The sequence below is a fragment of the Bos javanicus genome, chromosome 7 (genome assembly GCF_032452875.1).
Source record: "Bos javanicus breed banteng chromosome 7, ARS-OSU_banteng_1.0, whole genome shotgun sequence".
In the NCBI taxonomy this organism is placed as follows: Eukaryota; Metazoa; Chordata; class Mammalia; order Artiodactyla; family Bovidae; genus Bos; species Bos javanicus.
Genome location: NC_083874.1, coordinates 30626518 through 30770696, shown reverse-complemented (window position 1 = coordinate 30770696; position 144179 = coordinate 30626518). Strand labels below are relative to the sequence as shown.

Sequence of the window (144179 nt, the reverse complement as noted above, 5' to 3'; positions counted from 1 at the left end):
TCCACGGGGTCATTAAGTAGGATACAACTGAGCAACTTCACTTTCACTTTCACTTTTCACTTTCATGCATTGGAGAAGGAAATGGCAACCTACTCCAGTGTTCTTGCCTGGAGAATCCCAGGGACGGGGGAGCCTGGTGGGCTGCCGTCTATGGGGTCACACAGAGTCGGACATGACTGAAGTGAGTTAGCAGCAGCAGCAGCAGCAATAAAAATATGACAGGAGAAATTGGTCTTTTTTTCCCAGTAGTTTTATCTAGTTCTCTAAAGAATGGCCAAAACCATCTAAGTAATATAAAAACTGGTGAAATCCTAAAAGGAAATTAGCACCTTTTAAGGTCAATGTAAATTTCTTTCTTTTGGACTCAGTTGTTTTTTTTTTTTTTTAGTTCATTTGCCTTAGATGCTTTCTTTATATTTCCAAGTTTAAGTAATGGCTGTGAATAATAAGTAGAGCACAGAAAAAGTGTTCCACAGTATTTTTTTTTCCCTCAATGACCTAAGATAAGATACTCTTAGCTCCTAACCATTGTAACTCAAGCCTCTAATAATCCAGTCAAAATTTATTAAAACACTTTTGGTTTTAAGAAATGTTGGAAACCAAGCAAGGGCAGAAAGAATCAATGAATATAATGAGAAATAATGATGAATAATGAATATAATGGTAAGAATAGTTAACAAAATCTTCCTTTTGGTAACAGATTACCAGTCAATAAAGCAAATTTACTTAAGATAAAAATATCTGAATTTTTAAAGTCATACTATAGTTTTGAGATAACATTAATTTACTACTATATACCAATACTATTTATTTCTTAAATGGCTTTCAGTATGTTCTGGAACATCGGTGAGAAACTACATGCATGAGTTCCCAAAGACCTCCTGACTGGATACATCTCACCAAATTTATGGGTGTAATTTCCCTTTCTTGTAGAGTTCTTCTCTGAGAGGAAGTATGTAATTCTAGCTTCTTACCATGAATTAGAAAATAACAGAAAAAAACAGATATTTTAAAAGAAAAATGTGTATGTATGTTCTCTACTATATGATCATATTGTTTAAAATGTGAAACAGTGATTCTGTTGCTAACAACTGAACTCTTAGAAAAGAATTAGTTTTTCTCCCTCAAATTATTTTTAAAATCCCTCTTTACCTTAAATGCGATTAAAAAAAATTTCCCTTGTGGAATTCACAGAGATTGAATAAAGCATAAAGATACTAAATAAAAACTGAAAGAAACAGTAATTTAATAAAATATAAATTCATAAATATCTGTGTCCCATGGCATAGTAGCTAAAATAACATGAATGGAGAGCGAGTTTCTTGACAGAAAACGTTTTCCCTCACAAATGCAGTTTACTTAAGTCCCTAAGTCTTTACTCACATTTTCACGGTGATTTAATAGATGCCAAAGCTTCTGTTTATGTGTATTACAGCAAAAACTGTTCACTTGTAATGTAAAATAATTGTCTTGAAGTTTGGTCTCTCAGTTCAGTTCAGTTCAGTCACTCAGTCGTGTCTGACTCTTTGTGACACCATGAATCGCAGCACGCCAGACCTCCCTGTCTCAAATTCACATCCATTGAGTCAGTGATGCCATCCAGCCATCTCATCCTCTGTCGTCCCCTTCTCCTCCTGCCCCCAAGCCCTCCCAGCATCAGAGTCTTTTCCAGTGAGTCAACTCTTCGCATCAGGTGGCCAAAGTACTGGAGTTTCAGCTTTAGCATCAGTCCTTCCAAAGAACACCCAGGACTGATCTCTTTTAGAATGGACTGGTTGGATCTCCTTGCAGTCCAAGGGACTCTCAAGAGTCTTCTCCAACACCACAGTTCAAAAGCATCAATTCTTCGGTGCTCAGCTTTCTTCACAGTCCAACTCTCACATCAATACATGACCACTGGGAAAACTATATCCTTGACTAGACGGACCTTTGTTGGCAAAGTAATGTCTCTGCTTTTCAATATGCTATCTAGGTTGGTCATAACTTTCCTTCCAAGGAGTAAGCGTCTTTTAATTTCATGGCTGCAGTCACCATCTGCAGTGATTTTGGAGCCCAGAAAAAGAAAGTCTGACACTGTTTCCCCATCTACTTGCCATGAAGTGATGGGACCAGATGCCATGATCTTCGTTTTCTGAATGTTGAGCTTTAAGCCAACTTTTTCACTCTCTTCTTTCACTCTCATCAAGAGGCTTTTTAGTTCTTCTTCACTTTCTGCCATAAGGGTGGTGTCATCTGCATATCTGAGGTTATTGATATTTCTCCCAGCAATCTTGATTTCAGCTTGTGGTTCATCCAGCCCAGCATTTCTCATTATGTACTCTGCATATAAGTTAAATAAGGAGGGTGACAGTATACAGCCTTGACATACTTCTTTTCCTATTTGGAACCAGTCTGTTGTTCCATGTCCAGTTCTAACCGTTGCCTCCTGACCTGCATATAGGTTTCTCAAGAGGCAGGTCAGCTGGTCTGGTATTCCCATCTCTTTCAGAATTTTCCACAGTTTATTGTGATCCACACAGTCAAAGGCTTTGGCATAGCCAATAAAGCAGAAATAGATGTTTTTCTAGAACTCTCTTGCTTTTTCGATGACCCAGCGGATGTTGGCAATTTGATCTCTGGTTCCTCTGCCTTTTCTAAAACTAGCTTGAACATCTGGAAGTTCACGGTTCACGTATTACTGAAGCCTGGCTTGGAGAATTTTGAGCATTACTTTACGAGAGTGTGAAATGAGTGCAATTGTGCGGTAGTTTGAGCATTCTTTGGCATTGCCTTTCTTTGGGATTGGAATGAAAACTGACCTTTTCCAGTCCTGTGGCCACTGCTGAGTTTTCCAAATTTGCTGGCATATTGAGTGCAGCACTTTTACAGCATAATCTTTCAGGATTTGAAATAGTTCAACTGGAATTCCATCACCTCCACTAGCTTTGTTTCTACTGATGCTTTCTAAGGCCCACTTGACTTCACATTCCAGGATGTCTGGCTCTATCTTGGTCTCTAATAGGTTAAAATTTTGACATTTCCGGGCATGATGTAAATATTGACAAAATACTATTTATTGAATGCCAATGAGTATATAATTTTGTTACACAGAACTTTTTTTTACAAATATCCATAGAACTCTTTTAGAAATATGAAGATAAATATGTTCTCAAAGCCAAATAATTCTATAAGACCTAAGAATCAGGTCATAGAACTAGTAGAGGATTAATCAGTTTTTTTTTTTTAATGTTGCTGAGTTTATTTTATTGTTTTATCCAGGAAAGGATATTGGATACAAAACTTCATCTCAGAATTGACATATATGGAATACGCATAGAGTTCTGGTTGCTAAATTAAACTGTAATATAGAATCAAGAAGAAAAAAGATCCAGAGGAGGGTGTACAAGAAGTTTGTGACATGTAAGTTTTTTTGAAAAGTACACCTATCAGAATGCTTTCCAAGTTCAACTCAATTACCTTTGAGGGAAGGAAAAACCTAGGCAGTGCCTCTGATCACCTCTTAAGTCTTATCACCATTTTCTTCCTTTTAAAAAGTTTATTGTGAAATAATTTTAGACTTATGGTAAAAGTTGCAAAAAGACTTCATATATCCCCTCACCCAGCTTCCCCAAATGTTAATATCTTACATGACTATAGTATAATGATCAAAACCAGGAAATTGACATTGTTATTTTTACTCACAGTACTAACTCAAATTTCACCAGTTGTCCCACTAATACTTTTTTCTGAGTCCAATCCAGTAACTCACATTGCATTTAGCTGTCATATCGCCTTTTCTCCTCCAAACTGGACAGTTCTGTAGTCTTTTCTTATCTTTCTTAACCTTGACATTTTTGTATTGGCTAATTATTTGTAGCATGTCTCTTAATTTTGGTTTATCTGGTGTGTTTCTTCATGACAAAATTCAGGTTATGTAGTTTTTGGCACAAGTAGCACAGAATTTAGGTCATGACATTTTCAGTGCCCCTTATCAGGAGGAACTTGATGCAATACAGCTCATTCCTGATGATGTTCACTTTGATCTCTGCTAAGGTCAGCTCTACCAAGTTCCTCCACTGCATTAATTCCTCACTGTAACTAATCAGTATTTCATGGAGAAATACTTTTCAGCCTCTGAAAATATCCTGTTTCTCATCAAGGTTTCACCCACTAATTTTAGCATTCATTAACGATCCTTGTCCAAAATGGCTGTTACTGAGGTGTTTGTCAAATGGTGATTTCTTATGTCTTTTCATTGCTTCTACATTCATTAATTAGAATTGTACTATAAGGAAGAGGGCTTCCCAGGTGGCTCAGTAGTAAATAAACTTCCTGCAATAGAGGAGACATGGGTTCGATCCATGGGTAGGGAAGATTCTCTGGAGAAGGAAATGACACCTACTCCACTCTTCTTGCTTGGGAAATCCCATGGACAGAGGAGCCTGGCAGGCTACAGTCCATGGGGTCACAAAGGAGTCAGACATGACTTCATGACAAAGCAATAACAACAATATAAGGAAGAATTTATGTTTATTTATTTGGCTATGTATATTACTATGGACTCATTGCAACCCCATGGACTGTAGCCTGCCAGGCTCCTCCATCCATGGGATTTTTCAGGCAAGAATACTGGAGTGGGTTGCCATTTCCTTCTCTAGGGGATCTTCCCAACCCAGGGATAGAACCCAAGTCTCCTGCACTGCAAGCAGACTCTTTACTATCTGAGCCACCAGGGAAGCCCATTTTATCTTATGGGTTATAATTATTTACTTTAAATTTTTGCTCAACTGTTTGACCAATTGGAAAGACTAAATCCTTCTAGTTAGTTCCTGCATCCTTTTCTTTTTGAATTTTTAAATTTATTTTATTTTTAAAAATGTCTTTGATTGAAGTATAGTTGATTTACAGTATTTTTGTGTACTTTTGACATGACTTGAAAAATCACATCACTTTTTGAGCACCTCCTTACTTTCTGGTACCACAAGATATTTCAAGCTGTGCCTTTCCTGCTTCTGTCCTGAAATCAACCACTTCTCCAAATAACCATTCTGTGTACAGAAAGGGAGAGAGTTAAAGAGAATATTTCTAACTCTAGAGTCAGTCCTGAGCTTTTTCTTATATTTAAGCTTCTTTCTGATAGTAATACTTGCAGATTGTGATAATTAATTTTATGTGGCAACTTGACTAGTCTAAGGGACGACAAAATAGCTGAAAAAAACATTCTTTCTGGCTTCTTCTGGGAGGATGTTTCTGGAAAAGATTAACATTTGAATCAGTAGACTAAGTAAAGATCACCCTCACCAGTATGGGTAGACATCATCTAATTCATTCAGTGCCCCCAGTAGAACAAAAAGCAGAGGAAGGCTGAATTTGTTGCCTCTGCCTAAGCTGGGACATCTGTGCTCCTGGTTCTTGGGTATTCTGACTTGGATGGAATTATACCATGGCTTTTCTGGTTCTCCAGCTCACAGATGGCAGACTGTAGGACTTCTCCATCTCCATAATTATGTGAGCCAGTTCCTTATTTTATATGTATGTATATATGTACATAACACATTATATATGTATGCATATATAAAATATTGGTTCTGTTTCTCTGGAGAACCCTGACTGATACCAAGATCCTTTCCAGAAAGTAAGTTATTTGAAAAAAAATTGTTTTAAGTCTTACAGGACCATTTTAAACTTTGGCTGAGGCCAACTTGGTTGTAATTTCCCCAGCTAACTTCTGGCCTCCTTGCTATTATGCTTCCTCATACATCAAGAAATAAGGTTTCCTTCGGGATCAGTGGATTCCATCTACCATTTCAACAAAATATTGAATTATGTGATTCTTGGTAGAGAGTAACAAAAGCTCTCTTTTTGAGGGATTATTTTCAACATTCAGAGAGTTCCAAAGGGCGAGCTAAATCTCTAGTCTGAGTATTTTGGAGCGTAAAATATTTCAGACCCAGTGAAGAAAACTGAGGAGCCAATATAACTCATTACTGTAGGGTTACAGACTTCATATTTTTAAAGAAATATGATTTAAAGTCAAGTAATATGACAAAAACTGATAGCCCTTTCCAATACTCATTCTCCTCTTCTTTCTTATTTGATGGAGCCCCAGTATGTTAACTGGGCACGTAGCCATCCACAGTAAAGCTATACTTCCCAAGCTCCTTTAAAGTGAGGTGTGACCGTGTGACCAAGTTCTGGCCAATGGATTATGAGTCAAAGTCACATTTACAGCTCCCTGATTATACTCAAAATGAAATGGGTCACACTCGTCACTTCCCCTTCTTCTTCTTCCTGCTGGCTGGGGCATCAACCTGTCAGCAAGAGCTACAGAAGCCATCTTGGGCAAAAACATGAAAGTCACGTGATAAAGGAAACATGGTAGAAGGGACTTGGGCTTCAACATCATGAAAGTGAAAGTGAAGGTGCTCCATTGTGTCCAACTCTTTGTGACCCCGTGGACTGTAGCTCGCCAGGTTCCTCCGGCCATGGCATTTTCCAGGCAAGAATACTAGAGTGGCTTGCCATTTTCTTCTTCCCAACCCAGGGATTAAACCCAGGTCTCCCACATTACAGGCAGACTCTTTACCATCTGAGCCACCAGGGAATCCCTTAACATCATAGAGATGACATACTAGGTATGGTCAGCTTACATGGCTGCAACATGAGAAAGAAATAAACTTTTCTATTTCTTAAGTCACTAGTACTTGGTAACCTTTGTTATAGCATTTAAACCTGTATCTAACTAATACAGATTTTGTACCTAAAAGTGGTATTGCTATAACAAAAGATATATGTGATATTAGCTTATCAATTGGGCATAGAGCATAAAAATCTCAAGATACTCCAGGGCGGAAATCTAGTGACTGTTATTATGCCGAGAAAAGTATTTGGTTAAACTGTGACCCTACATATTTTGGGAGATACGCCACAAACTGTTAGAGGCTATAACTCTAATAAGAGAATTAGTCAGAAAAACTGAGAATTTGTGTATTGGCTACTTCTTGCCATGTTAAGCAAAGTTTGACAAAAGAGATGAAGTCAGATAACTTCCCATAAGGAAGAAGAAATCAGTTTTGTTAAAAGAGGCTTTCTCTGTCTTGCCTGAATTCTAAATTGAGTAGAGTATGGTAAATGGGCCCTCAAAGGATTGAAAAGTGAACTGTACCAAACACTGAAAAAATAATAGGTAGCTCTAAAGAGCAGCTATACGAAGACCTTAGAATGTTGTCCTCAACTCAACTTTCTTAAGCGTAAGACTGCACACCAAAAGTTATGGCTCCCACAGCTACCTGTAGGCCCAGATTCATCCCTATCTCCAGTGACTAGCCTGTACCACTAGGCTCACCTGAAGCTAGCCCCTCCGTCTCTGCACCTGCATGCTCTCAGCCAAAATCCCAACATGTCTTCCACTGCCATGCACCTATGGCGAGTCCCTGGAGCTGGTAGTACACACCAATAGCCAGGGCCCCCACAGCTGCTGGGGAAACTGCTAACCAAGAACACCTTGCCTAGTAAAGTTTTCCTTCAGAAATGAAAGTAAAATAAAGGTTTTCCCAGACAAATTAAAGGGAGTTCATCACCATTAGATGTGCTTTACAAGACACCCTGAAAGGAGTTCTTCAAGCTGAAATGAAAGGATGCTCAGTAATAAAATGAAAACATATGAAAATATACAACACACTGGTAAAGGTAAGCATATAGTCAGATTCAAAATATTATAATATTAATGTATTATAATATAAGTGGTGATTATTAACCACTTAAATATAAAGGTTAAATTACAAAAGCTTTTAAAATAACTAGATGCCCTGGAGAAGGCCATGGCAACCCACTCCAGTATCCTCACCTGAAGAATCCCCATGGACAGAGGAGCCTGGTAGGCTACAGTCTGTGGGTCGCAGAGTCAGACATGACTGAACGACTAAGCACAGCACAGCATAGCTACAATAATTTGTGTGTGTTAGTCATTTAGTCATGTCTGACTCTTTGCAACCCCATGGACTGTAGCCCACCAGGCTTCTCTGTCCATTGAAGACTCCTCTGTCCATGGAATTCTCCAGGCAAGAATACTGGAGTAGTTTTCCATTTCATTCTCCAGGGGACCTTCCCAACCCAGGGATCAAACCCGAGTCTCCTACACTGCAGGCAGATTCTTTACCATCTGAGCCACAAGGCAAGCCTTAATTTGATAGCAGATACACAATATAAGAATATGTAAATCATGACATTAAAAACATAACATAGTTGAGGGGTTGTTAGTAAAAGTGTAGAGTTTTGTGTGTGATCATAGTTGAGTTGTGACCAGTTCAAAATAGGCTTATATCTCTAAGATATTTCAAGTAAGTCTCATGTTAACCACAAAACAAAAACTTATACTATGTGCACACAAGATAAAGAGAAAAGAACAGAGATATCACTATCAGATCAGATCAGTCACTCAGTCATGTCTAGCTCTTTGTGACCCCGTGAATCGCAGCACGCCAGGCTTCCCTGTCCATCACCAACTCCCGGAGTTCACTCAGACTCATGTCCATCGAGTCAGTAATGCCATCCAGCCATCTCATCCTCTGTCGTCCCCTTCACCTCTTGCCCCCAATCCCTCCCAGCATCAGAGTCTTTTCCAATGAGTCAACTCTTTGCATCAGGTGGCCAAAATATTGGAGTTTCAGCTTTAGCATCATTCCTTCCAAAGAAATCCCAGGGCTGATCTCCTTTAGAATGAATTGGTTGGATCTCCTTGCAGTGCAAGGGACTCTGAAGAGTCTTCTCCAACACCACAGTTCAAAATCATCTATTCTTCAGCGCTCAGCCTTCTTCACAGTCCAACTCTCACATCCATACATGACCACAGGAAAAACCATAGCCTTGACTAGACAGACCTTTGTTGGCAAAGTAATGTCTCTGCTTTTGAATATGCTATCTAAGTTGGTCATAACTTTCCTTCCAAGGAGTAAGTGTCTTTTAGTTTCGAGGCTGCAGTCACCATCTGCAGTGATTTTGGAGCCCAGAAAAAGAAAGTCTGACACTGTTTCCACTGTTTCCCCATCAACTTGCCATGAAGTGATGGGACCAGATGCCATGATCTTCGTTTTCTGAATGTTGAGAGCTTTAAGCCAACTTTTTCACTCTCCACTTTCACCTTCATCAAGAGGCTTTTTCGTTCCTCTTCACTTTCTGCCATAAGGCTGGTGTCATCTGAGGTTATTGATATTTCTCTCGGCAATCTTGATTCCAGCTTGTGTTTCTTCCAGTCCAGCGTTTCTCATGATGTACTCTGCATATAAGTTAAATAAACAGGGTGACAATATACAGCCTTGACGTACTCCTTTTCCTATTTGGAACCAGTCTGTAGTTCCATGTCCAGTTCTAACTGTTGCTTCCTGACCTGCATACAAATTTCTCAAGAGGCAGATCCGGTGGTCTGGTATTCCCATCTCTTTCAGAATTTTCCACAGTTTATTGTGATCCACACAGTCAGAGGCTTTGGCATAGTCAATAAAGCAGAAATAGATGTTTTTCTGGAACTCTCTTGCTTTATCACTATAAAAAATCATAAATTCACAAAGGAAGATAGGAAAAAAGGAACAAAGGAACTACAAAAGGGCCAGAAATTGACAAGATGGCCATAGAAAGTCCACACCTATCAATAATTACTTTAAATGTAAATGGATTAAAGTCTCCAACCAGAAGACATACAGTGACAGAATGAAACAAACAAACAAACAAAATCAGGACCCAACTATATGCTGCCTATAAGATACTCACTTCAGCTGCAAGGACACACACTGGGGGAATTCCCTGGTGGTCCAGTGGTTAGGACTCCATGCTTTCACTCCCAGGACATGGGTTCAGTCCTTAGTGGGGGAACTAAGATCCCACAAGTCATGCAGTGCAGACAAAAAAAAAAAAAAGGCACACATTGTGTCAAAATGAAGGTATGAAAAGAGATATTCCACACATATGGGAAACAGAAGAAAGTAGATATAGCTATACCTAATCAGAGAAAATAGACTTTAAGTCCAAAACTGTAACAAAAGGTAAAGAAGGTCATTATATAATGATAAAGAGATCAATTCATCATGAGGATATAACAATTATAAATATATATGCACCCAGCATCATAACACTTAAATATTTTAAGTAAATACTAACATCTAAAAGAAGTAATAGACAGCAATACAATAATAGTAGGGAACTTCAGTACTCCACTTTAAGTAATGGATACATCATCCAGACAGAAGATCAACAAGGAAACATTGGACCTGAATACACTTTAAGCCAAATTAACCAAACAGACCTAATAGAGATACATAGAGCATTCCATCCAACAGCAGCAGAATACACATTCTTCTCCACTATATACAGAACATTCTCCAAAATGGATCATAAATTAGGTCACAAAACAAGTCTTAGCAAATTTTAAAAGACTGAAATTATACCAAGCATCTCTTCTAACCACAATCAATAAAAGAAGAAAAACTGGAAAATGTTCAGATATGCAGAAATTAAACAAACAAGTCAAAGATAAAATTGAGTGGGAAATCAAAAAAATATGGGAAGCAAACAAAAATGGAAAGGAAACATAACATACTAAAATGTATGGACTGGATCAAAAGGAAGTTCTATGAGGGAAGTTTATAGCCTGTGTTAAGAAAAAAAGGAAGACCTCAAATAAACAGGCTGATTTTATACATCAAGAAGCTAGGAAAACAAGAATAAACTCAATCCAAAGTCAACAGAAGGGAGGAGATACAGATCAGAGCCAAAATAAATGAAATAGAGACCAGAAAACATAGAAAAAATCGAGAAAGTCAGGAGTTGATTTTTTGAAAAAGTTAATAAAACTGACAAACATTTAGCTAGACTTACCAAGAGAAAAAGAACAAGAATTTGAATAAAATTATAAATGAAAGAGGAGACTTTGCAACTGGTACCACAGAACTACAAAAGATTGTGAGAGACTGAAATGAACAATTAAACATCAACAAATTGGACAACTTAGGGGGAAATGGAAAAATTCTTAAAAACATACACCCAATCTACCAAATCTGAATCATGAAGAAATGGAAAATCAAAATGGACCAATAACAAGTAAGGAGATTGAATCATCAAAAACCTCTCAACAGGGGAGTTTGGGGAAGAATGGATATAAGTATATGTTGGCTGAGTTCCTTGGCTGCTCACCTGAAACTATCACAGCATTGTTAATTGACTATGCGTGCTAAGCAGCTTCAGTCGTGCCTGACTCTTTGCAGTCCCATGGAACCCTTGTGCACTATTTGTGGGACTATAAATTGATCCAGCCACTATGGAAACCTATATGGAATTTCTTCAAAAAAATTAAAAATAGCTACCATATGATCAGCTATCTCAATAAAGCTGAAACTTAAAAAAAAAGAGAGAGAGAGAGAGAGAATTACTTGGGCAAACAACAAATTCTCCCTTTGTTTGAGGAGACAAAAGAATTCTGATAGAAGACCATAGAGATGGGGGGTAAATCTACTTGGAAAAGAGAAAGAGTACTTGGTAAAATTAGAGAAGATAGCATGAAGCCCATGGCAAGGTAAGAGTCTCATTTTAAAATGACTGTTTATTAGGGGAAAGGGAAGGAAGGAAAAAAAAGAGCAAGGCAGTTCCTAAAAGAGAGCTGCATTGGAAGCTTATTAAGAGAGCTGAGCCAATTATGTAATTGAAACCAGAACTAGTTGGGATAAAAGTAGAGGTTTAAAAAGTGAGATCATAAAACCAATCCCAAGTAGGCACAGTGTTTATACACAGAGATAGAATATGTCCTAAGAGACTTCAGAGGTCTGTTGCCTGTTTTCTAAGTAGGACTTGAGCTATAATGCCATAAGGGAGACTTTAGGGCAATGAGTAAGCATATTCCCATTTCATAGTCCTCTTAGATGGGAAATTCCTGTGTGCTTTATATATGGGAAGCTTTTAAAATGCAGCAATGGATGAAATTAGGATGAAAAGCAGCTATTAAAAGTCCTGCAACGGAAACCTTAAATTGTACTTGATTAGAAAGTTAGTCTAAATAATGTGATTTGTACTTACCATAATAATTGCTGGGCTTCCCTGGTGACTCAGATGGTAAAGAACCTGCATGCAGTGCGGGAGACCTGAGTTTAATCCCTGGGTTGGGAAGATCCCCTGGAGAAGAGCATGGTAACTCACTCCAATATTCTTGCCCGGAAAATCCCACGGACAGAGGAGACTGGCAAGCTACAGTCCAGGGGGTTACAAAGAGTTGATTACGACTGAGCAACTAAGCACACAGCACATAAAAATGGTTACCAGGAGTTAAGTGGGAGAGGTAAAAATTGGGAGATTGAGACTGACATATACACATCAGTCAGTCACTTCAGTCTCTCAGTCGTGTCCGACTCTTTTCGACCCCATGAATTGCAGCATGCCAGGCCTCCCTGTCCATCACCAACTCACAGAGTTTTCCCAACCCGTGTCCACTGAGTCGGTGATGCCATTCAACCATCTCATCCTCTGTCGTTCCCTTCTCCTCCTGCCCTCAATCTTTTCCAACATCAGGATTTTTTCAAATGAGTCAGCTCTTCTCAGCAGGTAGCCAAAGTATTGGAGTTGCGGCTTCAACATCAGACCTTCCAATGAACACCCAGGACTGATCTCCTTTAGAATAGACTGGTCGGATCTCCTTGCAGTCCAAGGGACTCTCAAGAGTCTTCTCCCACACCACAGTTCAAAAGTTCAATTCTTCAGCACTCAGCTTTCTTTATAGTCCAACTCTCACATCCACACATGACCACTGGAAAAACCATAGCCTTGACTAGACAGACCTTTGTTGACAATGTAACGTCTCTGCTTTTGAATATGCTGTCTAGGTTGGTCATAACTTTCCTTCCAAGGAGTAAGCGTCTTTAAATTTCATGGCTGCAATCACCATACAGTGATTTTGGAGCCCAGAAAAATAAAGTCTGACATATACACATTTCTATATATAAAATAGATAACTAATAATAATCTGCTGTACAACACAGGGAACTCTACTATTCTATAATGGCCTATATGAGGAAAGAATCCAAAAGAAAAAAAATGGATATATTTATATGTACAAGATTTACTTTGCTGTATACCTGAGACTAACACAACATTGTAAATCAACTATACTCCAATAAAAAAATTTTTTTAAGAATAATTAAGCAAGAACTATCTTGCTTCCTGAAAAACTCAGGAAGCAAGATAGTTCCCTCATGGACCTAGCTAGGGGCCTGTCATCTGTTCACAAACTGAACTAAAACTAGATATTCACTATACTGGTAAATATTTCTTCTTATTCCCTTGACAAATCTTCACTACTGAGCAGAGGCCATTGATCACTTTAAAGAATACTCATTACCAATATCCTAAATGTAATATTAAAAGATGAAAAGAGGCAGTAAGTTAAAAAAATGGTTATAAAATAAAATTGTAACTTAATTTTAAGAATTTAAAATGGAATAGTCTATATAAATTTTGTACATTGATTTTTCAAAATATTTTCTTGCCAATCTATATCTCTCAATTATAAGTTTCAGGGTCCTTTTGTTTGTTTGTTTGTTTAGAAATCTTTTTATCATTAGGGTATTGACACTTTTCAGAACAAGTATAATTTTCAGACATTATACAAGGCAACTTATCATTAAATATCAATATTTATCAATGTTCTGTTTAGTTGAAATATTATTTTAATTGTAAACACCATTTTTGTTTATAAAAAAAATTAATAAACCTTATTGATTTTAACTTGCTTTTACAAATATCCTAAGTCTCAAGCTAAATGATATTTTAAGTAGAAAAACACTGTGTTTTAAAAATTTTGGTATATTATTTTTGTGGTTTATGTACACACATTAACTGGTTTCTTTTATAGGAAACCTGACAAAGTTTATCATATTAGGTACTGTGAAATAAAGGCAAGAGCTCATGAGCTTTTAACAAAAATACTCAATGCAACAATTGTAAGAATCAAAGATATTCTTATTTACTGGTTGATAATGAACTGCCTGCTGTGCTGTGCTTTGCTTAGTCTCTCAGTTATGTACGATTCTTTGTAACCCCAGGAGTGTACCTGGCAGGCTTCTCTGTCCAAGGATTCTCCAGGCAAGAACACTGGAGTGGGTTGCAGTGCCCTCCTCCTGGGGATCTTCCCAACCCAGAGATCAAACTCAGGTCTCCTGAACTGCAGGTGGATTCTTTACCATAAGAGCCACCAGGGAATTGCCAGACACAATATAGAAAATATCAGTTCAGTTCAGTTCAGTCGCTCAGTCATGTCCAACTCTTTGCGACCCATGAATTGCAGCACTCCAGGCCTCCCTGTCCATCACCAACTCCCGGAGTTCCCTCAAACTCATGTCCATCAAGTCAGTGATACCATTCAGCCATCTCATCCTCTGTCATCCCCTTCTCCTCCTGCCCCCAATCCCTCTCAGCATCAGAGTCTTTTCCAATGAGTCAACTCTTCGCATCAGGTGGCCAAAGTACTGGAGTTTCAGCTTTATCATCATTCCTTCCAAAGAACACCCAGGGCTGATCTCCTTCAGAATGGACTGGTTGGATCTCCTTGCAGTCCAAGGGACTCTCAAGAGTCTTCTCCGACACCACAGTTCAAAAGTATCAATTCTTCAGCACTCAGCTTTCTTCACAGTCCAACTCTCACATCCATACATGACCACAGGAAAAACCATAGCCTTGACTAGACAGACGTTTGTTGGCAAAATAATGTCTCTGCTTTTGAATATGCTATCTAAGTTGGTCATAACTTTCCTTCCAAGGAGTAACTCTCTTTTAATTTCATGGCTGCAATCACCATCTGCAGTAATTTTGGAGCCCCCAAAAATAAAGTCTGACACTGTTTCCACTATTTCCCCATCTATTTCCCATGAAGTGATGGGACCAGATGCCATGATCTTCGTTTTCTGAATGTTGAGCTTTAAGCCAACTTTTTCACTCTCCTCTTTAACTCTCATCAAGAGGCTTTTTAGTTCCTCTTCACTTTCTGCCATAAGGCTGGTGTCATCTGCATATCTGAGGTTATTGATATTTCTCCCAGCAATCTTGATTCCAGCTTGTGGTTCATCCAGCCCAGCATTTCTCATGATGTACTCTGCATAGAAGTTAAATAAACAGGGTGACAGTATACAGCCTTGATGTACTCCTTTTCCTATTTGGAATCAGTCTGTTGTTCCATGTCCAGTTCTAACTGTTGCTTCCTGACCTGCATATAGGTTTCTCAAGAGACAGGTCAGGTGGTCTGGTATTCCCATCTCTTTCAGAATTTTCCACAGTTTATTGTGATCCACACAGTCAAAGGCTTTGGCATAGTCGATAAAGCAGAAATACATGTTTTTCTGGAACTCTCTTGCTTTTTTGATGATCCAGCAGATGTTGGCAATTTGATCTCTGGTTCCTCTGCCTTTTCTAAAACCAGCTTGAACATCTGGAAGTTCACGGTTCACGTATTGCTGAAGCCTGGCTTGGAAAATTTTGAGCATTATTTTGCTAGCGTGTGAGATAAGTGCAATTGTGTGGTAGTTTGAGCATTCTTTGGCATTGCCTTTCTTTGGGATTGGAATGAAAACTGACCTTTTCCAGTCCTGTGGCCACTGCTGAGTTTTCCAAATTTGCTGGCATATTGAGTGTAGCACTTTCATAGCATCATCTTTTAGGATATGAAATAGCTCAACTGGAATTCCATCACCTCCACTTGCTTTGTTCGCAATGATGCTTTCTAAGGCCCACTTGACTTCACATTCCAGGATGTCTGGCTCTAGGTGAGTGATCACACCATCATGATTATCTTGGTCATGAAGATCTTTTTTGTACAGTTCTTCTGAATATTCTTGCCACCACTTCTTAATATCTTCTGCTTCTGTTAGGTCCATACCATTTCTGTCCTTTATCGAGCCCATCTTTGCATGAAATGTTCCTTTGGTATCTCTGATTTTCTTGAAGAGATCTCTAGTCTTTCCCATTCTGTTGTTTTCCTCTATTTCTTTGCATTGATCGCTGAGGAAGGCTTTCTTATCTCTCCTTGCTATCCTTTGGCACGCTGCATTCAAATGGGTATATCTTTCCTTTTCTCCATTGCTTTTCGCTTCTCTTCTTTTCACAGCTACTTGTAAGGCCTCCCCAGACAGCCATTTTGCTTTTTTGCATTTATTTTCCATGGGGATGATCTTGATCCCTGTCTCCTGTACAATGTCACGAACCTCAGTCCATAGTTCATCAGGCACTCTGTCTATCAGATCTAGTCCCTTAAATCTATTTCTCACTTCCACTGTATAATCATAAGGGATTTGATTTAGGTCATACCTGAATGATCTAGTGGTTTTCCCTACTTTCTTCAATTTAAGTCTGAATTTGGCAATAAGGAGCTCATGGTCTGAGCCACAGTCAGCTCCTGGTCTTGTTTTTGCTGACTGTATAGAGCTTCTCCATCTTTGGCTGCAAACAATATAATCAATATGATTTTGGTGTTGACCATCTGGTGATGTACATGTGTGGAGTCTTCTCTTGTATTGTTGGAAGAGGGTGTTTGCTATGACCAGTGTGTTCTCTTGGTAAAACTCTATTAGCCTTTGCCCTGCTTCATTCCATATTCCAAGGCCAAATTTGCCTGTTACCCCACGTGTTTCTTAACATCCTACTTTTGCATTCCAGTTCCCTATAATGAAAAGGACATCTTTTTTGGGTGTTATTTCTAAAAGGTCTTGTAGGTCTTCATAGAACCATTCAACTTCAGCTTCTTCAGTGTTACTGGTTGGGGCATAGACTTGGATTACTGTGATATTGAATGGTTTGCCTTTGAAACAAACAGACAATACTATATATATATATATATATACACACACACACACACACACACACACTGGATTGTTTTTCAGCAGCTTCCCTCTGGCATCCAAATCAAGGATTTCCATAAATAAAAGCTGCAAAGCAATTCACATAGTGGTTAGTTTAGGCCAATGCTTTTTTCACCTTATTATTTGTTTTGTTTTCTCCACTACCCCCATCCCCTGCAGTGACACAGTATTATTAAAAACATTAAGTCCTTTGGACTTACGCTTCAGATCAAGACATCATTTGAGTAATTTAAAATGATGTGCAGCTCTTCACATAACAAACATGTGTTGTGGTCGTAATTACTTCAAAAATAATTATATGAAAATAGCCTGACATATCATGCTTTACCAATTACAGAACCATGATTCTGACACATGGAAATGCTGAAAGATGTGAATAGCTGTTCTTCTGTTTAAGTTAGAGTGCTGCAAAATTCCGATAATGACTTCATCTTCTCAGTTAACATAATCAGTCCACAATACACCATACTAAGTCATAAAGTGCAAATCCAAGGAAGATAATACCTTCACTAAGTTACAGAACTTGGCAAATCAATACAGTACTCTTTAACACATAATAAAACATACTTTTGTTGGAGCTGTTTATTTTGTGATAACTTTTACTCCAGAAATGTTATTTGAGTATGAAATTAAAACGCTATGATTTTTAATCGTGGTTTTTAGCAGAGCAAGTTATTTTATACAGTTGATGTCTTTTTAAAATACAATTTCTCCTTAAAAGTGAGTTCCTGCATGTGAGTTCTCTAAGTTTACTGCAGCAGGGCAGTGGTGCATATGTAGAGGTGGATCTGCTTGGTTCTGGCATTGGTATAAAGCCAAGTAGAGTTCCAATGCACAAAAAGCTTTAAGATTCTACCTTAAGGAGGTTTAATCAGCCAATATCAATTTACAAGTATACTTTTCAAAAATTGATGAATTATCACATTAATACTGAAATCCTCAAAACCAGTAATTTCATTTCAGTTCAGTTCAGTTGCTCAGTCATATCCAACTCTTTGCAACCCTATGGACTCCAGCAATGCCAGGCTCCTCTGTCCTTCACCAACTTCCGAAGCTTGCTCAAACTCATGTCCATTGGGTCAATGATACCATCCAACCATCTCATCCTCTTTCGTCCCCTTCTCCTCCTGCCTTCAATCTTGTCCAGCATCAGGGTCTTTTCCAATAAGTCAGTTCTTTGCATCAGGTGGCAAAAGTATTGGAGCTTCAGCATCAGTCCTTCCAATGAATATTCAGGACTGATTTCCTTTAGGATGGACTGGTTTGATCTCCTTGCAGTCCAAGGGATTCTCAAGAGCCTTCTCCAACACCACAGTTCAAAAGCATCACTTCTTCAGCGCTCAGCTTTCTTTGTGGTCTAACTCTCATATCCGTACATGACTACTAGAAAAACCATAGCTTTAACTATATGGACTTTTGAAGCAATATAATGCCTCTGCTTTTTAATATGCTGTCTAGGTTTGTCATAGTTTTTCTTCAGAGGAGCAAGCGTCTTAATTTCAGACAACACTAATTTCAGCTGGTCCCTTTTATTTAGAAACTCTGCACCTCTTTGTTTTGATCAAGTCACAGATCTTTTCTTCAGCTTATTAAAAAAAGAATCCTACCTAAAATAGAGTTGTATGTTTTAAATAACAAATAAATATAATGCTGGTGTAGAGACCTGGGGAACTGCATGTTGTGTATCAACTTTCATTACCACTTCTTCACAAATACTGCTATTCCCATTGCACTCCTTGCAGTCCAAGGGATTCTCAAGAGTCTTCTCCAACACCACAGTTCAAAAGCATCAATTCTTCGGTGCTCAGCTTTCTTTATAGTCCAACTCTTACACCCATACATGACTACTGGAAAAACCATAGCTTTGACTAGACAGACCTTTGTTGGCAAAGCAATATCTCTGCTTTTTAATAAGCTGTCTAGGTTGGTCATAATTTTCCTTCCAAGGAGCAAGCGTCTTTTAATTTCATGGCTGCAGTCATCATCTGCATCTTCTAATTAAGGGTTTTATTTTTTGGTAAAACAGATTCTGATACATTCACATAACAGAATATTATCCAACCACTTAAATATGTGAGGTAGAACTGAATGGGAAAGACATTTGCAAATGATAAGACTGACAAGGGGTTAATTTCCAAAATACATAAACAGCTCATACAGCCCTACATCAAAGAAACAAACAACCTAGTTAAAAAATGATCAGAAGACCTGAATCGATATTTTTCCAAAGAAGACTTACAGATGACCAACAGGCACAAGAAAAGATGCTCAGAATCTTTTATCATAAAAGAAATGCAAATCAAAACCACAGTGAGGTATTGCCTCACACCTGCCAGAATGGCTATCGTGTAAAAGACAACAAATCAAAATGTTGGTGAGAATGTGGACAAAAGGGAACCTTTGTACATTGTTTGTGGGAATATAAATTGATGCAACCACTGTAGAAGCGGGATTCCTCCATAAACTAAAAATCGAACTATTGTATGATTCAAAAATTCCACTTCTGTGTGTATATCCAAAGAAAATGAAGACATTAATTTGAAAAGATACATGCACACCAATGTTCATGGCAGCATTGTTTACAGTAGCCAAGATACAGAAGTAACCTAAGAGCCCATCAACAGATGAATAGATAAAGAAGATGTGATATATATAGCTAATGGAATACTACTCAGCCATAAAATGGAGTGAAATTTTGCCATTTGCAGCAACATGCATAGACTTGGAGGGTATTATGCTTAATGAGATAAGTCAGACAGAGACAAATACCACGTGAGATCATTTATATGTTGAATCTAAAAAATAAAACAAGCCAGTAAAACAAAAAGAAACATATTCATAGTTATAGAGAACAAACTAGTGGTTACCAGTGGGGAAAAAAGGAGAGAGAGGGAAGACAGGAATTGGCAGTTAAGAGGCAGAAACTATGATGTATAAAATAAATAAACTACGAGGATATATTGTACAGCACAGGGGATACAGGCAATATCTTAAAATGACCATAAATGGAGTATAACCTTTAAAATTATGAATCACTATATTATATACCTAAACTCATACAATAATTATATATCAACTATACCTCAGTAAAAAAAAGATAAAATAAGTGCTTAGATAAACAAGCATTAGCATAGAAAGATGTGCCTAATATATTTAGGGAAGAAAGAAAACAGCTGCATAGTATCTACAATGCTGGTCCTATTTTTGTTTTATGTGTATATAAACATGGTAATAAGTCTGGAAGGACATCTTCCAGACTATCAGTAATGGTTATCCTTCCATGTTATAAAAATATTTCCCCTTTTATTTTATAAGAATTGTTTAAATTCTCAGGGGTATCTATGACTTTGATTGTTAGGGAAAAATAAAGCTTTTAGTTAAAATAAAAAATGCCACTGAAACAATTAATGATTAATTACATAAAAGTATAATTACTCATATATACACTGAACCAAAGTGAAAGAGAAAAAAGTATAATGAAAGATTAAAAGCTTTAAGAAAAATGAAAACATTCAGTCCCTTCTTTTCTTAAAGATGATTGTTATCTAATAGCATTTCCTTTATTTGAGCAGAGAAAATGAAACAACAGACAAAGCACATTTAATAGTTTTAGTGGAACATCTTTTCCCCATATCTCCGATTTTACAAAAAAAGCAAAGCAGGCTATCTTGGAAGCAGATATGAAAACTCTCCCTGACCCCAGACCTAAAAAGGAAATAAAGCCAAATTACGCCCCGCAGCACACGTGCAACTGCCCCGCAGTGTTCCAGTCTACTGTTACTGTGTGTCAGTGCTAAGGCTCTTTAGTCTGCAAACCCCTTGAAATGGTCAACCAAAGAGTGTACATAAGTGCATATATAAATTTTCTAAGAAGGAAAGTGATCTTTTAACACTCTTTTCCTACCCCCAAATATTAAGCACAACATTTATCTATTCATATATATCCAAATATTCAACAGACATTGAGAGTCTTCCTTGCCATTCATTGTTATACATATAGTAGGAACGTCATTAGCCGACTTACATGCCTCATTTCTTATTCTTACAGCAATACTGTAAGTAAAGATTATCCCTATTTTCCCAGTGAGGAATATGGAGAATTAAGGTTATCATATTCTTTGATGTTCTGTCACTGAGACTTGGGGGTCTCTGCCCCTTCCCCTTGAATCTAGATGGGCACTCTGACTACTTGGACCAACTAAATAAGATGAAATTGACATTGTCAATTTCCAGGTCCAGGTCTTAGGAGACAGCAGCTTCTACTTCCTGTCCTTTGGAATAATAGTCCTTATAAGCCAGCCATCATTGTTGTGAGGAAGCCAGTGTAGCTCCACAGAGACTCCCTCATGGAGAGGAACTGAGCTCCCTGTAGAAAGTCAGCACCCACCTGCCAGCTCATGTTCACTCAGGAATGAACTTTCAGGAAGCAGATCTTCCAGACCCAGTCCAACCAGCCCAATTAAGGCTGTGTAGAGCAGAGACGAGCCATCATCTCCATTGCACCTGTAGTAGGCAGAATGATGGACCAGGATTTACTCCCTGAATTTCAGAACTTGTGAGTAGGGAGTCTTACATGGCAAAGGGGAATTAAGGTTGCAGATGGAATTCAGATTGCTTATCAGCTGACCTTAAGTAGAGAGGTTCCTTCTGGATTATCTAGGGTAGGTCCAATGCAATCACAAGGATCTTTGAAAGAGAGGAGCAGGAGAAGGTCACAGTGATTCAGTGGAAGAATGGCTTGACTTGCTGTTGCTGGCTTTGAAGATGGAAGAGGGATCCATGAGCCAAGGAAGGCAGACAGCCTCTAGAAGCTAAAAAAAGACAAACCAATTCCCTCCTAGGGATTCCAGGAGGGTGTATAACCTTGCAACACTTGATTTTAGCTTAGTGGTTAACTGTGTTGCATTTCTAACCTTCAGAACTGTGAGACAGTATATTTGTGTTGTTTTAAGCCACTAAATTTGTGGTAATTTGTTACAGCAGCCAGAGAAAACTAATACAGACCCCCTCCTTAAGTTGCATATTTGTGAGCAAAATAAATTATTGTTTTAAACCGCTACCTTTGGAGCTGGTTTGTTCCTCAGTGAAAGATAATTGGAATAAGAAAATTAAGGCTAGAGTAATTAAATAATTTTTCCAAGTGATCCAAAAAGTTCAATTACCTGGCCCTGGCATTACATGCTGTGAAAATTCTCAAACACCTCCACTGACAGAATTTCATCCACTATTTCCTCCTTTGGACTCCACCACTTATTTCTTTGCTGCTCCCTGATTCTGCCCTCCCAGGCATCTCAAGTGTTCTTGTGCCAAGTCCAGGATGCCCTTCTCCCTGTCCTCATTCTCGGTGGTGACACTGCTGACCACCCCATCTCTCTTTTCTCCAAAAAAGGATTGCTTGAAGTATTACTTCAAGGTCAACATATTTAAATCTAAACATATCATTTCTTTTAAATGATGACTATTTTAACAGTTAATAGTACATAAGAGAGCAACTAAAGACTCTTTAGTAAGCTATTGAACATTTTTATGAATGCCTAGGCCTTTTTTTTTAACCTATTTGAAGATGCTTTATAGATTTAATTTTCTATGTTTAAGTATCTTTTTACACTGGGTCCATAAATGCTCTTTTAAATTAGTGATAGTGAAAATAGTTATGCTGGAGATAATTATATTTAGTGATTAGGTTTTACAATAAAGCTGTTTTAATCAGCTTGTTTAATACTCTTTACTGACCATTATGGCTTCCCAGTGGTAAAGAACCTGCCTACCAATTCAGGAGACATAAGAGACGAGGATTCAATCCCTGGGTTGGGAAGGTCCCCTGGAGAAGGAAATGGCAACACACGCCAGTATTCTTGCCTGGAGAATCCCATGGACAGAGGAGCCTGGCGGGCTACAGTCCATAAGGTCTCACAGAGTCAGACACGACTGAAGCAACTTGGCATGCACACACACACTGATCATTATAGCATCATATACGAAAAGTTTAGCTTTTAAGGCAAGGATGACATCACTTAACTGTTTCAAAAGTCAATTTCGTAGTAAATCTTCCCCCAAAATGTCCAAAGTAAAGTGACAATTGGTTGAAAAATAATTTCCCTTCATTCCTCCTTGTTTGTTGAGGATCATCTGATTTTTTTTAAAACCCACAATATGTTTATGATTTAAAGAAAATCCTTTTCTCCTAAGTGAAAACAGTGAGTGCCGTTTCAGATCCCAGAGCAACTCTGTGGCCTACCAATCCAAAGACAGATTCAGTGGAACCATGGACAACCTTAGGAAACCATGAACCAAGTAGCCTTTGACTCACACCTTTCAATTCTTGTGATACCCCCAAAACTTTGGCTAGGAATCTGAAGAGATGGTAGGTGCAATATAACGTGTCACATGGTGCTATTTGTTAAAATGGTAAACACGGCTTTTGAATTTTATAATATTGCTCAAATAGGGGGCAAACATGAATCAATCAATGAGCTGTCTTAGTTGACCATTTTATGTCCTAACTGCAGTTTCAGTAAATGAGGAGAATTGACACAATGTCCACTGAAAAGATGGATAAAACAGAAGGGAAATTAGAAACTCAGCTTCATCAACAAAGTGAATGAAAACATTCCAAGAAGGGTTGAGGAAGCTTATAATCATACAAAGATGTAAAATTCACCAGGTGACAGAGTGACTGGTCTGTGTTTCCGCAGAGGGTGCCCATCAAAATAGCTTCGGGAGCAAGTTATTGATAATAAGGACGCATAGGACTCTTTCCATTGCAAATTATGGAAAATCCAACTCAAACGTAATTAACAAAAATAATTTGTCAGTTCATTCATCTGCAGGCTCAAGGACTATTCTAGCTTCAGGAATAACTTGCTCCAAGGACTAAATGCAATGTTCTATAAGCTCAGTTCATCTCCAATTATCAGTTCTGTCTTCTTACGTGTTTTGGCTTTATCCTGAGGTTATCTCCCAGAATATAATAGAACAGGAGAAGTGGAAATGGTCCTTCCTATACAAATAAGGTTGGGCGAAAGGAAGTGATTTCCCAAAGAAGATGCTAGATAGGGTGGAAGCGTACATTGAGCAGCCTTGTGTTCACTATGATAGTACTGGTATAACATGTTAGTAAGAGACATTATGAGTATTGTTTATATTTTTTAAAATAAGCAGAATCACTTAGTTGTAGAAGCATATACAAACAGGTAAAATATCAAGCCCAAGCACTTGGATACCTAATGAGATGCTGATTGTGGTTCTCTTTAAGTCAGTTTATGTTCTTTCCAACTTTATCTCGCACAAGAATTGTCCACACAAACTTTGCTCCAGCCTCACCAATCAGCTAATCTGGATTGCTTACAGTCCATAGGGTCTCACAGAGTAAGACACGACTGAAGCAACTTGGCATGCACACACACACACTGATCATTATAGCACCAGCTAAGAAAAGTTAAGTTTTTCAGGCAAGGATGAGATCACTTAACTGTTTCAAAAGTAAATTGGAAGATCAAGTACCTTGATCTTCTAAATTTCTACTACCTGGAATGTCCCCTTCACCTCTTCATTCTTTGCTATCTAAATTTCCCTTTTCCGAGGCTTATTCATAATTGTTTCCTCTATGAAGCAATTGAGAAATAATAATCCTTTCTCCTAAATGTTCTTATAATTTGTAAATTAAAATTTGCAATTTTCCCACCAGTTTTGACTCTCCAGACCATGGAAGATATCCTTTTGACGACTGACCATTTTGAATGAACACTGGGCACTGTATCTTCACTCTTTTGCACTTGTCACTCTACCAATTTATATCTTATAAGCATAAAGCTTTGCCTCTAGAAGATATTCAGTAAATGTTTGGGAACTAGAACTTAACTGAATGAAGGGCAAATCCTAAAAGGAAGCTAATGATGGTGGTAACTGATCAAAGCTAATGTGAGTAAAGAATGCATACTTCTAAGATGAACATTTAAAATGTGACTCCTGCCCCCAAAAAGTGTGTTTTCACAAAACGTGAAATAAAATCTTACCATATAGAAAAGCTTTCCCTGAAGAAATGGTTGAAAACCATTTAAAGCAAAACACTGGCGTGTAACTAGTCTCAATCCTAAGAAATAAAACATTATAATAGATTTATTTACTTAGAAAATATAATATGTGACAGGTGATCTTTTTAAAGAGTGAGGGAAATCCATTCTCATAACTAGAGCTTGCTGGGAATAATTTCTGAAATTGTGGGCAGTTATTGTATACAATTTTAGCTGTAATTTTAGATGACCTTATAGCTTTGGGAATTGCACTATTTTATAGCCCAGAAGTGATTACATAAAATCGTGTTTAAACGATTACAATAAGAACTACACAGGCAGTAATGTTTGCTACTTTGCAAAACACTTAGCCCAGGAGACTCTTTAAAGCTGAATGGAACAGAAAATGCTGGTAGTCATGTTAGACTATTCATCCAGTAAATATCAGCACTCACTGGCTACTACAGTGAGCAATGTTTCCTCTGAATTTCATATCTCATTTACCACTTAACATCAAAGCAGCCAGTTGCATCCTTGAAAAACAGAACAGATTAGTTATTTAACATCCTTTAATTTATTTAGCATTATAAAGATCCCCTCACCTTAACCACATTGTCATTTTAATTTTCAGTGTTCTAGTTTGAAAATACTAATTTTTAATTCATTTAGGCCAATCAATGAAGGAGACATAAAACCAACATAAAACTTTTAAAATGTCTCTTAATTTAGCTTGCATAAAACTTTCAAGTTTTTAAGAATCTCAATTAATAAAAACAGAAGAAATTATATTTAATCCCCAATAAAATAATAAATGTAGTCAGTAAACATCAGTGGCTATTAACAACATTAGGTGAAATGTTCATGGAAAACTGTATAATGGATAGGTCAGGTTGACAACACCTGAAACCATTGATCAATCTTAGCATCATTAAAAGTATTTCCAGAAAACAGTTTGTGATACACTAGTGATTTTTTTTCTTCTATTACTGTGTAACATATCACTCCAAAGCTTAGTGGCCTAAAACAAATATTTATACTTTCACATGGTTTCTCTGCTCACAAATTCAACAGTGGTTTAGCTGGGCAGTTCTAGCTCAAGGAATCTTGAGGTTGCAGTCAAGACATCAACTAAGGTAACAACCATTTGAGTTCCTGCCTGAGGCTGGAGGGTCCACCTCCATAATGGTTCACTCACATGACTATTGGCAGGAAGCCTCAATCCATCATGTGGCCTTCTCCCTAGGGCCACTGAGTGTGTGCATCTGCCAGAACATCTGGCTGCCCCCAGATTGAGTGATGCAAGAGAAAGAGAGGAAAAATCTACAAAGCCTTTTATGTCACATAGCAATATTTCTGTATGTACCATTGGTTTACAAGTCAGTTCTATTCAGTTTGGGAGAGAACTGACTATACGAGGACATGAATACAAAAAAAGTGAGGGGCAACAGAGGCCAATTGGTGGTCAGCTACCACAAACGGGAAGCAATCTTCTAAAGTACTCTTGCCTCTTCTCCTGTAAAACCAATCCAGAATTGAATCAAACATGTCTAACTACTAATATATAAAAAACAGGTCTAACTACTAATATATAAAAAATTAGGAAGAGGTCAGCAGTGGCCACAGGACTGGAAAAGGTCAGTTTTCATTCCAATCCCAAAGAAAGGCAATGCCAAAGAATGCTCAAACTACCACACAATTGCACTCATCTCACATGATAGTAAAGCAATGCTCAAAATTCTCCAAGCCAGGCATCAACCACACAATTGCACTCATTTCACATGATAGTAAAGTAATGCTCAAAATTCTCCAAGCCAGGCATCAACAGTACATGAACCATGAATTTTCAGATGTTCAAGCTGGATTTAGAAAAGGCAGAGGAACCAGAGATCAAATTGCCAACATCCACTGGATCAACGAAAAAGCAAGAGAGTTTCAGAAAAACATCTACTTCTGTTTCATTGACTATGCCAAAGCCTTTGACTGTGTGGATCACAATAAACTGTGGAAAATTCTGAAAGAGATGGGAATACCAGACCATCTGACCTGCCTCCTGAGAAATCTGTATGCAGGTCAGGAAGCAACAGTTAGAACTAGACATGAAACAACAGACTGGTTCCAAATCAGGAAAGGAGTACATCAAGGCTGTATATTGTCACCCTGCTTATTTAACTTCTATGCAGAGTACATCATGAGAAATGCTGGGCTGGATGAACCACAAGCTGGAATCAAGATTGCCAGGAGAAATATCAATAACCTCAGATATGCAGATGACACCACCCTTATGGCAGAAAGCGAAGAACCAAAGAACCTCTTGATGAAAGTGAAAGAAGAGGGTGAAAAAGTTGGCTTAAAGCTCAACATTCAGAAAAGTAAGATCATGGCATCTGGTCCCATTACTTCATGGCAAATAAATGGGGAAACAGTGGAAACAGTGACAGACTTTCTTTTTGGGGCTCCAAAATCACTGCAGATGATGACTGCAGCCATGAAATTAAAAGACGCTTGCTCCTTGGAAGGAAAGTTATGACCAACCTAGACAGCTTATTAAAAAGCAGAGATATTGCTTTGCCAACAAAGGTCTGTCTAGTCAAAGCTATGGTTTTTCCAGTAGTCATGTATGGGTGTAAGAGTTGGACTATAAAGAAAGCTGAGCACCAAAGAATTGATGCTTTTGAACTGTGGTGTTGGAGAAGACTCTTGAGAATCCCTTGGACTGCAAGGAGATCAAACCAGTCCATCCTAAAGGAAATCAGTCCTGAATATTCATTGGAAGGACTGATGCTGAAGCTGAAACTCCAGTACTTTGGCCACCTGATGTGAAGAACTGACTCATTGGAAAAGACCCTGATGTGGAAAAGATTGAAGGTGGGAGGAGAAGGGGATGACAGAAGATGAGATGGTTGGATGGCATCACCAAATCGATGGACATGAGTTTGAGTAAACTCCAGGAGTTGTGATGGACAGGAAAGCCTGGCGTGCTGCAGTCCATGGGGTCGCAAAGAGTCGGACACAACTGAGGGACTGAACTGAATTGAACTGAAGGAATGGGTGCATGCATGTTAAGTCACTTCAGTCATGTCCGACTCTTTGCAACCCCATGGACTGTAGCCCACCAGGCTCCTCTGTCCATGGGATTCTCCAGGCAAGAATACTGGAGTCGGTTGCCATGCCCTTCTCCAAGGAATGGGTAGAGGAACACATTAAACAACACAAGAAGGAAACAATTAGTCAATTCTAGAATGTGGGACAATCTAAAGAACAAGATTTGATTTCTTCAGTTAATATATAATGTAGGGAGACAGTTACAGATTAAAAGAGATTTAAGAGATGTTAGCTCAGTCAGTAAAGAATCTGCCTGCAATGCAGGAGACTGGGGTTTGATTCCTGGGTTGGGAAGATCCCCTGGAGAAGGAAACAGCAACCTACTCCAGTTTTCTTGCCTGGAAAATCCCATGGACAGAGGAGCCTGGCAGGCTACAGCCCATGGGGTCGTAGCAGTCAGACACAACTTAGTGACTAAACCACCACCAAGAGATGTTAAGGACTAAATGATAATGATTTTGATGTATCAATTACAAAAAAAATTTTTCATAGTTGTGAAATATCAAGGAATGAGTGTTTAGGTGATATTAAAGAATTATTGTTAGGCATATTCTGTAGGACAACGGTATTGTGGGTGGGTATATATATGCCCTTATTTATTCTAGTTATATGCTAAAGTATTTACAATTGAAATGCTATGGTATCTTTTTTTTTTTTTTTTCACTTTTTAGATTGAACTATTCAGTTCAGTTCAGTTCAGTCGCTCAGTTGTGTCTGACTCTTTGAGACCCCATAGACTGCAGCATACCAGGCCTGCCTGTCCATTACCAACTCCTGGAGCTTACTCAAACTCATGTCCATCGAGTTGGTGATGCCATCCAACCATCTCATCCTCTGTCGTCCCCTTCTCCTCACGCCTTAAACCTTTCCCAGCATCAGGGTCTTTTCCAATGAGTCAGTTCTTCACATCAGGTGGCCAAAGTATTGGAGTTTTAGCTTCAGCATCAGTCCTTCCTATGAATATTCAGGACTGATTTCCTTTAGGATGGACTATATTGAACTATAGTTGATTTATAATATTGTGTTAGTTTCAAGTGTACAACTAAGTCGTTCAGCTGTTGTTGTTGTTGCTGCTGCTCAGTCCTAAGTCATGTTCGACTCTTTGCAATCCCATGAACTACAGCACGCCAGGCTTCCCTGTCCTTCACTATCTCCCCAGGTTTGCTCAGATTCATGTCCATTGAGTCGGGGATGCCATCCAACCATCTCATCCTCTGCCACCCTCTTCTCCTTTTGACTTCTATCTTCCCAGCATCAGGGTCCTTTCCAGTGAGTTGGCCCTTCATATCAGGTGGCCAAATTATTGGAGTTTTGGCTTCAGCACCAGTCCTCCAATGAATATTCAGGACTGATTTCCTTTAGGATTGACTGATTTCATCTCCTTGCTGTCCAAGGAACTCTCAAGAGTCTTCTCCAATACCACAATTCAAAGTTACCAGTTCTTTGGCACTCAGCTTTCTTCATAATCCACCTCTCACTTCCAAACATAACTATATGGATCTTTGTTGGCAAAAATACATATTCTTTTTCAAATTCTTTTCCCATTTAGGTTATCACAGAATATTGATCAGAGCTTCCTGTGCTATACATTAGATCCTTGTTGCTTATCCATTGTAAATATAAAAGTGTGTATAAATAATATAACAAAAGTAATCAAGAGTTATGGGGATACATTAAAACAAGACTGGCAAAAAAAAAAAAAAGAAAATTTCTAAACACTAACTTATATAGTTATGGAAGCTCATTTTACTGCTTTCTGTAGTTCTGAGTATGTTTGAAAAATCTGTATAGTTTTAAGCTACTGGAAATTTGGGGTTAATTACAGCAAATGGCATTACCTAAAGGATAGCCAAAGAGGGATTGGAGGGTTTTAGCTGCATTAGATGGAGAAGGCAATGGCATCCCACTCCAGTACTTTTGCCTAGAAAATCCCATGGATGGAGAAGCCTGGTAGGCTGCAGTCCATGGGGTCGCTAGAGTCAGACACAACTGAGCGACTTCACTTTCACTTTTCACTTTCATGCATTGGAGAAGGAAATGGCAACCCACTCCAGTGTTCTTGCCTGGAGAATCCCAGGGACGGGGAAGCCTGGTGGGCTGCCATCTATGGGGTCGTACAGAGTCGGACATGACTGAAGCGACTTAGCAGCTGCATTAGAAGATGGGGTGGGGCTACAGCTGTGGTTCTCCCCTTCTATGATCTATCTTGAAGTCTGTGGCATGAGAAGAGATAGACTAGGAGGTAAGGGCAGGGTGGAAGAGGTAGGCAGTCATGTCAGAGTCAGTGCAAAAGTATGCACGTAATGGTGCTAACCGTTGCTTCTAGGGAAGTGACAGTAAGACCAGAAAGGAAGGAAAAATCCTGCACTCGTGGGTGGCCACATCCTAGGATAATCTGCAGTTGCTTCCTGTCTAATCACCACTGTTTCCTGTGTAATTCCCCTCTCTGAAATGATAAATTTCTTATCATTTCAACTCAAATTTCCCTAACCTCTACAAAAGGTTTTGCTCTGTTTACAGTTTAAGATTTGTTTTCAGGGTGAGACGGTAATAGTTGATTTTGCTCTTCTTTTCAATCTAAATTTCTCATAGGAATATCATGACACTATTTCTGTGTTTGATTATATTCAGAAACTTGGAGAAAGCCACTATATAAATATCAAGTGATTAATTGGGTGTCACAAAAAAAGACTAAGAAAGACTTTTATTTCTTATCACTATTTTTAATCTACATATTTTTAACATATCTGTATTTAACTTAAATGAAAGGGCTCAGGGCTGATTTTAGAAGGTTATTTAAAATGTTTATATCTTTCCGGGCCTTTCCTGAATGGAAACATTAGCAATTAGAAAACTCTAAATTCATGAAAAAAAGAATATTGTACAGGGGAATGGAAGCCTCAGACTCAAATCATCACAGAAATCGTCTTATGAAAACCTTGCTAGTAAAAGGTGGTATTTTATCGCAAAATAGTATAGAATTCCATAGCTATTTATGGATCAGAAAAAGAGTCTTTTGGACGGTCAGTTCAAATGTGATATGTCTTTGGAAATGGTGGTTAAAAAAGAGGAGAGGTAGTCAATTATATCTCAATAAACCTGGGAGAGAGAAAGAAAGAAAGAACAAAGGTAGCAAGCTTCAGTTTCCATAACTAAAATAAAGTTAATTACATGGCCAACTGTTTAGAACATATAAAAACATTTCATTGTGAGTGTGTGTGTGTGTATATATATATATATATATAATGCTTTTGTTTAGGGAATTTGTTTAATTTCTTTCTATACCCTCTACGTAGGGATGTCACAGTAATTTCAAATAAAAAAGTCAAAACCCAGGCCTCTAATGAAAAATAAAAAATATGTTAGTTTTGAAATTTAAAATTCTGTCAAACTGATCATTTGGGGTTATGTAGCACTATATATCCTGATTTAATTAAAATACAGTGTTCAATAAGGAATAATTAAGTAAAACAGTACATGTTTTCTCACCAAAGTGGCCCTGTTTCCTAACCCATTAGTAAGCTAAATGTGTGTGTTCAAGCAAGAACAGTGGCTGAGTTCTTTCTGGGCTGCAGTCAGTAATGCACCTCTCTCTTGATACTTCCAATGTGGTCCACAGAATGTTCTGTATTGGCTGGCAGCTTGTCACATAGGCTGATTTCAGGCCCCACCCAGTACCTACTGAGTCAGAAACTATGTTTTGACAGGATCCCTAGGTGATTGATAGGAATGGTATATTTTGAGAAGCACTGCTCTAGAATTCATGAGAATGCTTCTAATTTCTATTCTCACCTTTCACTTCAAATCTTACCACCAGATGTTTCTGTTTCAGTCTCAGAGATTTTTCCTTTCCATGTCTGTCTAGGCTTTTAGAATATCAAATATAGATAGCATCCTGGTGTAGACCCTAGCTCCTCAAACTGGAAGTCCCCCTAGGGCAGGGAACAGGTCCAGAATTGTGTCTACATCCACTCTAGTTCCTCCCGCATAGTAAAAACTCAAGTACTTTTTGGAGAATGAATAAAGTGAATGTCTTTTGATACCAAATGAAGGAAGTATGCCGGAGAAGGCAGTGGCACCCCACTCCAGTACTCTTGCCTCGAAAATCCCATGGATGGAGGAGCCTGGTAGGCTGCAGTCCATGGGGTAGCTAAGAGTCGGACACGACTGAGCGACTTCCCTTTCACTTTCACTTTCATGCACTGGAGAAGGAAATGGCAACCCACTCCAGTGTTCTTGCCTGGAGAATCCCAGGGATGGGGGAGCCTGGTGGGCTGCTGTCTGTGGGATCACACAGAGTCGGACACGACTGAAGTGACTTAGCAGAAGGAAGTATGCAGCTTGACTCCTCCACTTACTAGCTGTACTAATACGGGAATCACAATCCCTTTCTCAAAGAATTCATTTGAAGATTAAATGAAATTAAATGTATTCCATTGTAAGGGCTCTGGGATTTTTCCATATATTAATAAAAGTAATACTGTATCTTTTCCATTTTTAACTATTGTCCCCGGGCTTCCCTGGTGACTCACTTGGTAAAGAATCTGCCTGCAATTCAGGAGACCCAGGTTCGATTCTTGGGTCAGGAAGATCCCGTGGCAAAGGGAATGGCAACCCACTCCAGTATTCCTGCCTGGGAAAACCCATGGACAGAGGAGGCTGGTAGGGTACAGAACATGGGGTCACAAAAAATCAGACACAACTTCACAACTAAGCCACCACCCCTGTCTTAGTCTGCTTGGGCTGCCATAAAAATGTACTGATTCTGGGTGGCTTAAACAATAGAATATTATTTTCTCACAGTTCTAGAGGCTGGAAGTCTAAGATGAAGGTTCCAGCAGGGTTCAGTTTCTGGTGAGGACTCTCTTCTTGACTTGGGGACAGCCAGCTTTTCATGTATCCTCACATGGTAGAGAGCTCTCCAGTATAGCTTCTTCTTTTATACGAATAACAATCCCATCAGATAAGGAATGCCCCCCTCTGACCTCATTTAATGTTAATTATCTGTTAAAGGCTCCTGTCTCCAAATACGGTCACTTTAAGACTTAGGGTTTCAACAGACAAATTTTGGGGAGACATAGTTCAGGCCATAGCAATCTCAATACATGGCATTGCAGTACTCATAATAAATATTGGCTTCCCAGAGGGTGCTAGTGGTAAAGAACCTGCCTTCCAGTGTAGGAGACACAGAGACACAGGCTCATCCCTGGGTCGGGAAGATCCCCTGGAGGAGGACATGGCAATCCACTCCAGTATTCTTGCCTGGGGAATCCCAGGGACAGGGGAGCCTGGTGGGCTGCGGTCCATAGGGCAACAAAGAGTCAGACGTGACTGAAATGACTTAGCGCTTAGCACACACGTTAGGTATATCTACGTTGATAAAGGCAACATGATTTGTGTTTCTTTAGCTCTATAATATCTTAATGTGTCCCTCATTTTAATTTTTGTGTTTACTTTGTGTTATTTGGATCTCTTCTCTAATAATTACTCTTTCTTCTAGGTACCTCGGACTTTTAATAACACAATTTAGCTACGTTTATACTTCTTAAAATTTTCTTGGGTTAAGGAAATAAGATGTCAGACTACAAGTAATACTTATACACATTTCCTGTCCTATATCAGGACTTCCCTGGTGACTTAGACAGTAAAGAATCTGCCTACAATGTGGGAGACCTGGGTTCAATCCCTGGGTCTGGAAAATCCCCTGGAGAAGGAAATGGCAACCCATTCCAGTACTCTTGCCTGGAAAATCCCATGGATTGAGGATCCCGTTAGGCTACAGTCCATGGGGTCACAAAGAGTTGGACACAACTGAGCGACTTCACTTCTTCATCCTATATCAAGATAAAAAGTTTAAAGATATAAATAAATCATTCTAAAATTTTACTTTCCTAAAGAATATACAAACTAACACTCCTTTAATTTTTGAATTCATCTCTGACTATGCTTTTGCTCTCTTATTCTGATCTAAAAAAAATCATAAAATACTTTTAAAAGAGTTACTATCCATCTGTGACCAGCAACATTTATTTAAATAGACTTTTCACCTAATCTCTAGATACTGATATGTTCTGTGACTGCTATGATCGTATGAAAACCATGCCTACTTGAACTCTTAAATATTTCCAAGAACTCTATAGAAATAGACAAACCATTTAACTCAAAGAAACACTTAATGAAAGATAGTTATTATTCAATAAACTTTTCTTTCTTTCATCATGCTTGGTAAGAAAAAGAAGATATGAAAAACAGATTCCCCTCTCTGGGAGCTAGTTGGCTAGGAGGAGAGGCATACATACGAACAAAAAGTAAAGAAAATATCATTGATCCTTTAATGAAAGTGTCTGTAAGATTCAAATGATTGGTTGTGTTTTAAGTATACCTTGACTATGGTTACAAGTCAATATCAATGACAGGAAAACTCCTCAAGAGCATTGTCTAGATTTGCTATCTGATTTTTTTCTATTTTGCCACACATTTATTCAATACTTCAAGCAAAACAATAACACCGTATGGACCTTGCAAGCATAAAAAACAACATGGTAGCTGCTTCATTTCTCCCCTCTGAATATTAACAAGAAACATACCTGGAAAGGAAAAGTCCTAGCTGAGTCACATTACAAATCCACCACCCTTTCCATGATTATTCAGTCCAAAATCACCCAGTACAGCCTCCAGCACGTACTATCCTTCCCCTCTGCAACATTTTTCTCCAAGCACTAACATTCTATACGTTTGACTTTTTGTTTTGCTTACTGTCAGGCTTGCCCCACCTAAATGTGAGCTTCATGTTGGCAAGGGTTTTGTTTGTTCACTCTTCTCTGCCTGCAGCCCAGGAGAGTGCCTGGCACATAGTAGGCCCTGAGTATCTATTTGCTGGCTAAATGAATTATGTAAGCATTCTGATGAATATCTGAATAGATCTTTGATCATGATTATTGGTCTATGGGACAACCACAGACGGATTTTCTAACTGTAGCAAATGAGCATTAGAGGCATAGATGATAAATTCACCACCTGCATAGTAGTGAGACTGCTTAAGAACTAATGGGCTATAACTTATTTCCATTCTCTATCCCCTCGGAACAGAGAGCAAATTTATAGAAAATAGTGAAGGAGCAAAAAGGTGTTTTTTAGCATCTTTCAGGTAATATATGGAATGGTGAAGATAAGAGTTTGTTCATGTAAAAAGGGAATGCTTATCACCAGATTTCTCACATTAAAGTAGGCACTTGATAAATGTACCTGGCTGCTACTGATAACTATCTTTAACATCTTGCCTTATCTTCCACTCTTTTCTCCAAATGTACACAGCTGGTGGAGACCTGTGCTCAAACATGATCATGAGAAACAGATCAATGCTTCATTTTCCTCTGCCCCTTGTACAAAGCCCCCTCTTTGAGGAAAACTCCGTCACCCAATGGTAGCTTGAACTGCTCCTTTTTATAGAATCATATTACTTTGGTTCATTTGTACAATTGATCTCTTTATGAATTTCTGTATGTATATCTCACAAACCTATGATAACAGGATCCCAACATTACACTGATATCAGACACACACACTGGAATAATTTGCAGTAAACTTGTTATATGGATCGGGCACTATATAGAGAAACCACGAGATTGTCTAGGAATCCAGGCTAGCTAAGGGGTGTTGTCCCTGCCGTAACAACAGAGAGGAAGTGGATACCAGAAGGAGAGAGAGTTGTAAACAGGGAGCCTCCATGGGAGGAGCTGAGACTTTCTGTAGCAGCCAACTTAAGGTGTCTTCATAGGGAGGTCACAAGGGCCACACATACCCTGACCTGTTTCTCCTCCCTTTCTCTAATTTCTTATCAGGACAGCCCAGTAGCTGACCCCATCCAGGAGCCAGGAACCACAGGATGGAATTCCTGCCAGTCAGCTTTCTGGGGCAGACAGCAGGTTGGAAAGCATATGGAATGAACCCAGAATGGCACGTGAAGCTTTCACGTCACCCAGTGAGAGCAAGGACTGGCTCTCCGGCTTCTCTCTCTATCCCCTAAACTATCTTTCACAAACTACTTGGTCTCTACATTGTATGCATACAGTGGATCCCGGCAGGGTCCACTAACCTATCTCAGAACAGTTGAACAGAACTTCCATACCTGTAAAAAGGATCATAGTTTAACTGGAATGACTGCAGTGAGTCCTGAGATTATCTCAGACATATCAGAAACAACCTGAACGGCAAGAATCTTCCACTTAGAGTCATTTGTGACATGATCAGAAACAGAAAGAGTAAGCTCCTGGATTGTGGGTGGATTCTTTACTGCTGAGCTGGGGGGAAGCCCCAAGGCCCTGAAAGACCTTGTAAAATATTATTGGTCGGTTCTTTGGATTGGTTACCTGGAGTTGCCAACATTTCCCACTAGATGGGAGGCATAGAAATGCTGAAATAAAGACTCAGTTCTTGTGATAGCATGCTTCATGGCCTAATGCAAGGGGGTGTGAATTCATGGACTAGACTCCTAATACAGCACCAGTCGCTGGAAAACAACTCCCTCACATAAAAAGGTTTTTAACCAGGGTCTTACAGGTTTATCTTATTCCTTGTTATATTACTCTTTTAGCCTTATAACTTTATATGTATGATTTATGTGTTATGTTTAAATCTTAGTCAGTGACAGATATAAAGGAAGATCAATAAGGGAAGGAGAAAGGTACCTGGGAACTTTGGAACTTAATTTTTTTAAATGTCAAGCTAAGGAAATCAGAGAAGGCAGTTAGGGACATGGCATATATCTTAAAGACCAATTAATATTCTCCATGCCTTTTATGAAATGGATACCTCCCTTAACTAGCTATATTGCTTTCACTCAGCAGCCTAATAACCCAGAAAGTAGTAAAACTAAATGCCTACCTTATTGATTAGCTGTCAAAAATATTATAATATTTCACCTTTCTCATAAAATATGTGCTAAAAATTTATAAGGACATTAATATACAGATTTACCTCTCTAGTGGGATGTGCTATGAATCCAAAATAATATGCTTCCTTTGGACTTTTCAAAAGTAGGATTTGTGTACAGAACTTCAGAAAACACACACACACATATATAGCAAAGCTCATAAATAAGAATTTGTCTTTGAGCCTTACACATATGTTCTTAGTTCTCTTTTAGGGTTTTAAAATAGCATAATTTCTTTATGATCACATTAAAGATCTTTTAAAAAGAGGTAAACTACATTAAACAAAGCTCATTTTTTCATTCCTAGAGACATATGCTAAAAATAAAAATTATTAGGAAATAATCATGTTTTCCTCCCAGAGGGAAAGGGCCTTGTTTTACTTTCCCTTGGATTCCCAAAGCTGAGGCTAATGCCTGCCATATTATCAGTATTTTATAAATGTTATAACCAACTGTATACCGTATATGCTAAATATATAGCTATATACCTCTATTGTCATTAAAACTCATGCTCTAAGAATTATCAAATGACTGTAAATGTACTACACACATGGCTTACTCCAAAATATTTGGAATGATACCTGTGATATATTTTATAATTAGAATGCTTTCCATTTCTGGGAACAGAAGGCCTTGTCTTAATGTCTGAAACAGCAGGAAAACTGATTCTCATGTGTAGGAAGCCTTGAGATAGGATGAATTCAACACTGGTAAAGTTAGCAGCCCAAAGTCATGTCCAAGGACCCTAACTCTTTCCGTCCTTCTGTTTTGCCTTCTCAGCACATCAGCCTCATTAGACTAAGTCCCTCCATGGGTCATTTCAGAAATGAATACAGTATTAGAGACATAAAAGAAGAGAAAAGGAAAGACCCTTTTTTCCCCGAATCTCTTTTTAAGATCAAAAGGTTCCCAGAATCTACCCCTTAAACACCCAGCTGGACTCTCCACAAATGTGTGTGTGTGTGTGTGTGTGTGTGTGTGTATTTTTTTTAATTTTTTTATTATTATTTTTTTTTACTTTACAATATTGTATTGCTTTTGCCATACATCAACATGAAGGCTAAAAATCTTAGTTCTTTCAAAAATAATTTTCCTGCTACATTCTAATACAGCAATCAAGAACATTGCTACAAACTTAACATGTTCATTATAATTCAAGACTTAGAAAAGCTGTGTTTTTAGCTGCGCAGCAGACATTGTTGGCTGCCTACCCAACAGCCACTCCATTTTTTCCACCTTTATAAAAAAATCCTCATTTCATCCAGATGCCTTCTTCTGGAATAGTTAAGATATTGTAGTCTCCTTTAAAAAAATAAATAACACTTGTTCTTTTTTTTTTTTTGATACATTTTTGTATTATTAGTAGAAATCTTTTAAAATCATCTCACTGACCTTGGTTCATGCTAGTATGTACTCACAGTATTGTTTTGTTTCTTTCACTGAAAAGCAATTTTTTTCATTCACACTGCTCTACACACCTAGGATACAATTATGAACACTACAGACCCAAATCCTTGTCTTCCTAGAGCACAAACTGTTACTAGTGAGATATACTGCATATGAGAGGCATTTTAACATTAGGTAACTATTTCAAAGTAAATTAACATTGTTTTTTTTTTTATACTCTCTGACAGAACAACCCAGTTTCTCAAAATTTGTCCTGAAAAAAGTCAAACATGGATACATTTATTAGTGAACTACTGAGTTCAGAATAGTCTATAAAATAAGAAAATTGGAGATAACCTAAAAGTCCAAAATCAGAGAACTAGTTAGGAGGGAATTATTTTATGTCTATATAAGTAATTGTTTAAAATAATTATGCTGTTTATTACTTGGAATAGTGTGCAGCCAGCAAACATAATTGTGTGAAATAATATTTATTTGTAAAAATGTTCATGACAGAACACAAAATGAAAAAGTAGGCCACGTGGCAATATAGAAACTATAATAGTGTTCTGATATACCTGAATACGAATAATACCAAAGTGTTCACGGTAATTTTTTCTGGGTGGTATGATTTAGAGGAAGATTTTCCCCCTTCTATTCTCCAGGTTTTCTTTTCTTTTTTTAATGGAGAAGAAAGAAAGAGTGGCTTTATTACTTTGCCAGGCAAAGGGGGAGCACTTCTCCCTGGTGAGTAAGGAAAGGTTATATAATCAGGCAGCAGAATGTGATAATTTTCAAGGCAGTAACAGTCTTGTATTCTGCTTTCTTCTGCAGTTTCAAAAGGATGGGGATGCTGACAAGTATAGGGTGTGTACAGGTCCTAGGTCAGGTTTTCATTTTTGAACATACTCTGACTTGATAAATAAAAGGGGGGAAATTAAAGTTATCAATGCTGACTTTCAGGTCTCATTGTAAAAGCATCAACCATTTATGAAGTGCCTCACACATGCCAGCCAGTACACTCAGAACTCTACATTGTACTGTCACTTCATTCTTCCACGACTCTAAGTCAGGCATTGCTATTTCCTCCTCAGGCTTTAAAAGGATTTGAAGGAGGTTAAATATCCTGGCTAAGATATAGTGACAGTTCCACCAGCTTCCTGTTCAGCCTGTTGGGGACAGCACCTCACCTCAGCCTGTCCAAGTACCTCTTGCTCCCTATTCTGGGGTTTCTGAGACACTGTCCCAGAGGTGTCCATAGAATCCACTTAGTGCTTACACACACATAATTGCAAATGTGTGAGTCCTCTGCCCCCGAAGGGAGCCACCCTCTGTGGGCTGCACCACCTACATGCCATTGTCCCCTTACTGCTAATGGGGCTTAGCTAATGGGAGGGCACTGACGGGACATCAGTGAACAGGAGAAAAGCTGGACATTTCTTCCTGCACTTCTGCTTTGCTTCAGTAGAAAGTTCCGGAGGACGCTTCATCCCTAGGCTCCTGTTGGCCAACTTCTCTGGCTTGGTGCCAGCATCTGCCAGGCCATTTCTTTTCCTGATCCCTTCAGAGCAGTCATAGTAGCTTTCAGTCGTGGCTGGTTCCTGGGTGTTTCGACATTTCTCGTTCATTCCTGTAGCCCTACCTTCACCTCTGTAAATGGCTCCTTCAATAAATTCTCTCCTAAATCCTGGCTAAGCATGCTTTCTGTTTCCTAATAGAACCCTTCAGATACAATTACACTTATGGAGATTCTTATCTAAGAGCTAATTAGCTATCTCTCTTTGTAAGAAAAGTTCAGGCAAGAAGAACACAGGCAGTAAATTGGAATAGTTTAATAAATAATGAAGTCTATGCTGGAAAGCTGAAAGAAAAAAATTAGGATGAAAGAAGCATAGCATAATAAAAAGGTTTTACTCTAACAAATACAAATCACACATTTGATAGGAAAATGAGAAAAAGATCATTATTCTTAAAACTAAAGATACAAGGCTAGTGAAAATAAATCTGATCACAGGAAATACACAACTTGTATTTACTGTTTTTGACATTTAACCAAATTTGGTCATTGCATTCATATAAACAGTTTGCAAATATGTTCATATGAAGAGATACAGGGTACCAGCAATGCTATTCACTCTAACATCAGGGGTGCCAGCTTTTCACATGTTTAAAACGGTCATAAACAATGACGTCAAGTCTGAATAATATTAGCACAGGTCACTTGATTTACCAATACAATGACAAACAAATGAGCTTTTAGTAAACTGTGGGCCAGGCCCTGCACTGACATGTTCATGTAACTCATCTCCATTTATTTCCTTAAGAACTACGCTGGAACGTAGAGTTGTCAACTTGATTTATTAGGAGCTCTCTTTCTCAGAATCCCCTTCTCTGTACTGTTTCGAGTTAAAGCTGAGCAAAGAAGAACCTCTCGGGAGCTTGTCAGATGCAGTCATGGACAGATGCAGAGGCGCGCGGCAGGCCCTAGCTCATCCTCACTGTCCTCTGTGCTGAGTCCTGCTCATATCTGTCGGCCTTGCTGACCAAGCATGGCCCCAGGCTCACCACGCACTGCGTGACTGGGTGAAGGCGTGAAGGCGTTTTCCCTTCTTGCACCACTTCACTCAAGAATCAAATTCCCCAGATGCTGAGCCTGGGGCTCCAGTCAGTCTAACCTGGATTACCTGCCAGCCCAAGAAGACAAGTGCCTAGGTAGTTCCACCAGGGATACCACACATTTAGAAATGGATAACTTCTCAAAAAGGAAATCAAGACTTGGAAAGGGAGAATGGACACTAGCTGGCCAAAAATAACAACAGAGCATCAGATGTCTGCTCTGTGCATTTACCTGGAATGTTCTGATACTGACCAGCTAATGACAGCAGGTAAGACTTAGGCAGCACCTTCTCTGTGCCAATGACTCAGCCATTTACACGGACTACTTTATTTAATGTTCACAACAGTCATAGGAGATAGGTAGTTTTCTTTCTCTGTTTCACAGTGAAGAAAACAGATAAAGCTCTCCTTTCATCAACTTCCATTCTGTAAAATATAACCAGCCAGAGCTGGTACCAGTTAAAGGTGTTAACTCTAATTTCAGAATAACTAGTTTCTTCAAGCTCAATTTCATAGGAATTTTTGTTACTCCATCATTCAGGGTTCTCAAGACTGCTAATTTATATTGTAATGACTAACTATATTGTATAAGCCTCATCCCCTTTGCTCCATAAGGAAGCCCTAAGCATGCATAAAATATTCTATTTTTATTAGATTTCAATTTATTAAGATTAAATTTTAAAAATCTACTTTTGCCTTAAACTTTAATTATAATTTATAAATCCTCTTATTTTATTTGGCAGATTTTCACAATCAGTTTTAAGGAAGATTTTGTTGCTGTTCAGTCACTAAGTCATGTCCAACTCTTTTGCAACCCTATGGACTATATATCAAAGAAGGCAATGGCATCCCACTCCAGTAGTCTTGCCTCGAAAATCCCATGGATGGAGGAGCCTGCTAGGCTGCAGTCCATGGGGTCGCTAAGAGTGGGACACGACTGAGCGACTTCACTTTCACTTTTCACTTTCATGCATTGGAGAAGGAAATGGCAATCCACTCCAGTGTTCTTGCCTGGAGAATCCCAGGGACGGGGGAGCCTGGTGGGCTGCCGTCTATGGGGTCGCACAGAGTCGGAACCAACTGCAGTGACTTAGCAGCAGCAGCAGGCTCCTTGTTCCATGGGATTTCCCAGGCAAGAATACTGGAGTGGGTTGTCATTTCCTTCTCCTTCCCAATCCAAGGACTGAACCCACGTTTCTTGGTTTGGCAGGTGGATTCCTTACCACTGAGCCATCAAGGAAGCCCTAAGGAAGCTTTTATAATTTAATCTAATGCTTTTAAATACTCTGATGTATAAACCGGGAAAAAAAATTCTGATACTGAATTTATAAGTGTACTGTATTTTTTCAGTATTACAATAGCCTCACATTCTCAAGAAGTCAAATGATTCTTTTCTTAACAGCTTTACTAGATATAAGTCATATGCCATACAGTTCACCCATTTAAAGAGTACAAGAAATGTACAATTTAAAGTGTATAGTTCAATGTATCCATAGAGCTGTACAGCCACCACCATAATCAACCTTAGACTATTTCCATCACACCAAAAAGAAACCTCCATAATCTAGCAATTCTTATAAATCAAATAAGTTAAATTTATAGTAAGATGAATCGTAAATTCTCTTAATTGCTCTAATCATATGGTTTATAAACATATTTTTTAATTGGAGTATATTGCTTTACAGTGTTTTTTCTGTTTGTGCTGTACATCAGCGTGAATTGACTATAGGTATACATATATTTCCCTCCCTCTTGAACCTCTCTCCCACCCACCATCCCACCCCTGTAGGTCATCACAGAGCACCGAGCTGAGCTCCCAGGGCTATACAGCAGCTTCCCACTTGCTATCTATTTTACAACATGGGAGTGCGGGTGGGCTCAGTCACTTCAGTTGTGTCTGACTCTTTGCGACCCTCGGACTGCAGCCCACCAGGCTTCTCTGTCCATGGGATTTTCCTGGCAAGAATACTGGAATGGATTGCCATTCCCTTCTCCAGGGTATCTTCCTGACCCAAGGATTGAACCCAGGTCTCCCATACTGCAAGCAGATTCTTTACTGCCTGAGCCAGTCTTACCTCTAGGAAAGCCTAGTGGTAAAGAACCCACCTGCCAGTGCAGGAGATGCAAGAGATGCAGTATCGATCCCTAGGTCAGGAAGATCCCCTGAAGGAAATGGCAACCCACTCCAGTATTCTTGCCTGGGAAATTCCATGGGCAGAGGAGCCTGGTGGGCTACAGTCCATGGGGCCGCAAAGAGTCACCTGCATCTCTATTCCTGCCCTGCAAATAGGTTCATCAGTACCATTTTTCTAGATTCTATATATATGCGTTAATATACAATATTTGTTTTTCTCTTTCTGATTTACTTCACTCTATTTGACAGGCTCTAGGTTCATATACATGACTACAAATGACCCAATTTTGTTCTCTTTATGACTGAGAGTATTGCACTGTATATATGTATCACATCTTTATCCCTTCAACTGTCGATGGACATTTAGGCTGCTTCCATGTTCTGATTATTGTAAATAGTTCTGCAGTGAACACTGGGATATGTATGTCTTTTTGAATTACAGTTTTCTTAGGGAATGTGGCCACTAGTGGAATTGCTGGGTCATATGGTAGTTTTAGGGGCTTCCTTGGTGGCTCAGTGGGAAAGAATCCACCTGTAATGCAGGAGACAAGGGTTGGATACCTGGGACAGGAAGATCCCCTGGAGGAGGGCATGGCAACCCACTCCAGTATTCTTGCCTGGAGAATCCCATGGATGGAGGAGCCTGGCAGTCTACAGTCCACGGGGTGGCAAGAGTCAGACATGACTGAAGCGACTCAGCACAGCACAGCACATGGTAGTTTTATTCATAGTTTTTTAAGTAATCTCCATACTGTTCTCCCTAGTGGCTGTATCAATCTACATTCCCACCAACAGAGCAAGAGGGCTCCCTTTTTTCCACACCCTCTCCAGCATTTATTGTTTGTAGATTTTTTGACGATGGCCATTCTGACCAAATATGAAGTAATACCTCATTGTAGTTTTGATTTGCATTTCTCTAATAATGATGATATTGAACATCTTTTCATGTGTTTGTTATAAACTTAGAGTTTAACTTAATATCACAAATGTAAAACAGTTATTCAATTACTCACTTTAAATTGGAATGATGGAACCCTTCTAACAGGCCAAATTGTCTAAAATATAAATATCTGAAGATAGATTATTCCTTAAGAAAAATATACTAAGGGAGGAGCTAAGATGGCGGAGGAGTAGGACAGGGAGAACACTTTCTCCCCAACAAATTCATCAAAAGAACATTTAAACGCCAAGTAAATTCCACAAAACAACTTCTGAATGCTGGCAGAGGATATCAGGCACCCATGTCTTCGAAAGGAGGTAGGAAAAAATATATAAGACAAAAAAAGAGACAAAAGAGGGAGGGACGGAGCTCCATCCTGGGAAGGGAGTCTTAAAAAGAGAGAAGTTTCCAAACACCAGGAAACCTTCTCACTGCTGAATCTGTGCCGAGCCTTGGAAGCACAGAGGGCAACATGACAGGGAAGGAAAATAAATAAACAATTAAAACCCGCAGATTACGAGCCCTTCAGTAACTCCCCCAGCAGAGAAGCAGGGCAGATGCCTGCACACACCACTAGCAAGTGGGGGCTGGGCAGGGAGGCGCGGCGCGGGCTGCATCACTTAGAATAAGGATCTGGCCTGAATACCCCGAGCGCTATCTGAGCGAAATAATTTGGGCTAGCAAACCAGACTGTGGGATATCTACCACGCGAAAAGCCAGCCCTAACCTAAGACACCGCCCGGCCCGCTCATGGAACAAAGGACTGTACAGAGATAGCCGACTGCAGACCGATCCCCTCTGGTGACAGGCAGCCAGAGCCGGAAGGGGGCAATCACAGCCCCAGAGAGACATTATCTACAAAACTGTAAGCAGGCTTCTTTGCTAACTAAAACTTCTTGGGGGTCTGGACAGGCAACATCCGCCTGAGAAGGTGTGCCAGTTGTACACCTAGATAACCGAGCAGTGGGGAGGCGGTAAGTCGCAGCAATCGGGCTCACCAAACACCTCATCACCTGAGCTGCTCGGACCGGGAAGGGCACAAAACGCTGGCCCAACCGAGTCTGCGCCTCTGAGGACTACCCAAGTGCCTGAACCTGAGCGGCTTAGACCTGGGAGGTGCGAGCAGTCCAGGGCCAGCCACGGATGGTTCCTGGCAGAGCAGCCTAGAGCCTGAGCAGTGTGGGCAGGGAGGCTACATGCGCCGTGAGCGGAGGCAGGCCCAGTGTGGCTGAGGCACTGAGAGCACACACCAATGTTATTTGTTTGCAGCGTCCCTCCCTCCCCACAGCGCGACTGAACAAGTGAGCCTAAAAAAAAAAAAAAAAGTGTCCACCACTGTCCCCTTTGTGTCAGGGCGGAAACCAGACACTGAAGAGACCAGCAAACAGAAGAAGCTATAACAGAGGGAACCGCCTTGGAAGCTACAGGCAATAGATTAAAACCCTGTGGTTAGAACTGAATACATAGGAAGGGGCCTATAGATCATGAGAAATATAAGTCGGACCAAGGAACTAGACGAAAATGAACTGACCCCACAATACCCAAAACAAAACCAGAGAAAGTCCTAGATATATTTTTACTATTTTAATGATCATTCTTACTTTTTTTTTAAATTTTTAAAAAAATTTTAAGTCCTCTATTATTCCTTTAATTTTCACTTTTATAACCTACTATTACTTTGCAAAAAAAAAAAAAAAGACCCTATTTTTTTTTAAAGCAAACTTCATATATATATTTTTTATAATTTTTGTGACCTTGTTTTTTTTCTTTTCTTTAACATTGTATTTTTGAAATTTACTCTAGATTTTTAATTTTAGCTTTTTGATATTTGTTATCAATTTTATACCTATATATATATATTTTTTTATAATTTTGTGACTTTTTTTCTCTCTCTCTTTCTTTCTCTTCTTCTTTTATATAACATTGTATATCTGAAATTCCAAACTCTACTCTAGATTTTTAATTTATGCTTTTTGGTATTTGTTATCAATTTTGTACCTATATTTTCTTTATAATTTTTGCGACTTGGTTTGTTTTTGTTTGTTTATTTTTTCTCTTTCTTTTTCTTCTTTTTTTTAACATTTTATTTTTGAAATTCCAGGCTCTACTCTAGATTTTTAATTTTTGCTTTTATGTATTTGTTACCAATTTTGTACCTTTAAGAACCCAATTTTCAGTACCCATTTTTCACTAGGGAGCGAGATTACTGGCTTGACTGCTCTCTCCCTCTTTGGACTCTCCTTTTCTCCACCAGGTCGCCTGTGTCTCCTCCCTAACCCCTCTCTACTCTACGCAACTCTACGAATTTCTGTGTGTTCCAGACAGTGGAGAACACTTAGGGAACTGATTACTGGCTGGATCTGTCTCCCTCCTTTTCATTCCCCCTTTTATCCTCCTGGCCACCTCTGTCTCCTTCCTCCTTCTTCTCTTCTCTGTATAATTCTGTGAACATCCTGAGCGGTCCATTTGTGGAATGCACATAAGGAAGTGATTACTGGCTAGCCTGCTCTCTCCTCTATTGATTCCACCTCCTCTCATTTGGGTCAGCTCTAACACCCTCCTCCCTCTTCTCTTCTCCATGTAACGCTGTGAACCTCTCTGGGTGGCCCTCACGGTGGAGAAACTTTTCATCTTTAACGTAGATGTTTTATCAATGGTGCTGTATAGAAGGAGAAGTTTTGAAACTACTGTAAAAATAAGATCAATAACTGGAAGCAGGAGGCTTAAGTCCAAACCCTAACTCCAGGGAACTCCTGACTCCAGGGAACATTAATTGACAGAAACTCATCAAACGCCTCCATACCTACACTGAAACCAAGCACCACACAAGGGCCAACAAATTCCAGGGCAAGACATACCAAGAAAATTCTCCACCAACACAGGAACACAGCCCTGAGCTCCAAGATACAGGCTGCCCAAAGTCACCCCCAAACCACAGACATCTCATAACTCACTACTGGACACTTCATTGCACTCCAGAGAGAAGAAATACAGCTCCACCCACCAGAACACCGACACAAGCTTCCCTAACCAAGAAACCTTGACAAGCCACCTGTACAAACCCACACACAGTGAGGAAACACCACAATAAAGAGAACTCCACAAACTGCCAGAATACAGAAAGGACACCCCAAACTCAGCAATTTAAACAAGATGAAGAGACAGAGGAATACCCAGCAGGTAAAGGAACAGGATAAATGCCCACCAAATCAAACAAAAGAGGAAGAGATACGGAATCTACCTGATAAAGAATTCCGAATAATGATAGTGAAATTGATCCAAAACCTTGAAATCAAAATGGAATCACAGATTAATAGCCTGGAGACAAGGATTGAGAAGATGCAAGAAAGGTTTAACAAGGACCTAGAAGAAATAAAAAAGAGTCAATATATAATGAATAATGCAATAAATGAAATTAAAAACACTCTGGAGGCAACAAATAGTAGAATAACAGAGGCAGAAGATAAGATTAGTGATATGAAGATAGAATGGTAGAAATAAATGAATCAGAGAGGAAAACAGAAAAATGAATTAAAAGAAATGAGGACAATCTCAGAGACCTCCAGGACAATATTAAAATGCTACAACATTTGAATCATAGGGGTCCCAGAAGAACAAGACAAAAAGAAAGACCATGAGAAAATACTTGAGGAGATAATAGTTGAAAACTTCCCTAAAATGGGGAAGGAAATAATCACTCAAGTCCAAGAAACTCAGAGAGTCCCAAACAGGATAAACCCAAGGCGAAACACCCCAAGACACATATTAATCAAATTAACAAAGATCAAACACAAAGAACAAATATTAAAAGCAGCAAGGGAAAAACAACAAATAACACACAAGGGAATTCCCATAAGGATAACAGCTGATCTTTCAATAGAAACTCTCCAAGCCAGGAGGGAATGGCAAGACATACTTAAAGTGATGAAGGAAAATAACCTACAGCCCAGATTATTGTTCCCAGCAAGGATCTCATTCAAGTATGAAGGAGAAATCAAAAGCTTTAGATTCAGCAAAAGCTGAGAGAATTCAGCACCACCAAACCAGCTCTCCAACAAATACTAAAGGATATTCTCTAGACAGGAAACACAAAACGGTGTATAAATTCGAACCCAAAACAATAAAGTAAATGGCAATGGGATCATACTTATCAATAATTACCTTAAACATAAATGGGTTGAATGCCCCAACCAAAAGACAAAGACTGGCTGAATGGATACAAAAACAAGACCCCTACATATGCTGTCTACAAGAGACCCACCTCAAAACAGGGGACACATACAGACTGAAAGTGAAGGGCTGGAAAAATATTTTCCATGCAAATAGGAACCAAAAGAAAGCAGGAGTAGCAATACTCATATCAGACAAAATAGACTTTAAAACAAAGGCTGTGAAAAGAGACAAAGATGGTCACTACATAATGATCAAAGGATCAATCCAAGAAGAAGATATAACAATTATAAATATATATGCACCCAACACGGGAGCACCGCAATATGTAAGGCAAATGCTAACAAGTATGAAAGGAGAAATTAACAATAACACAATAATAGTGGGAGACTTTAATACCCCACTCACACCTATGAATAGATCAATTAAACAGAAAATTAACTAGGAAACACAAACTTTAAACGATACAATAGACCAGTTAGACCTAATTGATATCTATAGGACATTTCACCCCCAAACAATGAATTTCACCTTTTTCTCAAGTGCACATGGAACCTTCTCCAGGATAGATCACATCCTGGGCCATAAATCTAGCCTTGGTAAATTCAAAAAAATTGAAACCATTCCAAGCATCTTTTCTGACCACAATGCAGTAAGATTAGATCTCAATAACAGGAAAAAAAAACTATTAAAAAATTCCAACATATGGAGGCTGAACAACACGCTGCTGAATAACCAACAAATCACAGAAGAAATCAAAAAAGAAATCAAAATTTGCATAGAAACGAATGAAAATGAAAACACAACAACCCAAAACCTGTGGGACACTGTAAAAGCAGTCCTAAGGGGAAAGTTCATAGCAATACAGGCATACCTCGAGAAACAAGAAAAAAGTCAAACAAATAACCTAACTCTACACCTAAAGCAACTAGAAAAGGAAGAAATGAAGAACCCCAGGGTTAGTAGAAGGAAAGAAATCTTAAAAATTAGGGCAGAAATAAATGCAAAAGAAACAAAAGAGACCATAGCAAAAATCAACAAAGCCAAAAGCTGGTTCTTTGAAAGGATAAATAAAATTGACAAACCATTAGCCAGACTCATCAAGAAACAAAGGGAGAAAAATCAAATCAATAAAATTAGAAACGAAAATGGAGAGATCACAACAGACAACACAGAAATACAAAGGATCATAAGAGACTACTATCAGCAATTATATGCCAACAAAATGGACAACGTGGAAGAAATGGACAAATTCTTAGAGAAGTACAACTTTCCAAAACTGAACCAGGAAGAAATAGAAAATCTTAACAGACCCATCACAAGCACAGACATTGAAACTGTAATCAAAAATCTTCCAGCAAACAAAAGCCCAGGTCCAGACGGCTTCACAGCTGAATTCTACCAAAAATTTAGAGAAGAGCTAACACCTATCCTACTCAAACTCTTCCAGAAAATTGCAGAGGAAGGTAAACTTCCAAACTCATTCTAATACGACCATCACCCTAATACCAAAACCTGACAAAGATGCCACAAAAAAAGAAAACTACAGGCCAATATCACTGATGAACATAGATGCAAAAATCCTTAACAAAATTCTAGCAATCAGAATCCAACAACACATTAAAAAGATCATACACCATGACCAAGTGGGCTTTATCACAGGGATGCAAGGATTCTTCAATATCCACTAATCAATCAATGTAATACACCACATTAACAAATTGAAAAATAAAAACCATACTATTATCTCAATAGATGCAGAGAAAGCCTTTGACAAAATTCAACATCCATTTATGATAAAAACTCTCCAGAAAGCAGGAATAGAAGGAACATACTTCAACATAATAAAAGCTATATATGACAAACCCACAGCAAACATTATCCTCAATGGTGAAAAATTGAAAGCATTTCCTCTAAAGTCAGGAACAAGACAAGGGTGCCCACTTTCACCATTACTATTCAACATAGTTTTGGAAGTTTTGGCCACAGCAATCAGAGCAGAAAAAGAAATAAAAGGAATCCAAATTGGAAAAGAAGAAGTAAAACTCTCACTGTTTGCAGATGACATGATCCTCTACATAGAAAACCCTAAAGACTCCACCAGAAAATTACTAGAACTAATCAATGATCATAGTAAAGTTGCAGGATGTAAAATCAACACACAGAAATCCCTTACATTCCTATACACTAATAATGAGAAAACAGAAAGAGAAATTAAGGAAACAATTCCATTCACCATTGCAATGGAAAGAATAAAATACTTAGGAATATATCTACCTAAAGAAACTAAAGACCTATACATAGAAAACTATAAAACACTGGTGAAAGAAATCAAAAAGGACACTAATAGATGGAGAAATATACCATGTTCATGGATTGGAAGAATCAATATAGTGAAAATGAGTATATTACCCAAAGCAATTTATAGATTCAATGCAATCCCTATCAAGCTACCAACGGTATTCTTCACAGAGCTAGAACAAATAATTTCACAATTTGTATGGAAATACAAAAAACCTCGAATAGCCAAAGCGATCTTGAGAAAAAAGAATGGAACTGGAGGAATCAACCTGCCTGACTTCAGGTTCTACTACAAAGCCACAGTCATCAAGACAATACGGTACTGGCACAAAGACAGAAATATAGATCAATGGAACAAAATAGAAAGCCCAGAGATAAATCCACGCACATATGGACACCTTGTCTTTGACAAAGGAGGCAAGAATATACAATGAATTAAAGACAATCTCTTTAACAAGTGGTGATGGGAAAACTGGTCAACCACTTGTTAAAAAATGAAACTAGACCACTTTCTAACACCATACACAAAAATAAACTCAAAATGGATTAAAGATCTAAACATAAGACCAGAAACTATAAAACTCCTAGAAGAGAACATAGGCAAAACACTCTCTGACATACATCACAGCAGGATCCTCTATGACCCACCTCCCAGAATATTGGAAATAAAAGCAAAAATAAACAAATGGGACCTAATTAAACTTAAAAGCTTCTGCACAACAAAGGAAACTATTAGCAAGATGAAAAGACAGCCTTCAGAATGGGAGAAAATAATAGCAAATGAAGCAACTGATAAACAACTAATCTCAAAAACATATAAGCAACTCCTACAGCTCAATTCCAGAAAAATAAATGACCCAATCAAAAAATGGGCCAAAGAATTAAATAGACATTTCTTCAAAGAAGACTTACAGATGGCTAACAAACACATGAAAAGATGCTCAACATCACTCATTATCAGAGAAATGCAAATCAAAACCACTATGAGGTACCATTTCATGCCAGTCAGAATGGCTGCGATCCAAAAGTCTACAAGCAATAAATGCTGGAGAGGGTGTGGAGAAAAGGGAACCCTCTTACACTGTTGGTGGGAATGCAAACTAGTACAGCCACTATGGAGAAGAGTGTGGAGATTCCTTAAAAAACTGGAAATAGAACTGCCTTATGATCCAGCAATCCCACTGCTGGGCATACACACTGAGAAAACCAGAACTGAAAGAGACACGTGTACCCCAATGTCCATTGCAGCACTGTTTATAATAGCCAGGACATGGAAGCAACCTAGATGTCCATCAGCAGATGAATGGATAAGAAAGCTGTGGTACATATACACAATGGAGTATTACTCAGCCATTAAAAAGAATACATTTGAATCAGTTCTAATGAGGTGGATGAAACTGGAGCCTATTATTCAGAGTGAAGTAAGCCAGAAAGAAAAACACCAATACAGTATACTAACACATATATATGGAATTTAGAAAGATGGTAACAATAACCCTGTATACGAGACAGCAAAAGAGACACTGATGTATAGAACAGTCTTTTGGACTCTGTGGGAGAGGGAGAGGGTGGGATGATTTGGGAGAATGGCATTGAAATGTGTATAATATCATATATGAAACGAGTCTCCAGTCCAGGTTCGATGCATGATACTGGATGCTTGGGGCTGGTGCACTGGGACGACCCAAAGGGATAGTATGGGGAGGGAGGAAGGAGGAGGGTTCAGGACGGGGAACACGTGTATGCCTATGGCAGATTCATTTCGATATATGGCAGAACCAATACAATATTGTAAAGTTTAAAAATAAAATAAAATAAATAAATAAAAACAATATAAAAAAAGAAAAATATACTAATAATATGGATTATCTACTTCATCACTTGCATATTTAATTCCAATTTCTTCCAGAGATAGAAATACATCTGCCCACTAAAAAAAAAGTTGTAATATAATTTGTGATTTGCTCTTGTAGAGCAAGTTTGAAGAAATATTTTTTTCTGCTAGGTGAAGTCGCTTATCAACAAAAGATTCTGGCCAGGGTTTGAGAGCTAGAATAAGAGACACTCAAAACAACTTTTCTCATAACCTTGAGCAACAAGCTAAGCCTACTTTTACAGACCCTGTATCAAGAGACTTGGGTATTGGTGTCTTCGTAGCAGCTGAAGGAAGGAAGGTTGGGATAACCTGAAAGAAAGAGGGATCCAAGCTGTATGGTGGCAGGCAGAGGTGGGAGAGAAAGTTATTTGATAAGACATTTTATGTAGGGAAAGCAGCTGACAAATTTTAGGACAGGAATATCTAATACCCTGAGTTGCAATTACCCTCTGTTGCCTCCCAGCTTCAGCAGAAATCTAATTGTCTTATATTTGAAACATATACATATGACAGCAAACAGCCAAGAGTAATGTAAGGATGCAGTTGGCTCTGTAGGGAGAGACAGGAGTGGTAGTGAAAGCAGAAGTAGCCTGGGCATTCCTCTCTTCAGGAGGGTGTATTAGGGCATCTTTAGGATACCAGGCTACAGGGATGAGATGGTGGCTTGGGCATGTTATTTGATTATTAAAGAAAAGGGTGATTCCAGAAAGACTAAAGGTTAGGGAATTACCAGGCAGCAGAGGCTTAGGTTAAAGAAGGATGTAGTCACATGTTTTTTTAAGGAAAACTCTTCTCCAGAGAAGAGATGATGAGTTATTTCCTGTCATTGTTCCTAGGATCAAATAATAGACTATCTCATTTGTGCAGAGTGACAAAATTCTACATTTACATTTAGCTACTCAGCACCTCTGCAGCTAGAGAGGACTTCCCCGATCCTCTTTTTCAACCAATGCTAATGGAAGAAAATGTCAGCCTCTCATATTCTCATATCATGAGGAAGGAAGTGAATCATGAGTGCTATGGCTCCAAGTGTTCTTGAACTGTCTCAGTAACTCCAAGAATTCTGAATCTTGATTTTTCTAAGTAAGGAGAATATTTTGCTAATATTTTCTTTGGGGTTGTTTGTTTATCTTCATAACCCTCCGATTTGACATTAGAAATTTTATTTTTTTAACTTTTTATTATTATATTGAGTATAAGCTGATTAGCAAAGTTGTGATAGTTTCAGGTGGACAGCAGGGCAACACAGCCATACGTAAACACATACCCACTCTACCCCAAAGTCTCATCCCATTCAGATTGCTATGTAACATTAAACAGAGTTCCATGTGCTCTAAAGTAGGTCCTTGTTGGTTATCCATTTTAAATGTAGCAGTGTGTGCATGTCCACCCCAAACTCCCTAACTATCCCTAAAGGTTTTTAAATAGCCTTTTATGTGGGACTGTGCTTATGTGTGGAGAAGGCAATGGCACCCCACTCCAGTACTCTTGCTTGGAAAATCCCATGGATGGAGGAGCCTGGTAGGCTGCAGTCCACAGGGTCACTAAGAGTCGGACACAACTGAGCAACTTCCCTTTCACTTTTCACTTTTATGCATTGGAGAAGGAAATGGCAACCCACTCCAGTGTTCTTGCCTGGAGAATCCCAGGGACAGGGGAGCCTGGTGGGCTTCCGTCTATGGGGTTGCACAGAGTCAGACACGACTGAAGCGACTTAGCAGCAGCAGTAGCAGCAGCAGTAGCAGCAGCAGTGCTTATGTGTCTCCAAACAGCTGATCTGTTTGAAGTGAGTCAAGTCATTGGCTAACATAAAAACAAAAAATTCAAACACACACACAGTTAAGCAAACTACTTGCCTTCTTGAAAACTCAAACATTGGGCATTTTCCCCACTTTTAATGATGATTCAGTAGCCCTTTATATCAGTTCACTTGGGTTTGGCTCTTTGACTTCCCAAGTGTATCACCAACAGAGTTTTGAGAACTCAGAGCTACTATACTTCCTTTCTGGGAAAGATGGAAGGTAAAAGGAGAAGAGGGTGGCAGAGGATGAGATGGCTGTGTGGCATCACCGACTTGACGGACACGAACTTGAGCAAACTCTGGGAGATGGTGGTGGACAAGGAAACCAGGCATGCTGCAGTTCATGGGGTCGCAGAGAGTCAGATCCTAGTTAGTGATGGAACAACAACATACTTCCCTTCACTGTTTTATTAGCAAAGGGTGCTGTGCTTTATGCTGTGGCACTCAGCTGCTGGGAATTTTTTCATTCAAGCCACCATAGCCTGTCCTGGCTGTCCCAGGCAGCTACCTCCCCAACAAAGGCCCCCACACCCCCTCAGAGAAGTCAGTGAATGCTTTGGTGAAAGAAGTTGAAAGAATGCGAGTGGCAGTTAGGAACTCTTCCTCTGCACCTCAGTAAACAGTTTGATTTACCACAGCTGAACTTTGGTGACATTTCATAGCTTGCTCTGTGGGGAGGCTTTCTGTTACTGAAAGACTTGTCAGCCCGCTGGATCTGTGTGGTAACTTCACAACTGCTTTGCAGATAGCAGATGTGGGTGGACAATTACATGAAAAGGAACATACTTTTCTGCCTGGGAGAGAAGAAAGTTCATGCAAGATTGAGCAGAGCTATTCTTTTGTCAAGGAACATGGTGTCAACTGAAAAAAAATGCACAACCTAAAAGTTAAGAATTATGTTTTACTTGGCAGACTTTCTGAGGATTCAAGCCCAGAAGGCAGCCTCTCAGATAGCTCTGAGGGATTTCTCTGAAGAGGTAAGGGAGTTTTTGCAACAAAACCAGGTAGTCAGAACATCAAAAGATTGTACTGAAGTTGCTTCAGTTGTGTCCAACTCTACAATCCAGTCTACCAGGCTCCTCTGTCCATAGGATTTTCCAAGCAAGAATACTGGAGTGGGTTGCCATTCCCTTCTCCAGGGGATCTTCCCAATGCAGGGATCGAATCTGCATCTCTTATGAACCCTCCTGCATTGATAGGAGGGTTCTTTACCACTAATACCACCTGGGAAGCCCCATCAAAAGATTACTATTAATTAAAGAAAACCAGACATCTCAAGTTAACATGTTTTAGTGATTTTCTGTACATAGGGAGATGCAAGAATCGGGGCTCACTGAAGTCATTCCTTTAATATGCATCTTAATGGTCTAGGGTCAGTATTCTGCTTTCCTCACCCTGAATCCCCGGTGCATAGTTGGGGGTGGCTTCCAGGGCTGCTGGCTTAGTGGCTGCAACATCCTTTGTTTACTGATATGGCCAGCAACCTTTTTAATTCACAACAGCAGCCTTTGTACTGCCCCCTTCCCATGAGAAAAAGCCTTTCCCCATGGGATGGAAGGATTCTTCTGGGCTTCAGAACAGACCATGTCAGCTGCACAGTGAAAACCAATTATGTGATATTCTTGGCAAAGAATAGAGATTACTTTTGATATTGCATCTCAACTCTTCTGTAAAATATGCCCTTTTTTTTTTCAACACAGTGGTATAACATGATCAGTTTTCTGGCTGAGATTATTTTGAGAATTTTTTTCCTCTTTTTTAAAAAAGTTAATTCATTTGGCTGCATCAGGTCTGGGTCTTGGTTGCAGTACGTGGAATCTGCGTGTCGCGCAGGACCTATCATCGTGGTGCACAGACTCTCTAGTTGTGATGCACAGGCCCAGTAGTTGCAGCACACAGGCTTAGTTGCTCCTCGGCAGTGGGATCTTAGTTCCCCGACCAGGCCTCGAACCTGTGTCCCCTGATTTCAAGGTGGATTCTTAATCACTGGACCACCAGGAAAGAAGTCCCTTTCCTTTCTTTATGTAATCATGAAACGCACATGAAGCCAGGTGAGTGAATACAGTATTACGAGTTGAATTGTGTGCTGTCCAAACTCATATGTTGAAGTGCGTACTCCCAGTTCCTCAGAATGTGACCTTGTGTGAAGACAGGATCCTTGCAGAGGTAATCAAGTTAAAGTGAGCTCATTAAGGTAGGCAGGCCCTAATTCCATATGATTGATGTCTTCATAAGAAGAGGAAATTTGGACCCAGGGATCCACGTACAGAGAAAGTGCCATGTGAAAATGAAGATGGCTATCTACAAGGCAGGGACATAGGCCTAGAACAGTATTTTCCCTCATAGCCCAGAAAGAAAAAACCCTGCCAACACCTTGATATGAAACCTCCAGCCTCCAGAACTGAGATATTGAATCTCTGTTGTTTAAGTCATCCAGTTTTTGGTGCTTTGCTATAATAGTGCCAGCAAACTACTACATATAGCAAAACAAGACGCTCTCCTCCACCTCCGGCCCAACCACAACATAATTTGTGTTTCTGCTCCAGAAACACAAGTTCAAATGCCAGCAGTGCCAAGGCAAGTAATCCAAAGCAGTGGAACTACCTGGAAGGGCTAAATGGAATTGTTAAAGGGGACGGAAGCAAACTGGAAAGCAGACAGGATCTAGCTCTAGTCATGTTACCATGCGTAACTGTAGGCCTAGCTTCGCCAGAGGATCTGACTCTTTAAAGAGAAACCCAAGATGTAGACTTTTTAATATAGAAAGCTTCCTATTTTAAAATATTGATAACTAACTGAAAGGTCTCTATATAGTCCTGAAAGTGAAAATGTTACTCAGTTGTGTCCGACTCTTTGCGACCCCACGGACTATAGCCTACCAGGCTACTCTGTCCATGGAATTCTCCAGGCAAGGATACTGAATGGGTTGCCTTCCCTTCTCCAGGGGATCTTCCCAACTCAGGGATCCAACCTGGGTCTCCTGCATTGCAGGCACATTCTTTACCGTCTGAGCCACCTCCTCTGGCTCTGTATTTTCCTAACCAATGCTATATGGGCCACATAAAATTTGTGTGAGGCCCAGTTCAGCCAACAACCTGATGAATTTTTTTTTTTTTTAATGAAAACTTTTTTTAAAATTTTATTTATATCTGGCTGTGCTGGGTCTTCATTGCTGCACAGGCTCTTCTCTAGTTGCGGTGAGCAGGGGCTACTCTTAAGTTGCCACACGTGTGCTTCTCATTGTGGTGGCTTCTCCGTAACATGCTCATGTTAGGGAGCATGGGCTCTATGGCATGCGGGCTTCAGTAGTTGCAGTGTGTGGGCTCAGTAGTTGCGGCGCCCAGGCTCTAGAGCCCAGGCTCAACATTGTAGCACAGAGACTTAGTTGCTCCGAGGCATGTGGGAATCTTCCTGGATCAAGGATCAAACACGCATCTCCTGCATTGGCAGGTGGGTTCTTTACCACTGAGCCACCAGGGAAGCCCAATCTAATGGAATTTTAAGGAGAGATTACCCAGGATGCTCCCAGGGTCTGAGAGGAAGGAGTCAGAGACTTCATTTCAACCAAGGATCTCATCTCAAAGCCCCTTCACATGTAATTTGGGACATGTAATTAGTTCTGACCAATGGAATGTGATCAGTGGAAATGAAGTATATTGCTACTATGCTGTTACCAATTCAGATCCTTGGACTCTTTAATCAACAGAAATTGATAAAAGGCCAGACAAGGAATTTAAGCAAGGCTTTATTAGTATTTTATTGCTGCACCATGAGATCAAAAATAAGAAAGAGATGCTCTTGCTCACTCTCTGAGGAGGGCAGGCTGGTTCCTTAAATGGAGTGAGGTTGGGAGGAGGCGGTGGCTTCAGTGGTCTCTGCACCCCCTTGGTGGTGCTGTGTGCAAAGATCATTCGCAGTACCCTCCATTCACTGCAAGAATGGCATTTGCTTTGTAGCCTGTTTGTATCTCATTATTTGTAATTGCACTATCTATGTGTGCAAGTAGTTGATTTTAGTCCTTTATGCTGTGCTGTGGGCATCCCTGGTGGCTCAGATAGTAAAGAATCCACCTGCAATGCAGGAGACCTGGGTTCGATCCCCGGCTTGGGAATATCCCCTGGAGGAGGGCATGGCAACCCACTCCAGCATTCTTGCCTGGAGAACCCCCAAGGACAGAGGAACCTGGCGGGCTACAGTCCATGGGGTCACAAAGAGTCGGACACGACTAAGCAACTGAGCACACGTTCACATGTAAGATACTTCTCCCTGACCCTGACCATCAAAGGGAATCGGAAAAGACACAAGGAGGGAAAATTGCCTTGTATTAAGATAACAGGGTGCACAGTTCCAACCTCCTCTGCACATTCTGGAGGAACAGGAAAAACATGACTTAGGGTCAGATTCCCAGTTTGATCTATCAAGGTCTCACAGTAAGAAATGAGTGGGAGGTGAAATTATCCCTTACCTGAGAACATCCAGGAAGAATTTGCTACCCTTTTCTTCATTCTTTGCCTGTAAGAGGTCCACTGAGACCCACACGGTACACATATTGATGGCTATGTTGTCCACTTGCCTCTTGCCCACTCTTTCTTATTAGAAATGGTGTGGGACGATGGGTACTAAGTGAAATTTGTGCTTCCTTTTTTAACCCCAAAATCACACCATCAACACAATCATTATAAAATTTTCCTTGAACAGTCTTATCAGCCATAGTCATACTGCCAACATTGACTTGGTTACTGAACTTAATGAAGTAGTGACATTCGGAGAAATGTAACGTGTTTTCTGGATACTAGAGAACGCCAGAGAAGGGCTGTGATCCTTCTTTGGTCTTGCCACTTGACCTTTGGGCTCTTTTAAAATTCTCATTCTCACTCAGATATAAACCCAACCCCTGGGTCCTGTGACTCAGGTCTTGTGACTCAGATAAATACATATTAACTTGCTTTTGCCTACTTAGCTAGTGTCCTTACTGCTAATGTGAGTTTATGAATATCATTTTTCCCTCTGTCACCCTTAAGGCTTTTGCTGACTCCTTCCCCCATCCCTCTCCTATCATTTTTTCTCCCCAAACCTTCCTGGACAAGCCTTTATCTCATTAAGCTGATGAGCTTTCTACACATTTCTACATATCAAAAATAAACCTTTTGTAAGGAAATAAACTCATTTAGTTAAGGACTGGCACATACAAACATAGAAACATTGACTTTTTGCATCAATATCTATCTGTTAGTTGATTTTGATTTTTTTTTTATTGTAACATTTAACAAACCTATTGGCATTAGAGGATTAAATTGTTCAGATCTCTTAACCATGTGACTGTTTATCTCACATGTTTACACTTGAGAGCTGGTAATTGTAAACTCAAATAAGCAAATAATGTAGATGTTATCTGCAGAAAGAATTTACCCAGAGCACAGGCTGTTACAGAAACAGAAGGTGACTACATGTTTTTATTGTAGATTTCAGTCACTCAGCTAGAAATATTTTTGTTGTTTAAATATTAACCTGAATAAACTGTATTTTGCATAAATGTAAACAGTTTCATCTTCATCTCTGAATTGACTCAACAACATTGTGTTTCATACATCACTGCACTGTGTTCAGTGCTTCCGAATAGATTTTCCTGGTGAAAAGTGATCATAGTGGCTTCTGTTTGTTGTGTGAACTTCACTAATCTGATATGTATCATGTTTTCTTCTTTGTACTGATGAGTTTCTAGGTTTATGCTCCAGGGATTATTTCCTACTTCATATTTGTGCCAGCCCAGCTGCTTCATTCTTATTGGAGCTATGAGTAATTACCCTCCACTCTTCGCTAGTAGCGTATTGGACACCTTCCGACTTAGGGGGCTCCTTTTCTGGCATTCTATCTTTTTGCCTTTTCATACTGCTCATGGGGTTTGCCAGGCAAGAATACTGGAGTGGGTTGCCATTTCCTTCTCCAGTGGACCACATTTTGTCAGAACTCTTCACCATGTATGACCTGTCTTTCTTGGGTGGCCCCTTACATCATGGCTCCTGGCTTCACTGAGTTATGCAAGCCCCTTGGCCACGACAAGGCTGTGATCCATGAACAGGTTAGATAGCATCGCTGACTCAATGGACATGAATTTGAGCAGACTCCGGGAGATAGTGAAGGGTCCCGGCATGATGCAGTCCATGGGGTCACAAAGAGGGGGACACAATTTAGCAACTAAACAACAACAACAGTTTTTGCTAGCAAGTTAGACAGAGTCTCATGATCTTTTAGGAAAATGTCCTGTCGTGGTGTGGGAGTGGCTGGAGAGACCTCAAGGTAGGCAGATAATTGGGAAGCTAATGAAAAGGTAGGGAGCAAAGGGTCTGATCTAGGATTAGATAAAAGGCATGCCTTCAAGGGTTTGCAGTGAGGATACTGGAAGGTCACAGAGAGCCAGAGAAGTCAGTGCAAAAATATACCATGTGAAACAGGTAGATCAGGGCCCAGTTCCCAGGAAATGGATGACAAGAATAACACAGAAAGCTGGGTAGCAGGTGTTTAAGGTGAATTTCCCCTGTGGGGAATAGTAAGGGACAAACATGAGCCCTGAAGATCTGGGCATAAGGAGGCCAAGCAGTTCTCTGGCCACAAAATTCTGTTCAAGTTGCTGCCATTTTTTTTCTTTGAACTCTGGCAGTAGAGATTTTATTGCCTTCTGCTTTCAGTTCACCATATCCATGCTTCTTCTTACTATATGGTCTAAGGGGGAAAACTATATATATATATATAAAATTAAGATCAGTCACTCAGTCGTGTCCGACTCTTTGTAACCCTGTGGACTGCAGCACACCAGGCCTCCCTGTCCATCACCAACTCCCAGAGCTTACTCAAACTCATGTCCATTGAGTCAGTGATGCCATCCAACTATCTCATCATCTGTCGTCCCCTTCTCCTCCCACCTTCAAGCCTTCCCAGCCATCAGGGTCTTTTCCAATAAGTCAGTTCTTCACATCAGGTGGCCAAAGTATTGGAGTTTCAGCTTCAGCATCAGTCCTTCCAAAGAGTATTCAGGGCTGATTTCCTTTAGGATGGACTGGTTTGATCACCTTGAAGCCCAAGGGACTTCAAGAGTCTTCTCCAACACCAGAGTTCAAAAGCATCAATTCTTTGGCACGCAGCTTTCTTTATAGTCCAACTCTCACACATCCATACATGACTACTGGAAAAACCATAGCGTTGACTAGATAGACCTATTTATATATATTATATACTGTATATTTTCAGGCTCCTCTGTCCATGGGAGTCTCCAGACAAGAATACTGGAGTGGGTTGCTGTTCCCTTCTCCAGGGGATCTTTCTGACCCCAGGATTAAATTCAGGTCTCCCCCATTGCAGACAGATTCTTTACCATGTGGGCCACAAGGGAAGCCCATATAATATAAATTGTATATTTATATAATCTACCTTTATCTGCATATGCCCTTTCTTCCCATTAAAATGGGAGGAATGTTTCTTCTCTGTGTTGGGTTCCACCTGCTCAAATTTTAAGTAATCATGGTGGAGGCCTAGGGTGGAAGACTCCATAAGTAATAAATATTCATGTGAATATTTACATTTGCCACTGAGGTGTGAAAATGTTCACAATATATTCCTAAAACTAAAAAATCAGTCTATACAACAATATGCATGTCACTCAGTCATGTCTGACTCTTTGTGACCCCATGGACTGCAGCATACCCGACTTACCTGTCCTTTACTATCCCCCAGAGTTCGCTCAAACTCATGTCCATTGAGTCGATGATGCCATCCAGCCATCTCATCCCCTATTAACCCTTCTCCTCCTGCCCTCAATCTTTCCCAGCATTAGAGTCTATTCCAATGAGTCAGTTCTTTGCATTCTATGCATAGTATTCACATTCTATGCATAGTAGAATATCATTTTAAACTGGTACAGATAGGCAGATGATAGATGGATATGAATGAAACTGTGTATATTAGAAGTTATTATTCCTCAATGAGTGGAGGTGGAGACGCTATATCTTCTAATTTGTATGCGCAGAGTTGAATTACCTTTGTAAATTAGTTTTTAAGTTATTATTTTCAGGAAAGTCTAAAGGAAAATGGTACAAAGTAGTAGTACAGAGACAAAATGCCAGTCTCTATACTACTACTAATGAGATCCAGGACATTTCCTAGAGAGGGCTTGCCAATTAATCCCTGAGCTTTCTAGAAGACAATACAGAGAACACTCAATTAATTACTGATTCATAAATTCATAAGATAAAAACAGGCCAGTATACTAATATTGGGGTGCATATACTAGAATTGTGGTGCTGGAGAAGACTCTTGAGAGTCAACCCTAAAGGAAATCAACTCTGAATACTCATAGGAAGGACTGATGCTGAGGCTGAAGCTCCAATATTGTGACCACCTGATGCTAAAGCCAACTCATTGGAAAAGACCCTGATGTTGCGAAAGACTGTAGGTAAAGGAAAAGAGGGCGGCAGAGGATGAGATGGTTAGATAGCATCATCGACTCAATGGACATGAATTTGAGCAAACTCCAGGAGATTGTGAAGGACAGGGGAGCCTAGTGTGCTGCAGTCCATGAGGTCACAAAGAGCTGGACACGGCTTAACGACTGGACAACAACAACAACATACTAGCATATTATTCATCCCACTTTTCAAGCAGAGAAACAGCGATATTAATTGCCCAAAATTCCAAAGCTAATATGTGGCAAAAATAAAAGTGAACACCTGCTATTTCATATCCAAATACATTCACCTCTTCATTAATATGTGTTTGTTCAAAAGAAAATGAAGTGAGAACAGAGAACACAGAGGAGGTGTCGCTTGAATTTGACCAGGAGAGTGGGCAGAATTTCAGCTCTGGGGGAAAGGAATGGAAAAGGTGTTCAAAGCAGGAGTGGAAACACTGCAAGAGAAAATCAAGACCAGGAAACAAGCTATTTGTTTAGTGTTATGGTTCTGGGTATTCAGCTTATATGAAATGTAAACATTCCTTACCCTGTGATTTAATGCATTAAATTTTTTTCATTAAAATCTGGTTCTAAATGTGATTCAACATCACTTAAAACATTTTCAATGGAGATAGCCTTCATGGGACTTTTGTAAAATGAAATGATACAACGTATAAAGTAGTAGTTACCTCTCATGAGTACGCACTGGATACAAATTTTAGTTGCCATTATTATTTTAATTATTATTAAGTCAATATAGTTCCTTCCACACATTCTCTAAAAGTATCATCTTAAAAACCTGTTTTAACACATGGACACCCATGGCTGATTCATGTGAATGTATGGCAAAAACCACCACAATATTATAAACTAATTAGCCTCCAATTAAAATAAATTTTTTAAAAAGTAAGTAAAAAAAAAAAAACAAGAAACAAAAAAAAATTGAAGCTTTCTTTCTTCCCTTCTTGCCTCCCTTGCCCCCTCCTTCCTTCTTTGCTTTCCTCCTGTCATCCATCCTTTTCTTTTTTCTAGCTTCCTTTCTTTTTAACCATATCATTCCGGAGACACTGTTCTGACATTCATTATTAAAACTAGAAAGTGACTGTAGAAATTTCAGGTCACATTGGCTGAAGAACCAAATGAGAACAAAGTGAAAAAGGAGGCAAATCATGAAGGAGGCTGTTTGCTCCCCTTCTATGTAAACTCGGGTTTCTATCCACAGCCTTAGGTTTTGAACATCATCAAAGACCACTTATTTGAATAACACAATAAGAATCCCTAAGATGTATATGTAAAGAACCTGCCTGCAAATGCAGGAGACGTAGGAGATGAGGATTCGATCCCTGGGTCAGGAAAATCCCCTGGAGGAGGGCATGGTAACCCACTCCAGTATTCTTGCCTGGAGAATCCCATGGACAGAGGGGCCTGGCAGGCTACAGTCCATGGGGTTACAAAAAAACCAGACACGACTGAAGTGACTTAGCATGTACGCAGGATGTATATGACAACACACTTAAATACTGAAAGATCTGATAGACATAAAGCTACATATCAGTTGATTAAAGAACTAACTTTCTTGTTCCAGAGCCAGAACCACAGGGTTTTATCCTCTAGATCAGTGATTCTCAAAGTCTGATATTCCAACCAATGGTACCCCACTCCAGTACTCTTGCCTGGAAAATCCCATGGACAGAGGGGCCTGGTAGGCTGCAGTCCATGCGGTCACTAAGAGTCGGACACGACTGAGTGACTTCACTTTCACTTTTCACTTTCATGCATTGGAGAAGGAAATGGCAACCCACTCCAGTGTTCTTGCCTGGAGAATCCCAGAGGCGGGGGAGCCTGGTGGGCTGCCATCTATGGAGTCGCACAGAGTCAGACACAACTGAAGCGACTTAGCAGCAGCAACAGCAGCAGCAGCATTAGCTTTATGGAGTACTGTTTAGAAAAGCAAATTCTTGGTCCCACCTCAGACCCTTTGATTCAGAGATGCTTAGGGGGAAGCCCAGAAATCTGTTTTCTCAAGCCTTCCAGAGGATTCTGAGGCACACTAGAACTTGAGAATCACTGCTTTCTATAAGTCAACTTTAACAGAAGGGCATAGTCCCACAGAGTATGAAAAAAGCATAAACAGATTGTCATCTCACCATGGTCTCATGACCAGATGGGGGAGAAAGGAAATGAGCTTTCGTGGTTTGTAGCCAAGAGTTAGTTTCTCTAGCCATTTAGGCAGGTGGAAGAGATGGGTGGATGGAGGCATTGAGATAGCCAACAAGTCTTCAAGGCAATTGAGTCTGCCTTTGCCCCAGTAAACAAGGTCAAGTTAAATTAGCAAGTAGCTGTGACACTGGCAGCATGATCTGGGTGTGTGCTCTGTTGCATTATACTGTCCAGAGAGATGTTATCATTCCCTCCCTCCCACTGGGCTGGCTGGATGTGTCCTCTTATTGACAGAAACAGGGACAGGATGGTTCAGTTACATCAAGGGAAGCCAGGCATCTAGGGATGGGGCTGCCAGGCGAAAGGGACACTCCAAGCCTTTGAAAACATATATTCCAAAGCCAATTACACACTAAAATTCAGATAGAACTTTAGTACCTCAACTTAAACTGCGGTATTTAATTGTATTACATCAGTCTATTTTAAATCTAAAGCCTATCTAGATTTAAATCTTAAGATTTAATTTAACTTTAGATTTAAATCTAAAGATTAATCTAGAGGCTTCAAATATTTTGAGAATCTGACATCAAAAATAGAAAGCCTCATTTATAATTGGTGCTGACCTGGAGGGTCCTTGGCCCCATCCTAAAGGATTATCCTAGGGAATTCTCACAAAATCCAACTGACAACTATAATTTTTTTTAAATGTCCCCACAATTGCATCTTCATAGAGGTTTTAAAAATCATTGGAAAAAATTATTAGTATAATCTCTCCCAGTTACAATATGGTTTCTCAGATCCTTTTTAGGGCTATCTTGTATAACTAATTCATTAATCATTATATCACAATTAAATACAAAGAAGATTTAGGATTTTTAAATTAGAATATACCTTTAAACATAGAGGACTGCTTTTTCACTGGTAAAATGACAACTTTAATATAAAATACACTGAAGAATAAGATGTTTTCACTGTGGACACTTTTATGAGTAATGAATAAAAATGTCATAGTCCAACTCTATGTAAATAACATATTGACTCTATGAATAGTATTCTTTTTCTATCTATGCAAATATTTTCCATTTATACTCTATGTGCCAAGATAAAACCACTTTTAAATTACTTCCTTAAAATGGCACCACCTTCTTTATTTCTTCTAAGCTGTATGTTTACTTTTAACTCAAGATATTTTTGAAGTCTCAGCCTTCACTGGATATTGTTTAAGAAGAGAGTTAGATACTAAAATAAGAAAAAATTTAATTTAATAAAAACTCCCAAATGGATGGAATTTCTTCTGATTCTAGTTTACTGGTTTGGTTTCCAAAAATACATAGATATTATGCAAATATATAAAAATAGCTCTGTTGATACAAGAAGAGTTGTCTGTGTGTTCTGTATGTACATTGTTCTGAGTTCCTGAGAAGTATTCTGACCAGCAGCTCACTCCAACAGCAGGAATTAAGTTTCTTGGTAAACTCAGGACTCTTTTAAGAGTTTATTAATACTTGTCTAATAATGGTGCTTTGATTAAGAAAATATAATTCCCACTCAAATATCATCAGATTCCCCACTGTTAGGGATGATTTAAGTGTGATATAACAATATTAGTATCTGAGATTTCCTCATTAGTCTTAACTTTAAATAGATCATATATATGCTGGCTTGAAGTAACAATACACTGAGCTCTTTCATGGTCAGATGAAAACTTTTCACTATCAGTCCCAAGATCCCACCATCTTTAATACTCCTTAATGTCAGAAGAGTAGAGTGAACAGGAAGTAAAATGTGCCTCTCTTTAGCCCCATATGCCCTGCCACCCCCAGGCCATCATTCTGTCATCTGCCTAGAATTTAAGGAATGAGACTTTTCCATTTGATTATGTGCTTTATCTCATCTAATCTTTCCAAAAAGTCATTAAGTAATGGCTCAGATGGTAAAGAATCTGCCTGTAATGCTGGAGACACAAGTTCAATCCCTGGGTTGGGAAGATCCCCTTCAGAAGGGAATGGCTACCCACTCCAGTATTCTTGCCTGGCGAATTCCATGGACAGAGGAGCCTGGCGGGCTACAGTCCATGGGGTCACAAAGAGTCAGACACAACTGAGTGACTAACACTACACACTAAGTGCTTTATCTCATCTGATCTTTGTAAAAAGCCATTAAGGAAGTTCCTATTTTTACTCAGAAACTCCAAAGCCTGCACGCTTCACTACCACACAATATTAGCAGAGACAGAGGTGCCTCAACCAGTTTGTATTCATGAAATGTACAAGTATCGCTCCCAAATTATGGAATCTACTGCACAGATCCTTCTTTCCAAAGACTATGATTTTTCATAATACTTGCCTTACAGTAATAGTAGTCATGATAAAGAAGAAAAATCCTGTTATCTGAGATGATTTTGTAGTTGTATTATTTAGGATTAGGTTGGCTATGTGTGACAAAAATTCCCAAACAATGATGGCTTAAACAAAACAGGAGTTCGTTTCTGTGTGATGTAAAAGCCTGGAGCTGATACAGCAGATTCTGAATCAGGGACTCAGGCCCCCTCTACTTGATTGCTCTACTGGTCCCAAGTTTACTTATGGTCCCAAATGGCTGTTGGAGTGCCAGCGATTATATGTGATTACATACAACTTCTACAGCCAGCAGAAATAGTGGGTGGGGAAAGGGCATATCTCCTTTTTTTTTTTTTTTTTTTTTAAATAAAGAAGTTTGTACATAAAACTGTTTACATTATATGAGTCTCCCGCATTGTAGGCAGACGCTTTACCGTCTGAGCCACCAGGGAAGTCTTACATTATATAAGATGGCCAGAACTTAGTTACATGGGCACCCCTGCCTATAAGGGAGGAGGAAAAGTTCTCTTTATTCTGAATTATCACGATGCTTGCTGAAGTCTGATGCTTATTATGAAGGAAGAATAGGGTATGATTAGATTTGGATTTAGGGGATCAGCACACAGTCTCTGCTCAGAGGGGGTCCGGGGCGGGGGGTGGTTCATCCATGCTGAGAGGACAGCAGGGTGAACTCAGGACTATGAAGGAAAGGATAGCATATGTCCATAAAGGTCTGGGCTGAATGTAGCCAGATCTTTTAATTTTTTAAAGAGAAGCCAGGACACTGGATTTTTATGTGAAATTTCTTGATTTTTAATTACCAGTTGATTAAAATATTTTTTAAAAATGGTGTGGGCCAAATAAAACCCATCTGTGCCAAGGCCTCAGACTGACAGTTTGCTTCCTTTGATCTAAAAGAACTGGTTTTGTTTCTTTTTTAGCTTTATTTTCAATTAAACAACATACTGACTGAGGAGTACAATGTGTATGGTACCATGTTAAGGCCAATGAAAGACAAAAAGATGTAATCTTTCATTGGAACAAGGCAGTCTCTGATGTAGGAGACAGGGTTCATGACTAGAATTTTTTAAACAAGAAGTTGCAGTAACTCATTTTTAGTTTTATTTCCTTCTGGTTTTGACCCAGTTTCTTTACCTGACCCCCAACACCGTATCTTATTTCCTTTGATCTTTTCCCCAGTTTTAATAGTTTCCATTCCCACTTCAGTTCAACCAAGCAAATAATTCCGTCCCTCAAAGTATGTATTTATAAATGCATCTCTTAGAAATATCAAATAGTCTCTTCCTTATTTTGTTGGCAGTGTTCTATTCTACTGAAAAATTGCTTTAAGCCTTTCTTTACATGCTCTCATCCTTGTAAGTTTAACCATATACACTTGTATGATATAATTTATATCTGAACTTTTTATCCTCAGAAGAATGTGTGATAGGACAAAACTTATTAATATGACTAATATGTAAGTGTCTACAACATTCGCTACTGCTCCTCCCAGTAGGTGAGAGACATGGAAAAGCCACCAGTACCACTCAGGCAGTTCTCTTGACCTGCCCTGGAAGACCCAGGATGCCCAATCCTCCCACTGTCCTCTGGTGCTGTCATAACTGGCAGACTGGAGTCAGGACCTGCTATATAATTTGCAGGGACCAGAGTTTAGACTTGTAAAGAATTTCAAGACATTGATGTCAAAGCATTAAACTAAGCATGAGGTGCTTCTGAGTGCAGGGTGCTACGTTGGCTACAAAGCTCTCAGGGCCATGAAGTTGGCCACGACTGTGGTTGTGGACCTGTGGACATGTGGAGCCAGAAAAGTTTGCTGGAATGCTGGTAGCAGGAAAACATGGCCCAGAGACATGGGATGAGGTATTTTTTTCAGGGGCATATTGGGGTGAGAGAAGTACAGAGGTCGTTTATAGTATGAGCAAAGGGAGGGAATGGAAAGGTTAAAGACTTCTTGTTTGGAGTGTTATAGTCTTCATGTCTCCCTTTAGGGTGTTCAAGAAATAGAACTGAAAAAAAAAAAAAAGGAAAAAGAAAATAGAAGTGAAGAGGATAGATCTAGAGATAATCATACTAAGTGAAGCTAAGTGATACAGAGAAAGACAAATATCATATTGTATCACTTACATGTGAAATTGAAAATAATGATACAAATGAACTTATTTACAGGACAGAAATAGACTCACAGACAGAGAAAAATTTATGGTCACCAAAGGGGAAACAAGGGGAGGGATAAATCTGGAATTTGGGATTGACATGTACATCAATTCAGTTCAGTTCAGTCACTCAGCTGTGTCCAGCTGTTTGTGACCCCATGGACTGAAACACGCCAGGCCTCCCTGTCTATCACCAACTCCTGGAGTTTACTCAAACTCATGTCCATTGAGTCGGTGATGCCATCCAACCATCTCATTCTCTCTGGTCCCCTTCTCCTCCCACCTTCAATCCTTCCCAGCATCAGGGTCTTTTCCAGTGAGTCAGTTCTTTGCAGCAGGTGGCCAAAGTTTTGGAGTTTCAGCTTCAGCATCAGTCCTTCCAATGAATATTCACGACTGATTTCCTTTAGGATTGACTGGTTTGATCTCCTTGCAGTCCAAGGGACTCTCAGGAGTCTCCTCCAACACCACAGTCCAAAAGCATCAATTCTTTGGTGCTCAGCTTTCTTTATAGTCCAACTCTTACACCCATACATGACTACTGGAAAAACCATAGCTTTGACTAGACGGACCTTTGTTGGAAAAGTAATGTCTCTGCTTTTTTAATATGCTGTCTATGCTGACATGTATGTACATGCACTGTACATAAAAAATAATAAGAACCTATCATATAGCACAGGGAAATATATTTAATATCATATAATAGCCTATAATGAGAAAGAATCTGAAAAAAATACATATACATGTATATATGTGTAACTTTGCTGCATACCTAAAACATTATAAATCAACTATACTTGAATTAAAATTTTAAATTAATTATTTTTAAAAAGAAGAAATGGAAATGAAGAAACAGTTATTTTGAAAGGTTGTTTTATTCTGTAAGAGTCTGTGCCATTCAGGGAGTGAAAGATATCGGGGTCATAACTATATATCATTTTAGAGTTAGTAGCAATCTCACTATTTAGGGGATTGCTGAAATTTTCAGAGTCATGGCAGTTTGTTGGCACTGATGACCTGTGATAAAGAAAACATGATGCTTCACTGACTTCCTTCCTTCCTTTAACAAATGTGAAGTCTTTCATTATCTTCCAGTAAGAAGCTTAAATATTTTCACTTAATTATCATTAAAGTTAAGCAACCAAATGATTACTTTCCCGATACAATTGGAAAGAAGATCATAATGAATCTTGTTTCTTCATAACTGCTACCCTGTATGCCACTTCACTCACCAGAAGCTATGTTCAAGGACAAGATCTGCTTAGGTCTTCTCAACTTGTTCCCCATTACCTCCTACACACTTGTCTGTCCGTGGCTGCCTACCATCTTCACTCTTTTCTCTATGCCTCCAGACTCCCAATTCCCATCCAAATGCTCTTACATCATCATTCTCTGCCCAGAAAGTTCCTTCAGCCTCCTTGCCTGGAGTAATATGTCACTTTTCACCAAAAATATAGTTCATATAGGTTCTAAATATGACTTTACCGCTACTACTAAGTCGCTTCAGTCGTGTCCGATTCTGTGGGACCCCATAGATGGCAGCCCACCAGGCTCCATCCCTGGGATTCTTCAGGCAAGAACACTAGAGTGGGTTGCCATTTCCTTCCCCAATGCATGAAAGTGAAAAGTGAAAGTGAAGTCGCTCAGTCGTGTCCCACTCTTAGTGACCCCATGGACTGCAGCCTACCAGGCTCCTCTGCCCATGGGATTTTCCAGGCAGGAGTACTGGAGTGGGGTGCCATTGCCTTCTCCGAAATATCACTTTATGTATGTGCTAAGTCACTTCAGTCGTGTCGTGTCCAACTCTTTGCGACCCTAAGGACTGTAGCCCGCTAGGCTTCTCTGTCCACGGGATTCTCCATGCAGGAATACTAGAGTGGGCTGCCATGCCCTCCTGCAGGGGATCTTCCCATTGCAGGGATTGAACCCAGGTCTCCTGTGGCTCCTGCATTGCAGGCAGATTCTTTACTGCTGAACCACCAGTGAAGACCTAAATATCACTTTAATACTATCAATTTTTAATCCCCTCTGGAAAAAGTCTCTTCTTCTTGGAGATTCATGCAACTTGCTGTCCCTCCTTGTCATTGGAAACCATCTGATTCTGGTCACTCCTCCCTGTTGAGGGAACCTCAAAATTCTTAGCTGCCTTTTCTCCCCACCAAGCTCATCCCCAAAATATCTAGCCTTGAATCAGCCTTATCATCCACCTCACTCCTTCACCTCCAGGGCCAGACTATAGGAGAAAATCACATAAGTGTTGGGATTATTGCTGCCAGAAACATACAGCCTCCATAGGCTTCCAGTAGTATTCGCCACTTCCCCATATGTCCCTAGTGAATGGTCTCATCAAATCTTCACAAGATCTACTGAAAATATTTGGAATTGCCATCTATGCTGGTACTGACTTCTTTTTGCTTATATATTAACCTTTCCTATCCCAATAAATAAATATATTTTATACGTGGGCTTCCCTCATAGCTCAGTTGGTAAAGAATCCACCTGCAATGCAGGAGATCTCAGTTCAATTCCTGGGTCAGAAAGAATTGCTGGAGAAGGGATAGACTACCCACTCCAGTATTCTTGGGCTTCCCTTGTGGCTCAGCTGGTAAAGAATCTGCCTGCAGTGCAGGAGACCTGGGTTCAATCCCTGATTTGGAAAGATACCCTAGAGAAGGGAAAGGTTACCCACTCCAGTATTCTGGTCTGGAGAACTATACAGTCCATGGAGTCACAAAGAGTAAGACACGACTGAGCAACTTTAACTTTCATCAGTTCAGTTCAGTCGCTCTGTCGTGTCCAACTTTGTGACCCCATGGACTGCAGCATGCCAGGCCTCCCTGTCCATCACCAACTCCTAGAGCTTACTCAAACTCAAGTCCATCAAGTTGGTGATGCCATCCAACCATCTCATCCTCTGTTGTCCCCTTCTCCTCCCACCTTCAATCTTTCCCAGCATCAGGGTCTTTTCAAATGAGTCAGTTCTTCGCATCAGATGGCCAAAGTATTGGAGTTTCATCTTCAGCATCAGTCCTTCCAATGAATATTCAGGACTGATTTCCTTTAGGATGGATTGGTTGGATCTCCTTGCTGTCCAAGGGACTCTCAAGAAGTCTCCTCCAACACCACAGTTCAAAAGCATCAATTCTTCGGCACTCAGTTTTGTTTATAGTCCGACTCTCACATCCATACGTGAAGTGAAGTGAAGTGAAGTCACTCAGTTGTGTCTGACTCTTTGCAACCCCGTGGACTGTAGCCTACCAGGCTCCTCCGTCCATGGGATTCTCCAGGCAAGAATACTATTGGAAAAACCATAGCTTTGACTACACGGACCTTTGTCCATCATTACCAAAGTAATGTCTCTGCTTTTTAATATGCTGTCTAGGTTGGCCATGACTTTTCTTCCAAGGAGCAAGTGTCTTTTAATTTCATGGTTGCAGTCACCAAACCCCAGTGATTTTGGAGCCCCCCAAAAGAAAGTCAGTCACTATTTCCACTGTTTCCCCATCTATTTGCCATGAAGTGATGGGACCAGATGCCATGGTCTTCGTTTTCTGAATGTTGAGTTTTAAGCCAACTTTTTCACTCTCCTCTTTCACTTTCATCAAGAGGCTCTTTAGTTCTTCGCTTTCTGCCATAAGGATGGTGTCATCTTCATATCTGAGGTTATTGATATTTCTCCCAGCAATCCTGATTCCAGCTTGTGCTTCTTCCAGCCCCACATTTCTCATGATGTACTCTGCATATAAGTTAAATAAGCAGGGTGACAATATACAGCCTTGATGTACTCCTTTCTGATTTGGAACCAGTCTGTTGTTCCATGTTCAGTTCTAACTGTTGCTTCTTTACCTGCATACAAATTTCTCAGGAAGCAGGTCAGGTGATCTGGTATTCTCATCTCTTTCAGAATTTTCCACAGTTTGTTGTGATCCACACAGTCAAAGGCTTTGGCATAGTCAATAAAGCAGAAATCAATATTTTTGTGGAACTCTCTTGCTTTTTCGATGATCCAACAGATGCTGGCAATTTTATCTCTGGTTCCTCTGCCTTTTCTAAATCAGTTTAAACATCTGGAAGTTCATGGTTCACATACTGCTGAAGCCTGGCTTGGAGAATTTTGAGCATTACTTTGCTAGCATGTGAGATGTGTGTAACTGTGCAATAGTTTGAACATTCCTTAGCATTGCCTAACTTTGGGCTTGGAATTAAAACCGACCTTTTCCAGTCCTGTGGCCACTGATGAGTTTTGCAAATTTGCTGGCATATGGAGTGCAGCACTTTCACAGCATCATCTTTTAGAATTTGAAATAGCTCAACAGGAATTCCACCAACTCCACTAGCTTTGTTCATAGTGATGCTTCCTAAGACCCATTTGACTTCACATTCCAGGATGTCTGGCTCTAGGTGAGTGATCACACCATCATGGTTAGCTGGGTCATGAAGATCTTTTCTGTATAGTTCTTCTGTGTATTTTTGCCACCTCTTCTTAATATCTTCTGCCTCTGTTAGATCCATACCCTTTCTGTCCTTTATTGTGCCCATCTTTGCATGAAATGTTCCCTTGGTATCTCTAATTTTCTTGAAGAGATCTCTAGTCTTATAAATAAAGTTGGGTGTGGACTTTTTCATTTCCTGCCCCTCTATTTTGGAGAAGGCAATGGCACCCCACCCAGTACTCTTGCCTGGAAAATCCCATGGACGGGGGAGCCTGGTGGGCTGCCATCTATGGGGTCGCACAGAGTCGGACACGACTGAAGCAACTTAGCAGCAGCAGCAGCAGCCCCTCTACTTATTAACAAGTCTGTAACTGCATCCACCCTGTGGTAAACTGATTGCATTAATGAACCAAATTAATGACTTCCTTTTTCCACACCCTTTGCCCTATAATTTTGTAGTCACTTCTCATTCTGATCCTAGGCTTGGCTATGTGACTTTCTATTGTGAAGGATTACAAAGTACCTGTATGTCTCTACCTTCTTTTTTGAAATCCTATCATAGCCTTGCAAAGAAGCCAGACTAAAAATACAAAACAAAACAAAAAAAAAGAGAGAGAGAGAGTGAGAGAAATAAAAGAGAAAAGAAGCCCAGTCTAAGAGTATGAGAGCACATAGAGCAGAGCTAAAATGTCCTATCCCAAAGCAGCCTTGTTAGCCAGCCCCTAGACTTATCCCTCAGCTGACCACAGATAAATGAACAAACCTTATGATAAGATTCGCCACATCTGATCCAGCAGAGCTAAGTTGTAGACCTACAGACTCATGAGAAGTAAGAAATGATTGTTGTTTTCAGTGACTAAGATTTGGAATGATTTGTTATGCACAAAAGCTAATACAGGCTCTAAATGTCTCTTTCTCCATACAAAAGGATGAAGTAAACCTTCTCTTTCTTAAGGCACAGTCTTCTACTTGCTTTTATCCTATTCCTGCCTGTATGCTTTCAGATCTCAACCATTCCAATTATTTCTCTATTCTTATATTCTCATCTAATTGTTGTCTTTTCACCTCTTTCCATAATATATAAACATGTTTAAATCTAATTAAAATAAAACATACACACATAAAAGTAAGCCTGTATCTTCAGCAAGTTACTGACCTATTCTATTATTGCTTCCATTTATATATTTTAAAAGAATAGTCTATACATGTGCATTTGTCTGGATTTGCCATAGAAACAGAACCAACAGGATGTGTTACATATATAGAGAGATTTATTTTAAGGAACTGACTTATGCAATTATAGAGGCTGGCATACATGCATGCTAAGTTGCTTCAGTCATGTCTGACTCTTTGCAACCCATGAACTGTAGCCTGCCAGGCTCCTGTCCTTGGGATTCTCCAGGCAAGAAAACTAGAGTGGGTTGCCACACCCTCCTCCAGGGAATCTTTCCAACACAAGGATGGAACCCAGGTCTCTTATGTCTCCTGCACTGGCAGGTGGGTTCTTTACTACTAGCGCCACCTGGGAAGCCCTTTGATGTTGTTCAGTTGCCCAGTCACGAGAACTCTTTGTGACCCCATGGACTGCAGCACGCCAGGCCTTCCTGTCCCTCACCATCTCCTGGAGTTTGCCCAAGCTCATGTTCACTGCATCAGTGATGTCCTCTAGCCATCTCATCACTAAGGAAAGCCTTTAGTGAGTCTAAAATCTGATAAGGTAGGTCAGTGGGCTGGAGACTCAGCGAAGAGTTGCAGTTCAACCCCAAAGGCAGAGGTGTGTTGGCAAAATTGCTTCTTACTTGGGGGGAGGTCAGTCTTTGGTCTATTAAGGCCTTTACCTGATTGGATGAGGCCCAGCCACATAATGGTGAGTAATCTGTTACTAAAAGGCCACTGATTTACATGTTCATCTCATCCCAAAAACACTTTCACAGAAACATCCGTGTAATACTTCACCAAATATTTGGGCACCGTGGTCCAGCCAAAGGAACACATAAAATTAGCCATTATAACTTGCTGTCTTCATTTTTTGTACTCATTAATCATTCGCCTTTTCAGTTACCACCTTATTAATGTACCCAAGGCAATGGATACTGCCAAACACTCTCTTTTCTTTTGTTCCTTTACTTCCTTTTGCCTCCTCCCTACCTTGCTTTCTATCTATTTGCTGCTCTTTAGTTTTCTTTATGCCACTCTTCCTTTACCTGCTTCTTTCATGATCCTGAGGGTTGTGCTTCCCAGACTACCTGGGTCACATCATATACTAGTGGTATTAACTACCAAATTTATATCTTCCATTTAGCCCTCTCTTCTGAGTTTCATATATTCATTCATTTATTCACAGAAGGTATTAACAGCATGCTATATATTTTATTGAGTACTTAAACACTATTGGGGTGTGTGACAACCTCTAAAATGACCCCCAAGATCCCTGCCTCCTGTTAGTCATATCCCCCATTTAATCCCTTCCCTGTAATGTGAGCTTCTAAAGAACAGAACACAGCAAAAGTGATGAGATGCCACTTCTGAGATTAGGTTACAAAAAGACTCTGGCTTCTGTCTTGTTCACCTCTCCTGTCCTTTCCTGGCTCACTCTGTCTTCTTAGAGTCCTCATGTAGGGGAAGCAAGCTGACATGCTGTTTGAAAAACCTTGTGGTTTATAGATAGTCAGTGGGAATTTGTTGTATGAGGCAGGGAGCTCAAATCTGGTGCTCTGTGACAACCCAGAGAGGTGGGATGGGGTGGAAAGTGGGAGGGAGGTTCAAGAGGGAGGGGACGTATGTATACCTATGGCTGATTCATGTTGATGTATGGCAGAAACCAACATAATATTGTAAAACAATTATCCTCCAATTAAAAATAAATAAAAACAAAACAAAAGCTTTATGTAGAGGCTTGTATGCAAAGGAACTCGGTCTCCAGACAACAGCCAGCAGGGACCTGAGACCTGCCACCAGTCACATGAGTGAGCCTAGAAGCAGGTCCTCTCCCAGTTGAGTCTTGCTTGAATTGATTGCCACTCTGCTAGATACCTTTACTGCAGTCCTGTGAGAAACCCTGAGTCAGAGGCACTCAGCTAAGTTGCACCTAGATTTTTGACCCACAGAAATTATGAGAAAATAAATATTTGTGATTTTAGGCTGCTAAGTTTGGTATAATTTGGTTTACAGGGCTTGATGACTAGTAGAGGACTACCCTGTCCTCTAGGTCAGGGTCACACTGCTTATTCTACTTATATGCAGAGTACATCACGAGAAATGCCAGGCTAGACAAAGCAAGCTGGAATCAAGATTGCCAGGAGAAATATCAGTAACCTCAGATATGCAGATGACACCATCCTAATGGCAGAAAGCAAAGAGGAACTAAAGCGCTCTTGATGAAGGTGAAAGAGGAGAGTGAAAAAAGGTGGCTTAAAACTCAACATTCAAAAAGCGACGATCATGGTATCCAGTCATTACTTCATGGCAAATAGATGGGGAAACATTGGAAACAGTGATAGACTGTTGGGCTCTGAATCACTGTGGATGGTGACTACCCCCATGAAATTAAAAGACACTTGCTCCTTGGAAGAAAAGTAATGACAGACCTAGAGCATATTAAAAAGCAGAGACATTACTTTGCCAACAAAGGTCTGTCTAGTCAAAGCTATGGTATTTTCAGTAGGCATGTATGGATGTGAGAGTTGGACAATAAAGAAGGCTGAGTGCCAAAAAATTGATGCTTTTGAACTTAGGTGCTGGAGAAGACTCCTGAGAATCCCTTGGACAGCAGGGACATCAAACCAGTCAATCCTAAAGGAAATCAACCCTAAGGAAAGGAATATTCATTGGAAGGACTGAAGCTGAAGCTCCAATACTTTGGCTACATGACACGAAGAGCTGACTCACTGGAAAAGACCCTGATGCTGGGAAAGACTGAAGGCAGGAGGAGAAGGAGACAACAGAGGATGAGATGACTGGATGGTATCACTGACTCAATGGACATGCGTTTAAGCAAACTCCAGGAGATGGTAAAGGACAGGGAAGCCTCATGTGCTACAGTCCATGGGGTTCCAGAGTCAGACACAACTGAGTGACTCAACAAGAGGACTACCCAGGATTCAAAGTCAAATAAGGAAGAGCCCTGACATGCAACAATCCTGTAGACTATCAAGGGTGATAGAAAAGTGGCTATGATCACACTATAGTATAATAGGTGTTATAGAAACATACACAGTGAGTGATGGGAGCACAGAGAGAAGAGAATTTCCATCCTGCTTGAAGATGGAAGGTTTTAACTGGCAGATTTTATTTTTGTCATTGAATGAGCAGGCTAAGTCATTTGATCAAAATGAGGAGAAATGGTGATGGGATACCTGATGAGAAAATGAATTTCTAGAACCTCTACTGGAAAGAATAGTTGAAAGATTTATGAAAGAAGCCAGTGATGATATCTAGGCAGTGAGGAGTTGGGTTAAGAATCATGGACTTGCAGAATCTCCAGTTGAGACTAGGGTTTACTTTTTTTAAAATGTTCTTGGCAATATGTATATAAGATTACAGAAGTTGATGATTGGATTTGGGATCTCAGAGAAGATAAAACAGAAAAGCAAAGGACTGAGGAAGAAAAAGAGCAAGACAATTCTTATAGTCCCAGTGTAGTTTAGATTGGATAGAGAAAGTAAGACAATCAAAGCGGCCAAGAGTTTGGGGAAATGTCACCAAACCTGACCTCCTACCAATCACTAGGGCCAAGGGAGTCAGTGCTAGGTTTGACTTAAGCCTAGGTCATATACTCCAGTCCTGAGTTGGAGGAGACTTCTAGCTGAGAGTGGGAAAGAATGATTATGCAGAAGGAAATTCAGGTTTTCTACCATGAGAAGAGTGAATGGATGCTTTATAGCAGAGACCTCTGGTTTCCTACAGTAGTGTTCATTTCTTCCAGAGTAAGAGAACCCCTAGTTTTTAGGGGTGGGGGAAGCACATAATGATAGTATTTCCTAGTCTCCTGCAGCTAGGAATGGCCATGCAAGTAATAAGCTGATCAAAGGGATATGGACAGAAGTGGTGTGTGTGCCATTTCTGGACCATGTTCTTAAAGGGAATGGGATGTCATTCCATTTCCCTTTATTCCTTTTCTGTCTGCTCGAATATGGTTGTGGTGGTGAGCCAACTTGAACCATAAGGAAGACATTCTATTCCTAGGGAGGGCAGAACAACAGGAGGAGTTTGTAATCCCTGGATGATGTCATGGATCCTTTGTCATCCTACATGAGGAATAATTAAACTACAGTTTTTAAAAAGCCTCTTTTAATGTGGTTCTCTGTTACAAGTGACTGGACCTACCTTTCAACTAATTCAGATGTCCAGTAAAAAAAGATATGCTGGGAATATAAATGACCATAGCATAAGACAGAAAGTAGCAAGCAATAAACAGAGGCACAGATAAACAGGATACAGAGAAAAATCACTTCGAGCCAGACTGTGAACTTTCAAAAGAGATTAAAGTTTCTGATCAGTGACAGACCACAGACTGTCTATAAGTGGTGGAATGCAGGCAGGGAAATGTGCCTCAACAGCTGATTATTCCAGACAGGCCGGCGGCAGTGGTGATGGTGATGTGGCATGATAGTGACAACTGGCTCATGCATCCAGCTCACCCAAGCAACATTTGGACCTTGATATACTTATTTAAATTAGTTGTGGTTTGGGTTGATGCTTCTTGACAATGATCTTAAAAATTAAGAAATAGGGGTGGAAGAAATCCTAGCGACTAGGAAAACATTCTGCTCAATGCACTTCAAAAGACAATAATAATTACAGTGATGCTAAGTAAGTCTTGTACATAGCCAGTAAAACCCAGGACTTCTAACTCCCCGGCCATTGAGGGCTAAAGGCTTCTATATACTTAATTTGTAAAGAATCCCTGTGAAGGTTTCTTCTCCAGCAAAATACTAACCTCAAGTTGCTATCTGCAAAGCCCATCGGTTACTCTAGTAGACAATGGTGGTAGTGGTTTAGTCGCTAAGTTGTGTCCAACTCTCGCAACCACATGGACTGTAGCCCGCCAGGCTCCTTCGTCCATGGGATTTCCCAGGCAAGAATATTGGAATGGGTTGCCGTTTTTCTCCAGGGAATCTTCTCAACCCAGGCATGGAACCTACACCTGCATTGCAAGAGGATTCTTTTACCGCTGAGCCACGAGGGAAGCCCTGGTGGACAGTACTGAGACAGAACATTACCATCATGTCAGAAAGTTCTACAGGATAGCCCACAGATCTAAGAGAGATGTCTCTCTCTCCTGCCAATCCTCAATCTTGGCCTCAGTCTGTGCATAACCCAAACCCAAAGATTGGTCCCCAAGCTCTTCCACTTCCTAAAGAAGATTTAAAACTGGTAACGACAACAAAAGTCGTTTGGCCTAGTCCCGCTAAGAAGGGGACACGGCAACAGAACACCAAGATTCTTCCACAACAGTCAGTAGAGCAAGTGGGCGGTAAAAAACTAGCCGGGACCAGACGTGGGGGTGGAAGAAGAGGCAAAGGGGCGGGGATGAGAGCCGCGCGCTCGGACTGACGCCTGCATGAGGCCGGGGGCGGGGCCGCGCGCCGCTGGGCGGGGCCGCGCGCGGCGGGCCAGGGAGGAGGGGGAGCCCGGCGGCCGGCGCGCTAGCCTAGCCGTGCGTGCTCACGTGACAGGTCCGCGAGGTCCCGCTCGCGCAGTCGTCTGGGCGAGCGAAGATGGCGGCCGAGAGGGAGCCTCCTCCGCTAGGGGACGGGAAGCCCACCGACTTTGAAGAGCTGGAGGACGGAGAGGACCTGTTCACCAGCACTGTCTCCACCCTGGAGGTGAGACTGCGTCGCCGTGGGTGCTTCGCTCCGTTGCTGCCGCGCATCTCACCTTTTGGTGCTTGCCCTGCCTCGACTTGACCCTCCGCGTCACCCCCCAACCCCCAGGTTTGCAAGGACCTGGTTGGGGCGACACCTGTGACGCGGGCCCCACCTCGCGTACCTGTCATTGGGCTGGAGTTGGCCTGGGCGGCCAGGCCTGCTTAGGAGAGCGAACTGTGGGGCCGGGGGCCGACCTGATCCCCTGAGGGCCAGGACCGGACAGAGCATCGAGTGTCCTTTCCCCGCTCAGCTGGCCCTCCGCGGTGTCACTTGCGCCTTTCCTTCCAGAGCTCTGAAGGTCTTGCCTTGGGTCTCAGCACACCTCCTGGCGCTGCGGGGCAAGCCCCGCAGCCTCTTTGAAGAGGTGCTTGCTTTTCCCTTCCCAAGGGAGGGTGTGCCTCTGAAACGGGAGAGCAGTGAAGAGAGCGCTCTGAGTGGCCGGGGCGCTGGAGGGACCGTGTGGGTGCACTTTTCCCGGTCCTGGACCTTCAAGGACTGCTAGTTCCCCTTGAGGGACGTACCTCTGTTTTAGACTGTTAAATAGGTAAATGAATTTGGCCGGTTTTGTTTGTCTTTAGTTTCTAAGCCTTTTAAGGATCATAGTGTTGATAAAATACAAAGTTGAAGGCAGGGAGTAGTCCAGGAAACTGCTAGGCACTGGGGGAAGTTTTTTTTTTTTTTTTTTTTTTTTAAGTTACCAGGGGAGAAATAACAGATCCTCACTCCTTTTTCCTCTTTTCTCGCATGATCAGCGATCTCTGAAGCTACGTGTTCCTGTTTTTGTCAAAGGAAACGCCCTCTATGAACTTAACTGTATTGGGCCTCCTGAATCTAGTTCATGTTTCAGTTGCTTTGCCTTTGATGAGAGCACACACACACCTGATAGCCGAACTTTAAGTGTGTGTATGTGTATTAAAATACAAGCAAATTTCCCAAAGAGTTGTTTACCTTAGACTGTGAAAGTGAAGTCGCTCAGTCGTGTCCGACTCTCTGCGACCCCATGGACTGTAGCCTACCAGGCTCCTCTGTCCATGGGATTTTCCAAGCAGTAGTACTGGAGTGGATTGCCATTTCCTTCTCCAGGGGATCTTCGCGACCCAGGGATTGAACCCGGGTCTCCCACATTGTAGACAGACGCTTAACTGTCTGACCTTAGACTGTACTTGCTTATAAAGTGCTTTTTTAATAAGCTTCCCTAGCATGATCCACTCTGCACCAAATTAATTGAAAATTATTGTAGTATATCCTTTATTTAGCTTTCAGTTACGTGGAACTGGTAACTTCCCTGACCGTTTTCAGTACTGATCATATTCTGCTAATTGTATATGCGTGTTCCTGGCCAAACCTCACCTCTCCTCAAGATTATAGGCTTTTGGGGGCTAGGGGTAGTACCTTTTTCATCTTTGTGTTCCTCACAAAATCTCGAACATTTGCATTTTGCAAATATTTGTTGAATGAATTGTCAAAACCAGCATCTCCTAAGATTTAATAAAAATTGTCTTGCACAGCAAATTACCTTTTGGGGGTAGTATCCTTGTAGTCCTTTATACTTTACAGCTACTTAACATGTTTTGAAAGGTAATGTCTATGCAGGATTGTAAGACCTGGATTCCCTGTGGGGCTACAAAGATTTTCCACCAACAAGGATCAGAATAAACTTAACATAGTGTAAACTAGAATATTGTGAACACTAAGCATTCTGTTTAATTGAGATCTTTGTAAAGTTGAGTAAAAGGAACTACAGTTTCTATTTCCCATTTGGATGGGCCTGTTTAATAAGGTTGTGTGTGTAAGTGTGTGTGTGTGTGTGTTTTTTCCCCCCAGTTAAAGTCTATAGAGTTCTGAGTATGAATACATGTATTGTGGTTAGTGCATTATGAAAGCTTTCTAAAATGTTGGTTTTGATTAGTCATCTAAACCCTTTATTTCATGAGACTCAGGATATTTTCAAGTAGTGTAACTGTGAAGCTTATAAATTCAGAATTATTATTTTTTGCTTTTCAAGCTATTTTTGGGAAGGGTACATAGCAGTACTTATTAGTATACCAAAGCTGCTGTAAAGGAATATTTTTTCAGCATGTCACTTTTCTTTTGAATAGAATAGTGCTTCTCAAACTTCAGTGTGGAGGAGAAACTACAGGATTCTTGTTTAAAATGCAGGTACCTTTGCCTCACTAGAATCTGCATGTTTCCTGAGTGTTCTCTATCATTGCTTTTCAAACTTCATATGTCAGTTACCTGGAGATCTTGTTAAAGTGCAAATTTTGATTCTGTTGGGCTGGGATAAGCCAGTGTTCCGCATTTTTAACAAACTCTCATTGTGACATTGCTGCTAGTCCATAGACACGGATGAGTTGCAAAGCTCCAGGTGATTCTGATGCAGGTCATCTGCTTTGAATAGTTATTACCTAAGCTATAAAGTATAATAGACATAAAAATTAACATCTATTTTAAAAAAAGAGTTTTAAAAATGTTCATGTAGGAACTTTCTCCTTTGAGGGCATTGGGAGTAAAAAAGTCAATTGAAATCCATATAAGTAAAGAATTATACACAGCTTCAATATCATAATTGTTAACCTTGTAGTGACTGTACAACTTAGTGTATATGTATGCTGTGAGTATATTTTAATCCCAGTATTAAAATCCTTTCTTTTCAAAATGAAGAACAGTCACATAAAGCCATGTTCAGTAGTTAAAGCATATTTGAAACATCTAGTTGTGTTTCTGTTGTGACTGTGAAACAAAGTGGTGAAGGGCTGGCATAGGGGACATGGAAAGAAATGAGAAGGGAAAAAAATCTGGCAAAAGCTTGTTTTGTTTTGTTTTGTTTTTGGTAACTGAGAGGCTTTAGATGGTTTTGCAATGCTGCCTTAAAACAAACAAAAAAAGATGATACAGCTCTAAGGTTAAGAGGTGCTTGCCCTAAAGTAGCATGAAGTAGTAAGACAGGAAATTTATGTGTTACATGCCTGTTCTTTTCTTTTTTTCAGTTGCCCTGGGTCTTTGTTGCTATGCGAGGGCGTTCTCTAGTTGTGAGGAGTGGGGGCTCCTCTCCAGGTAGTAATCTCTAGATGCGGGCTTCAGTGTTTGCGGCTCCCAGGCTCTAGAGCACAGGTCTATAACCACTAGGTTATGGCACACAGGCTTAGTTGCTCCACAGCACGTGGAATCTTCCTGGATCAGGGATTGAACCCATGTCTCCTGCACTGGCAGGTGATTCGTATCCACTGAGCCACCAGGGAAGCCCTGTTCCTTTTTTTTTTTTTTAATTTTTGTTGGAGTGAATTAATAGTTGATTTGCAACGTTGTTCATTTTTTAGTTCATAGACCATGCAGTTACCCATGTAATACGTACAATTTTGTGGGCTTTGGTATATTCACAGATATTGCAACATTTTTATCACCTCAGAAAGAAACCCTGTACCCTTTAACTATCACCCCCATCCCCATTCCCTAAACCCCTCTGCCCTCAACCTTAGGCAACTACTAATTCACTTTCTATCTATATATTCCCTATTCTGGACCTCATATGAATGAAATCATGTAATATGTGGTCTTTTGTGACTGACTTTTTTCACTTAACCTGATGTTTTCAGAGTCTGTGTATGTATTCCTTTCTATCCCTGAAAAACATTCCATTGTGTGGCTATACCTTATTTTGTTTATCCATTTTGTCATTTGTTGGACATTTGCATTGTTTCCACATTTTGCGTATCATTATTATTGCTAGAACATATAATGACTCTGCTTTTAATCAATTGAGGAATTGCTGGAGTAGTTTCTCAAAATGGCCACACCGTTCTACATACCCACCAGCCATGTATGAGGGAACCAATTTTTCCACATCCTCACCAATACTTGTTGTAATTTGACTTTTTTATTCTGTCCATCATAATGCTTGAGAAATGGTATCTTAGTGTGGTTTTGATTATATTTTCTTTTTTTATGAATTTAAGTTTTTATTTGTGTGTTTCACTGTAGTGCTGTGATAACAAAAATGACATCTGTATACCAGAACATACATATATCAACAGTAAGATTAATTATATTTTCTTAAAGACTAAATTAAGTCTTTCTTAAGACTTAAGACTATATTAGATGTTCTTAAAGATTATATTTTCTTTTCATGTTCTTGTTGGCCATTTGTACATTATGAAGAAATGTCTATTCAGAGCCTTTGCTCACTTTTTAGTTGGGTTGTCTTTTTATTTATAAGAATTTTTTTGTGTATTCTAGATGCAAGTTCCTTGTCAGATACATGATTTGCAAATGTTCTCCCATTCCATGAATTGTCTTTTCATTTCTTAATGGTGTCCTCTGAAGCACAAAGTTTTTTAAAAATTTGATGAAGTTCAGTTCATCTACTTTTTATTTTGTTGCTCATGCTTTCAGCATCATATATAAGAATCTCCCGCCCAATCCAAGATCATGAAGGTTTCCTCTAAGAGTTTTATAGTTTCGGCTTGATTTGTTTTGAGTATTTGTATATGATGTGAGATAAACTCTTTTTTTTTTTTGCTTGTGGCAATCCAGTTGTCACTGCATCATTTGCTGAAAAACTGTCCATTGAATGATCTTGACACTCTTTCTGAAAATTGGTTGACTGTAGATGTTTACAGTTGGTTCTTGTACTAGCCTCTCATCTTAAGGTCAACTGAAGTTAAGCTGAGTACCACAGTTTCCCTAACACTGTCGCATGATAGAGTTTATAGAATACTTCAAATGAAATTTCCATATGGGAGGTTCACAGGTCTTAGAATTCCTTCCCCACCATGTAACCCCATGCCTGCTCCGTAGATGCTGTACTTGGTTGATTTCAGTAAATACTTGACTATTTACTCTCTGCTGTATTTTTTAGATGATAGTGGGAGTACAAAGATCAACTAGATATCAGCAGATCTTTGAGGAAAGAAAATCTCTGGTGAAGAAGAAAGAGAAGTACAGAAAACTCAGATCCAAAGAGATTGTGACTATGTTCTGAAAACACACCTATTTTCACTGAAAGTCCCAGTGGACTGGGGGAGATTGCTAACTCCTATCAGCATTCCTGACACATGGTAGATGAACATAAATGTTTCTACTGGCTAGGAACAGCCACTGAGATGGTAATATTTAAGAGAGACTTTAAAGGGTGGAATGAAATTTTCAACGTGGGAAAATAGCCAATGTCACTTACGGTTCAGTCCTTATTGTAAGGAACCATAAATAATTTTGAGTGGCTCTATATAGGATGTTACAGATTTATATGATGAGACTGTGCAGAGCTTTGAAATTGTTACATAGGTGCATTAGAGCCCTACAAGACCTTCAGGGCAGTAATATGATCACCTTGGAAGCTTAATGTTCTGGCAGTTTGGGGGATAAATTTGTAAGAGGTATCATTTGTAGGTTGATGACCTGGAGGTTATTTTAAGTCTAAGGTTAAAGACCTCAAGAGGAATAGTGCGATCAATAAAGGAGAGAAGGAAGTTGATACAGTAACAAGAGTAAAAGATGGCCATCTTAACTCTTTGAATGTCTCGGGGAAGGAGTTATAAATTTATTTCATTTGGGAATGAGTTACATCAATGAAGAGACTATCAGACAGCTAGAAATCCCAGATGGAGTAGAGATACAGATTCAATACAATTTATTGACTGGTGACACTAAATTGAACTGTGGAAATCTAGTCCTTGTCCTCATGGAGTATATGAGTGAACAGGAGTCAGCATGATAAACACAGCTTTGTGAAAAAACACCTGCAATACCAGGTGATAATGTGTGTAACTGAAATATGTGCGTGGCACACAAACAGTACCAGGTACTGTGAGGAGGAGATGATTGGATAGCAGTACTGACTCTGTGCACATGAATTTGAGTAAACTCCAGAAGATAGTGAAGGCCTGTCACTGGCGTCCTTCAGTCCATGGGGTCACAAAGAGTAAGACACGGCATAGCAAACAACAGCAGCAGAAATAGTATAGAAACCTGGAGTGACTTAATTGTGTAGAAGTGATCTTTGAAACCTTGAAAAGTAGATGGCATCAACAGAGAGCAAGTAGAGAAAAACTAAAGAGTCTTTTGATAAAGAACTGAAGTTGAGTATTTATTGTTTCAACACAACAGGTAGTAAAAGCATGTATCTTGTTTTCCTAATTCTAATCTTTAGGTCAGCATCCATCTTTAAAAAGTTTTTTTTTTAATTTCATTATGAATTACCTGTTTCAGAGGAGAGACATTTTGTGACCAGGTATTTAAAGACCACTGCATGGGAAATACTAGAAAGAGATTTATGACAAGGTATAACCAGTTGACCACTTGCCCTGGAAACTATTAAATATAAGGACTGAACTACTTCTAGTGCCTATAAAAAAAAAAAAAATGTTACTCTGTAGTTGCTTGAGGCAGAGGTGCTCACTTTTTTCATTTTTTTCCTGAAATAGAATAATTTTTTTTTTCTTTTTTTTTTTCCTTTGCCATGCTACATGGCTTGTAGGATCTTAGTTTCCCGACCAGGGATTGAACCCAGGCCCTTGGCAGTGAAAACATGGAGTCCTAACTACTGGACGACCAGGGAACTCCTAAAATTTGTCTTTAATGTTAATTTTTTGAATGTGCACTTTCCTATAAAATTGAACTCTTGTGTTTTTTCCCTGTGATGATAGTTTTTAGTTGTGATAAAATTTACCTCAGTAAAGTTCACTACCACTTCATTGAAGATGCATGACATGTCTATCACCTTCTAAAAATTCTCTCATGTAGTTAATTCCACCCATTCCCAGCCTCTGGCACCCACTGATCTGTATTTGCCTGTAGTTTTGTCTTTTCCAGAATTTCATATAAATAGAATCATATAAATGGAATTATATTTTGTACAAACAAAACTGTGTGAAACTTTCTGAATAAGGCTTCTTTAACTTAACCTAAAGTATCTGATATTTATGGATGTTGCATGTATCAAGAGTCATTCATTTTTATTGCTGAATTTAGTATTGCATTGTATTACGCATCACAGTTTTTTGTTGTTGAACATTTCTGTTGTTTACAGTTTTGGGACATTAATGAATAGAGATGACATAAACATATATGTACAGATTTTTGTATGAACACAGTTTTCATCTCCTTTGGGAAAATACTTAAAAGTAGGATGGCTGGTTTTGTGGTAAATACATGTTTAACTTTCTAAGAAACTGCCAAACTTTCTGCTAGAAAGGTTTGGGGTGGGGGCATAAGGCAAAGGGAGATGAAGTTATTTATTTTTAGTCTTACAGGTTCATGGCTCTTTAATAATATAACTCAAATTATAATAGGTATCTGTAGTAATAATATTGGGTTGGCCAAAAAGTTCATTTGAAAAAAGTGAGTGAACTTTTTGGCCAGCTCAATATAACTCAAGACCATGTCCATTAAGACAGAGTTCTCCAAGTCTGAGAACTAATAGTATATGGTTTCACTAAAACAAAATCATGATATGCTCTGGAGCAACGAATCCCGTGTGCCACAACTCCTGAGCCCATATGCCCCAGCTGCTGAAGCGCAGGTGCCCTAGAACCTGTGCCCTGCAATGAGAGAAGCCACCTCAGTGAGAAGCCCAAGCACAGCAACGGGAGAAGAGCCTGCACGGCAGGGAAGACTCAGCCTAGCCAAAAAGAAACAAATAAAATTACTCTTTAAAAAACTGATAAACAAAAGCGTGATTCTTCAAGACAAAAGCATGTTATGGTATGTTCCTCCCATCATAAAAGTTGCCTTAATATTGAAAGCTTATTCCTACTTAGAGAGCTTTGTGTATATTTACTGAGTGTTTGAATCCTGAAGGATCGCCTGAAGGAACCTTAGGTGCAGCTGGTTTTGCCTGTTTTAATATCTGTTCAGGTTTTCATTCATTTTATCTCTGAAATCTAATAACACTATAAAACATTCTGAGAAAGAAGAAAAAGAGACAGGTTTCAATGGTGTTTTGAGCCATTAAAAATATATTTATTTATTTATTTATTTGGCTGCAGTGGGTCTCAGTTGAGGTGCTTGGGATCTTCGATCTTTGTTGTAGCATGCGGGATCTTTAATATGACATGCGAACTCTTAGTTGCAGCATATGGTATCTAGTTCCTGGACTGGGGATCAAACATGGGTCCCCTGCATTGGCAGCTTGAATCTTAGCCACTCTGGTCCACCAGGGAAATCCCTTCAATGGCTGAGAATTCAGTTGTTCCACATCCTTGTCACTATTTGTTAGTATCAGTTCTGTTTCAGGCAGTGGCATGCTTTGTTGTTCAGTCTCTAAGTCTTGTCCAACTCTTTAAAACCCCATGGACTGCAGCACACCAGGATTCCCTGTCCTTCACCATCTCACGGAGTTTGCCCAAAGTCATGTCTATTGAGTCATTGATGCCGTCCAACCATCTCATCCCCTGTCGCCTCTTCTCCCCCTGCCTTCAATCTTTCCCTGCATCAGAGTCTTTTCCAATGAGTCAGTTCTTCACATAAGATGGCCAAAGTCTTGGAGCTTTAGCTTTGGCATCAGTCCTTCCAATGAATATTCAGTACTGATATATTTCCTTTAGTATTGACTGGTTTGATCTCCTTGCAGCCCAAGGGACTCTCAAGAGTCTTCTCCAGCACAATTCGAAAGCATCAGTTCTTCGGCACTCAGCCTTCTTTTTGGTCCAACTGTCACATCTGTACACGACTACTGGAAAAACCATAGCTTTGACTGTATGGACCTTTGTCGGCAAAGTGATGTCTCTGCTTTTTAATATACTGTCTAGGTTTGTCATAGCTTTTCTTCCAAGGAACATGCAGGCGTCTTTTAATTTAATGGCTGTAGTCACCATCTGTAGTGATTTTGGAGCCCAAGAAAATAAATTCTGTCACTGTTTTCCACTTTTTCCCCATCTATTTGCCATCAACTGATGGTACCAACCCATTATTTTTGTTTTTTGAATGTTGAGTTTTAAGCCAGCTCTTTCAGTCTCCTGTTTCACATTCATCAAGAGGCTCTTTAGTTCCTCTTGACTTTCTGCTGTTTAAGTGGTATCATCTGCATATGAGATTGTTGCTATTTCTCCCAGCAATCTTGATTACAGCTTGTGAGTCATCCAGCTCGGCATTTCACATGATGTAATCTGCATGTAAGTTAAATAAGCAGGGTGGTAGTATACAGACTTGATGTACTCCTTTCCCAATTTGGAACCAGTCTGTTTTTCCATGTCCAGTTCTAACTGTTGCCTCTTGACTTGCATACAGATTTCTCAGGAGGCAGGTCAGGTGGTCTGGTATTCCCATCTTTTTAAGAGTTTTCCACAGTTTGTTGTGATCCACACATCTGACTTACGCTGGCTTGAAAGAACTGATCTTTAAATTTTCAGGAATTTTGTAAGCTGGTTAGTAAACAGCCATTGTTAAAAGTTACGTAGACATAAATTATATTATAAAAGGCAGTAAATATTTACAACTTGTCACTTGTTTATTTCTTTACTGTGTTTTACTAGTTTTTGAGCTCATGAATTAATGTGTCTATTGTATCTGTGTGGTGTAAAGTATCTTACTAGCTCCATTTTCAGTAAGGAGTAATCAGCCACAGAGGGAATTGTTTATGCCACAGAAATCAGCGAAAGCTAAAATTCAGGGTCTTCTTTCCCAAAGACCTGATTGCTAAATATATAGCATACCACTGCTTTTTAATTATTCTAAGAGATATGTAGTGTTACCTCATTGTGATTTCAGTATACAGTCCCTAATGATTAATGACGGTGAGTACTTTTTTGCTTACATATTCACCATCTGAAAGTTGTCTTTAGTTTTCTTTCATATCTTTTTCCCATTTAAAATAGGTTTCCTTATTGAGTTTTGAGAATTTTTTCATGTATTCTGAATATAAATCCTTCATCAGATATGTTTTGTAGGTATTTTTTTCCCAGTCTGGCTTGTTTTATCCGTTTTTGATTGATAATGCCTTATATGTTGCATATGAAATCCTTGGGTAACATTGTCCAAGGTCACAAAAGTTTTTCCTATGTTTTTTCTATAAGTTTTAAAGTTTTAGCTTATTTATATTTAGACTTGGTTGATTTTGAGTTAATTTTCTTATGAGTTGAGGTTCATTTTTTTGCATATAAAATCTCAATTATTGAAAGATAGTCATGTTATAGTTTGGTTTATGGCTCAGAATATGGTCTTTTGTGGTAAACAGTATGTGTGTACTTGAAAAGAATATATTTAGTTTGATATTGAGCAGAATGCTCTATAAACCCTAAGTTAGTTGACTGTGTTTTTCAGTACATGAAACAACATAAGTAGATTTAAGATTTGTATTAAGATGAAGCTGAACTTAAAAAAAAAAAATCCTTCCTTGGGTTTTCTTTGAATGTTTATCGAAAAATCCATAGAACATTTACGTGTGGGTCTGTCTCTGGATTGTGTGTAGTTGGTCTTTTGACTGTCTTTCTGCCAGTTGTATGTTGTCTTAATTAACTGAGTCTTGAAATCAAATAGTGTGAATCTAGTGACTTTGTTCTTTTCAAAATTGTTTTTTGACTATTCTTGTTCTTTTGCCTGCCCATACAACTTTAGAACCTATTTATTGCTTTCTATCAAAAATTCCTGCTGAGATTTTAATTGAGATAACGATGAACCTGTTGATTAGTTTGGGGGAGAATTAGCATCTTAATACTATTGAGAGCCTTTAAGCCATAAGTATACTATTTCTCTCTCTCTCTTTTTTTTCCTTTTAGGTCTTACTTGGTTTTTTTCATTCATGTTTCTACTTTTCAGCATACAGATCTAGTGCACATTTCATTATACCTATTTTATGGCTTTTTGGTGCTTTTATATCTTTTACATTCACTCATTAATAGCACATTTTCTCTGTTTTCTGCAACTGTTGCTAGACACTAGTTCTAGTAGAGTTTTAGAGTCTGAAATGTTCTATGTAGACAGTCATGTTGACTGTGATGTGAGTTTTATTTCTTTCTAATCTTTATGTCTTTTTCTTGCCTTAATGCACTAGCTGAATCCACCAGTGTAATATTGAATAGAAGTGGTGATGGTGGGTATCTTTTCCCGCTTCATGCTCATAGGAGGAAAATGCTCATTTTTTCTTTCTTTCTAGAGTATTGTCTTGGTAGATGGCTTTTATTGGGTTAAAGAATTTCCCTTCTATTCCTAGTTTTCTGAATTTTGTATCTATGAATGGATATTGATTTTGGCAAATGCTTTTCCTGCATCTAATATACTCATGTGATTCTCTAGTTTATTGATAGGGGTATTGATCGATATTCAAATGTTGAGTAAACCTTGAATTCCCACACAGCCATAATGTGTTTATTTTTTTTTTATTTATTGCTGCACTCAGTTTGCTAGTGTTTTGCTGCTGTTGTGTCTGTGTTTGTAACAGATACTTGGATGTTGTTTTATTTTACTTGTAATGTCTGATTTTGGGTATCAGAAATGCTTACCTCACTAATGAACTGGAGAGTGTTTTCTCCTCTTCTGTATTCTTGAGGAGTTTGTGTGAAATTAGTCTTATGTTTGCCTTAATTGTTGGCAGAACTTGCTAGTGAAATCATTTGAACATGTAGTTTTGTTTGTTAGAAGATTTTTAACTACAAATTCAGTGTCTCTGATAGTTATGAAAGTATTTCTTCTTGATGAACTTTGGTGGTATATGACTTTAAAGGAATTTGTCCTTTCCGTGTAAGTTGTGAAATTCATGGGCAGAAGTTTTTCAGAATACTCCATACTTACTACTGTATCCATGGAGTCTATAGGTGGTGCCCCTCCCTTTCTATTCCTTATATTGGTAATTTATGTCATCTCTTTGTTTGCTTTTTATTGTTTTGTTTTAATCTTGCAAAAGCTTTGTCATTTTATTGGGATTTTTTTCTTTTTCAGAGTAAGTTTTTGGTTTCTTGATTTCTGTTTTTTATTTTCTTTTTAATTTTATTAATTTCTTCTGCTTGCTGTTTGGTTTGCTTTTCTGTTTTGTCAAATAAAAGCTTTGATTATTGATAAAAGGCTTTTTTTGAGTACCAGTATTTAGTTATGTATTTCTCTGAAGCATTGTTGTAGCTGTCTCCCACAAGCTTTAATATTGTTTTTGTCTTCATTGAGTTTGAACTGTTTTCCAGTTTCCCTTGTGACATCCTTTTTAACTTACAGGTTATTTAGAAGTGTTAATTTCCAAAATTTGAGGATTTTCTAGATAGCTTTCTGTTACTGATAGCTGTTTATTTGATTATTGTCAGAGAATGTTTTATGATTTCAGTTCTTTTACATTTGTTAAGGTTTGTCTGATGGCCTAGAATGTGACCTCTTATAGTGAATAGTCTGTGCATACTTGAAAAACATGTATGAAATGAAGTGAAGTCGCTCGGACGTGCCTGACTCTTTGCGACCCCATGGACAGTAGCCTGCACCAAGCTCCTCTGTCCATGGGATTTTCTAGGCAAGAGAACTGGAGTGGGTTGCTGTTTCCTTCTCCAGGGAATCTTCCCAACCCAGGGATCAAACCCAGGTCTCCCACATTGTCGACAGATGATTTACCGTCTGAGCCACCAGGGAAGTCCTGATGTTATTGTTGAAATATTCTCTAAAAGTCAAGTTGACTGATAGTATTTTCCAGGTGTTCTAGTATTTTCCAGGTGTTCTCTATCTTCTCTTATTATCTGTATTTATTGTATTAATTACTACAATTTAGTATTATTGCAATTTTTGGCACGTTGATCCTTTTATCATATGATACTGCTCCTTTATTGGGCTTCCCAGGTGGCTCAGTGGTAAAGAATACACCTGCCAAGCAGGAGACACTGATTCAGTCACTGGGTTGGGAAGATCCCCTGGAGAAGGAAATGGCAACCCACTCTAGTATTCTTGCTCCAGGAAATATCATGGACAGAGGAGCCTGGCGGGCTATAGTCCATGGTGTCTCAGAGTCAGACACAATTTAGCGACTAAACAACAGCAACAAACCCCTCTTTACTGCCGATGATATTCTTAAGTTTATCTACTGTTAATGTAACACTCCAGCTCTTCTTTGGTAGCATAGCATGTTTTTTCCATTCTTTCAGTTTTAACTTATATCTTTAAAGTAGGGCTTTGTAGGCAGTGTATTGTTGTGAGTTGTTACTTTTATACACAATCTGGCCACCTCTATATTATAACTAGTGTATTTACATTTTTTGTATTATGTATCTTCAGGCCAAAGAACTTAGCACTTTTTTATAAAAAAAAAAAAAAGCTGATCTAGTGATGGCAGAGTCCTATAGTTTTCTTTAATCTGAGAATAACTTTATTGCACCGTCATTCCTGAAGGGTGTTTTTGCTGGATATAGAATTCTGCATTGGCATTTCTTTCAGCACTTGAAAGATTTTGTGCTACTGTTTCTGGTCTCTGATTTCTGATGAGAAATATTCAGTTCTTCTGTTTCTTTAAGTGTAATTTTTGTTTGTTTTTCCTTAGCTGCTTCAAGTTTTTAGTTTTAATGTTTAGGTTTCAGCCATTTTTAATGATGAGACTCTATCTAGTTTTCTCTGAAGTAGTCCTGTTTGGAGTTCTCATGTTGCTGGATCTGTAAAGTAATGTCTTGCACCAGATTTGGAGAATTAGCCATAACTTCTTGAAAAAACTTTTTGTGCTGCTCTTTTTGAGGGCTTCAGTAATGTGATTGTTGAACATTTTATATTGTTTCACAGATCCTTAGGATTTTGTTCATTTTCTTCATTTCTTTTTCCCTATTACTCAGATTGAATATTTCCTAAGACTTATCTTCAAGATCACTGACTTTTTCTTTTAAGAACTGTAAAGGGTAAATTTTACTTCCCTGGTAAGCTGACAGATTAATTTCTTTTAAGGTTGCTAGAAGTTGACATAATAAAGGATTTTATACTCAGCGCATAGCAAATAGCAGAAGTGTCTTTGTGACTCTGCCTTGCCCCTCTCTTGCCAGCATGATAAGACAGAGGGGCCCAGACCAACGTTGCACCAGCCTTTGGTTTGTGTCATAGCTGAGAAACTTGAGTTTACAGAACCTAAATCATTTATAATGGACAATGTCTCCCTGCTCTTTGCTCTAGAAAATACAGTATCTTTATTGTTGTTGTTTAATTGCCAAACCATGTCTGACTCCTCTATGACCCCAACAGACTGTAGCCTGCCAGGCTCCTTTGTCCATGGGTTTCCAAAGCAAGAATACTGCAGTGGGTTGCCATTTCCTTCTCCAGGGGATCTTCCCAACCAAGGGATCAAATCTGCATCTCCCGCATTGCAGCTGGATTCTTTCCCATTGAGCCACCAGGGAAGTCTAGTCTTTATTATACTGGATATTAAACAGACCTAATCTTTTGGGGAGAAAGAGGTTAAATATGTTTCCTCAATACCTGTGTGGAATAACCTGTCTTGGATAATTCTGATCACCCAGAAGCTGTTACACTACTCTTCTACCATCACTTCCTCATTCAGTGGCCACTCTCTTCATACTCCTTTCTGTCCAGCTGAGAACAGCTCTTCCTGCACCCACTTGGAAACTGAAAGAGACATGGAGAGGCGGAGGCAGAGGCAAGTGAGTCCTGAGAGCGTTTACCAAGTGACTGCTCAGTGAGCAGAGCAGCAGGGCACTGTGTTGCTGATGGATGGGCACTGATATAAAGTGCACACCTCATAGCCTGCCCACAGAGGGGTGCCTGCTGCCACCCAGCCATTACTGGAGTTGTTCACGGTCCACACCATTCCCATCTTGTTCTCCACTCCCAGGTATTAACCAATGGTAGGAAAGAGTCCTTTCTGTTACATAAACATTCTAGTTTTTCTTTCTCTGTGACTTTGATGTCAAAGAACTATGAATATCCAAGATATTAGCATAGTGTGAACGTTTATTTATGATAAGAATACATCCTAGGTTATTAATAGTCTGCGTGTGTTATAATTGTATCCTGTATTACAGTTTTTACTTTGAATTGTTGTATCTATTTTAACAAATTGAAGATGGAAAAAGTAGTTTTTGTTATTTGGATATTTAGCATTCCTGTTATGTTTCCTTCTTTCATTGTTTCCTTTTGTATAAATTTTTCTTAAGCTTAAAGAATTTCTTTTAGCATTTTTTTTTAGACCAGGTCTATTGATGATGAATTATCTTATTTGTACTTCATCTGAAAACTATTTTACCATTATTCCTGAAGATATTTTTGCTGTTTTGGGTAGTTTTTTTTCCATCACTCAGAAACTATTCTTAGACTGTTTTAGTCTTATGATTTCTGATGAGAAATCTACAGTCATTAAAATTGATATGTCCCTGTGAAAATGGTGGGGTTTTTCTCTCATTACTTTCATTTTTTCCCCTAATAGTTTTATTTTTAGCAATGTGATAATATGTTGTAGTCATAGTTTTCTCTGGTTTTATCCTCCTTGAAGTTTGCTCCTATACATTTATATCCTTCAGCTTCAAGAATTTTCAACATTTTTTTTCTGTATATATTTCTGCAGAAATTTTTCATCTCTCCAGTGACTTCAGTGACATAAATGTTAGACCTTCTAATATCCCACAGATCTCTGAGGTCTTGTTCATTTTATTCAACTTTTTTTCATGATTATTCATATTGGATACTTCATATGGATTTATTTTCAAGTTCACTGATACTTTTGTGTCATCTACATTCTTTTATTGAACCCAGTCTGTAACTTTTTTAGATACTTTGATTTTAGTTTTGGAGTTTTCCTTTTTTCTTTCTTTTCTTTCTCTGTTTTGTTTGTTTTAGTAGGTTCTGTTTCTTTGCTGCAAACATTCATTTTTTTATTCACTTCAGATATATTTACCATTATCTCATGGAGCATAGCTCGAAAACCTTGGAAAAGTTTTCTTGGCTAATATTGCAATATCTGTTTGGGGGTTAGGATCTGTTGATTGTCTTTTCTCTTGAAATTTGATCACAGGCACTAAAATTTACACAAGCACTAAATAATAGCCTTGAGTTGAGATTGACTGTTTTTGAGATTGCATGTAATTTTTACAAATTTTGGTGTTTTTCAGAGTTATTATCAAGCAAAGTTAAGAAATGCAAAAAGAAATCAAGTTAGATGACTCTAGATTTAGAAATTGTAAAATAGTAAAGTGGGTAGTCAAAAAAAAGCAGGGGGGAAGCACCATTATAGCAATTCTGATGTACTTCTTATAAGTTTGAACAAATTTTGGGAGATAGTGAAAGACAGGGTAGCCTGGTGTGCTGTAGTTCGTGGGGTTGCAAAGAGTTGGACACGACTTAGTGACTGAACAACAACAGCAAAGAAATTTATGTAACCCTAGACAAGTTCGTGTGCAGGCAAAACTAAAATCCAGAACTTTGATCCCCAGGAAATTTTGACATTTTAAAAATAAAAATCTCTTCTTAATAATCAAGTTGAGTACCCAGGTCTATTATATAGGCCCTTAATGCCTGTTTCTTACTCAAATCAAGTATAATCTCCCTCAGTATCCATACAGCATTGGTTTTAGGACACACTACAGACACCAAAATCCCTTTTGGGAAGTCTCTTATTTAAAATGGCATAGTGTTCCATATAACCTATACACATCCTCCCATATACTTTAAAATCATCTCAAATTTTCTTATAATACTTATGTCAGTGTAAATGCTTATAAACAGTAAATACAATGTAAATGCAACAGCAGCCCACTCCAGTACTCTTGTCTAGGAAATCCCATGGATGGAGGAGCCTGGTAGGCTACAGTCCATGGGGTTGTGAAGAGTCGTGGACATGACTGGGTGACTTCACTTTCACTTTTCACTTTCATGCACTGGAGAAGGAAAAGGCAACCCACTCCAGTGTTCTTGCCTGGAGAAACCCAGGATGGGAGCCTGGTGGGCTGCCGTCTATGGGGTCGCACAGAGTCGGACATGACTGACGTGACTTAGTGGCAGCAGCTGTGCAATTGGTTGCTGGAGTGAAAGTGAAAGTTGCTCAGTAGTGTCCTACTTTTTGTGACCCCATGGACTATACAGTCCATGGAATTCTCAAGGCCAGAATACGGGAGTGGGTAACCCTTCCCTTCTCCAGGGGGTTTTCCCAACCCAGAGATCGAATTCAGGTCTCCCCCATTGCAGGCAGATTCTTTACCAGCTGAGCCACCAGGGAAGCCCAAGAATACTGGAGTAGGTAGCCTATCCCTTCTCCAGCTGATCTTCCCGACCCAGGAAACAAACCAGGGTCTCCTGCATTGCAGGCAGATTCTTTACCAACTGAGCTATCAGGGAAGCCCTGAAGGTCGCTCAGTCGTGTCTGACTCTTTGAGACCCCATGGACTATATAGTCCGTGGAATTCTCCAGCCAGAATACTGGAGTGGGTAGCCTTTCTCTTCTCCCGGGGATCTTCCCAACCCAGGGATCAAACCCAGGTCTCCCACATTGCAGGCAGGTTCTTTACCAGCTGAGCCACAAGCTGGTGTGTGGCAAAATCCACTTTATTGAATCTCTCTGAAATTAAAAAAATATATTTTCAATCTGCAGTTGATTGAATCTGTTGGACCCCCACAAAGAGAGGACCAGCTGCAAAAAACAATATTTATTTGTGTATTGATTGGTTGGTTTTTAAAGAGTATGTGTTTATTCTTTTTTTTATAATTTTTTTTATGACTGTGCTGGGCATTCATTGCTGCAGGGCTTTTCTCTAATTGTTGCAAGCAGGGACTACTCTTTGGTTGTGATACACAGGCTTCTCATCGTGGTGGCTCTCTTGCTGGGGAGCATGGGCTCTGGGGCACGCAGGCTTCATTAGTTGTGGCACGTGGGCTCAGTAACTGTGGCTCCCAGGCTCTAGAGCACAGGCCCAGTAGTTTAGGTGCACAGGTTTAGTTGCTGGCGGCATGTGGGATCTTCCTGGATCAGGGACTGAACCCGTGTCTCCTGCATTGGCAGATAGATTCTTTACCACTGAGCCTCCAGGGAAGCCCAGCAGCATTTATTTTTAATGAGTAGTGTCAGGAAACTGGGTCGTACTCATAGGTAACCATTTCTTTTATATAGTGGCATATTCGAAGCATTTTTCTGTGAAACCAAATGCCACTCTGCTGCTATGTCTTTTGAAAAATAGACTTTACCTTTTAGAGCAGTTTTAAGTTCATAGCAAAATTGAGTGGAAAGTATAAGATTTCCCATATAATGTGCCTACACATGCGTTTTTCTGCATTATCAATATCCTCCACCATAGTGGTACCTTTGCTACAATTGGTAAAACTACACTGACAAATCACAATCACCCAAGATCCATAGTTTACATTAGGGTTCACCCTTGGTGTTGTACGTTCTCTGGGTTTGGGCAAATGTATAATGACATGTGTCCACTGTTACAATATATTACAGAGTAGTTTCACTGTCCTGAAATTCCTCTCTGCTCTGCTTGTTCATCCCACCCTTCCCCCAATCCACTAGTCTTTACTATCTCCATAGTTCTGCCTTTTCAACAGTGCAGTATAGTTGTAAATATATAATATGTAGGTCTTTCAGGCTGGTTTCTTTCACATTTAAGTTTCCTCTATGTCTTTTCATGGTTAGCTGCTTCATTTCCTTTTGGTCTGAATAATACAATGCAAACTGTATTGTCTGGATGTACTGTAGTTTGCTTACCCAGGCACCTACTGAAGAACATCTTCATTGCTTCCAAATTTTAGCAATTATAATTAAAGCTACTGTTAACATTCTGTGCATGTTTTTGTGTGGGTATGTTTTCAGCTCCCCTGGATGACTACTAAAGATCACAGTTGCTGGAACACATAAGAGTATGCTTATCTTATAAATGTACTGCCAAAATGGTCTTCCATAGTGGTTGTACCACTTTGCATTCCCACCAGCAGTGAATGAGAGTTCCTCTTGCTTCACATCCTCATCAGCATTTGGTGGTATCAGTGTTCGAAATTTTGATCACTTTAATAGGTGTCTGGAGTGACTCCACTGTGAGGTGTAGTGTGTCTCACTGTTGTTTCAGTTTGCATTTCTCTGATAACATATGATGTGGGACATCTTTTCTTACGGTTATCTGCCATATGTTTATCTTTGGTGAAGTATCTGTTATGGTCTTTGGCCTTTTATTAAATTGGGTTGTTCATTTTCTAATTATTGAGTTTTAAGAGTTCTTTGTATGCTTTGCATAATAAAGCTTTATCAGCTGTGTCTTTTGAAAATATTTTCTCCCAGTCTGCAGCTTGTTTTTCCATTTTCTTGACATTGTCCTTTGCAGAGTAGTTTTTATTTTAATTTTGGTGAAGTCTGCTTTATCAAATGTTTTTTTCATGGATTGTGCCTCTGTTATATCTAAAAACTTACTATGAAACATGAGGTCATCTAGATTTCCTCTTGAGTTATCTTTGAGACACTTTATACTTTAGTGCTCTATCTTTAGGTCAATGATCCATTTTGAGTTGATTTTTGTGAATGCTGTAAGTTCTGTTTCTAGATGCTTTTCTTACATGTAGATTTTCAGTTGTTGCAGCAGTTTGTTGAAGAGACTAATTTTTCCACATTATGTTGCCTTTGCTCATTTGTTGAGAATCATTTGGCTGTTCTGTTGTTTTTCAGTCACTAAGTCATGCCTGACTCTGCAGTCCCATGGACTGCAACATGCCACGCTTCTGTGTTCTTCACTATCTTCCAGAGTTTGTTCAGACTCCCGTCCATTGAGTTGGCAATGCCATCCAACCATCTCATGCTCTCTTGCCCCCTTCTCCGCCTACCCTCAGTCTTTCCCAGCATCAGGGTCTTTTCTAATGAGTCGAATCACCGTTAGTCCTTTCAGTATATGATCAGGGTTGATTTCCTTTAGAATTGATTGATTTGATCTCCTTGAAATCCAAAGGACTCTCAAGAGTCTTCTTCAACATCGTAACTCAGAAATATCAATTGTTTGACGCTCAGCATTATTTATTGTCCAGCTCTCACATCTGTACATTACTACTGGAAAAACCATAGCGTTGACTATGAGGACCTTTGTCAGCAAAGTGATGTCTCTGCTTTTTAATACGCTGTCTATATGTATCATAGCTTTCCTTCCAAGGAGCAAGTGTCTTTTAACTTCTTGGCTGCAGTCACCATCTGCAGTGATTTTGGAGCCTGAGAAAGTAAACTCTGTCACTGTTTCCACTTTCTCCCTTTCTATTTGCCATGAAGTGATGGGACCAAACACAATGATCTTAGTTTTTTACATGTTGAGTTTTAAGCCAGCCTTTTCACTCTTCTCATTAACCCTCTTCCAGAGGCTCTTTAGTTTCTTTTCGCTCTCTGCCAAGAGTGATGGTTGTTGATATTTCTCCTATCAATTTTGATTCCAGCTTGTGATTCACCCAGCCCAGCATTTCACATAATGTACTCTGCATATAAGTTAAATTAGCGGGGTGACAATATACAGCCTTGATGCAGTCCTTTTCCAATTTTGAACTAATTGGTGGCTCAGACAGTAAAGCGTCTGAGACCTGGTTCGATCCCTGGGTCGGGAAGATCTCCTGGAGAAGGAAATGGCAACCCATTCTAGTACTCTTGCCTGGAAAATTCCTTGGACGGAGAAGCCTGGTAGGCTACAGCCCATGGGATTGCAGAGAGTCAGACACGACTGAGCGACTTCAGTGTCAATGTCAATGTTGTTCCATGTTTAGTTCTAACTGTTGCTCCTTGACTCGAATACAGGCTTCTCAGGTGACAGGGTGGTCTGGTATTCCTGTTTCTTTAAGAATTTTCCACAGTTTGTTGTGATCCACACAGTCAAACACTTTGGCATAGTCAATGAAGTGGAAGTAGATGTTCTTCTGGAATTCCCATGCTTTCTCTGTGATACAACGAATGTTGGTAATTTGATATCTGGTTCCTCTGCCTTTCTAAATCCAGCTTGTACATCTGGAATTTCTTGGTTCACGTAATGCTGAAGCCTAGCTTGAAGGATTATGAGCATTACCTTGCTAGCATGTGAAAAATGAGCCCAATTGGGTGATAATTTGAAAATTCTTTGACATTGATCTTCTTTGAGATTGAAATGAAAACTGACTTTTTCCAGTCCTGTGGCCACTGCTTTCTTTTCCAAATTTACTGGCATATGGAGTGTAGCACTTTAACGGCATTATCCTTCAGGATTTTAAGTAGCTCAGTTGGAATTCCATCACCTCCACTAACTTTGGTAGTAATGCTTGCATTCAGTATCACAGTAATCCAAATCTGTGCCCCAACCAGTATGCTGAAGAAGCTAAAATTGAACAGTTCTATGAAGACCTATAAGACCTTCTAGAACTAACACTCAAAAAAGATGTCCTTTTCATTATAGGGGACTGGAATGCAAAAGTAGGAAGTCAAGAGATACCTGGAGTCACAGGCAGATTTGGCCTTGGAGTACAGAATGAAGCAGGGCAAAGACTAATATAATTTTGCCAAGAGAACACACTGGTCATAGCAAACACCCTCTTCCAACAATACAAGAGAAGATTCCATACACGGACATCACAGATGGTCAATACTGTAATCAGATTGATTACATTCTTTGCAGCCAAAGATGGAAAAGCTCTATACAGTCAACAAAAACAAGACTGGGAGCTGACTGTGGCTCAGACCATGAACTCCTTATTGCCAAATTCAGACTTAAATTGAAGAAAGTAGGGAAAACCACTAGACCATTCAGGTATGACTTAAATCAAATCCCCTACAATTATACAGTGGAAGTGACAAACACATTCTGGGGATTAGATCTGATAGAGTGCGTGAAGAACTATGGACAGAGGTTTGTGACGTTGTACAGAAGGCAGTGATCAAGAACATCCCCAAGAAAAAGAAATGCAAAACAGCAAAATTGTTGTCTGAGGAGGCCTTCAGACAACAGCTTTTCTTCTTGAGAAAAGAAGAGAAGCTAAAGACAAAGGAGGAAAGGAAAGATATTCCCATTTCCAAAGAATATCACGGAGAGATAAGAAAGCCTTCTTCAGTGATCAGTGCAGAGAAATAGAGGAAAACAACAGAATGGGAAAGACTAGAGATCTCTTCAAGAAAATTAGAGATATGAAGGGAACATTTCATGCAAAGATGGGCTCAATAAAGGACAGAAATGGTATGGACGTAACAGAAGCAGAAGATATTAAGAAGAGGTGGCAAGAATACACAGGAAAACTGTACAAAAAAAGATCTTCAGGACCCAGATAACCATGATGGTGTGATCACTCACCTAAGCCAGACATCCTGGAATGCGAAGTCAAGTGGGCCTTAAGAAGCATCACTATGAACAAAGCTAGTGGAGGTGATGGAATTCCAGTTGAACTATTTCAAATCCTAAAAGATGATGCTGTGAAAGTGCTGCACTCAATATGCTAGCAAATCTGGAAAACTCAGCAGTGGCCACAGGACTGGAAAAGGTCAGTTTTCATTCCCACCCCAAAGAAAGGCAGTGCCAAAGAATGCTCAAACTACCACACAATTGTACTCATCTCACACACTAGCAAAGTAATGCTCAAAATTCTCCAAGCCAGGCTTCAACAATACGTGAATTGTGAACTTCAGATTTTCAAGCTGGTTTTAGAAAAGGCAGAGGAACCAGAGATCAACTTGCCAACATCTGTTGGATCATCGAAAAAGCAAGAGAGTTGAAGAAAAACTTCTATTTTTGCTTTATTGACTATGCCAAAGCCTTTGACTGTGTGGATCACAATAAATTGAAAATTCTTGAAGAGATGGGAATACCAGACCACCTGACCTGCCTTCTGAGAAATCTGTATGCAGGTCAAGAAGCAACAGTTAGAACTGGACATGGAATAACAGACTGATTCCAAATGAGGAAAGGAGTACGTCAAGGCTATATATTGTCACCCTGCTTATTCAACTTATATGCAGAGTACATCATGAGAAATGCTGGTGGTTGAATCACAAGCTGAAATAAAGATTGCCAGGAGAAATATCAATAGCCTCATATATGGCAGAAAGCGAAGAACCAAAGAGCCTCTTGATGAAAGTGAAAGAGTTGGCTAAAAGCTCAACATTCAGAAAACTAAGATCATGGCCTCTGGTCCCATCACTTCATGGCAAATAGATGGGAAAATAATGGAAATAGTGACAGACTTCATTTTTGGGGGCTCCAAAATCACTGCAGATGGTGATTGCAGCCATGAAATTAAAGACACTTGCTCCTTGGAAGAACAGTTATGACCAACCTAGATAGCATATTAAAAAACAGAGACATTACTTTGCCAGCAAAGGTCCATCTAGTCAGCTCTGTTTTTTCCAGTAGTCATGTATGGATGTGAGAATTGGACTGTGAAGAAAGCTGAGCACTGAAGAATTGATGCTTTTGAATTGTGTTGGAGAAGACTCTTGAGAGTCCCTTGGACTACAAGGAGATCCAACCAGTTCATGCTAGAGGAAATCAGTCCTGAATGTTCATTGGAAGGACCGATGCTGAAGCTGAAATTCCAATACTTTGGCCACCTGAAGTGAAGAACTGACTCATTTGAAAAGACCCTGATGGTGGGAAAGATTGATGGCAGGAGAAGAAGGAACGACAGAGGATGACATGGTTGGATGGCATCACCAACTCAGTGGAGATGAGTTTAAGTAAGCTCTGGGAGTTGGTAATAGATAAGGAAGCCTGACGTGCTGCAGTCCATGGGGATGCAAAAAAGTCGTACACAACTAAGCAACTGAACTGAACTGAATGCTTCCTAAGGCCCACTTGACTTCATACTCCAGGAGGTCTGGCTCTCCGTGAGTGACCACACCATTGTGGTTATCTGGGTCATTAAGACTTTTTTTGTATAGTTCTTCTGTGTATTCTTGCCATGTCTTCTTAATCTCTTCTGCTTCTGTTAGGTCCTTACCATTTCTGTCCTTTATCCTACCCATCCTTGCATGAAATGTTCGCTTGATATCTCCAATTTTCTTCAAGAGATCTCTAAACTATTCCATTCTGTTGTTTTCCTCTATTACTTTGCATTGTTCTCTTAAAAAGGCTTTCTTATCTCTCCTTGCTGTTCTGTGGAACTCTGCATTCAGTTGGTTATATCTTTCCCTTTCTCCCTTGCCTTTCACTTCTCTTCTTTCCTTTGCTATTTGTAACATCTCCTTAGACAACCACTTTGCCTTCTTGCATTTCTTTTTCTTTAGGCTGGTTTTTGGTCACCACTTTCTGTGTAGTTACTGACCTCCATCCATAGTTTTTCAGGCACTCTGTGTATCAGATCTAATCCCTTGAATTATTCGTTACCTCCACTGTACAGTCAGAAGGTTAATTAAGATTATACCTAAACTGCTTAGTGGTTTTCCCTACTTTCTTAATAAGTCTGAATTTTGCCATATGGAGCTCATGATCTGAGTCACAGTCAGCTCCAGGTCTTGTTTTTGCTGACTATAGAGAGCGTCTCCATTTTCAGCTGCAAAGAATATAATCAGACTGATTTCAGTATTGACCCTCTGGTGATGTCCTTGTCTAGAGTTGTCACTTCTGTTTTTGGAAGAGGGCGTTTGCTATGACAGGTGTGCTCTCTTGACAAAATTCTGTTAGCCTTTGCCCAGCTTCATTTTCAAGGCCAAACTTGCCTCTTAACTCCAGGTATCTCTTGACTTCCTACTTTTGCGTTCCAATCCCCATATGATGAAAAAAGTATCTCTTTTTGGTGTTAATTCTAAAAGGTCTTGTAGGTCTTTATAGAACTGTTCAACTTCAGCTTCTTCAGCACTAGTGGTTGGGACATAGACTTGAATTACTGTGATGTTCAGTGATTTCCCTTGGAAACAAACTGAGATCATTCTGTCGTTGAGATTGTACCCAACTGCGTTTCAGACTCTTGTTGATAATGAGGGCTACTCAATGTCTTCTGAGGAATTCTTGCCCACCGAAGTAAACCTGATGGTCATCTGAATTAAATTCACCCATTCCCATCCATTTTAGTTCACTGGTTTCTAAGTTGTCAGTGTTTACTCGTACCATCTCATGCTTGACCATGTCTAGTTCACCTTAATTCATGTACCTAACATTCCAGGTCCTATACTTTATTCTTCTTTACAGCATCAGACTTACCTCTCAACACCAGATACACCCACAACTGAGTGTTGTTTCCACTTTGGCCCAGCCTCTTCCTTCTTTTTGGAGCTATTTCTCCACTCTTCCCCAGTAGCACATGACACCCTCTGACCCGAAGGGCTCATCTTCCAGTGTCATATCTTTTTGACTTTTCATAATGTCCACAGAGTTCTCAAGGCAGGAATACTGGAATGGTTTGCCATTCCCTCCTCCAGTGGACCATGTTTTGTCAGAGCTCTCCACCATGACCTGTCCTTCTTGGGTGGCCCTGCATGGCATGGCTCATGGCTTCATTGAGTTACGCAAGCCCCTTGGCCACAAGACTGCCATCCGTGAAGGACTTGCTGATAGTGAGTGAGTCTATCTCTAGGTTCTCTGTCTGTCCCACTGGTCTGTTTGCTCTTTTACCTGTCCCATGCTGTGTCAGTTCCTGTGGCCTCATGGTGAGTCTTGAGATCAGGAGCTGCAGTCCTCCCACTATGTTCTTCTCGTTCAGTAATGTACTGTCTCTTCTGGGTTTTGTGCTTCTCGTGTGAACTTTGTCGTCATTCTGTCGATAACCACAAAATAGCTTGCTGGAATTTTGATTGGTATTGCATTGAACCTGTGGTTCAAAGTCAGGAAGAATGGACATCTTGACAGTATTGAGTCTTCCTATTCATGAATATGGAATATCTCTCCATTTATTTAGTTCTTTAATTTTGTTCATTAGAATTGTTTAGTTTTCCTCATAGGGATTTTGTGCATATTTTGTTAGATTTCTTCCTAAGTGTTTAGTTGTTTTGGGTGCTGATGTAAATGGTATTTTTTTCTTTTTAAATTTCAAATTCTATTTGTTGATGGTATATAGAAGTAATTAGCTTCTGTAGGTTAACATTGTATCCTGCAACCTTGCTATAATTGTTTATTAGTTCTGGAAGCCTTTGTCAGTTCTTCTGGATTTTATTTCCTTTTTTATCTTTACTGCATTAGCTTGGACTTGCAGCGTTATGTTGACAAGCAGTAATGACAGCAGACATCCTTACCTTGTTCTTGCTCTTAGTGAGAAAGCCCTTAGTTTTTCTTTAACTGTAATGTTCGGGGTAGATGTTTTTTTTAGCTATTCCTCAAATTGCAGCAATTCCTCTTCTGTGAATGGGTGTTGGAGCCACTCTGCTATTTTTATGTATATATACTTAAAGGTATTTCAAACTTTATTGTAGACAGTCTGGTTGACAGACTTACTGCCATTTCTTACACACATTCATAGTTATTTTCTTAGAGTTGAGTTAACAGATAGTCATTGAGTGTTCGCTGCCAGGAACCTGGTAAAAAGAAATAAGACATTTTTCTTTCTATACAGAGTTGTTAGTCTATAAATAGATAATAATGGTAATAGAGAAATTATGACAAAAGAAACAGATATGCATTGGAAGCATATATACCACTCAACCATACTCAATTAGAGGGTTGTCAGGAACATCTTCTGGAAAAAGCTTATAGGAAAAGCTTATTTGTTTTTAAGTTCCTTCAAGAAAAACATGCTAAGGTGAGTTGACGCCTACCTTTGTGAGAGTTTGGAGATGTAGTAATGAGCTCCTGAGAGAAAAGAAAACTGCTTTTTAAAATTTTCCCATAAGGAATTTAAACTGTTTTTGAAAGCTGTAAAGAAATGTCCTTATGCCGTAGGGGATCGTTACTCAAAAAACTGATCAGACAAATGTTATTAATTAGAAATGGCCTTAAAGTAAAATTGATAATTTACCCTTACTACTTAATAACTTATGCCAGAAAGTGAAAAAGAACTGAAGAGCCTCTTGATGAAAGTGAAAGAGGAGAGTGAAAAAGTTGGCTTAAAGCTCAACATTCAGAAAACTAAGATCATGGCATCTGGTCCCATCACTTCATGGCAAATAGATGGGGAAACAGTGGAAACAGTGTCAGACTTTATTTTTTGGGGCTCCAAAATCACTGCAGGTGGTGATTGCAGCCATGAGATTAAAAGGTGCTTACTCCTTGGAAGGAAAGTTACGACCAACCTAGACAGCATGTTAAAAAGCAGAGATATTACTTTGTCAACAAAGGTCCATCTAGTCAAGGCTGTGGTTTTTCCAGTGGTCATGTCTGGATGTGAGAGTCGGACTATAAAGAAAGCTGAACACTGAAGAATTGATGCTTTTGAACTGTGGTGTTGGAGAAGACTCTTGAGAGTCCCTTGGACTGCAAGGAGATCCAACCAGTCCATCCTAAAGGAGATTAGTCCTGGGTGTTGATCAGAAGGACTGATGTTGAAGCTGAAACTCCAGTGCTTTGGCCACCTGATGTGAAGAGCTGACTCATTTGAAAAGACCCTGATGCTGGAAAAGATTGAAGGCGGGAGGAGAAGGGGACGACAGAGGATGAGATGGCTGGTTGGCATCACCGACTCAATGGACATGGGTTTGGGTGGACTCCAGGAGTTGGTGATGGACAGGGAGGCCTGGCGTGCTGCGATTCATGGGCTTTCAAAAGACATGACTGAGTGACTGAACTGAACTGAATTAATAACTTTATTCATTAATATGTACCATTAAGTAAGTGGAAAGGCAAGAGTACAAACTGGGAGAAAATTTTATTCTCCATACATATGTGATACATATCTAGAACTTCTATCTAGACTATGTAAAGAACTCCTACAAATCAATAACAACAATAGAAAAATAGGGAAAATACTTAAAGAGACCCTTCACAAAGGAAGATATCCAAATGTCTGTTAAACATATGAAAAACTGCTCGCCATCGTTACTCATCGGGAAAATGCCAATTCAGATCACAGTAATGTGCACTTTATACTCTCCATAATAGCTTAAGTGAAAACATGAAATATATTTAAGTGTTGACAGGATATAAAGCAGCTGGAAGCTCTGTATATTACTGGTGTGTGTGTATTAGTCACACGGTCGTGTCCAACTCTAACTCCATGGACTGTAGCCCTCCGGATTTCTCTGTCCATTGGATTCTACAGGCAGGAATACTGGAGTGCATTGCCATTCCCTTCTCCAGAGGATCTTCTGACCCAGGGATCGAACCCTGGTCTCCTGCATTGCAGGCAGATCCTTTACCGTTGAGCTACAGGGAAGTCCTATATTACTGGGGGGAGTGTAAATTATATAACTGCTTTAGAAGATTTTTAGCGATATCTTCTAAAGCAGAACATTTACCTATCCTGTGATTCAGGTATTCCACTCCTAGGTACATAACAAACAGAAATTTGTTCACTGTTTGCTAAAAGATACATATGCTGGACAGTTCATACAGCACTGCTGGTAGTGGTAAAAAACTGGTAATGAAATTTGAAAACCTAGGTGCTCATCAGCAGCAGAATGGATCAGTTGTGGTGTATTTACACAGTGGAATATTTACATCAACAAAGATGAGTGTTCTATTATTACATGCGACAATATAAGAGTCTTGTATACAGAGCATTAAGATCAGAAAAACAAAACAGAAAAAAATGTGTTTTGGATGATTCTAGTTCTGTGAAGAGCAAAAACAGGAAAAACGAATCCTTGTTGGTGGAATCCTAGGTTGGGAGAGGGTAAAGAATGGGGGGGAGCACGAGTGGAGCTTCTCGATTTGATAATGTTCTCTTTCTTGATCTGGGTGCTGACTACACAGGTGTGTTGGGTTTTGAAAATATATAGCTGTGCACTTCTGCTATATACAGCTTCCTTTTTATGTTATGTATTTTTTTTAAGTACTGGTTTTAAACATTATAAGGAAACTGTGATAAATCTAAAAGCTTTACAGTGTTGATTCCATTTTGCTGATTTTTGTACTTTCAGAAATATAAAAATATTCCTTTAGCTTAGTTGAAATGTAAATAATTGGGAATTTTTTAGTTTGAAAATACAGAAATTTTAGAATAATTGTCTTAAGTCAACTACTGCTAAACCTTTTTCTTAAAGTATTAATTTGAACTTCTTATTCATGCAACATATTTGCAAGGTCTGATTTTTACTATTATATATACTGTATAAAACATTAAAATTTGTTTTTGTTAATTATAACTAAACTTGACAGATTAGTATAGCTAACTGGGTGACTGGAAAAGATTTTCTGTTTTAAATCTTAAGTGACTTCTTGTTAAGAAAGGAGGTGAGTGAAAGTGTGTTTTTGGTTATTTCTTACCCTCAGAGGAGGAACTGTAAATAGATGTTCTTATTCTTTTTCTCTGCTTATCAGGAGAATGTTCTATTTCTGTAGTACCTGGAGACATAATTATAACAGACAAACATGGCAATCCATTATCAATTATTTTTTTAACAGTCAAGTCCATCATCTCCGGATCCAGCTAGCTTTCTTGCAGAAGATATTAGTACAAACTCCAATGGTCCAAAACCTGCAGAAGTTGCGCTAGATGATGACAGAGAAGATCTTTTTGCAGGTAATTGTAAATAGCTTTATTCTTTTTTTAAGTAATTGTCAATTGTAGCATATATCCTATCAAAATATTCTCTTAAAACTAACATTTTCTGTGAAGTACTATTGATGGCTTTTCTTGTTAACGACTTAGGAGGATAGGAAATTTTAGTTACTTTGCTTTGTGAAAAATAAAGACTGTTGTGAGAAGCACGAATGTGATCCTTTCTGGTTTTAAGCGTTTGGAAATAAGTCACATGAATAATTTGATTATTTCGAGCAGTACTTGGACACAAACTAATGGTTGTGGCATTCAGACTTTGAGAAATAGCAATGATTATATTCTTTCTTACTTACAGTTTTTCACAAAGCAAAATTAAACTCTGAACTTAAGAATTACTTTATTCATAATCTATATATATTTGAAATCTGTTTTAAAAATGTTTTAGTATTTACCATGGGTTCCATTTTGATTCAATTTTAAGTGAATAAATTGATGCTTCAGGAATTTATTTTTGATATGGGGGCAGGATTTGGTGTAGTCTCTTTCTACCTTTAAAAAATTGGACCCTCTTCAAAACAATTACCTGCTTTAAGATTAAAATTTAAATACAAATTAATGTTTGGCTATTAAAAAGCAGCATCTGCCTTAGAATTAATGGCACAAATAATTGCAATAGTAAGTCTTTGTGTGTTTGAGAGCTTAATTTACCTAAACTGGCTTTCTTTGAGTTAAAACTTGATAATGTAAACTTGATAATGTATCCTCCCTCAGCTTTTATAGTGGCTGAATATTGAAACCATCCTGTATTTTTTTAATATAAGTATATTTAAAAATACAGTCCTCTATGACAGAGGTCCATATAATTTCCTGTTTAATGTGTGAAAAGTTTTCACTGCAGATGAATTCATGTATTTTATGAATTCGTGTCAGAAAATTAAAATGTGAAGACAATCATTTACCCAGCCACCCCCTCCCCTTTTCTGTAGCTACCTAACAACTTAGAGTATGACAGTTAACCAAAATTGTAATACTCCTTTTTCTTTTCTTTCCTTGACTTTTTCCTAGGAGATCCTTAGAAGTTTCTTCATGGCATTTTTAATCTGAAAGATGACAAAAGTAGCTGCTAATCTAAAATTGTGGTTATTCCTCTAATAGTAGAGGGTCATAAATAGAATACTTGGATTATCCATTGTATTGAAGAGTCTCTAAGTCTCAGAATTCTATGTTAATGAGTGTGGTGAAACTCTAAAGCAGAACTCTGTATCTCTGCCTAGGAAAGATGGTTTTCTTGTTTACAGTGTGCCCTGCTGATCAAACAGTTTGCCACGTCAGGGCTGTGCAGTAATATTTGCCCATGAGGCTCAACTGGAAAAATCTTTTTTGTGTTAGTGTACCTAGTGCAGAGTATACTAAACATAGTGATTGATCCATGGTCAGTGTCAGTGTTTTTAAGGAGAAACAGAGATGAAGCAATAAAAATATCCATCTGTTTCTTTTGTTATCTGCAGACACTTTTTATGCTTTATCTTTTATCTTAAACTCAGCTACATTTCATAATGACATCATTAGGTTTCCTAAGACCTGTATAAGAGAAGAAACTATAGGTATTGGTCTAGTGACTTAGCCATTCTGATTTTAAAACCATTATGAGATTAGATTGTAATTGGTATGTATGCCAGTATACTTTGGGTAGCATCTCAAATACTATTATTATGTCAGAAGTGGCGTCAGAAAAAGTTCAAGCATGACTTTGTTACTGTTACTAGCTTACTTACAGGATGTTCACCAAACATGGGTAACTAGAGAGCCCCTTTCCACCATCAGTACCATCCTGCGCTAAGCTTCACTGAACACATTGTAGGAAACTGTCCTAGAGGAGTAAGTGAGAGTGAACAAGTTGCCAGTGTTGAAATTGTCCTAGACTTTTAGAACTTGGTTCTGCCAGGGTAGTTAGTATATTTCACTTACTCTTTTCAGCAGATTATACCAAATCCAAAGTTTAACAAGTATTCCTTTCTTTGAAAAATTCTCTGGTGTCTGTGGTATGAGTGAACTGTTACTTAGCTGACATTGACATAATCAATTTACACTTACCTTCAAAGTGTCTCTCTCAAGGAAATGTTAATCTTTATACTTAGTATATATGGGACTTTTTTCTGTATAAAAAGAAAAACTTTGACTTATTTTTTTATTGAGGTATAGTTGATACATAGTATCGTAAGTTTCAGGTGTACAGTATAGTGATTTACAGTTTTTCAAGTTTATATTCCACTTATAGTTTTAAAATGTTGGCTGTAATCTCTGTGATGTACAATATATCCTTGTAGATTATTTATTTTATGCATAGTAGTTTGTACCTCTTTAATTCAAAGTAGACATTTTTAATACCTCAGAAATTCAAGAGGTATCTTATTGCTTCAAGTAAATAACATGTTATTACTGATATACTTTTTGAGGTATTAAAATGGCTTACTGTCTGTTGTTACTACTTTCTCAAACTTTGTAGAATCTAAGAACCTCAGGTTAGAAATCACTGATCTAGTCCTGTTTCATTCACTGATCTAGTCCTGCCTGCCTTTTCTTGGTATCAGTTCTATAAACCAGCAGAACTGTGGTTATTATTTTGGCCACTGATTATAAATTTTACTTTTCTGGCTTTGCTTTTAACTTACTCAGTTATGACTGATTCCTGAACAATATGGATTTGAAATGCTCAGGTCCACTAATACGCATTTTTAAAAATTAATAAATACTACAGTACACCTTAATCGGAGGTTGATTGAATCCAAGAATGTGGAACCTCTAAAACAGAGGAGCCATGTATATGGAAGGCCCGGATATAAGTTATACTCAGAGTTTTGACTGTGTAGAGGGTTGGTGGCCCTAACCCCCATGTTGTTCAAGGGTCAACTGTGTTTCACTTTTGTGGAATGCTTCCCTCATTTTTTTCTCTAAATCCATTCAGATCTTTTCAGTTCAGTTTCATAAAATATTCCCTATTTTCCTCAGCCTAGCTTATTCTCTCCCATCTCAACTCAAATTATGGTTTGTTCTATAGTTCATATAGCAGGTAAATGTTTTGTTATGCTCTTTATATTGTTCTCTTGGCTGTTATTTGTCTTTTATTATTTAACATTCCACATGCTTGTGTCTTATTTTCCTGACTAGATTATAAACTCCCTGAGGGCAGGTATGGTACTTTACATCTTTTTGTGTTTCTTCATTGCATTTAGCACAATGTTACATAGCTTTTAGACACTCAGTTTATTGATTTGTTTTGTTTATAAATATATTTAGTTTTAGATTTTTCAAGTGAACAAGTACTTTAAATGCAAACCTAAACACCTATTTCTTTGTGTATATTTGTGTATTCAGCTAATATCCAGTAATCTTTAGCAGTTAATTGCTTTAGATTACTAACTTTGTGGACTTCCCATAACGGATTTTTAATCCCATTTGGGATAGTTCTGAGCAGCTTTCCGCTATAAAGTTTGTGTTTGTGTATAAAAGAATCATAATGTTAGCCTGAATACAAGATTTTGGAAGGTAAGTTACCGCAAGTATTAGATATATTATAGATCCAAACACAAATGAATGTGGAATTATTCACATCATTGCTTTCCTACTAGCTTTATACCACTAGAATAGATAACTATGTTGACTTACTGGAATTCTTCCTAAAATCAACAAAATCACTGTTGGTTTTAAAGTTTTAAATAAACCACTAAGGATGGATTCATAAATTATTTATAACAATTATTTTAAAATAATATTTTGATATTATGGGTTATATAAAAATGTTTCATAATTCATTGCCTGCTCTACTTGTTACCAGTATCCTCAACTAACTTGTTTAATTTATATCTAGAAGCTACAGAGGAAGTTTCTCTGGACAGTCCAGAAAGGGAACCTATACTCTCCTCAGAACCTTCTCCTGCAGTCACACCTGTGACCCCCACAACACTCATTGCTCCCAGAATTGAATCAAAGAGTATGTCTGCTCCTGTGATCTTTGATAGATCCAGGGATGAGGTATGGAAAAATGTTTATATTCTAAATTAATATGTAAATAATAACTTTTTTTTTGTTCCCCACCCAGTGTTTCTCTCCTGTCCGTCATTTGTAATCAAAGCCTTTTAGACATTTCCAAAAAGAACACTAAAGAGGTTGGGTGATTTGGTTTCTAAATTTATCCCCACACTTTTTAACCCAATAACTTGAGTACATCACTTTCCTTCTCAAGTCAGGCAGTTTGTCATTTGTGATCTTACCGTAATAGTCCCATGGACTTGGGCACCTGGCTGGCTACAGTTCATATGGTCGCAGAGTCGGACAGGACTGAGCGACTGACACTGTGTTGGCAGAGCAGGGGATGTGTTCTGAGTGGAGAGGAAGCATGAGGGCCTTCTAGGGTGTAATGATGGTGTTTTTTCTTGATCTCGGTTCTGGTTACAGAGATGTGTTTACTTTGTAAAAGTTATTGAGCTGTATACCTAGGATTTATATGCTTTATATATGTTACAGTTCAGATAAGGCTTACTTTTCAAAAATCTGTGCAGTAGGGCAACTTTGAAAAAAATTATTAGAAAAACATACTTTTCTGAAGTCTTAGAATATTAATGTTGCTTTTAAATTTTGAAAGATTGAACAGTTCCTGTGTTTTCTTCTTGAAAATAACAAACCTTTCCCTCAGAACTACTGTTAACAGGGATTGCTTACTTACAACGGCATAAGAAGTGCTTCTCTGTAGTCTCATAGGTTTATCATTTTTCCTGCTTCTTTCCTCAGTGAGCTTTGTAGTGCTTTTATTGGCTTCAAGAAGAACATGTGTTTACTAGGTAATTAGAGAGATCATGATGCTCAAGTTGCTTATCATAATTTCTGCAAGTATGTAGGATTCTACTGGCAAAAGTAATGGCGGCTTCCTGGTTTTTAAAGAGGAGAGATACAGCTTTGAAAAATAGTAATACTAAAAATAATTAAGGAATTATTTTCATAATCTGCATCTGAAGATTGAACAAAAATATTCCACAGTATTCCTCCAGAAGTTTTCTTTACATCTGAGGACTCAGAGGAACACAAGATTTTCTGTTGCTTCTCTCAATTATCCTTTTCCTATTGTCTTTTTGTGTGTGTGTATTTTTCACATAGACAGGAAATGTAAAAGCTTTCATTGATTTTCAGAAATGGAGTGCTGAGTGACTCTCAAATTGTTTGATGTGGCAGTGATCCTAATAAAAGATAGATGGTAAAAGTTATAATTACTGTTATGATGATAATACAAATTGGAATCTTTAATACCAAAAAAATTTTCCTAGATTGAAGAAGAAGCAAATGGAGATGTTTTTGATATAGAAATTGGTGTATCAGATCCAGAGAAAGTTGGTGAGTCAACATTTATTATATTTTGTACTTGCTACTTTTTGATAATTAACTTGGTTGTTAATGTGCTGTTTTTCCTAACTACATGCATTGTTACAATATTAAAATTGGTGCTTCTAATTTTTAAATTTGTGGCAGCTTGGTGGTTTGTATTGTCTCCCAGCTTTATTGAGAAATAATTGACAAATAAAAATTGTGTGTATTTAGGATGTTATACACATCACAATTATCATAATGTGATAGCTTAATATTTTATGAAATGATTGCCACAATCAAGTTAATGTATTACCTCACATAGTTACCTTGTGTGTTAAGCTTATGATTTTTAATAGCTTGGCTTTTCTTATAGGTGATGGCATGAATGCTTACATGGCTTATAGAGTAACGACAAAGGTAAGCCTTTTGCTCCTCTAAAAAAATACTGAGCCCTCACTGTGTAGTATGAGGATACTACAGTGATTAAAGTGTACGTGATCACTGTCTTTACAAGGTTATCATCCAGTAAAAGTTGCATATAAATAGTCACAGTGAGTCGTGAGTGGTTTGGTAGAGAGAGAGTTCTGGGAGGCTATGCAGGAATGGATCTAACCTAGGCAAAGTAGAAGTGTTGCGGGTGGGAGAGGGGGCAAAGGGATTTGCTTGTGTAAAAGCCAGAAATAAGAAAACATTGTGCTTTCTAGGACCTGCAGGAAGTAGTGCCAGATTAAATTGTTTGGCAGTAAGCCTGCCTTTATTATGAATAGCCACATTAGGAATTATATGATGGAAAACCATTGAAGTTCAAACAAGAGTGTGGCACAATGAGATTTTTGTTCTAGAAAGCTCTCTCTGACTCAGTTTGGATTGGGAGGATAAAAGTGTCAGGGAACTTCCCTGGTGGAACACTGGTTAAGACTCTGTGCTTCCACTGCTGGGGAGTGTGTGAGTTCAGTCCCTGGTCAGGGAACTAAGATTCCACGTGCTGCACAGTGTGGCCAAGATAAAAAGAAAGGTCAGGATCTCTAGTTGAGGCAGTTTGAGGCAGTTGCAATTCTTAAAGGGATTGTAGACCTTCAAGTCTTAAAGACAGGGGGTCTGCAGCAGTCCTACTGTGAGAAGTGATAGTTAATACTAAGGAATTGGTTTTGGGGATGAGTGAAGAAAATGGTTTCTTGAGTTATATAGGACTGTGATCAGTAGAGCTTGGATGTAAGAAGTGAGGAAAGAGGGAAACCTGAGTCTTTGTCTAGAGGAACTCTGTGGTTGTTGGAATGATCCTGGAGAAAAGGCAATACAAAGAGAGGAACACAGTATGGAGTGAAATCTGTTAATTCATTAAACAGATACTTATTTATGTACCTTGGAGTCAGGCTGTCTTCCAAAAGCTAGAATAGTAAACAATACAGAGAAGTTCCCTTCACTTTTCCAGCAGGGGAAAATATGGTGAAATTGAGGCGGCAGTGCAATTTAAATGGAGGTTTTCCCTTGGACTATGTATCAGACTGAAGCCCAGTGGAGATCTAGGCTAGAGGTAAAGATCAGAGGTCAAGAATTATTAGCGTAAATACAGGTAGAGTCGGTGAGATGAGTTAAGTGTAGAATAAAGCAGGTGTTTTCTGTAAAAAAACAAACAAACCAGCAACAACTGTGATTTGGGGTTTTTTCAGTTGTTAGAAATCTTTGTTTCACATTAGTTAGCTATTTTTTTTGCTATGTAGACCTCTGTGTGTGTGTATGCATATTCACAATTATGTATTACATTAATTTTTAAAGAATTGTTCAGTATTCAAAATTTGAAATACCTCTTCTTCACTTGTAGACTTCTCTTTCCATGTTCAGCAAAAGTGAATTTTCAGTTAAAAGAAGATTTAGTGACTTTCTCGGTTTGCATAGCAAATTAGCAAGCAAGTATTTACATGTTGGTTATATTGTGCCACCAGCTCCAGAAAAGAGTATAGTAGGTAAGTATGAATCTTTAAAAATGGATTTTTGTTACCGGTACTAGTTCAATTTTAATTGTATGGATTTGTGTATTCCATAATCACTCACTATCATGACATATCAATGTCTTAAGAGATACTGAATTTAAATATTCTATTTGTGATAGTCATTTATCAACTGAAGAGTGTATAGCTAAAAATTTTATTTTCTAATACCTAAGGATTTTGATTTATACAATGTGATGATTGTAAATATTAAGTTGGAATTTAGCAAGATGGAAGCAATTAAAAACCCTTTTAGGGTTATTAGAACCTTATTACTGAGTAACATTTAGAGAATATTTAATATTATTAGCATATTAACATTTTTCTGAGGACTTGGAGATGTTCCATGCTCAGCTATACATTGTACAAAAAGATTTGATTTAGCCTTGCTCACAAAGGAGCTATTTAAACTCATCTTATTTTATTACATACCTCAATTTAACATTTAAAAACATTTCACTTTTACAGGTAATAAAGCCTTACTGAGTTAAGAATATGCAGAATATTACAAAAGAGGAAAACCTCTATTGTCCCACCATTAAAATTTTATAGTATTTTTTCCACTCTTTCTTTTCAGTCATAGATTTTTGGTGTTCTCTCAGGAGAAGTTGAGTGCACATCCTCCTTCTCCACCATCTTGAACCAGTTTCCCAGTCATAGGTTTTTATTTAATCAATTTTTTATATATATAAGATTGTTATTCTGAAATATATTTGAAATAAGTTTTATTCTTTTTTTTTTCATTTTATTTTATTTTTTTTTTTAAGATTTCTAAGTTTTAATTTCACTTGCTATACTTTTTATTTTATATCCTTGCCTTGCATAGTAATGCAAATCCTTTTTTTTTTTTTAATTTTTTTCTTTTTTTAATAATTTTTTAATTTTTTTTTTTTTTTAAATTTCAGGTATACACGTGCTAAGTTACTGTTTTTTCCTCTTTAAACATTTGATTTGAAAAGCAGTTTTATCTGTATCTTTTATGATTTTGAAATCTTGATATATTCAAAAGCATTTTTATATTCTTCCTCATTTTTAAAATTCAAAGATCTAGTATAGTTCTTCAGCTTTTTGGTCTCAAGACCCCTTGTGTATTCAGATATATTGAAGGGCCTTTAAAGAGCTTTTGCTTTTGGAGCTATACCTCTTGATACTTACATGTGAGAATTTTTAAATTGTATTTATTAATTGACTCAAAAATAATAAACTCATAACCTGTTATTAACAAATAAGGTTTTTGTGAAAAATTATTTTTGTAAGGCAAAAAAATAATGATAAGAATGGCTTGGCTTTTTTGTTTTTTTACAGTTTTGCAAAATCTTTAATCTCTGACTTCATAGAAAATAGCTTTATTTTCACATCTGCTTCTGCACTCTATCTTTTGTAATACAACACATCATATAACTTTAGGAAAGCTCCACTGAGTTCTCATGAAAGAATGAAAGTAAAAATTACAAAAATAACAGCATGGTGTATTATGAAGATAGGTTTTTGTACACATCCCCTGCCACTCCTCAGAAAGGTCTCAAAATGCTTCCAGATATTCTAACCATGCTTTGTGAACTGCTAGTCTAGTTAATAATTTTATTTCTCTAAACTGTTGCAGTGGTATCCTTTGGCCTCCCATTATCTGTGTAGTGAACTTGTTTCATTTATCATAAATTAATTATTAATATCCTTTTTTCTTTAGCTTTAAGTTGTACAACCATTTTTAATATATCAAAAGAGGAAAAACAAAATAATTTTTCTCATTTTAGTGACTAGATTCACTAGTCTTTAAACATTGAGCCAGGGGGAAAAAAAATTAAAACTCAATTTTCATGCCAAGTTTATTGTGTTTCAAACTAATATTTTCCTCTAATAATCTTCAACCTTCCACCAATTATTAGATTAAAAGGATTGAAAAGATTGTAAGAATTTGAGGCAACCATATAAAATGCCTTTACTTATATCTTAAAAAAGATACAAGTAAAGAGATTAGCAGGAAAAATAAATGTAGTTAAATAAAAGATAAAGTCAAGTTAGTTTCCTCTAAATGTGTGCATAAAGTTTGAGCAATTATTAAAGGTGGATAACAAGTTGTTCTGTGAAGTTCTTGGCAGAAAATCAAGTAGAGAAGTAGTCATTTTTAAAATTTCATGTTGTCCATCAGTTTTTAAAAATGAATAACTAAGAAAAAATTTGCACATGACTTTATTTTTTAAATTCAGAGAGGTTCTGTGAAAGAGCTCATTATTTCAGCTGTTATAAAACCAGATATGATAAACAAACAAGAGCATGTTCTTAAAATCTGTGGCAGAGGAAATACTTAGCATATTCACAGATTACACTTATTTTTCTAGTACCAAAAGTAAAGACTTAATTATTGCTCATAAGAGATAAAAATATCAAGTGAGCTTAAACTCATGAATTTGAACTCCATTATGCATATTGCAATCAAACACATTTTAATTTACCAGGAGTATAATATATATCAAGTAAAATAAGGATTCCAAACTGGAAAGCTACAGACATAGCTCAACTTCTGCTTTAGCTGTACTCTTTTATGGTTTACATTAAAAGTACTTGCCCAGTATATATATTAATCTGTTAAACATAGGATACTAGTTATAATTTTTGACACTTTTTTGTCAAGTTCAAATATATTTTAAATTATTCAGAAAGTCAAAGTGTTAATTACTCAGTTGCGTCTGACTCTGTGACCCCATGAGCTGTGTAGCCTGCCAGACTCCTCTGTCTGTGGAATTCTCCAGACAAGAATACTGGCATGGGTAGCCATTGCCTTCTCCAGGGGACCTTCCCAACCTAGGGATTGAACCTGGGTCTCCTGCATTGCAGGTAGATTCTTTACCATCTCTGAGCCACCAGGGAAGCCAAATTATGCAGAAATTATTTTAGAAGAATGTTTCTCGGTAGTAGAAAATCATGAATCTCATTCAATTTTTTCAAAGGCATGACCAAGGTCAAGGTGGGTAAAGAAGATTCATCATCCACAGAATTTGTAGAAAAACGGAGAGCAGCTCTTGAAAGGTAATTCTGATCAGCTATGTTTATTACTCTTATGTTTTTACTTCAGTAATATAAGTCTGATTCCACTAAGTGGCACAAGTATATTATTAAGTATGAAAATTCTGAAGTACCGCTCGATTACTCTTAAGAGTGCTATAAGCTTTTTTAAAGAAAATTGGTTCATTAAAAAATATGGTACTGTATCCTTGTTCCATTTCTATTCTCATAACAAAGTGATACTTGTTTTCATCTACATTAATTTTTCTTTTGAATAGTTAGTGATATTGAAATATTATTAAATGCAATGAAAAATTAGGTTTATGCTCCCTCCTTCAATTCTTTATAGTTGATTGTGACTTGAGAGTACAAAAGGGTTAGTCAGTGCTTGAACTGACTGTATAGTTAAATAAAGGCTGATAGATATATATATTGTACCTTCTTTTATACTTCTTGACCTGACACATTTCCTATAGCTTTGAAGACGTGTTCATTGTGGCCAACTCAAAGAGAAATGGATGGGAGGAATCTACTCCCAGAATCTTAACATTTCTTCCTTTCTATGCTGAAAATGTGAGAAAACAAGTTCAAAACTATCTTAAAGTTCACCTTATAGTTGGTAATTACCTAGATTTAAAGTCCTTGCTACTTTCATAGGTTTTTTTTGTTTTTAATTTTAATCAAATTTGCTTATTTGTTTTATTTTCTCTCTTGGCTTAAAATTAGTGGTTAGAGTAGATAAGGACAGTTTTTAGGAAATAGCATATTATATCTACAGGATATAAATTAGTTTTTAAAACTCTTTTTGAGACAACATATTTCTGGATTTTAGTAATAAATTATTTCAGTTTTAAAAAAATGCCACAGTAAAGTCAGGTTTGAACAATTCATAATAAGAAAAGCTAGTGTGCAACTTAAAATCTTATGTTAGAGAAGACTTAAAAGATGAGATTGTGTCTGTGAGACTAGCAGTCACTCTGGAAAAAGATTTAAATTGCATCAATAGAAGTTTAATTTAGGCATTAGAATTGATTCTGTGGTGAAAGAAGTCATAGACTGAGTATGTTTAAGAATAAAGACAGATAATGTACTGCCTTGATTTCACTTAGTTCTTCCTGAAAGTATAACCATGACCTTTTGAGAAGCCTTTCCAGTCCTGTTTTTCTGTGAGTAAATTTGAAATATTTTGGATGACATCTTTGATAAGAAACTTAATGAAGATTTATTGTACCAAGGACATATTTGGTTCTCCACTCACCTTTTCTTTTAACTTGAATGCATTGCATAGTACTTAAACCGTACCTTCATTCACTATGTAACACTGAGGAGAGTTTTACAGAAGTATTGAAGCTTGACCTAGTATATTTGTGAAGGTAGTTTCTTGACTAGTAAATATTACTTGTTAAATACTATCAGTACCTTAGTAGAATTTGCAGTAGTGATAAAGCGTATTATGAGTTCATTCAACATTAGAAAAGATAACTAAAGAAAATACAGGTGTAAAGGTACAGAAGCAGAGGAACTGGAATGATTTTTATTGTGAGTTTTCTGTGGCATTTCTTAAAATTTAAATATTTAGGCATTTCTATGGGATACATGACCTAGTTGGATCTGGCAGGTCAAGGATGTATTTCTTCATATATGGTCTAGTAGTCATTTACATAGTTATTTATTCATTGAACTTTGAGAATCCAGATGACTGTCTTGAGCAAAAGGATTAATATCTGGTATTAAAATATGAGAAGAGAAAGGGAGTGGTTAAGAACCCAAACATTCCTCCTGTGCCACACTCAGTAAGCAGAAACTACATCTTCTAAGTATCCTAAAGATAGCTCACTTGATTTTCTTATGAGTGCTTCATGTGTTACCTTATGAGCATATTGAGTTTGCTTTATAGTAAGGATGCTGCTGCTACTGCTGCTAAGTCGCTTCAGTCGTGTCTGACTCTGTGTGACCCCAGAGACAGCAGCCCACGAGGCTCCACCATCCCTGGGATTCTCTGATACACTTCTGTAAATATAAACTGAGAAATGTAAAGTAGCATGAAGTACTGTATAGGGTTTTAGAATCCTTTCTCTGTTGAAACCTGCACTCCATTATGCACTGCACACTATCTGTGAGGTCTTGGACCAGTTATTTAACCTAAATTCATTGTTCCTTTTCTCTAAAAATGTAAGTGTATCATAATAAGTACCTGCAAACCCAGCTGGCAAAGCCTCAACAGTTAGTGTAGATTGATTAACCCACTCATGTCAGAAGGTTTGGAGGTAGGCAGATGTTTAATGTTATCAAGTTCATCAGGAAATCCTGTTGTTTCCTTTTGATATCTGGACAACAGTTTTTTCTTCCGTTCACTACCAGTTGAAACGTTGGAATTAACTCCAGTAGACTCCACGTTGATCTCCCTGTTTCCATCCTCGTACCTCTACTCTTTTTTTAATATAACCGCCAGTGTCATCTGGTGGTTATGCATCATCCCCACTCATACACGCATCTAATTTCACTCAGTAAAAGCCATAATCCTTATAATGATCTATAAAATCTTCCATGACATGCACTGCTCACTCTGTTACGTACTTGATATCATATCTTCCTTGGTCACTTTGCTCTAGGCCACACTCACCTTTTTGCTGCCCCTCATAGATCCCAGGCATTTTCTCACCTGGGTTTTCACTCCCCTACCCTCTGTGGCACTGCCTATAAAGCTTTTGCTCCTGGGGTATCCGCGTGGCTAATTCCATTACCTGTTTAAAATTCAGGCATTCAGGTATCACCTTTTCTGACCTATTCTATTTAAATTGCCATCAACCGCTGATCCCATTGGGCTTCCGTAGTAAGCTCAGTTGGTAAAGAATCCGCCTGCAATGCAGGAGACCCCAGTTTGATTCTTGAGTGGGGAAGATCCCCTGGAGAAGGGATAGGCTACCCACTCCAGTATTCTGGCCTGGAGAATTCCATGGACTGTATAGTCTATGGGGTTGCAAAGAGTCGGACACGACTGAGCAACTTTCACTTTCACCAATCCCATTTACTTGTCCTTTCTCTACTTGTCCTTTCATTTCTCCACAGCATTTGCCATCTTATCTCATACATTATTTTTATGATTTGTTGTCTGTCTTCTTTTTCTAATATAAGCTTTAGTAGGAAAGGAATCTTGTTCTCTTTTGTTCATTGATACATTCTGAGTACTCAGAACAGTAACTGATGTGTAGTAAATGCTCAAGATATGTTTGTTGAATATCATCAGATATTCATCATCATCAAATGAATGTCATCAGAGACACAGGTTCTTTTTGCCTTCTTGGTCTCTCTTTGTTAGCACATATCTTTGAGTCTAAAGCAAGAGAAATATCTTTAACTCTGTTTCTCTCAAGCATTTTGTATAACCTGCTTTATTTTGTGTTGGTAAGTAAGTAGAAATTTGAAAGCGACCCCATGGACTATAGCCCTCCAGGCTTCTCTGTCCATGGAATTCTCCAGGCAAGAATGCTGGAGTGGGGTGCCAAGGGATCTCCCAGATCCAGGCATCAAACCCAGGTCTCCTGTATTGCAGGCAGATTCTTTACCATCTCAGCCACCAGGGAAGCAGTTGAAAGCCCTTAGTGATTGTAAATATACTGATGACCTTTCCTTAGCACAAATCTTAACTAACTGCTGACCACTTCTTGCAGAGTCTGATACTTACTTTTCATCAGTTCCTAGCGTCTTTCATTTATGTCTTCTTTCAGTGTTTGTTCTTCCCCCCAATACCTCTTTGCATTGTATTTTCAGTGTATTCTTCCTACATTTGTTTTTGTTCTTTATCTTTCTTCTACGTATCTATAACCTTCTCTGACCTTAATTCTGAATTGGTGTATAGTTACAAATAATCAATTAAAAATCCGTTTTATGTTTCTTTTCTTAATTTTAACATTATGTAAGTTTAATACTTTTTTAAAGTGGTTGATTACTCTTTATTTTCATGTGACTCTTAAGAAAGTTTTATTGTCTTTATCTAGAACGTAGAAAAAGACAGTATTGTCTTTTTATTGTCTTTTTTTATTGTCTTTTTCAACGTTGATTCCTCAAAATGCTAGTATGTTTTAAGGTGAAAAAAAGAAATTTACTGTCAGTTGAGGTTTATTAATGTAAGCTTTAACAAAGTTAAACCAGATCTTTTTCCTGCAGTACTTCTCACAGCATTTAATATGCTGCTATTCACTATGAATCTTAAAGGAATATGTATGTAATATATTTCAAACTTTCTTGGTTATAGAAACACTCTTTTTCTTGGAATATTGCGTGAGACTAGTGTTCTCACTTAATAGAACTCACTCAAAAATTCTCACTAGAACTCACTTTAAAAAGTTATTTTAGAATATAAGTAGTATTAGCTATTTCCATTTATGTTTGAAGTACTGCAGTTTTTCTTAAAGGTTGTGTACTTCCTTGCTTGTTCATTTTATGAATGTCTTAAGTGCTTGCTGTTTATCTGCTGTTGTGTGTACTCAGATGAACAACTTATGCAAACTGCTCTTAAACAGTACACAGTCCTGCTGCTGCTGCTGCTAAGTCGCTTCAGTTGTGTCCGACTCTGTGCGACCCCATAGACGGCAGCCCGCTAGGCTTCCCCATCCCTGGGATTCTCCAGGCAAGAACACTGGAGTGGGCTGCCGTTTCCTTCTCCAATGCATGAAAGTGAAAAGTGAAAGTGAAGTTGCTCAGTCATGCCCGACTCTTAGCACCCCATGGACTGCAGCCCACCAGGCTCCTCCGTCCATGGGATTTTCCAGGGAAGAGTACTGGACTTAATAACTCAGCTAGAGTAGTACTGGACAACTTCAGTGTTAAAACTGTTTAAGTAAAATTCCAGTGGAAAAATATCAGCATTTCTCAAACTTACAGGATTAGCGTTCCTGCTGTACTTTTTTTTAGTTTCATAAACTAAGCAGCAAATAAATAATTTTTAAAACCACAGTGTAGATTGTACTGGACATATCTATTAAATACCACTTCTATTATAATGACCTCTTACATGAGCTGATGACTTAAAATGAAGTTTAATATGGTAAATATTTTATTTAAATATATAAAAATATTTTTATGGTATATATATATATGGTGAAAATATATATGGTAAATATTTTATTTAAATATATAAAAATATATAAATGTTAACGTTTGAGCTTTTTTTTTTCCCAGAAACTCTTAGGCATATTCTATAATCTGTTCTGTATAAATAGAATAAAGGCATATTAATTATTATATGTTGGGCAAAACTAATACAATGTTGTAAAGTTTAAAAATAAAATAAAATTTAAAAAAATAATAGAAACATTACTGCATGTAATTATTAATCTGGGGAAAGAGCAATTTTTAAAAAATGGGATTAGATAAGTAGCAGTGATTGAAATAGTAGAATTTTTTTTCTTATGAAAGAAGGATTGGTAATGTATTGTAACTGTCAGGGTTTGACCTTTTCTCGTAAAGAAAAATTACTAAAGTAAGCTGATAGTGATTTAAGTAGTGATTTTTCTCTTTACTTTTTATTTTATGTGATGTTGTATAAGGAAAACATCAAAAATAGCAAAACCTTGGAAATAGAAATGTTGAAAAAAATTTAGTCCTTGTCAAATGAGGATCAAAACTGATTTGATAATTTAAATCTACTGCCAAGGGGGAAAAAATTGGTAGGCTGTTCTCCATTTTGGTAATGATGACAATTAAAAAAAATAGTTTGGACTAATTAGTAATATATATATTACTAGAATATAGATAATAATGACTGGGGACATACTGACGTGCCAAAAGATAGAGTTGTTTCACAAACTTACATATGTACCCTAACTCTAATATTTTGCAGTGAGAAGTTTGGTAAGTAATTTAACCTCTCTCCATTCCTACCCCTACCCTCCTACTGTGCCTCTTTTTACATAATTATGAATTTTTCTTTTTATGTAATTATGAATTTTCAAAAGATGAATGCAAAGCTTATTAATATTAAATTACTGTAAAATTCTACATAATCAGAGTGAAAGCAAACTGATAGGAAGCAAACAGAAGGCATCTTTTTTAATTTTTAAATATTCTTTTGTTGAAATAAGATTTAAAATAAGATGCTACTGATAAATAAAGGAGCATTTTATTCTTAAATCTAGGTATCTTCAAAGAACAGTAAAGCATCCAACTTTACTACAGGATCCTGATTTAAGGCAGTTCTTAGAAAGTTCGGAGGTACTATTTCTGCTTTAAATTTTTATATGTAAATGTTCTCATTTATGATTATCAGTAATTTATATAAGTATAGGCATAAGTATAAGTATATGTGTTCAGTAAACAGCTGCATTAATAAATGGAATAAAACAATATGTTGTGTTTTGTTTTTTTGCTTAGTGCTTTAATTAGCTTTAATTAACTAAATTCATAGTAGAATATCTTCATATCAATAATTGTAGGATGATTATTCCCTTTCTTGAAATATATTAAAACCAGATTTAAAAGAACAGCTTACAAATAGTCTAATTCTGAATACCCTAAGTCATTGCTTAGGCATTAAATAAGTTTATTCAGACCTCATTTTAAAGATAGTTGAATGTGGGTTTGTATGTCTACATTCTAATAGTCTTATTAAGGTTTTGAAAGGGAAATGTGTGATTTGAAAGAACTTTAATTATAAACATGCTGATCTTTATATTTGGCACATTTTATCCTCTAATTGTTACCATATGAGACTTTTTTTTTAATCTACTTGAACTCCAGAGTTGTTTAAAAAAAAAAAATTCCAAATCTCACAGCCCTGACTAAGCATAAGGAGATTTTTCTCAAGACTTTCTCCTTTTTTCCTTTTAAACAGTTTATATCTGCTAGCAAACAGGTGGCCAGTGTTAAAGTGCTTGGCAATTTCTTAATATATTTTGACAAACAGAGTGTTGTTCTATCTAAATGTAAACGTGCAGAAGAAAAACAAATGGAAAGTCTATTTTTTAAGTTTTCCTTTGAGAATGTACAAGTAGTGTATTTGAGAAATTAGATCTCACTATTGAAATGTATGAGAGTGAAGAAAATACAACCTCCTTTTTTTCTTTTTTTTTTTTTCGGGGGTGTTATGTGGGGGCAGTCCCTTTTGTGGCCAGTTAAGCCTCTAGGCTTTTAACCGGTTTGTTTGCCCTTATTTGTCATTCAATTCCAGCTGCCTAGAGCAGTTAATACACAGGCTCTGAGTGGAGCAGGAATATTGAGGATGGTGAACAAGGCTGCCGACGCTGTCAACAAAATGACAATCAAGATGAATGAATCGGATGCAGTAAGAGCTGATTTTTCGACTTGAATAATGAGATGAATTAATGAGCCCAACAATTGCATTTTAAAGCTGTACAAGTAGAAAATAGGATATTAATTTGCTTATTGAGTGTAGTTCCCAGCACATCAGTTGACCACCATGGTTATACATGGTTAATTCGTTGCTTTAAAACAAGGAATGTAGCTTGCTATTGGTAACCTAATTTACACTGGTTTGTTGTGGCTAAATTAGCTCCATTTTTCATTTTTCTCTTAGTGGTTTGAAGAAAAGCAGCAGCAATTTGAAAATCTGGATCAGCAACTTAGGAAACTTCATGCCAGTGTGGAAGCCTTGGTCTGTCATAGAAAAGGTTTGTTTGTCTTGTTATTTATATGTTTAACACTGTAAGTTAATTCAGATATTTTATTTTATTAAAAATGATTAAAGTTGTGAAATGAATAGTTTTAGGAGGATGTTTTCTGTTTCAACTTTGTTACTTAATATTTTTTCTTGTATTTTAATCTTCTAGTTTAAGAGAAAAATCTTAGGTTTGTATATTTTGAATTTTAGATTAAAACTGCTTGATAATTAACTCTTTGTTAAGCATATACTGAATGAATGAAGATGTCTTATTGGTAGCTCTTAATAATTAAAGAATGAAATTCAAAAATTGATACTTGAAATTTGTCTTTAAAATGTAGTTTTGTGCCTATATTTCCTAAAGAACTGTGAAGCATTTGCTTCATTTTTCAACCACAGTATTAAAAAACCCAGAAAGGGGAGTATTTAAAATTCATTAAAAATTTGAGTTCTAATTTTTTATTCCATTGTGAGGTGTTTTTGGTTTTATTTTTAAAGAATACATGACTTCTAGAATTACCTTTCTGAAACACTTAGTAATTATCTTTCTAGAACACGTTCTAAACCACTTAGTAAATAATTTATTACTTGTAAGTGCCATTATCAGTAATACATTGCAAAAAAAAGTAATTACAAAAATCTACTAATATATTTCTCATTGAAAGTGGTTTATAACAGTTTTTCCTATTTATATTCTCTCTTAGGGAACATTTTATGGTTCTTTAAGAGAACTTTATGAAATGCAGAGCAACAGAGCAAATCCAGGCAAAGTAATCGTTAGTTCTTGACATCTGTTTTTCTGTTTGATGTGTTTAAAATGATCACATTCAAAAATTCTTAATATTTCACTAAGCTTTGGTGTTGCACACAAAGGAAAAAAGAGTAAGATTTATGTGAATTATATATACAGTTTTGCCTTGTTTTCTTCCTGTGTGCTAAATAATAATCTCATAAAAATTGTTATTTTCAATGATAAATACATGTTTAAAGGCCAGATAATGTAATACAAATCAATTGTGAGTGTTCCCAGTGCTTTTCATATAAAAATATTTATTTTTTGTCTTTTTTAGGACTAGACAGAGAAGCACTTAGGAGGAGAATGGGAAGGGAGATTATTATATCAAATTTTTAAACATAGTTTATACCCTAGGCGTATAGGCAGTGTACTTCTAAATTTTCAGTAGAGCTCTGAACAGTTGACGTTTATATGCCCAAGGCATTTTAATGACTGTTTTTATTATTTTTAAATATTTTTCTTATTTTTTAATTGGAGCATATTGCTTTACAGTGTTATTTTAAAATATTTGAGCAGCTTGTAAATAGATAAAATTTAAAGAGAATGTAAAATATCAATGCAATATTTAAGAACTTCACTAGTGAGCACTAAAAATGAATGCTTTTCTATTTCAGAACTTTCAGCCAACACAGCTGCCTTTGCTAAAAGTGCTGCCATGTTAGGTAATTCTGAAGATCATACTGCTCTATCTAGAGCTTTGTCTCAGCTTGCAGAGGTTGAGGAGAAGATAGACCAGTTACATCAAGAACAAGCTTTTGCTGACTTTTATATGTTTTCAGAACTACTTAGTGACTACATTCGTCTTATTGCTGCAGTGAAAGTAAGCCTTATTTTGTAATCTTCCTTGAATTTTTCATACTTCACTGTTTTGCTTATAAGAAGAATATGGTTTCCTATTAGGCATGCATTTAAGTATGTAAATTACATACTATACTAGTATGTATAAAATGATTTCAAGATGATTATTCATAACTTAATATTCTCTTCCCCATGACTTAATACCATAGACAGAATTGATTTTTTTTTTAAGGGATCTAAAGATGCCAAATACGGTAAAACCAATACATACTTACTTACATATTTACATATAGAAGTTTGCAACTAACTGATAGCATTAGTTTACTCTTTCTAGTATGAGCTGACACTACCACTGGACTCTGTTCTCATTAGTAAAGTTATAATAAATCAGACGAAACCAGAACTGACTGTTGCATGAATACATTTAACGGTGACTTTAGCGTGAATTTAGATGATAAGAAAACATTTGGTATGGTCATCACGTATTTATAGATGACATGGGACTAGATTAGATAAAGAACTGTGTTTTCAAGTTGTAATGGTTGAGGATGAGCAGTCTTAAGTTTCTGAATAATTGAGAAAGTAAACCTATTAACTAATAAAAATTAGTCTTTTACAGATATCTCTAATATTCAGATAATTGAACTGTTATTTTGTCTGTTACATGTTTTGGAATATACTTTTTAAGATCTTATGGTGTCTTTGAAGTATTGTTATGAACATTAGTTTATGGAATAAGGGGAACTGGAAGTTTACTTTGAATTCAAACATCTAGAAAGTTAATGCAACCTTGTTCCTTGCTTTCTTACACAAAATTTTTTCAGCTTAAGTCTGATCAAATTGATATTCATCTGTAATCAGAACACTGATGCATCTTTTAGATGATTCCGTTCTCAGGCTAGTGACAGTTTATTGCTGGAGGGTTCTTAGCACTTTATAGAGGCTCCTTAGGTTTAGGCTAAATTATCAATTTTGTTTGTATTTACTCTTAGATGTCACTCTTTATCCTGGTGGTTAATTTTTCTCTTCAGCTATTTAAAGATGTTAATATAGATAGTTAGAGTATTCAGTTCAGCTCAGTCACTCAGTCATGTCCGACTCTTTGCGACCCCATGAATCTCAGCACGCCAGGCCTCCCTGTCTATCACCAACTCCCGGAGTTCACTCAGACTCACGTCCATCGAGTCAGTGATGCCATCCAGCCATCTCATCCTCTGTCGTCCCCTTCTCCTCCTAACCCCCAATCCCTCCCAGCATCAGAGTCTTCTCCAGTGAGTCAACTCTTCCCCTCAGGTGGCCAAAGTACTGGAGTTTCAGCTTTAGCATCATTACTTCCAAAGAACACCCAGGACTGATCTCCTTCAGAATGGACTGGTTGGATCTCCTTGCAGTCCAAGGGACTCTGAAGAGTCTTCTCCAACACCACAGTTCAAAAGTATCAATTCTTTGGCACTCAGCCTTCTTCACAGTCCAACTCTCACATCCGTACATGACCACTGGAAAAACCATAGCCTTGACTAGATGGACCTTTGTTGGCAAAGTAATGTCTCTGCTTTTCAATGTGCTATCTAGGTTGGTCATAACTTTCCTTCCAAGGAGTAAGCATCTTTTAATTTCATGGCTGCAGTCACCATCTGCTGTGATTTTGGAGCCCAAAAACATAAAATCTGACACTGTTTCCACTGTTTCCCCATCTATTTCCCATGAAGTGATGGGACTGGATGCCATGACCTTATACTTCATTTTAAACAGGCAACTAGTGATACACCGAAGTCCAGTTTATAGATAATGGTTCCTGTTTCTCTGCCACCTGCTCTCACCTCATTCCAGAACTCCCACTAGCATGAGAGCTGTTGTTAAAAAGAATAACACCTCCAGAAAAAACCTGTGGGTTCAAAAAGGGACACTTGGCACTGTGTGAGAGGTAGTACCTGCTGAGAAGAGCTAACCTGGGAGAAGACTCCCTCTCAGTGTTAATCTTCCTGTGTAATGGATGCTCATCCTTCAAAAACAGCTTTTCTCATACTGCCTTTACCTTCTTACTGTATTTTTGCATCTCATGAAGTTACAGTTATATTCACATCCTAGAATGTTTCCTACAGAACACTGACACTGAAAAATGTACCACAGTCAGCTAAGTCTTTGAGATAATGTTTGTGATATCCCTGTCCTTGTCCACTTAATGTCCTCGCACATATATGGAACACCCTTTGGGAAATACTAAATCAGTATGGTCTGTGGTCAAGTTATACGTTAAGATGCATTAAGCTGTTTCAGATTGATTTTCTCCTGAAACCTAGCCCAACTCAATTTCATAAAGGAATTGAGAAATTATAAATGACATTTATATGACATTTTTATGGTCTTTATTTTTTGTTTTTAAATTTAAACTGTTTGTATTTGAATAAGTAATACATGCATAGAATAATTCTAGCAGCCCTAAAAGGTAAATTTCTTTTCTACCCAAGACCTCTAATCTCTCTTCCCTCAGTCAGATACTGTGAGGTGTCTTTACAGAATTAGCCATGCATGTGTATGAAACTAATTTTCTTTTTTTTCCTTCTTTCTATCTCTTTTTCTTAACCACCTTTTTCTCTCCATTCATCTCTTCCTTCTTCAAAAAGGAGCATACTATATGCACAGTTCTTTGCCTGCTTTTTTACCCACTCCATTTCTAAGAGATCTGTTTATCAGTTTATGTAAAGATATGTTGTAATCTTTTAAATGGTTAATCATATTCCATCATTTATCATATAGATAGACCTTGAATTATTTGATCAGTCTAATATTAAATATTAAGTATTTTGATAATAACTCTTTGGGCATAAAATCCCTAGAAGTAGAATTACTTGACCAGTGGATATATGAATTTTAAATACCCATGAACACTGCCATGTTACTCTCTGAAAAGGTATAAGTTTTAATTTCTTTAGTTATTGTGAATGTAAGCATTTTTACAAACGGTAAACCTTTTGTATTTCTTTTTTCTATGAACTGTTTATGTCCTTTGCCCAGTTTTCTTTAATTTTTTTGTCTTACTGATTTCTAATAGCTGTTTAATACTATTTAGCCCTTTGTTCTATCCATATGGAGAGTATTTTTCAAAATGATGGTAATTTTGAAGCTAAAGTACTTTGAGAACTAGCTTAAAGTGAGGGTGCTGAGAACAGGAGAAATTGGGGTCTTAAAAAGATAAAAGTTCACCTGCTCAAAATACTCCCCAGTTCTGGCCTTTAAGCCAGAAAATTTCTGTTTTCCTCTTTTGTACAGCCTCTGACATCTGGGACTCCACATTTTGGGTAGTACTATTAACTGACATGTATTAAATGGTAAACTCGTTACATACATTTTCATGTGTTGGCCTCCTATGAACCTCTAGAGTAGGGTCAGGAATTGAGGTAGTAGTTTTCAGTGTTTTCAGCACTAGAATTCTTTATAAGGAATTCTTGCTCTGAAAGTAAATGTATAAAATATATAAAATGTGATTTTTTAAAAAAATCAATAGATGGATTCCCCAAGAAGTTTAGCATCTTCATTGTCTGTCTGTATAATCAGCATTCTTTCAGGACTCCAGGAATCTGGGCCACATACTTTCAGATTCACTGAAGTAGAATATGGTATTAATTAAATTACAATGGGAAAAAATTAAAATTACAGCCTCAAATTTCCTGGTTGGCTAGGAAAACTGCTCTACAACTGCAGCCTTATCTAATTTAGACTAGCTTGCATACAGATAGGTACCACAAAATCACCAGGGGTATGGAGTCTAAAGTGAATCACCAGTCTAAATGTTTCCCTCTTACAGATGAAACTGTTTATACCAGAGTAGATTAGTATCTTGCCATGCAGAGGCTTACATTACATTATAATTTGATTTTTTTTAATTGAAGGATAATTGCTTTACAGAATTTTGTTGGTTTCTGTCAAACCTCAACAATAATTTGATTTTTAAGATCACATTTTTAGAAGATTAAGTGTGGTTCTGATTTTCTCTTTATATTCTAGTGTTACAAGGGTAGAAAGACAAATGAAGAAAAAGTTAATTTTTATGGAGTTAAGATTAATTTTTTTTTTCTAACATAACCAGACTTTTATCATTTTGCCTTTAAAATTGTTCCTGTATCTGTACCACAGTAAACATGTGATGGTTCTGGAATATTATGAAATAAACTGGGCAGAGACCAAATTAGTTTCAGGTAGTATGTCACTGAAAAGGCCTGTTGATACATGTTAAGAACTTAAGCAAATATTAAAATTAAAGGGCATTTTAGTTCGTTTCTGCCCTGTATTGGTAAATATTTTAAATAATAAATTTAGTTATTGAACAGAGGAATTTATAAATAAAGAGCTGATATGGCTCTGTCCATTTAAAGGGAAACTAGGCCTAAAAATCTTAAATTACTTTTAAAATTTGTGTATATGGTAAGGCACAGGGATTGCTTCTTTTAAAGGATAGTGACTTTGGGAATGTATTTGTGTTAGATTTGTTACTTTTGTGATTTTGGCCCACTTTAATTTGGCTGAAGCAAAATTAATTCATAATGAGAAATGTTTTAAGGCTGATATGGTCTTTTAAACAGGAAAAGCAAAGAGGACACTAGGACTCACTACTGAGAGAAGAGAAATGATATGAGATGACAAATCTAGTAAAACGGATTTCAGTGCCTATAGATAAGAGTGTTTTTAACTTACTTGTCTGCTGCTAAGTCGCTTCAGTCGTGTCTGACTCTGTGCGACCCCACTTGTCTAGTATGTCTCTTGTCCTGGTTAATTAAAATGTGTATTGTCTTTAAGAACTATCTGTTGACTTGGAATTTTTAATATTATTGCCCACATTTTTATAATACACAAATACAGAACTAGTATTTTTCTGAATACAGTCCAATTATTTTTTCCCTACTAAATTATTATTATGTGCACTTCTAGTAGATATCTAGTTAATCAACTACATTTATGTGTGTATGTTACTTATATGTAAGCTGTAATAGTATCTTCTAATTATTAAACATCTGGTAGGTTAAGTCACTGTGCATGCTGTATACTTTTTTCATTTTATTTCCAGTGCATAAATCTAGATCTCATTGTCCTCTTTTATATTTGAGAGAACTGTGGATTATAGAAATTAAATGAATTTACCCAAAGTCAAGTGACTTTGGGTAATTTACCCAATTTTTTGGGTATTTTGGGAATTTACTCAAAGTTTTAAGCGACAAAACTAGTGTTCGAATCCAAATTTCATTTTTTCCAAAGCCTACATTTTGAAAATACACAATCTAGGTGCTTTCTTCTTCATCAAGTTCTTATAAGAACATTTATTAATTTACTGTTTCTTGATCCAGAACACTTTACTTGGAATACATGAAGATAACTGTTTCACCTATTAATGTTTGATTCATTTATTCAATTAATAAATACTAAAAAAATATGAATATATCCTCAACATCAAGTTAGAAAAGGGATTACTGTTGTATTCCATCCTGTCCATCAGCTTTTTGTTTTTTGTTTTTTTTTTAAAGAAATCTCTAATTACTGTCTTCTAGTAGCTTGTTCTTGCTCTGCCAAACCCCTTGAAAGAAGTCATGGAGTTGGTTGGATTTTTCTGTTCTTTTTTTTTTGTCTATTTCTTCATTAGGTTCTGCATACTAGATATGTACATCCATTTGCCCTTTTCATCTTGTATAAGACTCTCTCTCTTTCCCCCATTCCCCATTTTGTTATACCTTTAAATTGTTTGGCTTTTCTTTTATTTGCTATTGATAATGTCTTCCACCACATTTTTACTTTACTTTGTTATCTTACAGCTTTTCCAATTTCCTATTTTCAATTTTCTGACATATTTCCAAAACTTAAATCTGCTTTTGATATTTTAGTAGGAAAACTTTCAATTGTAGATATGGATACCAGCATTTTCCTATTAAAAAGTCTTTCTTCAAAGCATAAAACTCTGTTAGAAACCTTGTTATAGGCCAGATTTTAAACCCTAAAGGCTAGTGAAATGGATTTTGTATATTTCATCCAGTTATGGGTGGGTTTTTATTTTTATGTAAATGAGTATGGAAATCTACTTCTTTTGATATTAGCATGTTTATTTTCAGTATCTTAGTATAAAGAATAGCATATAAATACTTGGTTTTATTGTTTTCAGTATGTAGCACTTCTGGTATTTTAAAAGAATTTCAGTGTTAGCTCCCAGTTAATAATTATTATGTCATTCACTTATAGGGTGTATTTGACCATCGAGTGAAATGCTGGCAGAAATGGGAAGATGCCCAAATTACTTTGCTCAAAAAACGTGAAACTGAAGCAAAAATGATGGTTGCTAACAAACCAGATAAAATACAGCAAGCTAAAAATGAAATAAGAGAGGTGATTAATACAAAATGCTTTTACTTATCTCTTTTACCCAAGTTTTCCATTAAGTCATTCATATATGCATAATTTTTCATGAATTTTTTTCTGAACCATTCAACACTTAGCAGTTTTTTTCATAATTTGTAAACTGTTTTAGAATTACTTTAACATTTTGATCATCGTAAAAATCTCCAGCAGCCTTTGTTACTTTCACATAATTATGGAATGGATAAAGAAGCATACAAGGAAAACATTTAAATTAACCTTTCTTTTGAGATAATTTGATTTCAGATAATTACTTATATATTATCCCCCATATATATGTATTATATATGGTATTTTAGTAAATTTGTATAAGTTTATTATAATTTATACACTTCTTTTGCCATGCTTCAATAAGGAAATTGAAGAGGTAGGACAACCTTTATATTACTTAAAGTAAATGTACCTGCTCTTTGAAGAGTATGTACCAATGTTTCGGTTACATAGTGGGAAAATATCATTCCATTGCTTAAATCTTGATTTATTTTATTTTTAGCTGTTCCATTGGTCACTAATCACAACGTTCATTGTTTCTATAGTGAGTTTAATGTTTACTAATAGCTCTTCAATAGACCATAATTGCATTTTTTTTTTAATCTGGACATTACACCATTACAAAAATGTTTTCTAAATGTATGTCATATGATTTTTCTAATTATTTCCATGGGCATATAAATTGTGAACATGTTTTCTTGAAATTAGGCAAATATTATTGATATATTTTGAAATAATTTAAAGTTGTATAAAGAAATGAGAGGATTATACTCTTAGCATTGCTGAATTATTTGATGGTGAACTTTATATTCAAAATCTTTTCATCTAAATTAAGATGTGGAGATTATAATTCATTAAGCACTATAATATCCTGATCTTGAGTATATCTGATAGTAAAATATTAATGGAAATTAAGCTGATAATGCACTTCCAGTACTGGAAAGTTAGATACAAGTTTGAGTGATGCCAAACTGGGTCTTGCCAGTGGTGAGCTTTCAGGATTTTTAGGCATAAATTAAATGAGTGGTCATAACAGCTAGTTCTAATGATTCTTCCCAGGCAAGAGTTAAAAATCTTATCTTTTGTTTTTGTCAGTGGGAGGCAAAAGTACAACAAGGAGAAAGAGATTTTGAACAGATCTCTAAAACAATTCGAAAAGAAGTGGGAAGATTTGAGGCAAGTATAATAATTTTACACTTTTCTTAACAACGGGGTCACATTTTGCTGTGATACTGTGGTAAAATCAAATTTAGTTCTGTACTAATGGAGCTTTTTCCCCCATTTATTATATTTCAACAGAAAGAACGAGTGAAAGATTTTAAAACTGTTATTATCAAGTACTTAGAATCATTAGTACAAACACAACAACAGGTAAGGTAATTTTTTTTTTTTTATAACTTACAGACTTCTAGAACTTGTTTTTGATATACTTTTTTATTTTAAAGATGATAACCAATGAAATGAGCTTTTAAACTTGAGAAGCAATAAATGGAGTAGAAAAAAACAAAGCTAGCAAAGGGAAAATAAAATGGTACAGTAAAAGTAACTGGAAATCCTCAAGTCCTTCTTGGGGCTCCCCTGGTAGCTCAGGTGGTAAACAGTCTGCAATGCAGGAGATGCAGGTTCGATTCTGAGTCGGGAAGATCCCCTGGAGAAGGAAATGGCAATCCACTCCAGTATTGTTGCCTGGAGAATCCCATGGACAGACCATGGGGTCACAGTGAGTGGGCCATGACTGAGCAACTTAACACTCAGTTTGAAGTTCTTTTTGCCTCTACTCCTAACCCCTAGGAGAGAGAGAGGTTTCTCAATTTTAGACTTTAGAGAAACATGCTGTACTATTTTTCCTTTTTTCTCTGTCTTCCCAGTTTTATTTCTCTATTGATTGCAGATGTTTAAATATATTCTTATAGTAAGTTCTCTTTCATACTAGCTAGAACTTAAACTAAAAACTAAGTTTTGAAGGTTTTTTAAAGAATATTGTTTTTGCTTTAGTTTGGGTTTCATGTTGATTGTATACCACAAGTGGCATTTGTCTCCTTAAATAGAGAAAACCATGGGTTTTCATTATAGTAAAGAAAAGTTTGTAACAAGATAATAGAGATTTTTTTCCCCTGTGTACTTTAATGTAACTTTGAGTAGTATGTCAAATTATTTAATATCTTGAACAGAAGGATTTCTTCCCCCAGTTCTTTTAAAACTATATAATAAAATTTTAAATTAGGTGATAACATTGTATCTTCAATTTTTTAAATATATTTTAAGTACTTAGTTCATAAAATCAGATTTTTTAAATGGAAAAATTAGTTTATATAAGCTTGTCTTTAAAAGAATTGTTTTAAACTTAATGTTACTTTTTATGTCAATCTGTACTATTTTCTGGACTATCCAGAAAAGACCGACAGCTAATTCTTTCCAGTGTCCTTTTCCCTTTCTTGCTTGGATGTTTTCTTTTCTTCCTTCTTTATCACTCTTTTTGGCTGGCAATAACATAAAATGTGAATATTCTCTGAATTAGGAGATGTTATCACTTTATATTGGAAAAGCTCATTGCAGTTTTATTATTTAAGGTAATCTTATATAGTTTACACTAGCAAAACTTTTTATATATACAGTTTTGCATAAATTAATCGTAACTTTTTAGGTATTTTTTAAATTGTGTTTTTTATTACAGAAATTGAAATTAGCCATGAATAGTTAATATTTTTAAGTAATTTATAAACTAATTATATTGATAAGCTGTATAAGGGAATTTAGATGGTCCCTTTAAGAATCAGACTTTAGTAAATGTTATTTATTATTAGCTAGATTTTTTTAATGCTTCATGAAATATATATATGACAGATTATAAGAATATGTTTTATTATCATCCACAGCTGATAAAATACTGGGAGGCATTCCTACCTGAGGCCAAAGCCATTGCCTAGCAAGAAGATTATTCCTGTTAAGAAGATCTTGGATGCTTGTTCCAGTTATGCAGAATTCCATAGTGAAATCATTGAAAACCATCTAAATAAACCACTATATATTTTATGAATTACATGTGGTTTTTTATAAATATATATTCTGACATTTTATTACAAGCTGCATGTCCTGACCGTCTTTGAATTAAGTGGACTGTGGCATGACATTCTGCAATACTTTGCTGAATTGAACACTATTGTGTCTTAAATACTTGCACTAAAAAGTGCATTGCGAGGCCAGAAAATTTTACAATATTTTTTCTTTACAGTATGTTCTGTAGTGTGTTCACCCTCTTTATGAAGTGAATTATCAATGCATTGATTAATGTTCACTTATACATTCCTGTACAGAAATTATGATTTTGTGATTACAGTAATAAAATTATATTCCTTGTGAAGTATTAGTAACAAATTATTTGGGTATGTAAACATATTAGAAGTCTTTTGAAAGCATTTTAATACAAAGAAACTTTTTCTTTTAGATGTATTTAGGTGATGCTATGATCATTAATTTTTTAATTGACCAAAAAAGCTGAACTCTTTCATTACTAAGTCACTAAATGAAGGTTAATTAAGTTTTGTTTTTGCAAAATCATCGTAAACCAAAGAACATTTATCTCTTGGTTCATCTTTGAGAGATGCTTTTTGTCTTGAGTAAAGGAGTAAATAGTTGTCTTGTTTTTTATCCTTTCCTATTATAAGTGCCCAATTTAACAATTAAAAAAATATTTATCTGTTTCTGTTACAGGTCCTATGGATTTTGCTCATCTTCTATTACCTTCAAAGTCTAAGACTTTGCATATATTTAATTTATTCCTTACCTTGCCTTTTTTTTGTTGTTTTAAGCTAAAAGATCATCTGTGGTCATCGTTGACAGAGAAAAGTGCTGTGCTAAAATACCCAGTGATTTGATGAATAGCCAATGATGGTACAAAGCAAATTTGAAGTAAAGTGAAATTTGTCTTTGGCAACCATCTCACCTATTTCTGTATCATGTTTACATGGCAGTTATATAATCCTTGATGTTGATGAAAATTTAAGTTGTGACTAGCATCAGACTTTTCTTAAAGATGCTCCTCAGTTGTGTCTCCCTTCTGGAAGGGTAAGATGTATGTGTAACTGAGTCTTTTCTAACAGCTTACTGAACACAGTTAACGTAGCAGAGTCTCCTCAGGCGATGTTTGTGCACTTCTTTTAGTTGAAATTTTTAGCCTCTTGTAGGTATTGTTCATATTTATAATCCTAGAACCTAGAAGAATACCTGACACTTACAGGTTAATAATAAAGACTTGATGAATTGAACAGAAAAAAAAAAAATCCCGGACGATGCAAAATAATGTTTGCCGTCTTAAGAACAAGGAGAAACTGAATCGGAAACAGTACAGTCTTCTGTTGTTGCTTCTCTTGGAGGTGACTTAGATACTTTTAAGAAATGAGTAATTCATATTAATATATATCAGATCCTATCTTGTTGTCTCGTTAATACTGAGCAGAATATAGGCTTACTGGGAACAGTTCCACTATACTGAGGTTTTAGTATTAGGTATATAGTTTTGTTACTTCCAAATATTCAGTTTACACATAGGATAGTAACTTAGTTATTCAAGCAGAAATCTTCAATTCTGCTCTGATATATTTATAACAACCTCCAGGACCACCAAATAAAATAATAAATATTTTCAGATTTAAGCTGAAGAGAGTAACAGACCTGAGTCCATTCCAGATTCCATTCCCCTTAACAATCTTTTTATTAAAACATAAAGAGAGTATTGGAAATTTCAAATAAATTATGTGAGCCTCTGATACAGGATTTAATTTCTTCAGCACTACAGTCATCTTTAGCCATCAGTCTTCACATCTTACTAAAATACTTTGATTCCAAGTAAATAGAACAGCAAGAGCATTAATATAATCTTTTAGTTATAAACATATGAGTTTAATTTTTTTTTCTTTAACCAGATAAAAGATAAAGAAGGACTAAAGCAGCATAATACAGCAGAACAAACCGAACTTGGAGTCAACATACTCAGTAGCTGTGTGACCCATCTATAAAACAAGGGTATAAAACTGATTCCTAAAGTGCCTTTCTACTTTAAAATATGTTGTTTACCAAGCTTTAGCATAAATATTGTTCTATTAGAGAGTCAAATTCTAATCAAAATCACCTTCTATTAATAACATAAAAGCAAGGCTAAAGCAAAATAAATGTGTATAAAAATATTATTTCTAAAATATTTCTAAAACATAAGTTTTTTATTGTATTTTTGATGAGTAATTTCAACTATCCACCTTTTTTATACATATATATATATATATATATATATATTAATCTCATACCCTTGTTTCATTGTTGGCTACTCTTTAACCTTTTTATTATTCAGATATAGCAAAGTTTTACCAATTTCTTGTGTAGATTGTTTCATAAGTGGCTTTTAAATATAAAATAAGTCTCTTAACAAATCAGGTTTCTTTAAAGGAGGGAAATCAGATGAGTAAAAATGGAAGATTATAATCCTTTAAAAAATATTTCTTGATGTCTAAGGAAGTTACAGAGATTTTCATTTTTCTGTCCTATAGCATGTGACTAGTTATGAAGCCAAGTGTCTACTTCACTTTCTTGTTATGGCTCCCTGCATGGGCAGTCATGTGAATAACAAGATTCAAGACTATAGATAGAAGGAGCGAACGTCATCCTATTTTAGAGGAAGGAAGGTCACTGGTAGGAGGGAAGACAACAGCTGTGAAAAGGAAGTGCAGTCACTGACTTGAGATCTTTGGACACATTTCCATATCCACCAGCAGGAAATGTATATGTTACCATATCTGTGATATAATCTGTTTCAAAGTATTGAAAAAAAGAATAAAATCCAGAATCAAACAGGTTTCATTTCTAATCCTCACAGTGAAGGATATGGTTTCAAGTAATAAGATAAACGATTGGCCAGACACAGAAATAGCAAGAAGAGGGAAGAAATTACAACAGGAGTTGCATCAAAATTGTTGATTACTCCACCTTTGTAATCAAGGCCATGAGGAGAGGTCACGGTGATCTGTGGATGAGGTCCTTAGTGTTACAGACCAGTAGAAATACGATGTGAGCCACATACATAATTTTCAGTTTTCTTTACCCATATTTTAAAGAGTAAATGAAACAGGTAAAGTTAATTTTTAACTGAGTAGCTCTGAAATATTTTAGCATGCAATCCAGTATATTAAAAATTACTGTGATGTTTTACATTCTGTTTTTTGTGCTAAGTGTTCTATATCCCCTGTTTCACACTTTGATTGTATATGCATTCAGACTAGCCACATGTTAAGTGATTGGTTGTCACATGTGGCTACTGGCTGTGACTCTGGGCAGTTCAGATTTAGATAATTGCATGAAACTGGAAAAGGAGAGTTATGTCCAACAGCGATTTTTTTTGTTTACCACTCCAAATCCAGTGAAGTGTTAAAAGCTAAATGAAAGGGACTTGTTGGTGTTGCTCTCAAAAGCAAATACAATTCAGGTATAAGACTTGGTGGCGCAGTGCTTTGCAAGTAGTGAGCACTCGTACCATTCCACAAGTGGAAAGTTAGAGACTCTAGTACAACTTCCTTATTTTACAGATAAACAAACCCAGAATCTAAATCGTTATCTTGAACTGATTTTTCTTAAATCTGTTGAAGGTAAACATTCTTCCTTGAAACTGTATGGAAAAAGATATATTAGCAATTCTTCTTCTAATCATAAACATTGAATTCTAGATAGTCCTTTGGTATACAGAGAATTTATTTCTTCATACTGTTACTTCAGAAGTGGCTAAGAATAGAAGATGGTACAAAACAGGAAAATTGTGGCTTGCTATCTGATCTTTTAATGCACATGAAAAAATTAAAAATCTTCATCTTCCTTCCTCTTGTCACATACTTTAATTCTCAAGAAATTGAATAAGTATTTTTCCTAATAAACTGAGTCAAATGGAAACTTTGTAATTAAAGACAAGGTGAAGCTTCCCGCTTGTTAATACACAGAAATTTTTCTTTTTTTATTAACATCAGTTAATGGGATTAAACTGATTTAAGGGACTGCTTTGAGGGAAAGAATTCTATTTTAAATTTATATATGTAACTGTTTAATAAAACTAAAGTCAGACAGAATCTAACAAAACTGAACAATAAATTGCCTTCTTGTTGCTTCCATAATCAAGTCTTGAGTTATCTTGATTTTAACCTATACGTATTTCCTAGATCCTTATTTCAGGTGGTTCTCAGTGTATGTGTAAGTGTGTGTGGACTTGTGTGTGTACATGAATGTGCATGTGCATGCATGAGAGGAGGCTTTTTAACCAACACTTGCTGCTAAGTTTCAGTTAAAAGTGCTTCTTATCTTCTTGAAACTGAGACACAAAATGCTTATGTTTTCATTTACATAGCTGAGATTTTTTTTTGCTAAGACCAATTTGAGTTGATTCTAGTTCCAAAATCTGTTCGCTTCTCATTTCTTCTGTTTCTCCTCACAAGATCTTGTGACCTTGATAAAGTCCAAATTATCCAGAACGTAGTTTCAAACCACTTTTCCTGTCTTGATCTTGCTCCGTGCTTTCACCCACCTTTTGCTTTAATCAAATGATGATTGTGAGAATCATCGTCTTGTGAGAATGCGCTATCCTTTTATGGGTCAGTGCTGTTGATGTTGCCTTGTCTGAGTTAACTTTTTCCTCTTTACCAGCAACTCATTAAATCCTACTCAGTGTTCTATGAAGTCCACATCCTCCATATATCCTTTTTAGTCTTCTAACTAGAAGGAAGCAGAGAACTTCTGGATCTCTTAGCAGGACTCTGGTAACATTCTGCACCTTTCAGATTGTGTTTACTGATGTTTACCTTGCATTATAGCAGTCTTTCTACTTTGAGTAGTCTGTGCGCTTCTTGAAGAACGACTATGTGCTTGTTGTTTCTTCTAGAACCTAGTATGGTACAATCAAGGGAGGGTAATGGGGTGATGAAAAATACAATTATGCATCCAGTCTGCCTGTTTGAACCCTGGTTCAAGAATCTACATCATTGACTTAGAGAAAGTTATTTTTCTCTAAAACTTAAAGTTTCCTTATTTGTAAAATGGAAAGTAATAATAGTACCTGTTCAGGTGCTCCTTCAGGGGATTAAGATAATTTGTGTGACTTTCTCAGCAATAGCATGTACTTAATAAATATTAGCTCTTATGCATCCAATAAATGTTTACTGAATATTTAATCTCAGTCTGAACAAAATGACCTGCATTTTGACTATTTTACCAGTCTTTACTGCTGCTTTAAAACAATGGGTGTATGCTTGACTAGGATCTAAATGGG

At 37.9% G+C, this 144179-nt stretch overlaps 1 protein-coding gene across 1 annotated transcript; it reads left to right on the top strand.

Moving 5' to 3' along the window:
- The first annotated feature begins 80292 nt into the window (after nt 1-80292).
- SNX2 (sorting nexin 2) lies at nt 80293-143031 on the top strand. Its single transcript, XM_061422952.1, has 15 exons — nt 80293-80508; nt 109839-109956; nt 113804-113967; nt 115254-115320; nt 115667-115710; nt 117116-117257; nt 120230-120308; nt 126422-126497; nt 127453-127566; nt 127819-127912; nt 129313-129518; nt 135719-135862; nt 136979-137059; nt 137183-137254; nt 138760-143031. The coding sequence occupies exons 1-15, from the start codon at nt 80401-80403 to the stop codon at nt 138808-138810; spliced, it is 1560 nt and encodes a 519-aa protein (XP_061278936.1). The 5' UTR covers nt 80293-80400; the 3' UTR covers nt 138811-143031.
- The last annotated feature ends 1148 nt before the right edge of the window (nt 143032-144179 follow it).

Coding starts and splice junctions, on each gene's coding strand:
- SNX2 (XM_061422952.1), top strand. CDS start 80,401: ATGGCGGCCGAGAGGGAGCCTCCTCCGCTAGGGGACGGGAAGCCCACC. Junction 120,309..126,421: donor CGGAGAGCAGCTCTTGAAAG/GTAATTCTGATC, acceptor TCTTAAATCTAG/GTATCTTCAAAGAACAGTAA. Junction 126,498..127,452: donor AGTTCTTAGAAAGTTCGGAG/GTACTATTTCTG, acceptor ATTCAATTCCAG/CTGCCTAGAGCAGTTAATAC.